The sequence below is a fragment of the Protopterus annectens genome, chromosome 1.part2 (assembly GCF_019279795.1).
Source record: "Protopterus annectens isolate FY-2018-M chromosome 1.part2, PAN1.0, whole genome shotgun sequence".
In the NCBI taxonomy this organism is placed as follows: domain Eukaryota; kingdom Metazoa; phylum Chordata; order Ceratodontiformes; family Protopteridae; genus Protopterus; species Protopterus annectens.
The window spans coordinates 780,781,178-780,925,356 of NC_056727.1; positions in this window are offsets into that span (position 1 = coordinate 780,781,178).

Consider the following 144,179-nt stretch of genomic DNA (forward strand, 5'->3'; position numbering starts at 1 on the left):
TTCCCTACAAAACAAGTGTGGATCCCCCACTGACTTCCAAACTGAAATGGATATGCACTTTTTGGACCTTGCAGTTGATCCCGGGCTCCAAATTTCTGTTTTACACAAGGCCTGCAGATGTCATATACCATAAATTACCAGCAGCCACCTTAATGCCAACTTAAGCCGTGGTGCATGCATTAAGTACTCTGACCTGTAGTGTGTAAGGCCTAGATAGGTAGGGGTTCTAATCTCACTCCAGCCCACTTGTTGTGTATATGTGCATTTCCCTACAAAGCGAATATAATTACTACACTGACTTAGAAAGAGGTAGGGCTTTGCACTATTTTGGGCATAGCAGGTGATGCAGACCTCAAAATTCCTGTACTCCACAAGGCCTGCTTAATTCATCCAGCATAAGAGTACATAAATACCTGTTAATCTCAAACTTGAGGCATGGTATGTGCATTATGTACTGTGATCTGTAATGTGTATAACTAGATAGATAGATAGGGGTTCTAATCTCATTGTAACCAACTTGGAGTGCATGTGTGCTGTGCAGTGTCCTGTAAACATTAATTGGCAGTGATACCATTCTCACTGTAGCCAAGTTGGTGTGTGTGGATGTTACATCATTTTACATCAGCCTATGGGATCATAGGATCATTGGACTTTACAAGGCTAATGGACCTAGGGCCCTTATAATCCTAGCTAAGTTCTTACCCTTATTTACACAATCAGCACCTATTGCTCCTTTCCAAGGGGACACAGGAAAAACTCCTGTCGTGAACCTATGGTCACCCACCCAGTTGTACAGATTGCATCTGAAGAGGGCCAATGAGGTGCGCTGTTTGACATTAAGTGGGAGTCTGTGGCAAAGGTTTGTTAAACCCTGGTAGACATATCTCTCCCACCAGCATATTTTATTGATGGCACATATCAGTTTAAGGTCCTTACAGTGAGAAATCTGTGTACCATTTGACTTATGGATATGCAGCATTACCAGTAAAGCAAGGTCACAGACTGCCTTGTATGCAAGGCAGAAATCATTTCTGAGTAGTCTGTATGACACAAACTAAACTTACAGTGATTTCAGATGATCACCACAGGACAGATGCTGAAGACTTGAATTTCTCTTTTAAGAACCTTTGTAGTCTCAGCAATTGCCACTGGTGCTTGGAAACATTCATAGCAAAATGGCCATTGCACTCACATATTGGCCTGATGAGGGAAGAATACATGGAAGTTATAACTACTTCATATTTGGGTGACATTGCCCTCAGTTATAACATGAGCAAGATATAATGCCCTTCTTACCACTGCAGAGACATGGTGATCTAAGGTACGGTAAATGTAAACCTGTGTGCCCAGGTCTCTATGCCCAGGTCTGTCAATCCTGAATATGTACTTGAGGTGTTGCTATTGATGTGATATGTAGCAGGAACACTGCTGGTACCAAAAGGCACAACAATGCATATATTTGCATGGAGTTGAATGACATGATTGTGCAACAATCGTTTGGTCATGTATGACCCTTTTGTAGGATGTTGACATGATTTGGAGATTCTATGACCACTCACAGTTTGCAGGCATCAGCAATCCTTGTCAGCAACAGACATTCCCTTTGTGTTTATATGTTGGACAAATGGACTCCAAACCTTATGGGACCCAGGACTGAACCCTGTGGAATGTCACTGATTACAGCTCTGTTATTGGAGGTGAATATCTCTATTCTGACTACATGAGTGCTATCAGTGAGTTAATGACCCCTCTAATGATACTACTGTTGATGGCTAACTGGGTGGGTTTTCAATGATGTCTGAGTGGGGGAGAGTGTCAAACAACTTGACTAAGTCCAGGTGGTTGTATGCACATATGTCCCCTCATCCAGGTCATTGGTGACTGCCTCATAGATCCATCAGGTCTAACAGGCATGATCTCCCCATCACAGATCCAAACAGTGTAGGGTCAAGTGTTTTTATATTGCCTATATCTTTGTTGATATGGTCTATGATAAGTTGCCCCATAGCCTTACAGATATGGCTCATCAGGCTAACAGGTCTATAGTTCATATAGTCAGTGGATGCACCACATCTGTGCAAGGGGATAACAGTTGCCTATTTTCAGTCAGCTGGGATGCAGCTGGTGGCTACACTATGATTGCAAAGTGTTTCCAGTGGTGTTGGTAACCATATTGGATACCATGTAGGATGCAGCCTGGATGTTAGCAGGTGCAATAAATGTTGCGTTTGTCACCTTAGAGAGGACATTTAGTACCTACTCTTTAGAGATAAAAGGTATGGAACAGGTTGCAGGGATGTCATGGTGTATGTGTGGTGGAGACAGGGAGTGCAGTTGTCACACAACCTGTCAGCCAACAGGTTAGCTATGTCTACAGGCTCATTATGTGTGGTATCATTATATATGAGTTTGGCAACAATGTGGGCCTTTCCTTTATGTTACAGATGTAACTACACAATGCCATGTGGGACCCATCCCACAGGATATTGAGGTATGTGTTTTAGGTAAGTATGTTAGCCAAAGGTATTATTAGCAGAGTAAAAGGCAACATGTCTGTTTTGTCCTTGAACAACATAGGGGTTAAATTTACCACTATGCCAACCATTTGGACAACTGCTAAGCCAAGTGTTACATTATGGTAGTCGTCTGGAATGTGTGTGCTGGCAATCCTTGTTGCTAGCATGCCTCCATATGTGTATGCTAGTTGTGCAGCTGTGCTTATCTGTAATATCAATAGCAAATGATTGTGTGCTGCAGTCTGATATTACTGGGCCTCCTTTGAATTACATAACTTAAAATCCTCAGTGAATGCATAGTAATGCATGACCTGACACTCTATGTACTTTCTAGTGTTGCAATACAAATATGTCAACTGTGTTCCTATCCAGGCCTTTGATTTTCATTGTTGAACAGCAGACATTCCATCTAAAATGCTTTGGATGGATAAATAATTGAAACAGTCATTCATTCCAGAATTCAAAATGGTGATTTATTTTAAATGCTACGCTCCACTGAATTTGAACCCAGGACCATGGGCACCAAACATTAATGTTTTCAAAGCATTTAACAGACTGAGCTACAGAGTCAGTGTTACAGCAGGTGTATTTTTCAACATATAATTGCACACTTACAGGCTGTTACATACCTCATTTATATCCATTATTATGTGCATGACTTTATAGGGATGTATTTCTCCACCAGAGTCTCAGTTAAACACATATTTTGCCATTAATATTTTAGTAGGTGTATTTTTAAATGTTGCAGATAGAAGTGCACAGTTACCTGCTGTTAGAGGCCTCACTTACATGCATTATTCTGTGCCTGGCTTTCTAGTGATGTATTTCTGTACCAGACTCTAAGTTATACTCCCATTTTTTCCATTACTTTTTAAGCAAATTTGCATGATGCTGAATGATGCACAGCCATGCTTAAACACTCTTAATGATGACAACTTGGCAATCGGTATGCTTTGCTTAAACTACTTGTGTCAATTAACAGCTGTGTGGCTTGGTGGGTTGATGCAGTGGTCTGCAGGAGTGATGGTCCTGGGCCCAAAATAGGCTGCAGGTGTACATTTTGAACGTTAATATAGCACCATTTAGCTGAGCTTAGCTATGCTGCGCAGCTTGCAAAAAATCTTTAAAGAAATGAAAAATGGGGAGATAAGACAGTGATGAAATGGGGTGCAAGCAGGAGGAAAACATAGTGAAAAGCAGGTAGGTATGTGCAGGAAGGGTGTAAGAAAGAACCATAGCTATCCATTTCTTGTATAGCAACAACTGTGCACTTTAACAGATTTTTTAGATGAATTTGGACTGTCACCCCCAGAAAGAGAGGGGTGAAGACTTATCCATATACCATGTTCATTGACTGAGTGGAATATATAGCATTATTCCAGACAATATGAGCAGAACACAGGCTTGAACCTTACTCTGGTATTGCATTAAATTTATTACTGACATTTTTTGCTGCATCCTTTATTCAGTTACATGCCGCACTTGACTGGTGTCAGATTAGAACACACATGAAGTGAATACAGGAGTAAGGAACACTTATTTGAAAAGATTACTTATCAAAGCACAATCTTGTTTTAAACTTTATTGATAATGTTTCTTAAATTCTGGCATTTAAACACATGGATAGCTGTCCAGGACTTCAGTTAACTTACCCATATACCATGTTCATTGACTGAGTGGAATATATAGCATTATTCCAGACAATATGAGCAGAACACAGGCTTGAACCTTATTCTGGTATTGCATTACATTTATTACTGACATTTTTTGCTGCATCGTTTATTCAGTTACATGCCACACTTGACTGGTGTCAGATTATAACACACATGCAGTGAATACAGGAGTAAGGAACACTTATTTGAAAAGATTACTTATCAAAGCACAATCTTGTTTTAAACTTTATTGATAATGTTTCTTAAATTCTGGCATTTAAACACATGGATAGCTGTCCAGGGCTTCAGTTAACTTACCCATATGCCATGTTCATTGACTGAGTGGAATATACAGCATTATTTCAGACAACATGAGCAGAACACAGGCTTGAACCTTACTCTGGGTATTGCACTACATTTATTACTGACATTTTTGCTTCATTCTTTATTGAGGTACACATAACACTTGACTTGTGTCAGATTAGAACACACATGCAGTGAATATAGGAATAGTGAACACTTTCTTTGAAAGCATTAGTTATCAAAGCACCATCAACTTTTAAAATGTATTGATTAATGTTGCCTCAATTCTGGCATGTAGGCTATGGATAGCTGTATAGGACTTCTGTTAACTAACAAATATGCCCTGTTCATTTATTGAGTGCAGCCTACAGCATATTTCAGACAATGATCAGACATGAACAGTGATTCTTAATTTGGGTAGACCCCAACATTAACTGATGTTTGGAAGCTATACTACACATTACTGCATGGTTACTTGCTTTAACTTGCTTTACCATTTTAGGTAGGCAGTGACACATGAATAAAGATGTAGGATGTCCTAGGTATGTCATACCTGACTGTTAAGACTGCAAACTCTGTAAATAATTTATTCTATAATTACCTTATGCATTAAGTTACTACTTTGATTTTTTTCCTGTTTACCACATGATTGCCTCATCCTGGCAGGTGCTCTGAATGGGACTGGACATTGCAAGCCCTCTCTTCTGCAGCTGTGGGAAGAGAAGCAAACCATTATGCATACTAGTTTTACACAGATTCAGCTTGTATATTTCTAAATTACTGGCGAACATACTTGCATATCTGTGGAGTTTGCCCAGCCCCAGCCTCTTGGATCCAGGTTTCCAAGGCTCCACTCTTTCTGTGCTTCAGGTCATCATAGTGGTAATGACTCTGCTCACCAGTGTGGGGCATACCAATAGCACTGGTAATTTTCCTGGCCCACTGATCCCAGGCCTCAGACTTACACTCTGAGCCCTGGTAATCGCCCTGCTTCAGCCGTGGTTCATAATTCTGAATGAGGAATCCAACAAACACTCTGGACTCCTGCAATCCCCACTTCTTTGCATGAAAATGCACTTCTTCTCCAGCAGTACCAGGCATATGCACAGCCAAGTTAGAACTCCAACAAATGATGTGAAATTCCCACCTACTAGCTTTTAAATAGTCTGCATTCCCCATCCTTAACACATCATGCTGTAACTTTCAAAAAAGTACTGCACCACCTAGCATCATGCAAACTCACACAAATCATGTGTAAATGAAGCTTAGCAATGTGCAAATGTGAATAGACCATTGACCATGTTTATGCGCTGCTTAGCAGTGTGCAGCTTTTCTAAATATAACATTTTTTTAATTTTAAACTAAACCAATGTTTCAGTCACCTGACACATTTTCACAGCAATAAATGTAAAACGTATGACTGCTCAGGACTCAAACCCAGGACATACTATGCTATAGATGCTGACTCAGTCAATGTAGCCACTAGGATAGTGAAAGGAACTTGTATACCTTCACATATACTACAAGGTGCCTGTAAGCATAGCACAGCTTCACTGTATGGGTTTGTGCATTGCTAAGCATGCCAGAACTACAATTTAATACATCTGGTTTCTATTTTTAGATGTCTAGTGAATATCTGCTGTATATATAAGCACAGCTAAGCATAGCTGTGCAAGGCGCCGCACCACACACACAAGCACATGAAAAAAATTAATTAAAATTTAATGCATTTGATTTCTATTTTTACATATCTAACAGATGTGTACTGTATATGTGAGCAACTCTAAGCATAGCTGCGCAATGTGCCATACTGTGCAAACAAGCATATAAATGTAAAAAAAAATTTAAATTAATTTCATACATTACTATCTGCTGTTCACCTTTCGTTCCAGGTTAATAGGCCAAAAGGTATTGTGCTGTGCTCACCAACTGTCCAGAAGTTTTCTCGACAGTCCACAAGTACAGCACAGTCTATTCAGTGTTACTTACCTGGATTCAAAATCTGTGTTACTGTGCTCTCCCTCGGCAGCACACCATAATTAATATTTATGGTGCACTGCTGGGGAGGAACCATAGAGGTGTAAACAGGTACATTTCCTGTAGGCTCTTCATGGCACCTAAATGGATTTTATTGAACCTTGGGAGTTATCTATTTTTTCTTTCCTTGCTTGGTTCATAACATTTTGTAATTTCAGATAAATAAAGCTATTTGTACTTACACACATATTAGTGATAGAAAATAACATTAAATAATATTTTGACCTACTTCTGGAATGAAACCTTCAACAGTATGCAAAAACTGCAGTCTATGGACAAGTACATTTTCACAACATACCACATAGGAAATTTTACTTCACTACATCCAGTGGCCTGATAAATGTTAGATTAACTGTCTGAAAGTACTGCCTTTACCCTGCATTGCTGTAGTACAGCAGGTTTAAGCACAATTGCATGAAGACAACCGGACTAGTGCTGGTGATGGCAAAAACTCACCAGTTTAAAAAGCCATTCATCACTCAGTATTGATGTGTGATGCCAAGTTCTGGGCAAATGCTGAGGACAAAAAGTGAAAGCTTATTTATGGGACATTTCTGGCCATGTGTGTTGCATGTGATTCTATTTTTTTATCAGATTAAACATGTGAACAAGAGACTGATTGGACAGTGGTGAAAATTGGGGCAAGCAGAGGGGGAGGGCACACGGGAAAGAATACAGTAATTTGCAGGATGATGGTGGGAGAGCACCACAGAGATCTACATATTAACAGCATAAATGTAGAATTGTACTCACAATTTGATAAATTTGAGAGTTACTACACCAGAGATGGGTGACAGCAGAATAATGTTATATAGCCAACTGGACCAAGTCAACTGTGTCAAGAAGGCACATAGGGAAAGTGGAGAGCTATGTAAAGGGCATATTTTTTGTGAGAATATGTGCCTATTTTTTGTTTGTAGAGAGAGGACTGTTGGGGAAGGTGGCTAGGAATACGAAAAAGAGGTAGGTATAGTAGGTTAGGTAGCAGGTGCAGACACACAGGACATACAAGACAGACAGGGATGGTGATGGATGCAAAAGGTTAGAGACACTATGACTAGGGATAAGTTAGGGACATAGGAGATACATCTACATCCAGCTTGAGCACTGTGTGAATCTTGTCTCACCCTCAGAACTATCATTATTATCTCCTGTCTCAGTTTCCTGGGTCAGTGCTTGATGTAGCATCAGTTTTGCAGTCTGACACAGGACATATTCAACTCTGCTGATTTGGACATCTAGGCACCTCTCCGTTATGTTCTCTTCCAGCCCTGTCATCTGCTGATGGGTAACAAAATCGCTATCTCCAGTACTACTACTAACTGGCACCACTGCACCAGCAGCTGGGGGAGAGCTACCTGATGCAGTTGGAGCATTTAGAGCAGGAGTTGTGGAGGCAACAATGACAGGTTGTGGCCTAGATGTGTTGGGTGTCTGTGCTGCTTGTGGTGGTACTGCTGCAGCCACCTGTGGAGGTATGGCTGAACAAACACCAGTGGTTGGTCTAGCTCCCAGTGCTGGTAGTCATTTGGGTTTCAACAGCAATGTACCCCAAGAAATAAAATGAAATGAAATAAAATAAAATAAATGAATACACAAATAAATAAATAAAGAGACAGAAATAGGGTCGAGTAAGACAAAACAGAGAGAATAACATCAGTGCCATGTCTCATTATTATTTCAACACATAAACAAATACAATGCATAAACATATTCACCTTAACCACATACAGGCATGATGGGAAGGTATTAATGTGTCATCAAATAAACTAGTCTCTGTGCTATTATAAATAAAATGGAAATGTTTATTTTACTATGGCATATATCTGATTTCTAAATAAATAATTCCAGTTGCAAACAATGTAATTGTTATTGTCATTTAATACTGCAGCAAAGATTTTATAAATAATTTCTGGTGATAAAATTTAGTTTCTCTTCCTGGGAACTGGACCCTCTGATATCCTAGATGGTATACACATTACCTAGTGCAATCATCAAGAGCAATTGGAGCAGCCATGAATGCTTGATATAAAGGTTAGGTATGCCTACTCAAGCTGATATGGACTGATACCCTAAAAATGTGATCTGGCTTGCATTCATACCTGATGCATACTTACCCAGTGCCTCTCCGAGGTGATCTAGTCTTTCCTGATGCACCTCCCTGTTCACAGAAATATCTGTTGCAGTTGTACAGAAGAGAAAAAGACAAGGAGTATTAAAGTATAATAAATAAATGTATTGGTTAGCTAATCCATGTGTTAGAAAAATATGTATTTGAACATGTATAAAGTGCTAGTTTAAAAAGCAAATAGTATATAATGCATTTTATTCTATTTACAATATGGCAATAAGAATGATTTTACATGTAATTGCTTGAAGCCTTGGAGCTGCAGTGTATTTGAACTCTGACCCTGGCAGTAGCCAGCTCAGCAAGCTTATGTTTTTCACTAATGATTATCTGCTGGGTCAGGAAATTAAATGTATAAAGCATTGAAAATCTTCTTCCTTCCTCTGGGATAATTGGCCTTGTGAATGTTACCAAAGATAAGACACAGCTGCTAAAGTAATGTTGCAAGAAGAACAAAGAAGTATATTACAAGACTGAACCAACTATTGTATTCGAACAGGCCTGAAACCTTGAAGGAGTAACATTTACAGAAAGACATTATAACTAACCAGGTGCTTTGCAAGGCTGTATTATTCCCATGGGAAAACTTTTAAAATGTATAACATCAGCTTTTTCTTATGAATAGAATATTGTAGACCATAGTGATGTAGATGCCCTGTGACTAACCATGTCAGTAAGGTGGGCACAGCTTGAGTGTTAAACCTATATAAAATTGTGTATTTCCTGCATCATGTCAGACAAAACTCTGTACTTGTAGTTTTTTGCCTCCTGGTGTACACTAGTAAACTTTTGCATCTGAGCCTCCTGTGTTGCTATCATTGTTTTTATTTAACAGTTTGGTCCTTCGGACCGGAAGCCCTCAGACAGCTACAGATCAGAGTGTACCGCTGGTCAAATACTGCGCAGGAGAAGCTACCAAAATGGTTCTTCTTGAAACACAAAGACATCCGACTGAATTGTCGTTTTGAGAGGCTGGGCACTTTCTGATCTGCGGCCGAAGAGTGGTCTCGAACTGGTCGACCCAGGAGGCTCAGGTAGGAAGAGATTTGCCTTTTTTCTGTTTTAGATCAGGGATTAGGTTACAGTAAATGTCATTGTCAGAGATTTGTTATACAGATCAGGGACAAAATGAAATTACTGTATATTTTGTCAGAGATCAGGGAAACAGAATAGGGTAGGCAGTTATTCTAGATAAACTGTGTAAGGAACTGAAATACCACGTGATGAAAAGGGTTACGTAACATTTTCTTTTAGAATGGGAAATTAGTGCACTAAAACATCGCGAGATCCACCCCTAACTGAAGACGCAAAATATATGCAATTACAATGGGCTGATAATGTAAGGTATTATACAAAATGGGTTAATAAATAAGGATTTGACAGTAAATTAAATAATATTTCATTAGTTAAACTTTTAAAACAGCTTAAATCTGACGCAGAAGGTCAGGCAAAAAAACAACAGCGATTAGGCATTCCTCAGACACACAGGTGGATTGAGAAAGTAAACCGAAGGCAACAAAAAACTAAAAATGCTAAAATGTTATTTTTAGACAAAGAGGATAATAATATAGTAATAGCAACAGCTCCTCCTCCCCCACCCCCTCCAATGCCTTTTTCAGGATATGAAGCAGGAGGACAAGCTGGTCCACCTCCACGTTATCCTGAAGTCACAAGAGCACTAAAACCATTTGTTAGAGATCCTATTGAAACTAGGTCCCGGACACGTAAAAAACTTGGGGACACAGATTTATATCAAGTAGGGAGAAACACACTAGACGAGAGTGAGGAAGAAATCTGTCCACTAATCGAGGTACCAAATCCTCAGGCAGGACAGGAAGGGCAGGACCCAACTTTTCTAGTATATAGACCATGGACACCGGAAGATATTCGGAAAGCTACAGAAGGAATCCCTCATCCAAAAGTTAATTACACAAAGTTTTTACAAGATTTACAAGGTATGAGACTAAGTTACCACTTGAATGGGGAAGAAGTAGAAAAGGTAGTTAGACAGATTGTGGGTCCAGACTGGCACATGATTTGTGGCACCTGGAATCCTCGTAATGCAGAGCTTAAACCACTCCCACATAGTGACGCAGAATTAGACAACAGAGTGAAAGGTCTTACAGACCGAATTTCTGAAAAATGGAAACCTAGAGCAGATTGGACTTGCATTAACCAATGCATACAACAAGAGAATGAAACTGTAGATGGGTACTATGGCAGATTATTGGAATGTTTCAATAACCATAGTGGTATGGCTATTCCTGAAAATCAGACACATGATACCTCGTATGAACAGCAACTGAAAAATGCATTTTTAAAAGGTTGCATTGCACCTATCAGTAGCTTTATTACAAAGCATATGATAGATCATCGAACAAGTAGGCTGCAAGCCTTACTTGAATATGCTAGACATGCTGAAAAACACTTTAATAGTAAAAAGAAAAAGAAGACACAGGTCTTCACAGCTGAAGACGGAGCTGAAGTCTTTGTAGTACAGTCAGGTAAAAAGGGTAAGAAAAATGCCCAGGGGAAATAGACAATCTGACAAAAGGTCAGAAGATTTTGAAGAGAGAAAAAAGAAAGGTGAGTGCTTTAAGTGTGGAAAGAAAGGACATTTTGCAAGGGATTGCAGACTAAATAAAAAGGTGACTACAGAAAATAAAGGTGATGAGGACTGACTATATGATAGTGATGAAAGTCAGAAATCATCAGGAAAGGCAAACAAACAAAGGACAAATGTAAATGTAGTGGAAGGAACAGAGGAAGTGCAAGCAGATGTAGAGGATGAAGAAAGTGAAATTTTAGATTTGGCATTACTGAGCTTGGAGCTCTATCTGGCAGATACAAAACCGGAAGTTACACTTCTGGTGGAAGGAAGGGAAGTAACATTCTTGTGTGACTCAGGAGCGTCACGAACTTTGATACACCCCTCAAAGTTACCAGAATATTCCGAATCACCTGATTATATATTAGTGAAAGCAGCAAATGGACAGCTATATAGGGAGCCACTCTCCCATGATATAGCAATAACTGACCCTGTTTCAGGTATGACTCAGAAAAGTAAAATTGTAGTTTCTGCAAAATGTCCAGTAAACGTACTGGGAAGAGATCTTATGCAGATATTTGGCATAGCGGTGGTTCCCACTATGCAGGGTATGGAGGCACAAAGACAAATGGATTCTTTTGTGGTGCGACCGGAGGGTGAAACTTTTTACTGGTACAGCCAGGACCTAGTTACGACTGGTCCAGGGGCAGTAACCAAGGAACTGATGAATGTAGCCATCAGTAAGGCCCCCTCCCTTGACACTGACCAACAGCATTTGTTACATTGTACTCTATACTACTGTAGCATGTCAGGACCTGATAAAGAATATGAGCAAGAATTATTTAAAAAATCCTGCTAACAGATTAGTATTACGAACCTTGTATTGGGATACTGAGGGAAACGGTGTGGTAAGCTGCTCGTTACCTCAGGAATTCATGACACTGTACAAATCTAATCGACTACCACATGTCAGCTTGACAAAGAATAAGGATGTGAAATGGGCAGACTTAGGAGAAAAAGTAACAAGATGGGAAAAACAAACTGATTTAGAATTATCAGAACAGGGAATACAAAAACAGAAATTGAATTGGCTAACACAGACACATCCAGCTGTACACTTACAAACTAGTGAAGACAGCTGATTAGCATTCTTATTAGAAGAAGAAGAAAAAGCCTTGTGTGACATACCTAACATTCTTTGGTCAACAGGTAAATCAGATGTAGGACTTATTCAAACAGCAGGACCAGTAACTATTACACCAAAGTCAGCATTTAGACCACAGAAAAGAAAATACCCCTTGAGGAAAGATGCAGAGAAAGGAATCAAGCCTATAATAGCAGCATTACTCAAGGAAGGAGTACTGGTAGAATCTCTTGATTCACCATGTAACACCCCTCTATTTCCTGTTAAAAAAGCAAACGGGGAATGGCGGATGGTACAGGATTTACAAGCTGTAAACAATGCAATAATACCCAGAGCACCTAAGGTGTCAGACCCACACACCTTGTTGAATGATTTGAAACCACAACAAAAATATTTTACTGTGGTAGATATAAGCAATGCTTTCTTTTCAATACCTATACATCCTGATAGCCAGTATTGGTTTGTATTTACATTTCAGGCTAAAAGATATACCTATACTCGGCTACCGCAGCGATATTGTGAAAGTCCAGCGATATTTGCACAAGAAATGGCAAGCAACCTGGCAGGGTTTACCCCACCAGGAGGAGTCAGATTCTACTTTATGTAGATGACATCTTGCTAGCAGCCCCTACCCAGCATCAATGCAGGGAGGATACGATAGCATTATTGAAATTTCTAGCAGCACAAGGACACAAAGTAAACAAAAGTAAGTTACAACTTTGGAGAAAACAAGTTAGATACCTAGGATATGTAATATCCAATGAAGGTAGGATATTAGACGAAGACAGAAAAACAGCAATTTTGCAGGCACCTAAACCAGCAACCAAGAAGGAAATGATGTCCTTCTTGAGAACGACTAATTTTTGTCGAAGCTGGATATCAAACTATGCTTTAGAATCTGCTCCACTGGCTGATTTAATATATAAAACACCAATGGCAGCACAAGATGTATTACAATGGACACCTGAAGCAGAAACAGCTTTCTGCAGACTAAAACAATTGATAGCTTCATCATTAGTTTTAGGACTTCCAAACTACCACAAAAGATTTTTTCAGACCGTAGATTGTAAACAAGGATACATGACGTCAGTTTTGATGCAACAGCATGGGGATAAGCAACGCCCCATAGCTTACTATTCATCACAGTTAGACCCAGTGGCACGATTGTTGCCTCACTGTGTGCAAGCAGTAGTCGCAGCTGCAATGGCAGTACAGGCTTCGGCCTCAGTGGTGTTATTCCACCCTCTCACATTGAGAGTGCCTCATGCAGTCGCGATAATTTTACTGCAAGAAAAAATAGCATATCTATCTCCTGCTAGACATCTTTCATGTATGACCATACTGCTGAGTCAACCTCATATGGTAATTGAACGTTGTACAACATTAAATCCATCAACGTTACTTCCAACTCCTGTGGATGGCACACCACACAGTTGCCTGCAGGAAATTGAGCAAATAACTTTGCCCAGACAAGACCTCACTGATATGCCCTTGGATGATGCCGAGGTGAAATTTTATGTGGATGGCTCATGTAGAAAGGGTCCTACAGGGAAAAATCTAGTAGGGTATGCAGTAGTCACAGATACAGAGATTTTAGAAGCCCAACCCTTACAGCATAACCTGTCTGCTCAAGCAGCAGAACTGATAGCCTTAACACGGGCTTGCACTCTAGCGAAAGATAAATGTGTGAACATATATACTGACAGTCAGTATGCTTTCTCTACAGTGCATGTTTTTGCACAACAATGGAAAAATAGGGGAATGATAACATCTAATGGTAAACTGATTAATCATGCGCAACTTATTTTGAACTTGTTAGATTTCATTCAGTTACCTACTAAAGTAGCTATTTGTAAATGTTTAGCTCATACAAAACAACAGGATGCAATTTCAAAAGGAAATGCAAAAGCTGATGCAGCTGCAAAGCAAGCAGCCTCAGACTCAGAAACTTTACTTTTAACCGAGGAATTACAACCCTCTGAGATTTTAGATCTAGAAATGTTAAAAATGATGCAGACATTAACTACAAAAGCTGAGAAACAAAAATGGGAGAAACGAGGTGCAATCCTCAAAAATGGACTGTATATCTCCAAAGAGAAAAAAACAATATTGCCGTATAATTTATTTAGATATGCAGCTTTGTTGAGCCATGGGCAGTGCCATGTCTCAACAGGGGGGATGGTACAGTTAGTAAATCGAATATTCCAAACATATGGATTCACAAACTTTACACAAAAAGTTTGTGCAGCATGTCATATCTGTAACAAACATCATGCACAAGGGGCATTCAAACACAAGCAAGGGAGTTTTCCTATACCACCATATCCATTCCACACTATTTGTATGGATTTCATAGAATTGAATAAATGTGAAGGGAAAAAATACTGTTTAGTAATTATAGACATGTTTTCCAAATGGGTAGAAGCTTTTCCAACTAAAAATCCGGATGCAGCAACAGTGGCAAAGGCCCTAATAAAAGAAATAATTCCTAGATTTGGCATACCGGAAAGAATCTATAGTGACAATGGGACACATTTTGTTAATCAGACGATTCACCAACTTGGGAGATTCTTTGGGATCTCCTTGAAGAATCATTGTGCTTACCACCCACAGTCTGCAGGACTGGTGGAAAGGTACAATGGAATTTTAAAAAGCAAGTTGAGGAAGTTAGTAAACGAAACACAGAAGAATTTGATTTGCTGTTTGCCTTTGGCACTGCTGAGCATGAGAACAGTTCCAAATGTAAAGGGTTTAACTCCCTTTGAAGTGATATTTGGAAGGGCATATTATGTGCCACAGTGGAAAGCTCTCATGCCTGCAGAACTAGAGGCTGACAGCTCATTAGCTAGCTATATGAGGAAACTGTTAACAAATAAAACTGTTTTGCAGTTGAACTCTTTTTCAGATAAAAGACAGACCAGACTGTTGGAAGCAGTGCTGACTCCGGGGTCCTGGGTGTGGTTGAAGGTCACGAAGAGGAAGAATTGGGCGAGTCCAAAGTGGGAAGGACCGTACCAGGTGCTGTTGGCGACGCCTACTGCAGTCAAAGTTGCTGAGAGGTCGTCCTGGGTCCATCTGACACACTGTAAACTGGTAAAGAATTTTCAGCTTGATAAACATTTTGTGACTGACACACAACAAAGGCAGGATGGCCAAGAGCAAAATGAGTAAAAACACAGATCAACCCCAAAGATGTTTAATCATCTTGCTGACTATGCATTTATTGACTATGATTGTGATGACTTTCCTTTTGTTCTGGTTCTTCCTACATATAACCACACAAGTGAAAGTGGAGAGACGTGATGAACTGTCTATAGACTGGCATCCAAACTTTAACACATACCTAGCTATGAAGCATGTATATGTAGAGACTATGAACATTTCAAGCTGCTGGGTTTGTACTGCTATACCAACAGCATATGGAGGACTGTTGATGTCCGCTGTCCCCTTGGGGATAAATGAGACTTGGGAAAATTTACTTTTTGATACAGGTTCTGTAAGATCACAGGACAAAATTGCATTGTATTTGCCTATTACACAGAAGGGAATTGTATGTTTCTACAAGAATGATACACTCCAAGTGGGTTGGAGTAACTGTAACATAACTATATCTTATAAATGCTATATTAAAGCTAAAGATAAAGGCACTGTTTGTAACACAAATTATGATTCATAGTTGAGCTCAATGAAAACAACATTAAAAGATGTGCAGAGAAATCCTGTTTTACATAAACAATTATCTGTTATAGATAAGAAAATGTTTCATTCAGAATTAACCCACATCAGTACTAAAGTAGAAAACTGTTATTTTGTTTGTGGGAAAAAGGCATACAAATGGCTACCTGAGAATTGGTCCGGCAGTTGTTTTTTGGGTTATCTGGTTCTGGCCATAAGGCATACTGCAGAATTACCTCTAGGTAAGATACGAAATGTAAGAGATGTAGCCCGAAAACCTGAAGATCCAATCGGAAAACCTGTAAATCCAGTGGGAAAAATCGAAGCTGGTTGGAAGGACCATCATTCCGTAAAAGATAAAGAAAAATTGACTCATATGGACTTGAGTGACAGTGTTATATCCTGGGCTGGAATACTTCCAGCATATGGAGCAGTCAAATCGATCTGGGAGTTGAGAAAGCTGTCAAAACTTCTCGAAGTAACGAGTAACGCAACTTTTTCTGCTCTCAAACTAGTGACTGATGAACTGAATGCAGTGAGAACTGTTGTGCTACAAAATCGAATGGCTCTTGACTTCACCCTAGTGGCGAGAGGTGGTACGTGTGCGCTTATCAAAGAAGAATGCTGTGCGTTCATACCAGACAATTGACATGAGATTAATGACCACCTAGAGGTAATACAGCAGGTATCGGCCATGACTGAACCAAGCCCAAACCCACTGACAAACTTTTTCCAGAGTCTGTTTGGTGGGTGGGGTTCTATCCTAATGAATATTTTGATTGCTATTTGTGTTGGTCTGCTCCTGTTGGGAGCATGTATCTGTTGTGGGATCCCCTGCATGAAAAGATTAGTCAAAGATTTTGTTGATATATCTGTAACTGAAACTTTGTATCAAGACATTGAATTGGAACTATTAATTCCAGACGAAACTCTTTCCGAAATATAAACTAAATGACTTGCCTAGTTGAAAGTCCTTAAGGGAGAAGGCTAGGGGATGATAAAACATTGTTTATATTTCTGAATAGAATAAAAAGTATTAAAAGGGAGGAAAATGTTAGAAAAAGATGTATTTGAACATGTATAAAGTGCTAGTTTAAAAAGCAAATAGTATATAATGCATTTTATTCTATTTACAATATGGCAATACGAATGATTTTACATGTAATTGCTTGAAGCCTTGCAGCTGCAGTGTATTTGAACTCTGACCCTGGCAGTAGCCAGCTCAGCAAGCTTATGTTTTTCACTAATGATTATCTGCTGGGTCAGGAAATTAAATGTATAAAGCACTGAAAATCTTTTTCCTTCCTCTGGGATAATTGGCCTTGTGAATGTTACCAAAGATAAGACACAGCTGCTAAAGTAATGTTGCAAGAAGAACAAAGAAGTATATTACAAGACTGAACCAACTATTGTATTCGAACAGGCCTGAAACCTTGAAGGAGTAACATTTACAGAAAGACATTATAACTAACCAGGTGCTTTGCAAGGCTGTATTATTCCTATGGGAAAACTTTTAAAATGTATAACATCAGCTTTTTCTTATGAATAGAATATTGTAGACCATAGTGATGTAGGTGCCCTGTGACTAACCACGTCAGTAAGGTGGGCACAGCTTGAGTGTTAAACCTATATAAAATTGTGTATTTCCTGCATCATGTCAGACAAAACTCTGTACTTGTATAGTTTTTTGCCTCCTGGTGTACACTAGTAAACTTTTGCATCTGAGCCTCCTGTGTTACTATCATTGTTTTTATTTAACACCATGATATATCATTCACCGGTAATGGGTCACTATATGTACACAACTGAGGGGTGTTTCCGTCTTAAGTTCATCCCCCATCAGCTCAGGCGGTCCTGTTTATGCTTCTTCATGTCACTGTAATGGTAAAGACATTATACTCTAGTGCATGGAATGCCAGTTGAACTGGAGACAGCCTTGGCTAAGCTATCCCAAGCCTCAGCCTTATATTGAGACCCAGTATAATCCCCCTGCACCAGCTTACAGCTGTAGCACTTGATGGAGAGTGCCACAAAAAAATACTGGACTCCTCAACAGCCTACTTTTGTGCCCTCATCTTCACCAGCTGTGTCTACAAAAGTACACCTGGAACTATGTGACTGAATTGACACCCATTCACATTGAGCATGTAAGGATGCACAGTCTGTTTCATGTGATAAACAGCCTTGCCAGCTGCATTTGTACAACAAAAAGTACAAAAATGGCTTGACAGACATGCTGGTAATGATTACATCAAAAAACAATTGAGGTGTGTAATATAGTGGTGTGATTTGGTCATGTGTGATGCTCACCCTATTTACACATGCTCCAATGTTAAACACCAAACTGCTTTCTGGTACTTATTGTAATCATTGCTGGTTGGAGGTAAAATTGTATGAATTGTGACATACTGGACTGTTGGGACTTACTCACTACCTGGGAATCAAACTCATGAGAAAAAGAAGGACAAAAATATTAATATTTGCTTAATAATTGTCACTGCCATATGAGAACTTAATTTTTAAGTGGTAATTTGAAATATACTAATTTAGAAATGACTGGAGATGGACTTAAGAGATACCTGTATGTGTGTGACTTTAAATAGTGATGGTGCTGCATTTCTATGTAAAAGACAATATCTGTGGTTGTAACTAGTTTTCTGAGGCATGCATTTGTATGGCCTGAATAATACATGTCAGGGCATGTTGCACACTACTTCATGAGGCATACTGTCTTAACACATAGTTATGATATGTGATGAGTCATTATAATTATAGCAAAAATTGTATGCACATCATACCTATATAAGTGAATTTTAAACTAACATCATTGTCATACCTTACACACACTATATTGCATTTATATAGAAAGCATTAATGACATCTTTGTTGTAAACATAATATTTATGATACTCACTTGCATTTTGTGTTACATTCCTAATCAAAAGTTTGTGACAAATATCAGTCTGACCCATTCAGTAAAAGTATCTACAAACTGGATTCCAACCCTGCATTACCTGTCGTCTTTCTCTAAGCTTGCTGCACTTACTCCTTCTGCTACAGACATAGGTAGCTGACAAGTGCATTTTCTTCACTTAGTGCTGTTGAGACTGCTGACAGTAGTGCACCAACACCAGCCTCATTTGTGCTATAGAAGGAAGCCCAAATTAAATTTTTCATTTTTTCCTTCAGTAGTGAACCATGTTTGTGCCCTGCCGAGAAGTGCACATATGCAAAAGGCAAATAAATAAATAAATAAATAAATAAAAAAAAAATAAAATGAAGCAAGAAATTAAAATAACAAATATACGAAGAAATTATAAGTAAAAAATAAAACAATTAAAGGGTATATCTAGCAATGAACAGAGCACTTACAGCATTAACCTGACACATTCCTCCTGTTTACATCTGTTTGTCATATAACAACTAGCATGTGGATTACACATCATCATGCTTTTATAGGTTCATAGGTTCATAGGTTCATACTAGGCTATCTGCCCTAGGGCATTTATAAGCCTAGCCAGAGTGTGTTTGGCTTTCACCACCCATTTTAAATTAATTTTGCTATGCCCTTTTTCGAGGTTAGTATACTGTGCCTCTGTCTAACAGTGACACAGAAGTGATACCTGGGGTAAACTTATGATCTCCCATCCACTCATCAAGATTCCTCTTGAAGAGCATCAATGAGGGACTCTGCCTAACCTGGACTGGGATTTTATTCCAGAGTGAAGGGAGCCTCTGGGTTATGAATCTGTCCCTCCAGCATGTCCTATTTATTTCAGTGCTGAGGTTCAAGTCTTTCGAGCGCGTAGCTCGATGGGATTTGGATTTTCTGAGGTGCAGCATGTCCATTAATTCCGGGTTGGACATGGCTTTATACATCAGGCACAGATCGCCTCTAAGCAGGTGGTATGCCACTGAGTAGAGCTGGAGTTTCTTTAACCAGGCAGCATATGGCATCTGTTTGAGCCCTATGATCTTCTTGGTGAGGTACTTTGGGGTCTTTCCAGTTGCTGCAGGAGTCTGGTAAGGTACATCCCAAAAGGGGCATTGTACTCAATTATGGGCCTGATGAGGGATGAGTAAAGAGGTACAATGACCTCCCCTGATCTAGATGTGAATCCCTTCATGATTAGGTGGGCTATATAAAATGTTTTTCTAACCACTTTGGCCACGTGGTTGTCAAATGAGAGATTGCCATCAACTTGGTTCCCCAGGTCCCTAATTACTTCTTCTGTACTTAATGGATTACCACCTATGTGGTAATTTGTGGGCACTTTGTTTTTGCCAAAGGGCATGACTATACAGATTTTGGCATTTAGCTTGAGGCCATGGCTCTGGCACCAGTTGTCTGTTTCTATGAGGCCCTTTTGGAGGATGCTTGTGTCGGCTGGAGAGTCGATTATGGCACCCAGCTTGCAGTCATCTGCGAACTTAGTCAGCCACAGTCCTTTATAACGAGACACATGTTCCCATTCCTCATAACAATGCTTTTGTGTTATCACACTTTACAGACTGTCATATGTTACATAATTTATAGCATGTGTTGGTATTAAGAATAAAATAGTTGAGTTTCCAACAACACATTTGCAACAGCAGTTCATAAGGAGTACAGGTAATATTTTTAGCATTTATCACACAGACTTTCTCCTGTTCATTTCAGATACAAAATTGGGTGTCAATATTTATTCTAAACCCCATCTATAAATCTTTGTAAACTGGACTCAAATAATTGTATTACCTGTCATCTTTCTCTAAACTCACTGCACTTACACTTTGTGTCACAGTGAGAGAGGTAACCAACAGGAGCATTTTCTTTAATCATTGCTGTACAGAGTGCTGATTGAAGTGCACCAGTGCCAGGCTCATTTGTTCTACCACTGACATTCTTGATACTAGTCACTCCAAGTGACCAAGGACAGTCAACAGTACACAATGCCTAGTGGCATACAAATGATGAAGTGAAAAAAAAGAAGGAATACTTTAGAAAACAAGTTGTTAAAATGTACCTTTCTGATGTTTCTCTCTGTTATCTTTCAATATAAACATATACTCCATAAACATCAATTCTTTCACATAAACAGCACCCTGTATGGATTTGAGCCTTGAAACCATGCCATTAACTATTTGTTATATTAAATAGACAAGATTATTTTCACTGTTTGCCACTGAAACAGGCATATAATATGAAGAAGAGAAAGTAGATTACATATACTCAGTATATGGCATTCTATCACTTGACATTAAAGGTGCAACATAAGCATTTTCTGACAGTTTTCCTTTCTAATTTGCCAGTAGATATGAATGGGATATTTGCAACAGTTAAGGTAATACTTCCTGTCACAATAGTAACCAATATTTGCAACACTATAATTGTTTTCTTCTCTTTACTTTGTGGACATTATTCTTTTTTCTATGCTTTTCTAACATGAATACAATGTTATTTGAATTGATCTTGGTATATGTTATATATCTAAATGGGTTATGTATTTAATTAGAAAAACAGACAACATTTTATTCAGAGGCACAGTGTGGCCATAAGCATTTTCCAATAAATCTGTTATAAGAGTTTATCTCCAAAGTTATTCAATGTAAACCCTGAGTTTTTGATAACTCTCTTTTCTCTGATACACCCTCAGTAAATGCACATCAAAGTACAATACAGGAGTGTGAAGCACTCATTATTCCTGCAGTCAGACTAATCAGTCAGACTTGTAAGCTCTTAGCAAGCAACAGTTCCTCAATGTTCATTCTTGTACTGCTAGGGCAAATTCATGAAATTATGTAGGTCTTCACACCATGTTTACCTACCCAGCATTTAGTTCACATTATGTGGTTCATGAATACTAATGATTTGACATCTGATTTGCATATTCACAGTGTTTGCAGGGCAGAATCTGCACTATATAAGCTACTCATGTTGGTAAGGCACTTGTTTCATAGTAGGGAAGACTGTTTTGATCCAGAGACTTTGATACTGCTATTTCACAGCTGGAATTGCAATTACTTGAGTACTTAAATACAGATTCTGTAAAGGTATGTGATGCTCATTTACAAAGGGATTTATTTTTACATTACTGCCATCTTACATTTCACAATAGTATGCTTTCTGTCTGAATTTGGTGTATTGGTACTGCCATAGCATGTATAGCACTTATTTCATAGGTAGGTTCACAGGTAGATACTAGGCTATTGGTTCTAGGGCCTATATAAGCCTAGCCAAAAAGGTACCCTGGCTTTTGCCACCCAAGAAAATTATTTTCCTGTGCCCTTGTCAAATAGAGCCACAGAGGTGATCCCCGGGGTGAATTTCCTATTTCCCATCCAATCATCAAGATTTTTCTTGAAGAGTGCTAATAAGGAGCTTTGTTTAATATAGATAGGTAGTTTGGTCCAGAGTATGGGAAGTCTCTGGGACAGGAATCTATCCCTCCAGCATGTTCTGTTTATTGTGGTGACAAGGTTTAGGTCCCTAGAGTGTGTAGCTTGGAGGGATTGGGATTTCTTTAAGTGGAGCATGTCCAACAGCACTGGGTTTGACATAGCTTTGTATGTTACGCAGAGATCGCCTCTAAGTAGCGGATATGCAATGGAGTAAGGCTGGAGTTTTTTGAGATGGTCTGTGTAGGGCATCTGTTTGAGGCCAGTAATCCTCTTTGTGAGGTATTTCTGTGGCATTTCAAGTTGTTGTAGATGTCTTGTGAGGTAAAAACCAAAAGGGGCATTGTACTCTATAATGGGTCTAATGAGTGATGAGTAGAGGGGAACAATGACTTCTTTTTTCCTGGATGAGAAACCTTTTTGGATGAGGTGTGCCACGTAGAAGGATTTCCTGACTACTGTGGCAATGTGATTATCAAAGGAGATACTACTGTCCACCTGTGTCCCAAGGTCTCTTATCACACTTTCAGTGTTTAGTAGACTACCGCCTATGTGGTAGCTCATGGGTACAAAGTTTTTACTAAAGGGCATGACAATGCACTTTTTAGATTGAGCTTGAGGCCATGGCTTTGACACCAGGCATCTGTCTCAGTGAGGTCCTTTTGTAGGATGTCCACATCATTAGAAGTTTCGATTATGGCTTCTAGTTTGCAGTCATCTGAGAACTTCATTAGCCAAAGACCTTCTGTGTTAGCCTGTACTTCAAAAAAGTAGATACCAAACAGGAGAGGACCCAGGACTGAACTCTGTGGTACTCCACTTGTCACTGGTCTGAAGTCAGATTTAGAGTCTGCTACTTTCACAGTGTGGGTTCTGGCTGTGAGCCAGTTGGCAAGCCATCTTGTAACATAGGGATTTATACCTAGATTATTGAGTTTATCTATAATTTCAAAGTGGGGGGGTGATGTCATAAGCCTTGGAGAGATCTAGAATGGCTGTGTGAACCACCTTACTCTCATCTACAGCTTTGATGACTGCTTCAAAGAAGTTTATCAGGTTTAGGAGACATGATCTGCCTTTTACAAACCTGAACTGGGTGGGGTCCAGAGTTTGGAGATTACCAATGTCTTTGTTTATAAGTTCCATGATGATGCGTTCCATGGCCTTGCAGACCAGGCTTGTTAGGCTAATGGGATGGTAGTTCCCAAGGTCCGTGGTGGCTCTCCCTTTGTGGAGTGGGATAAGCGTCACTGTGTGCCATTCAGTGGGCACAAATCCTGAGGTGAGGCTATGATTGAACATGGTACTTAGGTGGGGTGTCAGTTCATTGTGTAGTTCATGTAGAATGCAGTCTGGGATGTTGTCAGGTTCCCATGGATGCTGTGTTCTTGGATTTGGAGATTGTGTTTTTTACCTGTGAAGCCATGATTACAGAAACTTTGCATTCTTCCGGTATAGGGATGGGCTCTTTAGGGGGTGAGAGGGGGGTAAAGTTAGCACTGAACCTATCTGCCAGGATGTTGGCAATATCAGTTGGTTCTGTATATTTAGTGCCATTGTTCTGTAACTCAGAGCAGATCTTAGTGTTGCCATTGAGATTCTTGACATAGCTATAGAATGCTTTGTGGTTGTCTTTAGAATCAGTGGTGATTTTGTTTTCATAACTAACTTTGGAGGATTTTATGAGGGATCTCAGCTTCTTACTGAGACTGACTAGGGAGTTCCTCCAATCATGGGATTTTACTCTTTTTTTGCAACAGTTTCTTTCTTCTGTTGTAGAGTTTGTTTATGGAGGGGAACACCCGATTGGCTTCCTTGGTTTGGAGGATAGCATCTTGGTTCTGTTAGGGATAGCATGATCCATGCACTCGTGTAAGTGCTTATAAAGTGCATTTGTGTAGGATTCAGCAGTCATACCTCTATTGTCTGTCTGCATGGGGGTCGTGAGGTTTGCCACATCTGTCTTAAAAAGCATGAAGTTGGCTTTGGAGAAATATTTTATAGTGGTTTCCCTAATGGGGGCTGGGGGCGGGATGTGGGTGTCTAGGGTAATTAGCTTGTGGTCGGATCTGACCAATGAGGAAATGACCTCTGGTGTGGAACACTGATCGCCCATGTTGGTAATGACCAGGTCTAGGATATTGCTGCCCGTGGGGGGGTGGATAGGTTGATCCAAGGCGTTGGAATTTATAAATTCCAGAAAACGTTGAGCAAAAGAGTTGGTACATGAGTAGTTTTCCCAGTTAATGGTGGGGTAGTTGAAATTGCCCATTATTAGGGTGTTGGGTTGTACCATAATATTTTCCAGTGTATCAAGAAATGAGGAGTGGTAATCCTGGGGCATGATGGGGGATCTGTAGCAAGTTACAATTTGGATTGCGATCTTGCCCAGAGTTAGTCACACTTGGATAATCTCGGATGCATTATGCTGAGCAACTAGCCTGGAGGTGTGGATATCCTTAATGAATATAGACATGCCTCCGCCTTTAGTATTTCGGTCCAGGTTAGGTGGCCGAAAGGTGTGGTATGAATTATAGCCTGGTAATGCAGGGGTGCTCTCTGGAGCCTTGAACCCATTTCACTGCACAGATGTCGATGTTCTCCATTTTAAGGAGTGCCTCAAGTGAATGCATTTTGAGGTTTAGACTTCTAGTATTGAGTAGCATTACCCTCAGATTTTTCTTGTTTGTACCTGTTATGGTGGTGAATTTATCATTCGAACCTTGCCTAAAAAAGGAATTATAGGGGTGGCAAGAGCCTTAGCCAGTATCCAGAATCCCAAGGGTGACAGGTGCAGGCCATATCTGGCAAAACATTGTGGTCTGTCGATCATGTCATCCCAGGCAGACAGATATTGGATTCCCTTAGAATGACACCAGAAACTTAGCCAGTTGTTGAAATCAATCATTTTGTCCTTCTACAGTGTTATCATTTCTTTTAAATAAACTCAAGAAAAATGGAGGCTACCTGCTTTTATAGCAATGTTTCTCTGAGAGCTCTTAACACTTGTTATAAAGCAGTGTTATATGATTAGTAGAAATGTCAGGGTTACATTTATATTCCAACAAATTTAAGAATGTAATATACGCCTGACATAAAATGAAGGGAAGATCAGAAATGTTAAAAATGTTTAACTTCCTTCATTAACATGTTTTTTTATTGCTGCTATCTATTACAGAGATACACATTTCATTTCATCCTTACCAAGTTTTATCATTGATATTATTTTTTTATATTTGTGTATTACCTCTGGGTATTCCCAGAGTCATGCATTTAAATTACCCTTTTGTTCATTATGCCTGAATATATTCATTTGTATTAACACTCATTTTGCATAATTTCCTTTTTTGTCATATTTGTAATCACACACAAGAATATAATACCTTGCAGGGACACAGGTCACAGATGTTGGACAGAGGAAAAAATAAAAAGGCTTCCTGTGCCTGTATCTGGGAGCAGATGATCAAGGATGTGGATGCCATTGGAGGGCATGGCCATGGTCATGGGAAGATCAGACACTGGGCCAGTGATATGATAACCAAGGCCAAAAAACTGTCTACTGTCTTTGCATGGGAATGGATGGCTAGTAGTTTTGGTCTTGCTACCAAAGCACCACTGACTGTGGCAGGAGTTCCTGTTCACTGTCCTACTCATATATACATGATGTGTGTGTATATATATATATATATATATATATATATATATATATATATATATATATATACATATATATATATATATATATATATATATATATATATATATATATATATATATATATATATATATATATATATATATATATATATATATATATATATATATATATATATATATATATATATATATATATATATATATATATATATATATATATATATATATTTCCTTACCTTGGTTAATATTGCAGGTACCAGATGTGGCCTTGGGGGTTGACTCTGTCTGATGGTGACATAAAACAAACATTTTGTGGTTAAGTAAAGGTTGAGGACTTTTGCAGGATTGGTTTTACTATTTGTATGTGATTGGGATCTTATGTTTCATTTACGTAGTCAGTGTGTGTGCTACCCTTTGCCTCTTGGCGTATTGTGCACATCTATCTGGATCACTTGAAGCTGGTGATTCTTCATCAGACTCATCATCTATTTGTGCTGGTGCTGCTGGCTCTGCTTAATTTCCCAGAATATGTGGTCCTGAGACTTGTTTTTTTTTTTGTTGCAGCTGTTTTCTGAAAACTATATTGTGCAACATGGCACAGACTGTGAGTATTTTGGCCATAGTAGCTGGAACATACTGAAGAGCACCACTTGATGTGTCCAGATAATGGAATGTTGATTTGAGCAAGGCAAATACATGTTCTATAACATTCCTGGTTTAAGCAAGGGCATCAAGGTACCCTTGCTCATTGGGGTTGTGTGTGTTTCTTATGAGTGTCATAAGCCAAGTTTCCAGTGTACATACCCTACATCCTCCACTAGATATCCTTGTGGAAAGTCACTCTCTAGTAAAGTTAGGTACAGGTCACAGTTGTGCCATATTCATGAGCCATGAAAACTGCCAGGGTTATCTGTATACACATTGTAGAGAATGCCATGGGCATTACAAACCACCTGACTATTGATTGAGTGCTATCCTTTCCCGTTGATGTACTTCCTTCTCTGTTTACTAGATTTTTTTTCTATGTATGTGCAGTCTATGGCCCCACAACCTCTGTGAAGAGTGTTAATGCATAGAATTGTTGCATGGTTGTTGCCCTCTCCTTTGGGGTACATGGTCACCAGATATAATTGCTTATATGTTGTAGCACTGCTTTTAGAAACTGATGAAATATTCTAGAGGCTTTGACCTGTGGACACTCCAAATACATCTGCTGTGGGCCTCTGGAAAGTACCTGTATCTAGTATAATCCATAGTGAGACACATGGATGTCCCACTCAGCAGACTCTTCAAGGAGAAGGTCATGGTCAGCTGCCTGTCCGGTGCCAAGATTTATCAGATCATGCATGCACTTAGGTCCCTCAGCAAAAAGTACCATTATGACTCTGTCATAGTCCATGCTGAAGTGAATGACCTGAGACATATCTCACTGGCCTATATGAAGAGAGACATGACTGAGCTCTCTGAGTATGTATCCCAGGCAGGTATGTCCCTAGCCTTGAGCAGCATACTACCTTCACCTAAAATGATGCCACAGTATAAACAGAAAATGATTGATTTCAACAAATGGGTTAGTTTTTGGTGTCATTCAAAGGGTATCCAGTTTCTGTCAGCTTGGAAAGCCATGGTCAACAAACCTCACTGCTTTGTCATAGACAGTTTGTACCTGTTACCAATAGACTTTTAGCTGCTGACAAAGGCTCTTGCCTCCCCCATAGTGCCCTTTTAGGCAAGGTCTTGAAAACAAACTTACCAACGTGATATTTGATAATCATAACAAAATAAGGGTCATGATGCTAAATGCTCAGAGCTTAAGCCAAAAACTGCACACTCTGGAAGCACTTCTATCACTGGAAGATGTAAATGTCTGTGCAGTCACAGAAACCTGGTTCAAGGACTCCAAGAGTACCCCAGCCTTACAAGGGCACAGTGCCTTCCACACCTTCAGACTGCAAAACAAACATGTGAGAACCAAAAGGAGGCAGTGTTTCAATCTATATTACAGATAAATTCACCTCCTGTCTAGTTAGACTGGATAACGCAATGTAGTTACTCCAAGTAAAAGTCACTGTGGGTAAGACCCCCATTTAAGTCATAGCCAGTTATAGATCCCTTCCCCTGGGTCATGATGCTCACAAAGCCTATTTGACCAAACTGGAGTCAATCCAAATATTCCCAAACATTCTGGTTATGGGGGATTTCAAAATCCCACCATCAACTGGGAAACCTATGCTAGCCTTAACTCGCTAGTGCAAAAGTTAATTGACTTTGTTAACTCAAATGCCCTGGATCAAATTGTGTATACCCGACAAGATGAACAAATATACTTGATTTGGTCCTCACTAACATGACAAATAGATGCACTGCTGTAACTGTCGGACCCTCATTAGTTAAATCTGACCACAAATCAGCCACCTTTGAGCTGGCACTAATAGCAAAACCCACAAAGGGTGAAATCAGACTAAAAAATTACACCAAGGCAAACTATACTCTCCTAGGTGAAGTGATAAATGCATTCAAAACTCTACTCCCAGCTGGAAGTGGTAACTACACCAAAGTTTACAGTAAAGCCCTGTATAATGACTTGCATAAGTGTATAGATTAAGCCATACTAGAAAGAATCAAAGCCAGACCCTCAAGTTAAAAAAGCTGCCATAGTGGACATACAGCATCAGCAAACTTTACAATAAATGCAAAAAGTCGCTGTCAAAGAAAACAAACCCGAGGCCCTAACAATGGAAAACCACCATCCTCAGCCTCAAGAGGCAAATAAAACAACATGTCAAATCTACTAAGTTTTTTGAGAAAAACTTAGCAAGCACATCCAAGGATAACCACAAGGCCTTTTACAGCTATGTATGTAGCCTAAAAGGCAGGACTCAAGAATGTGCATAATTAGTGACTAATGGTATCACACACACTGACCCCACAGAGATAGCAAACCTGTTAGCAGATAGGTTTGGTGAAAATTTCACTCCCTTATCCCCTCCATACTTATTACAAACCTTCCCCCAAACTTCCCCTCCACCCTACATATCTGAAGAGCAGGTCATTAAAGCCTGGTCTAAGGCAATAAACACTGCCTCTGGGGGACCAGACAGCATCCCAGGTTGTTTTCTATACAGGCTAAAAGATGAACTAGCTTCACCATTAAGTATCCTTTTCAATCATAGCCTAACCACAGGCTTTGTTCTTGCAGAATGGAGAACAGCAACAGTTATTCTCCTCCACAAAGGTGGCCTAGCAACAGACCCAGGGAATTACATACCCATAAGCCTGACCAGCCTCCACATGGAACATATCATTATGGACCTCTTAAATAAAGACATAGGCGAACTCCAAACTCTGGATCCAAACCAATTTGGCTTAGTCATGGACAGATCCTGCCTGTTAAATCTGGTGGATTTCTTTGAAAATGTGACCGGGGCCATTGACAAGGCAAATCTGTGCACACAGCATACCTCGACTTGGCAAAGGCTTTTCAACACAATCCTACACTCAGGCATTACTGATAAACTTAGAAAACTGAATGCAAATGCCTTTGTTGTAAGATGGGTTGCCAACCAGCTCACAAACCAGGTGCACACTATTGAAGTGGGTGACTCCACATCAACCAGCAGACCTGTCACCAGCAGGGTGCCACAGGAGTCAGTGCTGGGCCCCCAACTGTTTGGTATATACTTCTCAGAAGTTTAGACTAAAACTAAGGAGTTGTGGCTGACCAAGTTTGTGGATGACTGCAAACTGGGTACAATTACTGAATCCACAAAGGATGTCAGTATACTTCAGGAAGGTCTTACTCAGACAAACGACTAGTGTCTTAGTCACAGTCTCAAACTGAATGCAAAGAAATGCATCATCATTACCGTCGGCAAAAACAATGTACCTTCACACTATCAAATCAACAGCAATACCCTAAGCACCCACAAAGTGGTAAGGGATCTGGGATCACAAGTTGACTGCCACCTTAACTTAGACCACCATGTGTCTACTGTAGTAAGGAAAGCAGTCTACTTAGCGCACGTGGTTAGTAAAGGCATTGCCTTGACAGGAAAGGAGGTTATAACCCCTCTATACGCTTTACTAACCTGGCCCATAATTGTGTATAACGCCCTGTTTGGCATGTAGCATACAAAGCACCTGCAGCAATTGGAGAGACCTCAGAGGTTTCTAACAAAGAAGATCAAGGGACTCCAACACGTGCCTTACACAGACTGACTAAAGTCCCTGTCACTGTACTCTGTACCATACAGACTTCTTAGGGGAGACTCATGCCTGGCTTACGGAGCAGTCTCAAGCCAAACCTAATGAACTTGCTGTACATCCATAAATTAAATGGGACTGGAGCTACTCATTCAAGAGACCTAAATATGGCCTGAAACTTAAATAGGACATGTTGGAGGGACAGATTTGTCTCCCGCATCTTTGGAATAGGATACCGATGTATGTGAAACAGAGCACTTCTACGACATTGTTCAAGAGGAACCTGGACAAGTGGATGGGGCATCATAAGTTCTTACTGGAGGTGACACCCACAACCCTCCTGGACATGCACAGTCATTACTAAATGCAATCCAGAGTATTGACTAGCATTTCTATGGTATTACATTGGGATGAAATGGCTAGGTTTGAAATGACCTCCTGATCGATAGCCTAATAAACTCCTATGATCCTATTATCCTATACACAATGGTACACATACCTTGGTTTCCACTGGAATGGGTTCTGCACTATTTCCCTGGGTCCACAGGTAGGGGCAGCAGATATTCCATATTTCTTCTAGGATATTCATGTCTACCCTGTATTGATCTACAATTTCTGCATCATACAGTTCATGATAAGTCAAATGTGGTCTGAACACTCTTACCCTTCAAAGTCAAGGTTTGTTTGCAGCAGCAGCTTATATTAAAGTCTGTTGTACATCCAAGTTAATGATAACAGCAGCAACAACTAACATTTTTTTCCTAAATGACTTCACGACTGTATTCTAAAAAGCAGTGGAATTAAAGTCAAAAGGAATCACTGTACACACACACTTTATACATTCCTTAATAGCTGTAAAATGTTGAATTGCTTCATTTACATGTTATTTGTTATGCCTTCATTATCATATCATGCCACTTACCATTGTTTTGAGGGTAGGTGCGAAGTACAGGGCTGCTTAATGAATTCCAAATAGCATGCTATCATGTGTGTGACATGCATACAATAGCAGCATTAAGTGGGGGCGTTGATTTGTTTATAGTTGAAGACCGATGACTTTCTGAGCTCCAACAGTTATTATTTTACTTTTGTTTTGTAAATTACTGATACTGACAACTGCCAAACTTAATTTCACTGCACTCAGGACTGATACGTATATAGGAGTATAAAAGAAGCATGGAAAGTTCTTTGTATACTAAGTAGCAGAAACTTTTGTTTTAAAGAAATGGCAGACTTGAATTTTGCTCCTAAGGAGGCAGCATAATCAATGGATTAAACAAAATGTTGAAATCAGATCTGATATTTCATCAACATAAGAGAATATTTGTTTTCAATAAAGCATCTATTTGACCCTAAATCTAGCAGATGTCTTAGAACAATATTTAGTATGTTGAACTAGTGGCACAATGGTGCAGAAGTTACCATGATTGTCTCACATTGCTTCAATTTCACATTTAGTTCCCTGCTGGCATTTCTTCTCTATGGATTGTGCATGTTTTCCTTGAATCTGTATAGATGTTCACTGTGTGTATCAGTTTAACCCCACATCTTACAGACATGCCAGAACTAAAATGGTGTCCTACAAATGCTCATAGGAATGTTTGCTTGCAGTGTGCATACGAGTATGTGTATATCTCTATAATGGCTATAATCCTCTCCAGGATAAGTTCTCTGCCTTCTGCTCATTGAATGCAAAGAAATGCACTGGCTGACCAACACAACAGTATGTAGGATAAATTGAAAATAAATGAATGAATAAATGGATGGATGAATGTTGCAAAATGATTTCTGTGTAGTGTTTTCTTGAAAATATTTTAATGTGGCTTGATATGACAGCCTCCATTTTGATGATCTTATTCAAAATGACTGATGGGAAAGGTCAGGATAAACACAGATTCAAGTCCCTAAGCATATTTCTGATACCAATAACAAAGAAGAACGTGAGTCCCCTTGGTGTGTCATCAAAAATAAATTTAATCAATGAATGAGCACAAGCTTTGCAAACTTGTTTCAGCGTCATATTGTTCAAATTCACATATCTATGCCCTGTAAAGGTAGATATTCCAGGAAATCAGATCAGCTGACTTGTGGTGAATAGGTCAGGTTCTCTAAGGAGGTTACTGCAAGACATCTAAGAAGAATCCTGACTCACACCAAGAGAAGCCTAATTTCAGAACGACAAGCTATTATTTATTTATTTATTTACATTCTTTTACCCAGAGTGTCTGACTGGACAAGTGGCCCCATTTTAAGCAGAGGCCTGGGGAGAAAAAAAAACTCCATTTTATTACATTTTACATTAAAACAGATACATTGAAATAACTATAGTATACAAGACACACAAATACTAATGTAGTACACTATTAATAATAGTTATACATTAAACAGGCAGATATATAAAAATGTATGGAGTAAAACACCAGTATGAAATTATGCTTAAAAGTCAATTGTGTTTATAACAATGTGTAATACAATTAATCTGCTGAAAGTAAGATCATACTATTTGTTATTAAAACAAGTAAAAAGAGAAAAAAAAGAAAAGGAGCGGGAAAAGCAAAAGGAGTGGGAAAAGGAAAAGGAGCGGGAAAAGGAGCGGGAAGACATTGTTGAGGTTTTTAGGATTTCTTACAGAGTAGTGTTATCAAGTGGGAGAAGAAAGGGCAAGGATGTATTTGTTTTTTTCATCCAGGAGTGGTACAGGAGAGGGTCAACTGCTTGTTAGGTGATCTTTGAGGAGCAGTTTAAATTTAGAGAGGTTAACTGTGTGAAGTATGTGCTGGGATATCAAGTTCCATGACTTTGCTATTTGCTTGGAGTACCGCGCGTCTCCCTGAGTGTTTGCTCTTGTGACCTAGAGTAAGAGTTTTTCTTATGATTGGAGACTTTTGCTATTGGAACAGGATTGTACTAAGTTTTTGAGGGTGGGCAGTTGTTTGGATGATGGTGTGGGCAATGGGAAGCTGGTTAAGAGATAGGAGATTAGGGAATTTGAGCCTTAAATAGAATTGAATTGAATGAATTAGGGATACATATCTCACAAGTCCTCAGTTGGGCCACAAACACTTCCTACCTTATAAAGAGAGACCAACAATGTCTCCACTTCCTTCAGAGACTTTGTAGAGCTAACCTCCCCCCACAGGTCCTACATACCTTCTACAGAGCCACAATTGAGAGTTTACTGACAAACAACATCATTGTCTGGTATGGAAATTGCTCTCAAGCCAATCGGAAGGCACTGGATAAGATCATTAAACAAGCCACAAAAATCATTGGCTCCAACCTTCAGTCCCTACAGGACATATATTCAAACAGATTCTATGGCAGAGTCCGAAAACTACTGAGGGATATACATCATCCGGCCTATGGACTGTTCAAACTCCTGCCAACAAGGAAGCACTACAGAAGCATTAGTTGCAGGATGTCCAGATTCTATAACAGCTTCTGCCCACGTGCTATCAGACTGCTGAACAACAAACCCATAGCCAAACCTGCTAAATGGGTAAACAAGCATTATTTACGTGCAATATGTCATTGATAACTACATAGCTCACTTTACACTTTATACTTTATTGTGTTTATTTTTAGTATCTTATTTTTGATTTCTATTTCAGTATTTTTAAATTATTATTAATCTGCCTTCTGTAAACTATAATTCTTATGGTACAAGCCAGGGTATCAAAATTTCATGCAGTGACACGCACTTTTTCCTCTGTGTTAATCTGTTTACATTGACTTTGACTTTGAAGAGCAATGCAGTGGTACATTCTGTTTGTTAGTGTGGTTGGTTGCAAACCTGGCTATTTTATTGTAGCAGGATTCTAATTTGTGCATATCGTTTTTTCTTAAATTTACAAGTTAGACTGTACGAAAGGAACATTATTCATAATGGTTAAATTCTCACTTGTCCTATAAAACTTGATGGCTAACAAATACTCTGTCATTGTTTACAGACTATTTGCAGTGCATTCATTAGAATGTATACCAGCATATGCATCAACATTTAATTAAAGATAAAAAAATAGGGTTGGCTGGTCCATCTTTCAAACCAATTCTATGTCAGTATTTGGCTGTAAAACTATCTGTAACCTTTATTTTCATCACTAAAGAAAAATACATTTTAATTGGTGCAGTCTGCTCTGTTCATATATATGCAGCAGTTATGGGTTATTCTATCATTTTTATGCACAATTTTAGCACCATGCCTGTACATATTATATATCTATATTTCTCTATCTATATATACATATATATGTGTGTGTGCATGTATATATATATATATATATATATATATATATATATATATATATATATCGATGGGTCTACTTCATTTGATCGAAAGAACATTTGACCTAAACCCATCTGATCGAAATTTCATTTGACAGAAAACCAGTATTCAAGGCATAAAACTGGCATTTGTCCCCCTCCCCAATGTCGTGCGACCCTGCAGTCGGTATATATAGTTAGGGGTGTGTGGGGGTGCAGCCCCCCACATTGGGGGGGTGGGGGCGAAGTCCCCCACCTAGTTTCCTTTAAAAGAAGAAAATAAAACAAAAAAGTACAGATTTTAAACAAATATATGTGGGGGGCTTTGCCTCCCACACCCCCCTAACTATATATATATATATATATATATATATATATATATATATATATATAGATATATATATATACACCAACTCCAGGGTCGCACGACATTGTGGAGGGGGTAAATCCCTGTTATTTGTCTTGAATACTAGTTTGCAATCAAATGAAATTTCGGTCAAATGGGTTTAGGTCAAATGGTCTTTCGATCAAATGAAGTAGACCCATGTGTGTGTGTGTATATATATATATATATATATATATATATATATATATATATATATATATATATATATATATATATATATATATATATATATATATGGGTTTATATAATTTTGTCGAATAGTCTATTCAGCAAATGACTATTCATCGAACCAACTTAAGCAAACTCATTTTAGCGAACAATTGTTTCATCAAAGTGATATAGACCCATATATATATATATATATATATATATATATATATATATATATATATATATATATATATATATATATATATATATATATATATATATATATATGTGTGTGTGTGTGTGTGTGTGTGTGTGTATATATATATATATATATATATATATATATATATATATATATATATATATATATATATTTATAAACCTTACCATGTCATCCTTGCTAATTTGCCTTTATGAATCCAATCATATTGTGTTTCTAAACTGTTAAGAACAGATATGTAGTAGAACAGTAAAAAATGTTTCTTCTGTTAACTATCATGTCTGTAAAAGGCAGCCTTTTTCATCTTTTTTTTTAGATGTCAATAAAGGCTAATTTGATACATCAGGGTTCATTAACAAAGAGGGTCATCTTTCCTTGTGCTAAAAAAACATTGCATTATTAATTCCAAGATCTTTCTAAGATGCAGTAGGAGCAATTTGCATTTTATATCAAGAATTATAAAATGCTACAAGAGTAACAATGTTTCTAAACAAGGGAAAGTATTAAGCCAACTTATTTATACTAGAATGACAAAAACATCTTCAACTCTTTTTTTTTTGTTTTTCATGGCAATATAAATTATATGACAGAAACTGCATAATTTTAAGTACATTCCAAGCATTTGAAATGCTAAATGTGTTCCCTTTTTTTACTTATCCTGGCTGGCAACTCATTTATCTGCTGGTTAGATTCATTTTTCCTTCTCAATGGTTTTTAATTTTCTTGGATTAATAAAGGAACTCATTTTATTTTTGTTAAGCACAAGCTTTTAAGTTTCAAAGCATATGAACATGGGCAGCATTTCAACAATTTCTTCATATTTGTCTTTTGATTCTGACATATTTCAACATGTGAAAGCAATGCATTTATCAAGGATTCTGAAAAAAATGTTCATACAACTGATGTAATGGTTTGTTTTCTGCTTTATTAGACCATTTACTTGACTCAGTAGCAGATACAGGCACATGAACAAAGTTGGGTTCTGACAACTGTATGGCCACCAGTGGAGAACAGAGATTCTGAAGCATCCCCATCATCAAGACAGAGGCAGGCACATCAAAACTGCACTTGCACACATACATGTCCATCTGGGCTTGTGTTAATCCTTCAAACATACAAAAGGAAAAATATGCTTAAGATGGCCAAAATAATGAGCCACAAACCACTGCCACTTAGCTTATTTATTTCACTTTTTTAGCCATTTATTTGTTTCACATTTTTAGGTCCTGCTGGGCAAGGCCTATCTGTAGAGGTTCATAGGTATGTACAAGGATAATGACTACCAGGGACTTTATAAGCCTAGCTGCACAACCCCACTCAGTTGTGTCCCTATGTATTACACTCATTTATTCGGAGAGGGTGTGTTAGTTAAGAAGTTTCTAAAGTTATGTGTGGGGTCTTTCAGAGACATGGGGGTCAGACCCAGGGTGAATTTCCAATTTTCCATCCATTGGTCAAGGTTATGCTTAAATAGGGTTAGGGACAGACTCTACTTTACATGGACGGGGAGCCTATTCCAGAGCATGGGGATTTTCTGAGACATATACTTGTCTTGCCAACATGTCTTATTCATGTCACAAGCAAAATTTAAATCCTTGGATCTGGTGGTACTGATGCTGTTCATTTTGCAGATGTGCAAAAGGTCCATCAGAGCTGGATTCGAGGATGCCTCCTATGTCAGACATAGATTGCCTCTCAGTAACCTGTAGGAGACTGAGTATAGAGATGGGGATTTAAAGTGATCCATAGAAGACAATGTGTTTAGACCCTGGATTCTCCTAGTAAAGAACCTTTGCTGATGTTCCAGCTGTTGCATATAGCTGGTCAGATTCATGCCAGAGGGGCATTTTACTTGATGATGGGTGTGATAAGGGACAAAATAAGTGTCAGTATAACTTCCTTGGACCTGAATGCCATGCCCTTACTTATCAGTTGGTTGACATAGAATGATTTTCTCTACACAGGTAGAACTCCAACAGAATATTCTGTATTTCCACCTAGTGAGCTTAATATAGCCTGTTTTCCCACCCTTAAATGCCATTGAGCAGCATTTAAAAATGCAGCACATTGCTAGCACGCACAAACCAGCTAAGTTCAGCCAAACCAACTGAGTTCAGCCAAGCAGTGTTTAGCAGTGCTTCATGGTGCGCAAACCAGCCAAGTGGTGCCAAGAAGTGCATCAACATTTTCAGCTGTTATTTTGTTTATGCAGTGCTTAGCAGGTCTTAGCAGAGCACAGCAGGCCAGAATTTCAAAATAATTTGCATAATTTGTATTTCAAAAATAAATGCGTACTTGCCTTTCCATGTATTTAACCCCTGTACCTACTGTACATGAGGCCGTACCTCTACTCATTTAGCTATGCGGATATATGGAATTCAGCTATAACTCTACATGTACATCTGAGCTACCTATAAGCACTGCTGAGCACTGGGCCGCACCTTACAAACCCACTCAGCTATGCTTAAACTTAACCTTTAAATAAATAATTAAATGCAACCAGTTTCTATTTTTAGATGTCTGGCAGGTGTCTCGGCAACACTTAGCATTGTTTTGCTCCTTGCCGTGCCACGCAAACAAGCTTTTTTAAAAAAAAATTAAATTACATTGATATAATACTATTGGACAGTGCAGGGAGTGTGTTACTCATCTGCAGACACAATTATCACCACACTCCCTACACTGATTCAATAACCATGTTCCATGGCTCTCCCTCGGCAGCACGACATGATTAATATGCATGGTGCGCTGCAAGGGGAAACCAGGTACACGGACACGGTAACATTCCATGTAGGCTTTACACTACGCCTGCACAGATTTTATTAAATCCTTGGGTCAGACTTCTAAAGCTTCCAACATAGGTTCATAGGTTCATGGGTAAGTACTAGGCTATCTGCCCGAGGACATCTATAAGCCTAGCCAGAATGTGTTGGCTTTTGCCACCCCCTTAGATTAGTTCCCTGTGTCTCGGTCCAGCAGAAACATTAGTTCCCTATGCCTCTGTCCAGCAGAGCCACTGCAGTGATCCCCGGGATAAATTTTCTGTTTCCCATCCACTCGTCAAGGTTTCTCTTTAAGAATGTTAGTGAGGGGCTGTGCCTAATGTAGATTGAAATCCTGTTCCAAAGCACGGGGAGTCTCTGGGACAGGAATCTATCCCTCCAGCACATCCTATTTATCATTGTGGTGAGGTTTAGATCCCTCGAGCATGTTGGTCTTCGGGATTTGTTTTTTTTTTAGGTGGAGCATGTCCATCAATTCTGGGTTGGACATGGCCTTGTATGTCAGGCAGAGATCACCACTGAGAAAGCGGTATGCAACCGAGTACAGATGGAGTTTCAGTCGGGCTGCATAGGGCATTTGTTTGAGGCCAGTAATCCTTTTGGTGAGGTACTTCTGTGGTCTTTCCAGCTGTTGCAGGTGTCTTGTAAAGTACATCCCAAATAGGGTGTTGTACTCTTTGATGGGTCTGATGAGTGATGAGTAGAGGGGCACAATAACATCTTTTGTTCTAGATGTGAACCCTTTTGTGATTAGGTGGGCCACATAGAAGGATTTTCTAACCACCTTGGCAATATGATTATCAAAGGAGAGATTACTATCTACTTGGGTCCTCAGATCCCTTATTACATTTTCTGTATTTAGGGGACTATCACGTATGTGGTAGTTCATGGGTACTTTATTTTTTCCAAAGGGGATGACTATGCACTTTTTTGCATTTAGCTTGAGGCCATGATTTTGATACCAGGTATCTGTCTCAGTGAGACCCTTCTGGAGGATGTCTGTATTAGCTGAAAAGTCAATTATGGCCCCCAGTTTGCAGTTGTCTGTGAATTTGGTCAGCCATAGTCCTCCTGTGCTTGTCTGTACCTCTGAGAAGTATATACCAAACAGGAGGGGTCCCATGACTGAGCTCTGGGGGATGCCACTTATAACTGGTTTAGAGTAGGACCTAGAGCCTGCAACTCTCACCGTGTGGGTTCTATCCATGAGCCAATTGGCAACCCATCTCATGACGTAGGGGTTTATGTTCAGGCTGGTGAGCTTGTCTATAATACCAGAATGGGGAATGGTGTTGAAAGCCTTTGCGAGGTCTAGGTAGGCTATGTGGACTTCTTTTCCCTCATCTAAAGCCTTGGTGACTGTCTCAAAGAAGTCCACCAGGTTTAGGAGGTATGATCTGTCCTTAACAAAGCCAAACTGGGTAGGGACCAATGTTTGAAGGCTCCCAGTGTCTCTGTTAATGAATTCCATGATGATGTGCTCCATAGCCTTGCAGACCAGGCTTATAGGGTGATAGTTCCCAGGGTCCATTGTGGCTCCACCTTTGTGGAGCGGGATAACTGTTGCTGTGTGCCACTCTATGGGTACGTAGCCTGTAGAGAGGCTGAATTTGAACAGTGTGTTTAGGTGAGGGGTTAGTTCATTTTGGAGCTCATGTAAAACACAGCCTGGGACACCATCAGGTCCCATTGAAGCTGTATTTTTTGCTTTGGATAGGGCTGTTTTAATCTGTGTGTCAGTGATTTTCGGGGCACTACATTCTTCTGGTATGGTTATGGGCCCTTTAGGGGGTGACAGGGGGGGTGAAGTTTTCACTAAACCTGTCTGCCAGAATGTTGGCAATATCAGTTGGTTCAGTGTATTTTGTGCCATTCTGCACTAACTCAGAGCAGATCTGAGAGTTTCCACTTAGGTTGTTGACATAGATAAAGAACGCTTTGTGGTTATCTTTGGAGTCCTTGGCAATTTTTCTTTCAAAGCTAGCCTTGGATGATTTTATGAGGGATCATAGTTTCTTGCTGATACTAATCAGGGATGTCTTTCCTTCTTGAGATTTTACTCTTTTCTGCACTAGTTTCCTACTTCTATTGTATAGCTTGTTTATGGCAGGGGTCCACCAGACTGGTTTCCTTTTCTTGGAGGGGTGAGTCTTGGTTTTGCTTGGGATAGCATGATCCATGCATTCTTGCAGGTGCTCATAGAGTGCCTTTGTTAGGGATTCAGCAGCTTGGACAATATTGTCCTTTAGCATGGGGGCTGTGAACCTTTCCACCTCAGTCTTAAGTAATGTGAAGTTTGCTTTTGAAAAGTTTTTCATGGTAGTTTCCTTGATTGGGGTGGGGACAGAATGTGAAATCCAGAATGATTAGTCTATGGTCTGATCTAACCAGTGAGGGTTTGACCTCTGGTGTAGAACACTGGTCGCCCATGTTGGTGATAACCAGGTCCAATATGTTGTCATCTCTGGTGGGGGTGTTGACCAGTTGATCCAGGGCGTTCGAGTTTATAAATTCTAGGAAGCGTTGGGCAAGGGAGTTAGTACTTTTGTATTTTTCCCAGTTAATGTTTGGGTAATTGAAATCACCCAATATTAGATCATTTGGTAGGACCTTCATATTTTCCAGTGTCTCCAGAAATGTGGAATGGGGGTTATGGTGGGTGATCTGTAGCAAGCTACAATTTGAATTACAGTTTTGCCCATTCTTAGTTGCACTTGGATGATCTCTGAGGCATTGTGCTGTGCCACTAACATGGAGGTGTGGGTATCCTTGATGAATATGGATACACCCCCACCTTTTGTGTTTTGGTCCATATAACAAAACAGAATCTGGATAGCATAAAGACATTGCTGCTCAATGCTTGGAGCCTTAACAAAATAAAATACTCCACTCCCTACAAGCATTCCTTACCCTGAAAAACATCAGTATGCACACCATAACAGAGACCTGGCTCAGTACCAGTGAGAGTACTCAAGCAGTGCAGGCCATTAATGGCAATTTCACATTCAGCCCCACTGCATTAGATGAAGGCAGTAAACACAGTGATGTCTCTATATTCTTAAAAAAAATTCTACCCCAGACTTCTTAATCAAGATAATGACCATAACAGAGACCTGGCTCAGTACCAGTGAGAGTACTCAAGCAGTGCAGGCCATTAATGGCAATTTCACATTCAGGCCCACTGCATTAGATGAAGGCAGTAAACACAGTGGTGTCTCTATATTCTTAAAAAAAAAATTCTTCTCCAGACTTCTTAATCAAAATAATGACCTGGGACTCCACTACATCCAACTTATTATTAGCAAAACCCCTTATCATATCAGAGCTGATTATAGGACCCCCTGTATGTCCCCTTCAGCCCATATCTTCTACCTGACCAGTATGATGCATCAAGCCAAACACCATTCTCCTAGGAGACTTCAACTACCATTCCATTAACTGTGAGACTGAGACTTGTATGCCCTTAACAATGTATGGCCAGAAATTTCTGGACTTCCATTAATAGAAACTCTCAAGACCAGTTAGTATACACCTCAACTGAGGTGATAAAATATTTCACTTAGTCTTTACCAGTATGAGAAGCTTTGGCCTCTACCAATTGTAACTTCCTCCTTGGTCAGATTGGAGTGCACGTCAGTTGCTCTCACTTTAAAGACTGAAGCCAGAAGAATCTTCCAATACCCCTGTATTCAGAGAAGATGCCAAGGCTAATCTACTAAAACTGGTGGCCTGAATAAATTCAAAAGCCCTTTCCATTTTGACATCTCTACTACTTATGCAAAATCCTTTGACATCAAATTATCTGCACATGTAAATATTTGCATAGATACACTATCCCACTTGGAAGTAAATGAAATGCCACTTTTAGCAATAAAACTTTTTGGTGAGAAACACAGTGGTCTTTGGCTGACCAAGTTTGCAGATGACTGCAAGCTGGGTGTTGTATTAAACTCCCCTAGTGATTTGAACATCCTCCAAGAGGGCATTACCCAAACAAATGACTGGTGCCAGAAGCATGGCCTTAAACTGAATGACAAGAAATGCATCACTATCCCCTTTGGGGAAAATAGAGTCCCTACTAATTATCACATTAATAACAATGTACTAAGCATGCAATCAGTCATGAGGCACTTGGGCACCCAGGTTGATAGCAACCTGACTTTTGACCACCATGTTACCTCTGTTGTACGGAAGGCTTTATACATGGTCCACCTCATAAGTAAGGGTATTTCATCAAGGAGGTCATAACATCCCTGTACTCCTCCCTTATCAGACATATTATTGAGTACAATGCCCCCTTTGGCATGTACCCTGTCAAGCACATGCAGCAGCTGTAGAGATCACAGAGGTTCCTGACCAGGAAAATCCAGGGTCTCAAACACCTGTCCTATACTGAAAGACTAAAAGCCTTGCCCCTCTACTCAGTCTCATACAGACTGCTTAGAGGTGACTTGTGTCTGGCATACAAGGCCATCTCAGACCCAGCCTTGATGGAGTCACTACATAAGTCAAACTCCATTCATACAACCTGAATGTAAGGCCTCAACCTGGTCTGTGACATTAATAGAACTTGTCAGTGGGATACATTTCTGTCACAAAGACTCCCCCATCTATGAAATAGACTCCCTCTGCAGGTCAAGCATAGTACCTCTCTAGCCCTCTTTAAGAGGAACCTGGATGACTGAATGGGAAACAGAAAATACACCCATGGAATCCCACCTGTGTCCCTTCTGGACAGGGGAAGCAGGCGCTGACTTTGCGGGGACATGGGCAAAATTCTTGCCTAGGCTTATAAGGGCTTCCAGGCCAATAGCCTAGTATCATCCGATGAACCTATGAACCTATGAAACCTAATATAAGTAGGCTGTATAGTAAAATAAAAAGAACTCACTGCATGCAAAAATAAATTTAACTCTCAAAATACCAATAATGCTCTTGATAATCTTAACTAGGAACTCTGGACCCTGTTCAAAGCAAGTAAAGCCAGGTACAAGATAAAAATAGCCACCTAGGTGAAGGATAACCACAAAGCCTTATTTATTCCACACCAGAAATCTCAGAAACATGTCCTGTACTGCACAGAGCTGGCAGTAAAGGATATCACATACTTGGATCCAGAGGACATAGCCAATCTACTATTGGACAAATTTAGTTCACACTTCACTCCCCCATCCTATGTTCTCAGATCACATGCCTGCATCTATACCCCTCTCAAGTCTCTCTGAAAAATGACTCCTCAAGATACTATCCAAGGCCAGGAACACTACTTCTACGTGACTGGATAACATATCAGGCTGCTTACTAGTCAGTCTTAAATATGATGTCAGACTACCTACAGAAGCTATTTTTATATCAGCCTCCAAACAGACTTCATGCCAAATAAATGGAAGATAGGAACAATCATCTCCTTGCACAAAAGTGGGACATTAATGGACCTGGGTAATTATAGACCCATAAGTCTGACCAGCCTAATCTGAAAGTCTATGGAAAAGATAACTATAAGATTAATAAATAAGGACAATAGTAACCTATAAACTCTAATCCAAGCCAGTTTGGATGTCTCAAGGTGTGTCTTTCTAAACTTAACCTTGTCAACTTCTTTGAGAGGGTTACTGATGCAATGGATGAGAGCAAATCAGTACACACCACACATCCTGACCTTGAAAAGGCAATCAGCACCATCCACATTCAGGCAAAGTAGATAAACTCTCCCATTTAAATGTTAATCCTGTGTAACTCACTTGAGATCAAACTGGCTCACAAATAGAACCCAGGAAAATAGGGTGAGCAACTTTATCTTCTTCAAAAGACCTGTCTTTAGTGGTGTACAACAGGGTTCAGTCCTTGGCCCAATCCTCTTTGGCATTTACTTCTCATAGGCCAAAGCAAATGTTAAGAATTTATGGCTGACCATGTTTTCGGATGACTATAATTATGGTGTCATCATATAGTCTCCATAGGACACCAAGATCCCAAGAGAGCCTTTCCAAAACAAATAGCTGTGTCAAAATCATGGACTAAAACTAAATGCCAAGAAATATGTAATTGTATCCTTTGACGTACATGACTTCCTTTGTAACCATCACATTGACAACACATTCCTGAAAGTTGATCCTGTAGTCAGGGATCTTGGAACCTATGTTGACAACAAACTGCCCTTTGATCACCATGTAGCCACTATCATAGGAAAATCATTGCCATCACACAGCTTATATCTAAAAGCATGGCATCCAGGACCAGGAATGTGATCATTCTACTGTATTCAGCTTCCATTAGACTAATCATTGAATATAATGCCCTGTTCTATATGTATCTGTCCAAACACTCATCAGAACTGGAGTGACCACAGCGTTTTCACACAAAAAAATCAAGGACCTAAATCACGAAACTATGCAGACCATCTCAAAGCCTTGTCCCTCTTTTCAGTATCATACACCCTACTAAGAAGAGATCTCTACCTTGTGTATAGAGCCTCAGCAGACCCTATCCTGCCAGACCTATTACACATTCGGAAGTCCAATGGTAGTGTGAACACCCACTCAAGAGAGTTCTATCTCTTTTGCAACATAAAAAGAACATGTTTGGAAGGATATATGTGTAACATAGAGAAAACGACTTTTATAGAATTGTCTTCCACTCCACATAAAGCAAAAAAAAAAAAAAAAAATCTCTTACTTTGTTCAAAAGTAATTTTGATGGATAGATGGGAAACCAGAAATTCATCTCCATTTTCGCACATATGTCCCTCATGGATAGGAGCAAGAAGTATCTTGCACTCCCTTATACTGTTCTAGCATGTCGAGTGGTAGATTACTGGCATCCTCTCCAGTTCAGCTGGTTAATCTGGGTATCTTGAGACAATGCTACAATTGTCTCATGTACACAGACAACCCTCTCCTCCTCCCAACAAACACAAATACATGTGAGAGATGCAACTATATAGCCAAACTGGAGGCTGAACTCTCTCAACTCAGGGCTGGCATGACCAGACAGGAGGAGATGGTAACCACACACACAAAAAACTCAGTCCCATATAGACCTACCACAACAGCAAACCAAACACATAAAAACACAAAGACATACTCGGAGGCTCTAATAAAAAACTTACCAAAACAACAGAGGCTCCCAAAGTAGACATCCAAAAATCCACCACCTCAGAACAAAACACATGCAACACATACTTCAATAAATCAGTGTGTCAATCAATCACAGCCCTTAAGGCCAAACACCATACCTGATACACTAGTAATAGGTGACTCTATAGTCAGACACACTGATGTCCCGCTTACCAGGCTGAACAAGGAGAGGGTGACTGTGAACTGCCTATCGGGAGCTAGGATCCGCCACATAACACACGCACTCAGGTCACTCCAAAGCAAGTACAAATATGACTCCATCATTGTCCATGCTGGCGTGAATGACCTGAGACGTACCTCCCTGGACTACATGAAAAGAGACATAGAGGAGCTCTCTGATTATGTAGCCCAGGCTGGTATGACCCTGACCCTGAGCAGCATCTTGCCCTCACCAAGAATGATGCCACAATACAAAGACAAGATGATCAGCTTTAATAATTGCCTCAAGTACTGGTGTCATTCTAAGGGGATCCAATGTCTGTCTGCCTGGGATGACATGTTGGACAAGCCACGCTGCTTCGCAAGGGATGGCTTGCACCTGTCACCACTGGGCTTCCGGATATTGGCTAAGGCTCTTGCCACCCCCATAGTGCCTTTTTTAGGCAAGGCTCAAAAGACAAACCCACCTCCTTAGAAAACAAAAATGAAAAAAAAAAACTAAGGGTAATGCTGCTCAACGCCAGAAGTCTAAATCTCAAGATGCAGGCACTCGATGCACTCCTCAGTATGGAGAACATCGATGTCTGTGCAGTAACTGAAACCTGGTTCAAGGCTCCTGAGAGCACCCCAGCGCTACCAGGCTATACCTCGTATCATGCTTTTCGGCCCCAAAACCGGGCGAACCACAAAGGAGGAGTGTCCATATTCATCAAGGACACCCACACCTCCAGGTTAGTAGCAACACATGAAGCATCGGAGACCATGCAGGTGCAACTAACCATAGGCAAAACTGCTATACAACTGGTAGCATGTTACAGACCACCCTCCCAATCTCAGGAACCCCACTCAGCCTTCCTGAAGACATTGGAGGATATGAATGTATCACAAAATACCATCATACTGGGAGACTTCAACTACCCTAACATAGATTGGGTACATTATTCTAGCCCTAACACCCTAGCCCAAAGGTTCCTGGAATTCATAAATTCAAATGCACTGGAACAACTAGTCACCTCTCCCACTAGGGAGATAATATACTAGACCTGATCATCACAAACATGGGGACAAAATGCTCCACACCAGAGGTATACCCCTCACTAGTGAGATCTGACCACAAACTAATCACCCTGGATATACATATCCCACCTCCACCCCCAGCACAAAAGACCACAGTGAAAAACTTCTCAAAAGCAGACTTCACTCTTCTTAAGACTGAGATGGTATCCTTTAAGCCCACTGGGCCAGTGGATACCACATCCCACAATGCTGAATCCTTCACAAATGCTTTCTATGGACATCTCCAAGAATGCATGGATCATGCAATCCCAAATAAATCCAAGTCCCTCTCCACCAAAGGCAAGCGTCCTGTCTGGTGGACCTCAGCCACTAACAAATTGTATAACAAAAGAAGGAAGCTACTGCACGACAGAGCAAAATCCCATAAAGGGAAGACATCTCTCATCAACAGCAGCAGAAAACTACGTTCTCTCATAAAAACATCCAAGGCCAACTTTGAGAGAAAAATCGCTAAGGACACTAAAGATAACCACAAAGCCTTCTTCAGCTATGTTAGAAACCTGGGCGGAAACCCTCAGATATGCTCAGAGTTAGTTCACAAAAACAAAAAAATACACTGAACCCACAGATATTGCCAACATTCTGGCTGACAGGTTCAGTGCAAATTTCTCCCCTCCCTCACCCCCAAAGAAGAAATACTTATCCCAGCTGAATGTAATCTTCCTGTCATCTCAGATGTCCAAGTGAGAGCTGCCCTCAGCAAAGCTAAAAACACAGCATCAATGGGACCTGATGGTATCCCAGGTTGCGTGCTACGTGAACTCCAAGAGGAGCTAAACCCGCACATAAAAATGCTATTTAACCTTAGCCTTACTACAGGATATGTACCTGAACACTGGCATACAGCAACAGTGGTCCCACTCCACAAAGGGGGTACCTCTACAGACCCTGGGAACTACTGCCCCATAAGCTTAACCAGCCTGGTCTGCAAAGCTATGGAAAGAATCATTATGGAACTCGTAAACAGAGACATTGGGGACCTACAGACACTTGACCCCACCCAGTTCAGCTTTGTAAAGGGCAGATCCTGCCTTTTGAACCTGGTTGACTTTTTTGAAACAGTCACTAGAGCCATTGACGAGGGCAAAGCAGTCCATACAGCCTACCTGGACTTGGCTAAGGCCTTCGACACAATACCCCACTCAGGCATCATAGATAAGCTCAACAGCTTAAACTTAAACCCTTATGTCACTAGATGGGTTGCAAACTGGCTTAAGGACAGAACCCATAAAGTTAAAATCACTGGAGCAATGTCAGACTCAAAGCCAGTCACAAGTGGCGTCCCACAGGGATCTGTCCTGGGACCCCTCTTGTTCGGCATTTATTTCTCAGATGTTAAAGCAAACATGGGAGGGTTGTGGCTGACAAAGTTCACAGATGACTGCAAACTAGGCACCATAGTTGATACACTAGTGGACACATACATCCTACAAAAAGGCCTCACAGAAACGGACAACTGGTGCCGGAGTCATGGCCTTAAACTAAATGCCAAAAAATGTATAGTCATCCCCTTTGGGAAAAACAAAGTACCCACAAATTATCACATAGACAGCAACCCACTGAGTACGGAAAAAGTAATCAGAGACCTAGGGACCCAAGTCGACAGCGACCTCTCATTTGACACCCACATTGCCAAAGTGGTTAGAAAAACATTCTACCTTGCACACCTTATCATGAAGGGATTCACATCCAGATCCAAGGATGTCATTGTACCCCTATACTCCTCCCTCATCAGATCCATGATTGAGTACAATGCCCCATTTGGTATGTACCTCACCCGGCATTTGCAACAGCTGGAGAGGCCACAAAAGTACCTCACCAAGAGGATCAAGGGTCTCCAACATATGTCTTATTCTGCCAGACTAAAGAAACTCCAGCTCTATTCAGTAGCATACCGCCTGCTCAGAGGTGATCTCTGCCTGATGTACAAGGCCATGTCCAATCAGGAACTGATGGACATGCTCCACCTCAAAAAATCCAAATACATCAGAACCACGAGAGCTAAAGACTTAAACCTCGGCACAAGTATGAATAGGACATGCTGGAGGGATAGATTCATAACCCAGAGGCTTCCCATGCTCTGGAACAAGATCCCAGTTCATGTTAGGCAGAGCCCCTCACTGACTCTCTTCAAGAGAAATCTTGATGAGTGGATGGGAGATCGTAAGTTTACCCCAGGGGTCACATCTGTGTCACTACTAGACAGGGGCACAGTAAACTAATTCTATTATATAAGGGGACCTTCACTGTGTCACTACTAGACAGAGGCACAGTATTCTAAATCTATTCTGTGCATTTTTGTACCATTTCATGGGATGGCGAAAGCCACATCACTATGGCTAGGCTTACAAATGCCCCAGAGCAGATAGCCTAGTACTAAACTATGAAACATATCTTTGTTCTGCCTATCTCTGGGAAATTCATACACAAAATACAAAGGCTAAAACTACCATGGGAATGCGAGGTTAGACTTCTTAAGATCCCACAGATAAATAGCTTAGTAGTTATGTACCCATTGAACATATGAGCCTATAAATAATAGTTGCTTGTGGTCTAACTCCATTAAAATAAAAATAATCATGGGAGCACTATCTCCTACAAATGTTACTGTGTTGAAAGAAAATTGTGATTTTTAAAGTACTGTAACTGGTTTTTGCCATACCTAGAAATCTTGCTAAACTTGCATTAGATGTTTTGCAAAGATGTACTATGTAGTTAGAGAAAAGGACAAGAAATAGCAGTTCAAATGTTGGAAATGTTGCTACAAAGTGCTGCTGCTGCTCATTGTACAGCTGAGAGAGAAGGTTGGACTTCTTGCGATATTTATCCTGTGGAGACAGCATTATACTTTCACACAAAATGCCAAAAGTCATTGAGAATACTTGAGTTTTTATATCTTCTGCTCTTATGCCTGTAAAGGAAAAAAATATTCACAAAAAGAAAAAGAAGGAATGGCCATCATGTTTGAACCCCACAGATTTCACAAACGTTTATACTCATAGTTTTACCTTGCACAAAATAGAAACTATTGATTGATTTGTATAGTGATGGCTAACCTGATCCACAAATGGATTCAGCAAGACTGCAGAACCAGGCATATTTATAGAGCCTTTAGGACTGCATACAGACCAGATAAGTATCATATAAATGTGATGCACCTAGTGGATTTCCTGTCACAGGAAAGTGTAAAGACCTGGACAACTCTGATCAAGTGTGCTTGTTAGTTATGAAAAGCAGTGCACCACTAAATATAGCACAGATGAAATACTAGTCTCAGATTCATGAATATGTGTTAAAAGCTTGACTTTTAGTAACTGAACCAGTACTTATGATATCCTGTTCCACAAATCTGGGTGGGACAGTGGCATAGTAAGCAGCATTGTCACCTTGCAACAGAAGGCTTTCCGGTTCAGTTCTCAGCAAGGGTCTTCTGTGTGGACTTAGCATTTCATCACTGTGTTTGCATCAGTTTTCTCCAGGTACACTGGTTTCCTCCAACATCCCAATGACATGTACCAGGAGGACTGATAAATCTACAGTGTCCCTATGCATGTGTTTGTTGTATGTCTAATAAAGACTGTGGATGACATCAGCACTGGATGATGATTCCACAAATCTAACCAGGTCAGTGACAGGCACGTATTGTGGCAGCCTAGAATAATAGTTCCAGTGTAAGGCAGTTATAAAATCATGAAAATATTACAGCAACTCATCCTGAAATGTTTGTAATAAAAGGCTTGGTTGGTAATCTTTGGGACCTTACCACATGAGTGATATGCTTAGATTTGTTTATACAAAAGGGGGCATTATAGGTTCATAGGTAGGTACTAGGCTATCTGCCCGAGAGCATTTATAAGCCTAGCCAGAGTGTGTCAGTTTTCGCCACCCCATTGATTAATTAACTGATCCTCTGTCAAGCAGAGCCAATGAAGTGATCCCAGGGGTGTATTTTCTGTTACCCATCCACATGTTAAGGTTTCTCTTGAAGAGTGTTAGTGAAGGGCTCTGCCTGATGTAATTTGGAATTTTGTTCCAAAGCATGAGGAGTCTCTGTGACAGGAATCTATCCTTCCAACATGTTCTATTTATTGATGTGGCGAGGTTTAGCTCACTAGAGCACATGGCTTGTAGTGACTTGGATTTCTTTAGGTGGAGCATGTCCATCAATTCTGAGTTGGACATGGCTTTGTAAGTCAGGCAGAGATCACCTCTGAGTAAGCAATATGCCACTGAGTACAGCCAGAGTTTTTTCAGTCAGGCTGCATAGGACATATGTTTGAGGCCAGTAATCATCTTGGTGAGGTACTTTTGTGGTCTTTCCAGCTGTTGGAAGTGTCTTGTGAGGTACATCCCAAATGGGGCATTGTATTCTATGATGGGTCTAATGAGTGATGAGTAGAGGGGCACTATAACCTCTTTATTTCTAGATGTGAACCCTTTAGTAATTAGATGGGCCACATAGAAGGATTTCCTAACTACTTTGGCAATATGATTGTCAAAGGAGAGATTACAATCTACCTGGGTCCCCAGATCTCTTATTACCTCTTCTATATTAAGGGGGCTGTCACCTATGTGGTAATTCATGGGTGTTTTGTTTTTCCCAAATGGGATGACTATGCATTTTTTGGCATTTAGTTTGAGGCCATGACTTTGACACCAGGTGTCTGTCTCAGTAAGGCCCTTTTGGAGGATGTCCGTGTCAGCCGGAGAGTCAATTATGGCTTCCAGTTTGCAGTCATTGGCGAACTTGGTTAGCCATAGTCCTCCTGTGTTTGCCTGTACTTCTGAGAAGTATATGCCGAACAGTAGGGGTCCCAGGACTGAGCCTTGTGGGACACCACGTGTGACTGGTTTAGAGTCGGACCTGGAGCCCGCTATTCTTACTGTGTGAGTTCTGTCTGTAAGCCAGTTGGCAACCCATCTCATGACGTAGGGGTTTATGTTCAGGCTGGTGAGTTTTTCTGCAATACCCGAGTTGGGAATGGTGTTGAAAGCCTTGGCAAGGTCAAGGTAGGCTGTGTGAACCACCTTTCCCTTGTCTATGGCCTTGGTGACTGTCTTGAAGAAGTCAACCAGGTTTAGTAGGCATGATCTGCCCTTAACAAAGCTGAACTGGGTCTGGTCAAGTGTTTGGAGGTTCCCAATGTCTTTGTTATTGAGTTCCATGATGATGTGCTCCATAGCCTTGCGGGCCTGGCTAGTCAGGTTTATGGGGCGATAGTTACCAGGGTCAGTTGTGGCCCCTCCTTTGTGGAGAGGAATAACCATTGCTGTGCGCCATTCTATGGGTACATAGCCTGTAGAGAGGCTGAGGTTGAGCAGCGTGTTTAGGTGGGGGGTTAGTTTGTTCTGTAGTTTGTGCAAGACGCAGCCTGGGACATCATCTGGTCCCATGGATGCTGCGCTTTTGGATTTTGAAAGGGCTGTTTTCACCTGTTTGTCTGTGATTTTTGGGTATTGTTGTGGGCCCTTTTGGAGGTGAGAGGGGGTAAAGTTTGCACTGAATCTATCTGCCAGAATGTTGTCAGTATCAGTAGGTTCTATATATTTTGTGCTATTTTGCACTAGTTCAGTGCATATCTGCGAGTTGCCACTTAGATTCTTAACATAGGTAATGAAGGCTTTGTGGTTATCTTTTGAATCCTTGGCTATTTTTCTTTCAAAGTTAACCTTGGATGATTTCATGAGGGACCTTAGTTTCTTAGTGATACTGATCAGGGATGTCTTTCCTTCTTGGGATTTGCTTTTTTTCTGAACTAGTTTCCTCCTTCTATTGTGCAGCCTGTTTATTGCAGGGGTCCACCAAACTGGTTTCCTTTTCTTAGAGGAGTGAGTCTTGGTTTTGCTAGGGATGGCATGATTCATGCATCCTTGTAGATGCTCATAGAGTGCATTTGTAAAGGTTTTTGCATCTTAGGCAGCATTATCCTTTACCAAGGAGGCTGTGAAGCTTACCACCTCTGTCTTAAGTAAGGTGAAGTTTGCTTTAGAAAAGATTTTTACTGTGGTTTCCTTAGTTGGGGGTTGTGGTGGGGTGTGGACATCCAGAGTGATTAGTTTATGGTCTGATCTAACCAGTGACGGGTTGACCTCCGGTGTGGAACACCTGTCGTCCATGTTGGTGATGACCAAGTCCAATATGTTTTCACCTCTGGTAGGGGAGTTTACCAGCTGATCCAGGGTGTTTGAGTTGATGAATTCCAGGAAGCGCTGGGCCTGGGAATTTGTACTCAAGTAGTTTTCCCAGTGAATGGTAGGGTAGGGTAATTGAAATCGCCCAATATCAGGGTGTTTGGTAGGACCTTCATGTTTTCCAGTGTCTCCAGTAAGATGGAGTGGTGGTCCTGGGTCATTGAGGGTGATCTGTAGCAGGCCACAATTTGCATTGCAGATTTGCCCGATGTTAGTTGCATATGGATGATCTCAGAGGTATCATGCTGTGCCACTAACCTGGAGGTGTAGGTATCCTTGATGAATATGGATACACCCCTTCCTTTTGTGTTTTGGTCCATGTTCTGTGGCTGAAACATGTGGTATGAGTTGTAGCCCAGTTGTGCTGGGGTGCTCTCTTGAGCCTTGAACCAGGTTTCAGTTACTGCACAGATGTCAACGTTCCCATTATTGAGGAGTGCTTCGAGCACGTGCATTTTGAGATTTAAACTCCTGGCATTGAGTAGCATAACCCTCAGTTTTTTGTTAATTTTTGACATTATATTTGAAGATGATGATGTGCTTGATGAGGAAAGAGTGCAGTGGTAGGGTGACTTTATTTGACCATGAGGATAATCCTTCAGAAATTACCTTGGTGATATAGAATTGCTTGAATTTGTTGGAAACATGATGACAGAGTGGCAGCTTTGTCCAGATAACTACCTATACCTATAATTACTGCATCTGTCTGAAGAGGAGTACCATATTTAATTCCAGAGATGGAAGCAGTTTTTTTTGTTTAATGCTACTATACTGTACTATTTTGTATTTAGCTTGAGGCTGTTTTCATTACATCTCATATGTACATATTGCAGGCCATGCAGGAGCTGTTTAGTATCAGTGAATGAGACGATAACAGTACTCATCATGTAGGCATCATAACACATGGTCAACCACACTTCAAGGATATTGACTAGGATATCTCCAAAATAAAAGCCAATCAGAATAGGACCCTACAACGATACCTGTGTTACCCAATTAGTTAAAATTCTATGTTCAGGGAGGGTACAACCAACTTTCTAGTTTGGGATCTGTTTTATAGCTCATTTACAATGCACTGGCCAATGTAGGAGGTTACATTAAATTTGCCTAATTTTTCAGTAGTATCAGCATGGTGGATAGAGTCAAAAGCCTTTGCCAGATCAATAACAGCAATGTATGCTGATTGATCCTATCCAGAAAATATATGACCTTTTCAAAAAAAAAAAAAATACTCGGTTCAGGAGGCAAGACCTCCTCTTCTCAAAGCAAATGTGTTTAGAATCTTGCACATTTAAGTTATCTTTATCTATATAAGTATGTTCTTCTACAATATATTCCACGGATTTGTGTAGAAGACATATTAAGGCTGATTGGCCTTCATTTGCCTGGATCCAAACAGGGGTCCATCCTTGTGTATGTGACTCAGAATGGCTGTCCTGCAGGCATTAGGATCAGGCACAAATCCTTTTGATAGACCAGAATTGAACAGTTTAATTAGAAGCTCAGATGGTACATACTTGGTATTGATGAGAATTCAGGCTGACATGTTGTGCGGTTCTATGAACCTATTATTTTTAGCATATGACAGGGATTCTATGGATTCTTCCAAAGTGATTTTGGGGGAAAACACATTTTCAAGGATAGTGGGGGCAATAAAGTGAGGTAGATGCAGTAAAGCTAACACTAATTTTTTTTGCTAATATATTGGTTATATACTTTGGATCAGAATATGTGATATTACTATGGAGGGGCTCAATGCATTGTTTGACATTATTCATTTTCTGACATAACTGGAAAAAAGATATGTGGTTTGCTTTAGTGCCTTTCGTGACCTTAAACTCATAGCTCATAGCTCATACTCTGCTCTTCATTTTCTACTAGTCCTCTTAAGTACAGTTTTGAGGTAGGAAAATGGGGAATTATTTTGACCTTTCATTATTTTTATTCTTTTGTTACACAATTTATTAAAATTTTAAGTAAGCTAAAGAAAAAAATGAGCTCAGCAGCAAACATTTAACTGTGACCTGGACTTGAACATTTAGCACCTGGAAATGAAGTCTACATACTGTATTTTACTTTTATTTATTTTGTGTTTGTTAAGTGGAGTACAGCACTACTCCATATGGACCTTTTTTAGACTCAGGCTGGTAGCACTGTCTGGTTAATGTGAACTGTCACAACTTGTATAGTAAATGCAAATAACAAACCTCAAATGATGAAAGACATCTCCTTGCCATGTACAATATCAGTATTTGATGCAAAAAGTGAGCTATGTTTGCAAATAATTTTGTTGCTAAGGATAGCCCCTAGAAAATTTCACTGATGCTGAAAATTCCTGCTGTGACATCATGAAGGACTAAGCCTACAATGGCTCATTTCCCATCTTAGTGTATAAGCTACATTTTTTTCCATCCTAAGGGCAGCAACAAGGGAGTCTTGTATCCCAGTAATACAAGTTGTCAGTTATGTCTCACAACTGGATCACCCTACTTTGAAAATTAACACACCCTGTATTGGCTCTCTCATAATATCAAGATGTAATCTATCATCATAGGTGACGTTGATATGGAATACCTACCTATCAGCATTGACTCTCCCACACTGTCCTTCAATCTCTTTGGTTTTACCCAAATTATCACTAGTACTACTCAAATAGACAAATGCAGTAATAGGGAGTCTACATTAGATTAGATCCTCACCATGACCCCCCTAACAAAAAGTATCACTGCTGGCTGCCTGCCTGACACCTATAGTGACCATCTTCTGACCTTTGTTGTGAGATAATCTCATCACGCACATAAACACATAATGTATAATAATGTGCGTATACTCTGCTACTTCAATAATGGTATCTTCATTACCTACCTCAACAAATACAACTAGAATATTCTAAAATATTCACCCTTAGATGACATGGTAACTCACTTTAACAACACATTCCTTACCTTTGTAAACAAACTAGCTCCACATAGTTCAAAACTAATCAAATCCAGCCCTGCTCCATGGCTCACAAGAGAAACTAAGCAACTCACGTGAAACAGAGGTAGAGCATGGAAAGCATGGACTGCTGAAGAAACACCACAAAAATGGCAAAATCGTAAACTGATTAGGAGTCTTTCTTAACAAAAAGTTAGATCAGACAAAACTAACTACTTTTCAAAGCTCAAAGACAACCACCAACAGAACCCTAAGCTTTTCTAGGGCACAATCAAATGACTATTACACTCAGGCCAAACTATGACTCCTTTATCGACTACCACCAGCAACTCTGTCCGTATAGCTACCCAGTTCAATACACATTTCATACACTCTGTCCTCTCCCTACTTAACAACAAATCACTACCAGCCTCACTATCCCAAACAGTACTAATCACCACCAAAATCCTTTCTCCCTCCAAACAGTACCTACCTCTTCGATCAAAAAACACCTCCTAAAACTAAATGATTTCACACCAGCTGCTGAAAACATGATACCAAAATATCTCAGAATTACTGCAGTTGTTATAGCATACCTTGTATCCATAGTTATAAACTGATCAATTACACAAAGCTATGTCCCTGCCATCTGGAAGAAATCCCATATCATACCTCTGCATAAAGGAGGAACATCCACTGACCTCTCAAATTATTGATCTGCAGCCATTCAACCTGCACTCGCCAAAATATTAGAAGAATGCATTAATTTCTAACTCCTTTCCCATTTTCACAATAACAATCTCCTCTCCAACATTGAGCATGGTTTCCGACTTTGCCACAATACCACTACTGCTCTGCTCAGTTTTACTAAAGTCATAAACTCTAACAGAAACACTGCCAACCTGATATCCCCCTCTTCTTAGACATGTCAAAAGCATTTGACACAGTTTCACACCAATGTCTGTTCCATGAACTATCCTCCATAGGAGTCTCCCATTCATCCCTTAGCTGGTTCCACAGCTATCTCATCAACAGACTCCAGACTATAAAATAGAAAAGAGATCTCTTCCCCTTTCAGTCTGTCTCTGTTATCCTACCTCAATAATCTATTCCAGGTCCTTTATTAGTCAACACATTCACTAATAATCCTCACAAAGCTACCAGAGAAGCCTCCATAGTACAAAATGCAGATGATGCCACTCATATGCTCTACAGCAAGTCTACTGCTACTCCACAAGATTGTCGAGGACTTCTTTTCCTCTGTTGAGGTCTGGCTAGATGACTACCAACCATTTTTAAATGTAAAAAAAAAAAACAAAAAACAAATTAATATTGTTTCTACCAAAATCGTTGACAGCCCAGAAACAATCCTTCAACATCACATCAGCAAATAATACCTCAATTGAAATAGTTTCCTTCAAAAAGCTCTTGGTGTCTTAATTGATGTTGTTGTTTGTCTTTCGGCTTTTCCCGGTTAGGGGTCGCCACAGCGGAACTCCGGTCCACTAATGATTGGCAGTTGGTTTTTTTTTTTATGGTGTCGAGTTGCCAGCCCAATGCCCAACCTTCAACGAAGGCATGCCCATTCAATGCATGTCTTTCGAACGCCCACTCGCTGCGGGGAGGACATGCAGACTCTACATAGAAGGAACTCCCAACCCAAGCCGAGAATCGAATGGGAGAACCTCTTGCTGTGAGGCAACAACACTACTGCTGCATCACCGCTGAATAATTCTTGGTGTCTTAATTGATGATGGCTTAAATATAGGTTCATAGGTTCATAGGTAGGTACTGGGCTATCTGCCCAAAGGCATATATTAGCCCAGCCACATTGTGCGGTATTCACCGCCCCTTTGGTTAGTTCCCTAGGCCCTTGATCTAGCAGCTAGTACCCTTTGCCCCTATCTAGTAGAGCTGTTGGTATGATCCCTGGTGTGAACGTTCTGTTACCCATCCACTCGTCAAGGTTCCTCTTGAAGATTGCTAGTGAGGAGCTCTGTTTTATGTAGATCGGGACCTTGTTCCATAGCAAGGGAAGTCTTTGCAAAGGGAATCTATCCCTCCAGCATGTTCTATTCATTGTTGTGCTGAGGTTTATATCCCTAGAGTGTGTAGCTCAAGTAGATTTGGTTTTGCTAAGATGGAGCATGTTCAACAGTTCTGGGTTGGACATGGCTCTGTATGTTAGACAGAGTTCCCCTCTCAGAAGGTGGTATGCAACAGAGAAAAGCCTTAGTATTTTCAATCGTGCTGCATAGGGCAACTGTTTGAGGCCAGTAATCCTCTTAGTGAGGTACCTCTGTGGTCTCTCCAGCTGCTGGAGATGCCTAGCCAGGTACATTCCAATTGGTGCATTGTACTCAATAATGGGTCTGATGAGGGAAGAGTAGAGGGGCACCACTGCATCCTTAGATCTTGATGCAAACCCTTTCTTGATCAGATGGGTCACATAGAAGGATTTTTTAACCACCTTGGCAACATGGTTATCAAAGGAAAGCTGACTATTTACTTGGGTCCCTAGATCCCTTATTACTTCTTCAGATTTCAGGGGCTTACCTCCTATGTGGTAGTTCGCGGGTACTCTGTTTTTTCCAAAGGGGATTACTATGCATTGTTTAACATTTAGCTTGAGACCATGGCTTTGACACCATGCATCAGTCTTGTTAAGGCCCTTCTGGAGGATATCCATGTTAGTCGGAGACTGTATTATAGCACCCAGTTTGCAGTCGTCTGCAAACTTGGTCAGCCACAGCCCTTCAGTGCTTGCTTGTAGTTTTGAGAAGTATATGCCAAACAGGAGGGGCCCCAGGACAGAGCCCTGAGGCATACCGCTTGTTACTGGTCTGGATTTGTACATAGATCCTGCTACTCTTACTTTGTGGGATCTGTCTGAGAGCCAGTTTGTGATCCACCTTGTGACGTAAGGGTTTATGCCCAGGTTGGTGAGTTTATCAATAATACCCGAATGGGAAATGGTGTCAAATGCTTTAGCAAGGTCAAGGTAAGCCGTGTGTACCTCCTTTCCCTTATCTATAGTCTGAGTAACTGTCTCTAAGAAGTCCACCAGGTTCAGGAGGCATGATATGCCCTTGACGAAGCCGAACTGTGTGGGGTCAAGTGTTTGGAGGTTCCCAATCTCTCCATTTATGAGTTCCATAATGATTCGCTCCATTGCCTTACAGATCAGACTGGTCAGGCTTATTGGTCGGTAGTTCCCAGGGTTGGTTGTGGGCCCACCCTTGTGCAGCGGAATCACCATTGCTGTGCGCCATTCTATGGGCACATATCCTGTCGAGAGTCTGAGACTAAACAGAGTATTCAGATGCGGGTTTAATTCATTTTGGAGCTTGCGTATGACACAGCCCGGGACACCATCTGGTCCCATGGAGGCAGTGTTTTTAGCTTTCTATAGAGCCTTATTAACCAATGTATCAGTAATAATTGGAGTTACACAATCCCCTGGAATAGTAATAGGCCCTGTAGGTGGTGCTGATGGTGGTGGTGGTGGGGGGATTTGCACTGAACCTATCAGCCAAGATATTGGCAATGTCAGTGGGGTCAGTGTATTTTGTTCCATTTTGTACTAGCTCAGAACAGACCTGAGCGTTGCCATTTAGGTTTTTGATGTAGCCATAGAAGGCCTTATGGTTATCCTTGGCATCCTTGGCAACCTTCTTTTCGAAATTGGCTTTAGTTGACTTGATGAGGGCCCTCAATTTCTTACTAATGCTGATCAGGGATGATTTTTCTACTTGAGATTTGGCCTTTTTTTGTATAAGTCTCCTCCTTTTATTGTGTAGTTTGCTTATGGCCGGGGTCCACCAGACTGGTTTCTTGTTGCTTGAGGAAGGAGTCTTAGTTTTATTTGGGATAGCACGGTCCATGCAATCCTGAAGATGTGTATAAAGTGCCTTGGTGTAGAATTCCGCATCCTGGATATCATTATCCTTCTGCAAGGGAATAGTGAAGCTTTCCACTTCTGATGCAAGTAGTTTGAAGTTTGCTTTGGAAAGGTTTTTTTACAATGGTTTCTTTGACTGGGGGAGGTGCAGGGCTGGCAACTCGACACCATAAAAAAAACACATCGCTCAAGCCATTAAGAAAACACACAAAATATTGGACTTCCTCTACAGAAACAAACACTTTCTCAGTAACTACTTTAGGAATTCTTTAGCAACATCTTATCTTTCCCCTTCACTTCTCTATGCAGCACCTATCCTGACTAACCTTCTCTCTCCACCTTAAAAATAAACTAGAGATTTGCTACAATAAAGCAGCTAAGTTTGCATCCCACTTACCAAACTGTTCACACCACTGCCTAGCACTGAAGTGGCTACACTGGCTCAAACTACCTAATTACCTTACCTTACTCTCAACTGCTTAATGGCCACAAAATAATGCACAAATGTGCTATCTGGCCATCACTGCAAAACATTGTCAAACATTACTTCCTTCCTAGGAATTTCTGCTCACAGAACAAATATCTTCTGACCAGAAACAAGTCTCATAACAGTGCAGGCAACTCACTTTTCTCAACCTGTGTTGCTAAGCACTGGAACTCTTTCCCACACACCCTGAAACAAGACAACATTATCACACATTTCAAACACAACCTAAAAACAACACTTTACTTCCTCAAGGTTATGCTTCTGCTCCCATCCTGACTAAACCCACATTTCTTTCTATTTCTCTTCCATTGCCAGTCTATCAGTCTACCTGACTCTTTCATGTTTCTTATCCCTGTCTCTTTCTCTTTCATCTACAGTATTGGTCCTCCAACTAACCTATATCCTTAATCCTCTCTTACTGCTACCCACTCCTTACCCACCTCATCATCTTACCTCTCTACTGTTATCTCAGCCTGTCCAGTATCAGAACTCTCCACTATTAGAACTTTTTCTACTTATGTTTCTCTTGATTATTTCTACTTATACCATTCCCCATTTTCTGTTCTTGCTCTAGAGAGATCCTGCCTCACTAATGTCAATATACTAAACCTAAGTGCATTATTGTTGCTCTTATGTCACCAGCTATTGCATATTAACATGTCTTTGACGTATGTAAAATAATATCACTTCTGAAGTATATAATAAATGTCTTTACTATTTGTCTCAGTACAACCTGCAAATCAATGCTTATAATGTTTATTTTTATTGTTGTTCATTGTAAATATGTATTTTATGTGGAACGTTTCTCCTCGGGCCACCGCTGAAAATGTGACTTGTGCCCAGTCAGACCTTCCTGGTAAACAAAAGACAGTAAATACATAAATAAATAAATAAATAATGAACACATGAGTTACCAAAATTGGCATAATTTTGTGAGGGTCATCATAAGGAAAAATTGAGTTGACAGTGAAACTAAAATGTTAACAAATCTTTGCTTTGTTTTTAAACCACTTGCAGCTTTAACATCAGGAGTTCACCCAGAAAGAAAATGAACTGTGAAATACATTGGCATGAGAAGTATAACAATATGCTTTAGCAGCTTTCTCAGAGTCAAACAGTAGGCAAAGGGAACTGAACTCTGGACCACATGAACTAGCTCATTAACATCTCATGACTTCAATCCTCCATGCTAACCTCCAGGCAGTTATAGTTATATTAATAGATGGATTCCAGGAGTAATTTAGAATTGTCCTGGGTTTGTGTGATCTGTGCAGTTGTCATAGGGGATGATTTAAGTAAAAAGAGTAATATTGATCAAATAGAAGTAAGAATACCAGGGACTGTGTAGGAATTTGAACATGAAAAGAGATGGGATATTTAGTGACCAACATGGTGGTTGCCAAATACTTGTTAACAGAAACACACAATATTGAATATGTGGAACTGGTATTTGTTCCTTTGGTAAAAGAAGACAGAAGTTGTTTGTCTTCTTCATAGTTTCCTATTGCCTACTCACTTACTCATGCTGTAAGTGGAAAACATGTCTCTACTGGACAAAAAAACTGTCTCGCATAGTGGTGAAAACTTTTTTCAGTAGGAACTTAAGTGTTGAAAATCTACATGGAATATTCTCCTTAGAAAGTTTAACTTACTACATATTTATTTAGTTGTCTTTGTTGACTGGGAACAGTTCAATGGGGCAAAACTGATTCTCAGCAAAGGCCCAGGAAGAAAAGCTCCACATTTAAGTTACATATGATGCACATTTGTAATTGCTAGATAAAAAACATTTATACATGAGCTTATTTAGAAGACTTTTAAATATTTTATATAGTTCTTACATAAACATAACATTTTAACACAAAAAATAAGAGAGAAATTAACATAAATTGGCAGATTATTGAATATAGAAATAACATACAGTAACAATTAATGAATTTACAGCATATACGAATACACATTAACCATGCAAATCCAAGTTAATGACTGTTGTGATCAAAGGGCTGCCAAGGTCAGTCACTTTTATCCACAGAATGTGTTGTACCCACCAGTTATAGCCACTTAGTTGACTATGCACACCTCAAGTGTCTGATTATAAAAATGGTCACAGTTGTACATTCCTAGATGTTTCACATAAATGCACACTAACCCAGTTAAAGCCCTATGAAGCCACCTCAAATGACTGATTGCTATTTAAAAAATAGATACAGTAATTATTCCAACATATTTCACACATTCACAGTAGTCCTGCAAAGCTAAGAAAGATTGCATTGCTTACTTATATCATATTAACATGTATTTGACCTATGTACTTCTCAACCTTTTATCTCCAAAATGTGGAACATTATATCTGATATTGTGAAACAAATGGGGAAAATTTGGAACACTTACTAAGAACCTTAACTGGGATGCACACAGCATGGTTATTAACAGTTCCATCATATTTACAAGTTTGTTTGATGAATTAATGATTCATAACTGAGTACTATTTACCATGAATTCATGTTAAAGAATTCTTAATAATAAATACATACCAAACTCTTTCAATGTGTAATAACAAGGAACACAGAATTTTTAAGACTCAAAATGAAGAACATTTGGCTTACACTTAGGGTTCACTCCATCAGCAAAGGATGAAAAAGAAAAAGGATTGATAAGTAAAATAAGAAAAAAAGAAACAGGAAATGCTGGGGGTTTTGGAGGTCTGCTTTCAATCAGTGGGCATGTGTGCCAACAATTCTGGACCATTATGGGTGAAACTTACTACAAGCAGGTAACAAACTCTACAGCTCACTTGTACTAAACATTTAATATGCTATTTCAGAATTACTGAGATCAGTGTGAGTAAGAAGCAAATGTTTATAAAATTACATACTTAAAACTACCTTTAGTGATTACTGAAGTCAGACTGAGTAAGATGCATTATTGAGCTCAATGCAAGAAAGAAGCAAAGGTTTGTAAAACTCTGTATTTAGCTGCTTTTGATGAGGCAGTTAAATATAGAATTTTACAAAAAAAATTTACAAACCTCTCTCTGTTTCTCATTCATGCTACCTTCAGTAATGATGAAAAAGCACATAAGAAACTTTGCATTGTGTTTACCCTATAAAAGCCCTCTCACAAATCTTCAGCCATTCATTCTGGAAGTTGCTATTGCTGTCACGCCTACCACAGAACTGCTCTAAAATAGAAAGTAAACAAATGAACCACTGCCATTCCCTGTGTCAATGAGGTTAAATACTTTTAAAATGTACAGAATTAGCACTTTAGTTCTTACATTTCTAATGACAAAGGTGCTTACTGTGTGCATTTAATATGAGTTATTAAAGCTCACTGAGGCTGTTGGTGGCACCAGATCTTTAGCTTTTTTCTAATTAACATATTTCATTGCCAATGGCTTGCAATAATGTGTATCAGTCCTGCTACAAGCTGTTAATTATCAAACACAGTACAGGGAACTTGGACAGAAAGGGACTGACCTTTCATCGGTAACATAAAAATGGAGAACTGTAAAAAGGGGCTGAATCTAAGCATGACATGACTAGACTGCAAAAAATCATTTGGCAGCAACTCACATTCATGGATAAAGGAGTGCTTACAGATGTATAAGATACACCCCACATTGATCAATTACATTACAATGATCACAAAACTAAGCCATGACAAAGGACAAATTATTATCTCAGGGATAAAAATTCAAAGGGGGATATTGCAGGATGACTCTTTGTCACGGTTGCTCTTTTGTCTTGCACTTAACCCACTAAACTTTCCACTTAACAGACTTCCAGAAAACAACAAAGTATAAAGACTTGTCATCTTCATTTTGTAAGTGTTTTAAAACCGTATAGTTGATCAGATGAGGAACTGAAAGCACAACTGCAAGTGGTCAAAACTGTCTCAGAAGATATAAGAATGTCATTTGGTCTTGATAAATGTGCAAAAGCAACCTTTAAATTAGAAAACTGTAGAACTAACAAAATCAGTCTGGTACAGGAATGTGACATAAAGGAACTTGAGCAGGAGGGAGTGCATAAATATTTGGGAACTGAAGGATAAACAATAAAATATGAACAAATGTGAATAAAACTTATTAAGGAATATTTTAGAAGACTAAAATGTATGCTGAAAACAGCCTTGACATGTAGGAACAAAGTCCAGGCTATAAACCAATTCCTGTTCTAACTTACAGTTTTGGGGTGACTGACTGGCCCCAAAAGGTATTGGATCATTTGAACAGGAAAACAACAAAAACAATGCTTTATGCTTATCAAATAATTTATAAAAATCAGTGTATAACAAGATTATATATTCCCCATTCTGAAGGAGGAATGGGCCTCATCAAAATTGATTGTAGGTAGAGATTTGCAATTGTAGAACTGCATAGATATTTGCTGACATCATGAGATCCAAACATAGAGAAACTTTTAAAACATGAGGAGAACAATTCTAAAATGACTTCCCTGCTTAATTTAATAGAAGTAGATTGGTGTCGAGTAGGAATAGAAATCAAACCAGAAGTAGACAAAAATCAGGCAGTAACGGAATGTGCCAAAAAACAAAAGAAAGAACATAAGATGATGGATCAGCTGAGAAAGCAAGAAATGCGGAAAAGGCATAAATAATAGTTGCAAGTACAGAAAATTCCTGGAACAACCTCATACTGACCAGGATCTGACATAGGAATGGTTATGGAGAGGTGAATTTAAACCGAAAATTGAAAGGTTAATATTGGAGGCCCATGACAGTGGACTACATACATGTTGGTTTACAAAGTCCATTGAACATGTTGGAGAAACAGACAAATGCAAGTTTTACAAAACAGAAATGGAAGCAATTTCACATCTTGTTGCTGGGTGTGATACACTAATGACTGTGGGCCTTTATACTGAAAGGCATAATAATTTGGCAAGACTGTTGCACTGGGGATTATGTTAACACTACAATATTGAAGTAACTGAGAAGCACTGGAAACATGAGCAACAAAGCATTATAGAAAATGATGAAATTTATATCACATGGGATCATACATTACCAACAGTCCAAAAATAAATGCTAGAAAACCAGATGTAGTAGTCCATGAAAAGAACACAAAAGTAGAATTGAGCTCTGAAATTACTGTATTCAATGATTATAGTGTGTTATGCTTAGAGAAAAACAAAGTCATAACATGCCGGACTCTACAGGCAGAAATGAGGACAATGTGGAAGGAGGATACCCAGACAATTCCAATAGTAGTAGGAGCAACGGGTCTCATAAAATGAATTTACAGTCATATTTAGATATGCTACCAATACATGTAACTTCATATGCATTGCAGGAGCCAGTTCTGGGCACATTGCATGTGCTGCGAAGAACACTTTTGGCTAACATCAAAGACTGAAACAATACTAATTTCAAAAACTTTAATACTTTGACTTAGGAATGGAGTACATTCCCATCAAGGTATTAGAAACCAAAAAGACTTGGAGAAATTAAACTGATAGAAGGCTTACTTCCTTTTTCTCATTGGTGCCTTTACTGAATTTGCCAGTGCGAATCTCATAACAGTACTAACAAACTCTCACACGATTTGTCAAGTTTAGAAACAATGATGAGAACTCAGTAATGCATCGATGGGAATGTAGTCGACTCTACTCTACTGTACATTCTGCTAGAGGGCTTGGAGCAAGACTTTAACTCAGAAGATGCATTATGTTTTCTCCTAAGTCGTTTGTAATGATGTCAACATCTCAGGGAGTTTGAGCTGATCAACTTATGCAACAACAATAGTAACAAAAAAGGAAGATGCACACGGATGACTGGCTGCAACCCTTTAGTGGGCTAGATTGTGGTCCAATGGCCACCAGTTGAATGCTCCTAGGCTATATCCTTGGGATCTGAGTGTATGATATTATTATGGATGAGCTCCGGTGCATTGCTAGATATTTATTAATTCACTTCCTGATATAACTGAAGAAGGATTTGTAGTTTTCTTTGGTATCTGTAGTAACCTTAAGCTTATACTTTACATTTTCTAAAAGGGCTCTGAAGTGCAGTCTTGACGTGGGGGGGGGGGGGATTTCTTCTAATATTTCATCATTTTCATTTTTGTTATACAGTTTAATAAAAAACAATAGACTTAGAAGCAATGTTTTGACTCTAACACAAACTAAGGAGTTAAGCATTTGGCAATTATGAAGTCTGCATGCTGTACTTTATTTTGTTTTTATTAACCAGATTATAGCACCAAGCCACACTGCTCTTTTTCAGATTCACCCCAATAGTAGTTAAGCAACTTGCACAGAGTCACACAATAGGCAAGTGGAGGCTGACAGAATCTAAAGCTGAACTATAGCAAGTATCTCATTAATAGTTTTTTCTTGCCTTAATCCTGTGTGCCTACTGCCAGACAGTTATAGTTACAGACATAAATGGATCCCTGTAGTAACTGACAGTTGCCCTGGATCTGTGCATTATATGCAGAGGTCAGGGGGGATGATTCAGGTGTAAAGAGTCATGTTGATCAAACAAAACCTAAAATCCCTGAGATCGTGTAAGTATCTGAACCAGGAAAGAGATGCAAGATTCAGTGAGCACAGAAGTTGTATGCAGGAATTTGTATTTTTCGCTGTGATGAAATACGACAACAGAAGTTCTTTGTTATTTTCAGTTTTACCAATTGGCAGCTCCCTTAACCATTCTGTAAGTGAAAAAGATGTCCTTATTGGAAAAAGTGACAGTTTTAGACAGTAGTGAAAATTTTCTTGGAAAGAACTGAAGCCCTGACAATCGTGTCTTAATGTCTTCCATAGAAATTGAAACCAAAGGCTGGGAATAGTGAATTATGGTCCTATTGACAAATTTGTTATACTAGTGGAAATGCATAATGAGCTAAGTTTTAAATTCCATAATTTTAAACCAAATAATGGCATTTTAGTATACTAATAGGGTATAAAATCTTATGTAGTCATATATTATAGTGCTAGATGCAGCCAAAAGCTTTACTTGATGCAAATTCAGTAGCTGGCTTGCACTAGTTTAAAGTGCATCAGTCCTGCTCTGTTTCCTATTTGCTGCAGCTGTCCTGCATGCTGAGCTGGTTACATTGCTAGTAATGATGTCTGCTAATGAGTTTGGATTACTTATTAAAGCCTTTCAAATATTTGAAATAATTAGTTAGTGTTTGCGTTCAGTCCAAGAAATAATACAGGCCACCAGTGCTTTCCCCTGGTTCCAACAACAACTGTAAGAGAAGGTGAAAAGAAACTGCTGACTACAGTACCTACACTTTATGAAATATGCAAAGGTTGGAGGAGAAAAAAATGTTTTAGAAAGCAGTCATCAGCACGACAACTAGACAACTGTGGAAACTTTTATCAGAAAGTGGGAAAGTATTTTGCATAAACTGCAGGAAAATTGCAGGCTTTATTTCTCAACACTGCTACTGTCTACCAGTTCATTAAGTTACATACATATGAGGTTTATATTAATCACACAGTTACCTAACTACATGTGTGTCCATGTATAGATTAGTTACCTAACTAGATGTGTGGCCAAATATAGCTTAGTTACCTAACCAGATGTGCAGCCGTGTATAGGTTAGTTACCTAACTAGATGTGTGGCCATGTATAGGTTAGTTACCTAACTATGTGTGGCCATGTATAGGTTACTATGTATAGGTTAGTTACCTAACCAAATGTGTGGACATGTATAGGTTAGTTACCTAACCAGATGTGTGGCCATGTATAGGTGGTTTCATCCTAGGTTAGCTTTGAATGTAATGCAGACTAAGCTTTGCACAATTGCTGTTCAGGGCCTTTAAATATCAAATTAGTGTAACACATACATATTTAGCATTCATTCATATACTCCGTCTTGATCAGATAATAGTGAAAATGTATATATATCTGTGCCTGTTTTACAAAATAATAATAATGATGCATAAATAAATTAGTGGTTGCCCCCTATACTCCAAAAATACATTTAGCAGTAAACTTTCATTTAAAAAAAACCCTTAAACACAAAGAGCATAAATGGCTAAAACTCTGGTAAGGATATGACCTTCATATAAATGATCACTAGTAAAGATGGTGATTTATTTTCTTTACATTTTATAAGCATGTAGTTAGGTCACTTGAAATCATGTGTAATTATTGAATTACTTTCCCTTTAAAATGCTCAATATTTTAAACAAACTAAGGCTGGGCCTCAAAAAGGGGTAGAGGTAAGCCCTAACATGAGTAGCCAACCTCAGGTAGATGCCCTTCTGTTTCAGAGCCAGGCCTACCACAGTGATTTTACATGATCAGTTGAATCGCAGCAGTAGTAGATCATATCCATAGAGGTGGCGCATGCTATTGAGGTATTCTGCTCCCCCTGGAAATGCAGGTGAACGATTTAGAAAATCAGTCTGCTGCAAAAATTAGCATGGCCGGCTGTGTTAATTAACATGGCCAAAATGTCACATCCCTCCATGTGTGTCATGGACAGTGAGTGTCTTGTGCATTTGTCTGAGTGTGTGTGTGTGTGTGTGTGTGTGTGTGTGTGTGTGTGTGTGTGTGTGTGTGTGTGTGTGTGTGTATATGAATGCCTGCATGTGTATGGCAGAGGGAACTATAAAAATGCAAATTTTTGCAGAGAGTAAGATGACAGTTGCACAAATTGTGCCAGAGGCACTGGTTGTTAGTTTATGGGAAAACATGCATATCTCACTCATTCTGCATCAGAGAAATCCATTGAATATTTAAATACTAAAAAGGTATGGAAAGACTTTGGGAAATAAAATGTTATGCAACTAACCATTATTCCTGGCTCACTTTCACATAAAATGCATTTCATAAAATTGTCATAGTTGCTTCTGATATGGAGATTTTCACTCCTGATTTGAAACTAAGGCTGATGAATGTAGGGCTACTAATTACCCAGAAAGCTACGATAATGACTTGGCTTCTAGCACACCTAGACATTATGGATCACTCAATTCATATACTGTATAATGGTAAAAGACAGACTACCTTTAAATCTGTGTTAATACATCCCTTGCTTAGAACATTACTTTGATTTTTTCAGTAAAATTTAAATTACTTGACTAGTACTGCACAAGAAAGAAACCTGATCACATTTCATGCAGAATTTCAAGACAAGGCAATTTTATTTGTTTAAATGTAAGTGCTGAGAACATGACATAAACTTTCCATTTGCTTGTGTTGAAAGTAACTACAGAACTACCAGTAACATTTAAAAAGCTAGGCTCTCAACTCTTGATTGTTTCTAGATTGTGAGTGGGATTCTCAGATTCTTGCCACTAGCTATTCTTAATTGTATTCAGTAGCCCTCATGATAGCAGAGGCATTTAATCCCAGTGTGCTACATTAAGAAATAAACATCAAATGGTTGCTGCACCACAAAAAATAAATAAATAAATAAATAAATAAATAAATAAATAAATAAATAAATAAATCATAGCACTGAATAACTGGTACCGATATAACAAGAAAATAAAAATACTGGTAGATATAATTGTGACTTTGATTTTTTTGTAACACTGATGTCTTTGGCTAAATGCCTTCAAATGGAGTTAAAGAATGCAAATCACTAGGGTTTCAAGATACACAATTCAATACACAATTATGGTTACACTTTGTTTTACCACAAAAGAATACTGACATGCATTTTCATGCATGTAAATACTCTTCAGTATTAAACAGCCTTTTTAAGTTAAATGTTAGACAAAATATCTTAAAACCTCATGTGGAATACAAAATAATAATGACCGCATCGTGATGTCCTGCAGCAATATTAATGTGTTGACAGGATGTCATTATGTAATTGGTTATGTAAGCATTAACTGGGCATAACTGGCATGTGTAATGAACTGCAGCAGAGAACTGCCAAGCTATTAAATTAACAATTTGAAAAAAAAATACTAAGTATAGTTACTACATATAAAACATCTGCCAGTCGTAGTGTGCAGGTAACCACAAAGCTGTAACCAGAAAAAAATTCTTAATAAAACAGCCACTACACGTTTTCTATAAATGCGATTAGCAAAAGAAGTGGAATCCACCAAATAAAATCCATTATTTAATGGTAAAAAAAGAAAACTGCCACAACACATTTTCAGAATTTAAAAAATAAACGTTGCTGAATGCCACAAAACGTTTTTGTAGGAGTAACACTCGAACTTCATCAGATAAAAACTTTCATGTTGTCACTTCCTTTATATATCCTTCTTAATCAATGCATTAGTTCAATAAATCGATTAATTATTTAAAGGAACATTCACTCAAGCATTTTAAATAAGTTCACATAAAATAATTTCCTAAATCATTCAATTCTTCCGCTATGAACTTTAAAAACCTATTTAAAGGTACATAATTCATATAAAAACAAAATGCACTGGAAAATAAATATATATAAAATTAGTTAATACAATATGAAATATATAAAACAAATAACAAATATGGACTACTTATTCCAGCATTTAAATAAAATTAGTACAAGATACTATAAATATAAATGTAGATATCTAGTCACTTACATAATTTATGTTATAACTTCGCAGATCTGAGCTTAAGTAAAGGGGCAATGGATATATGGTCAATCAGGGGTTTGGAGGGAGAGAGAGAGGGAGGTTGGCCCAATTGTTAAGGTATTTGCCTTACAAACACAAGGTACAGGGTTTAAGTCTCACAAGGGATAATTGACTAGGCTTAAAATGGCTTGCAAAGGCAGTTAGCTTAGTATGAACCTCTGCCCAGAAATTTATTGGCTTCTTACTACTTGGCAATATGTCTCTCTATATTTGTATGTTTCCTTACAAGTGATTGAAAGTGGGTTTAAATCTATTATATACAGGAAACCCACTTTTTCTAACATTAATATTAGATATACCAGTGCCCATCCATTATATCAGAAAAAGAGTATAGTTAAGGGACAGTATGTTCTGGCCTGTCGCATGACCTCTAATGAAGAAGATTTTTTAAAAGAATGTGACCAACATATGGAAATGTTTACGCAGAGAGAATACCCTAATGAATTAATAATGGATATACAAAGGGAAGTATGTCTTAACAGACAAGGGAAATTTAAACCTGTTTTAGGGACGGGGTCAATACAAACAACATTTTCAATAGGCCCAAAGGAAGGTGAAACAGGTTCAATACATAACAACATTTTCATTACTAATTTTACTGCCAATGCTTATGCAATCAGAAATATAGTAGAAAGTGAATGGGCTAAATTCAATGAATATACTGATTTACCCAATTTAAAAGGGAAAACTATCAAAACTGTATTTTGGAAAGGTTATAATATAAAAAATTCCTTCTATATTTTCCAGTAAATCCAAGGGTACATATAAATGTGGGGCATGCCCACAATGTAAATGCATTATACATCAACAAAAAATATTCTTAACAGCTAGCAAGAAATGGATAGCTGCTTCCAACTATTCCAATTGTAATTCCCAGGGGCTGGTGTACATTGCTTTATGCAAAGAGTGTGAAGGATTCTACATAGGGAAAACTGAGAGAACTTTAAAACATAGAATATATGAACACATGAATGATATTCAGAAGCATAGTTCTAGAAATTCTTTATATAAACATACTCTTCAATGCCCCCAAGCTAAATTCCACTTTTATGTGGTAGAAATGGTTCCTAGAGAACTTAGGGAAGGCCCCTGGGAAACTAAATTGGAATATAGAGACATATTTGCAAGTAGTACTTGAAGTCAATAAATTTCCAGGCATGAATGACGATATATCCATTTCTCCTTTACTTAAGCTCAGCTCTGCGAAGTTATAACATAAATTATGTTAGTGACTAGATATCTACACTTATATTTATAGTGGGCAGGATTCACGAAGGCTTGCACGGAGTGTAAGAGATGTGCAACACTCCATGCAAGCCTCGTGATCCAGGAACAGCCCTAAACACTGTGTAAGAGACCAGCTAAAACGTCTCTTACACGGACTGGGCGTGGACATGCTAAATACCTCACTTGCAGCCGAAAGGTATGCAAATGAGGTATATTAGCGATCCATGAAGCAGAAACCAGTCCGTGTAAGAGATGTTTTAGCTGCAGAAATGTACTCAGTTGACAACTGAGTATGTTTCTGCAAATTCCACAACGGAGCCATGTCAGCTCCAAAAAAAGGGTGCATATGACTCAGGCAGCATGCCAATGGCCAAATATGTGGCCATTGGCAATAAAACATGAAAATGAAGGTTATAAACCCACAAATGTGGGTTTCATGCAATACATGGAATGACAATGCAGGGACCAGCAGACCAAAAACAACATGGCCACCGTGTAGTGGTTGCTAAGGGGGTAAGCTGAGTCTAAGACATGTAACTAAGCATTAGTAGGCAATCTCATGTAAATGAGGGTTAGGATACTGAATCTCACAGTCACATAGCAAATGAGCACAGTCTGAGTAGTGTAAGAGATAGATAAGGGGAGGAATAGAGTAGGAGATAGGTGACATCACAGGGGGGAATGGTAGAAAGAAATGCAGTTCATTGGAGGCCAGTGTAACATGACAGATGACAGACACAGATCATGGAAAGAGGTGTGCCACTAGATAAGTCATGGAAAGAAATGGAAGGTGTACACTGTTACTTACACCAAAGTTTCTTGCTGGGTGTGCATGCGCATCTGTGCGCGCCATGAAGCACGAGTAGGGCAGTGTGCGCGCGTGTAAGGCAGACTGAGCATGTGGGAGCGTGTTGGGAGATGTTTAACACTGTTTGCGCGGGTGTGCGTGTAGGGCAGGCTGAGTATGTTGGAGGCTGTTGGCAGATGTAACAGTATTTGCGGGTGTACGCGCTTTAACCCAAATAAGTAGATTCTGAACCGTGTAAGCACGTGCAGCGTGTAAGCCACTGTGAGCGTGTTTCTGCTGGTATGCACGTTGCTCCCCTGAGGAAACAGAAAGGAAAAAGGAAGCAACAGAATTAATAGGAAGCTAGCAGGGATAACTGCTGAAGCTAGCAGGTGAAAACAATTAGAAGCAGGCAATTACACAGGCAGAATAGTAGCCCAGCCCAGCACTTAAAACTCTGCAAACAGTAGTGCAGGATGTTTCTCTTAAGAGACACTCCAAGACAGGAGTAAGCTAATAGAAGTGAAAACTGATAAAGCTTCACTCAGAGCAGAAATGTTAGGGGCTGCCATAGCTGTCATAATGAGACATAGGCGACTTGCTGAGGGTGGTGACAATGCAGATGGTGCCAGACAACCCACAGTGAGGAGACAGAGAAGAGTGTAGAGGCCCAGGGTCACCTACCACGGGTTACATGAGCTGGAGATAGTAGAGCGCTATAGAGTGGACAGAGAGCTCCTGCAGCAAATTGTTGAGCTGTGCAGGCCACGCCTCACACACAGAACCAACAGAGGGGAACCCATCCCAGTGGAAACCAAGGTATGTGTTGGCCTAAGAATACTAGCAACAGGTACCTTCCAGAGACCAACTGGCGATATGATGGGAATATCACAGGCATCAGCCTCCAGGGTACTGCACCAGTTCCTAGATTCCATGTCAGCACATGTCGGTGATCATGTATATTTCCCCAATGCCCGTGAGGTATTGGCCAGCAATATGCGTCTCTTCCAGCAAATAGCGGAATACCCTGAGGTAGTGGGTGCAATAGACTGCACGCACATACGCATTAAAGCACCAGCCGGTGAGCGTGGTAGGGCCTACATTAACCGCAAGGGCTTCCCCTCCATCAACTGCCAGGTTGTGTGTGATGCCCAGGGCATAATAATGAATGTGTGTGCTGGCTGCCCTGGGAGTTACCACGATTCCCACATCTGGCATTTGACGCAGCTGTACCAGACATTTGCCAATGGGGACATCCCACACGGACACCTAGTGGGGGATGCAGGTTATGCACTGGAGCCGTGGCTGATGACACCCATCAGAAATGCACACACACCTGAACAGGAACGCCATAATGAGGCACACGCACAAACACGTAATGTAATAGAGCGTGTGTTTGGGCTGCTCAAGTCACGGTTCCGTGTCTGGACACATCTGGTGGAGCCTTGCAGTACACACCAACTACATGTACCCAAATTGTCATGGTATGTGCTATGCTACATAATATGATCTTGCGAAAACAGCTGCAGCAGGACCAGCATAGGGCCGGGCCAAACAGCCCCCCACCATTGCCAAGGCCATCACAGGCAGACCGTGACTCGGAGGAGGAACAACCTGAGCCTGCCCCAGTAGGCAGAAGGAGGTGTGCCCAGTATGCCCTGGCCTTGGCAAAGAGGCAACGCATAGCACATACACTGGCTCAGTAGGAACCCTGGGAATGATACCCCCTCTGACTCACTCAAATAATAACATGGATGCCTAAAATGACATGACCTGCTCACAAACATGTACAGGGAAGTGTAATATGCGCATCCGACAGAGGCAGCTCTGCAGCGCCACCTGAGACATGAATGCCATGTGTTAAGTAATGTAACACCATGTACTATATGCACACCTGAGCACCCTGACTAACATCCACCCTCACCAAGCATGAAGCCACAAAATGACGATGGGATGATCAAGTGCAATAACTGGCTGAAGTAATGCAGTTAGTCAAAGGGGAGCCAATGTGTTTCAGGCTGGGAAGACATGCGGAGCATGACATGATGCACCACCTGCTAGGGGTGGCATGCACCTATCATGCCATGCCCCATGGATACTGGCAAAGGCTGTCAGTACCCACAGCATGCCCTGAATAGGTAAGTCTCAAAACACAAACCCACCTTCATAGTTTCCACAAGGGATAGGAACCTAGATGTAATGCTACCCAATGCCAGATGTCTAAACAGCAAGATGTGTGCAGTGTAAATGCACACAGTATGGAGAATGTAGATACCAGTCCTGTAATAGAGAACTGGGTCAAGGCTCACATCAGCACCCTAACACTACCAGGTCACACCTCATACTGTGCTGTACAGCCGCAAAACATGGAACAAGCTACAAAAGGAGGGTGACTAGCAATAAATGTCAAGGATAACCACTCCCCCATGTTGGTACCACAACAAGAAGCAGCATGGATTAGCCATGGTCAAATACCAATGGCTAAAACCGCCTCCCAGTATATAGCCTGCTGCAGACTACTGTCCTAATACCAGGAACTGCACCTGGCCTATGTTGGAATACATGAATATATCAAGCCCCCCAAACCACATTATATTGCTTGAATGAAAATACCCAGACATACACCGGGAGCATTATACTAGCACCAACACAGTAGGAGAAAAGTTCCCAGAATCCATAAACCAAAATGCCCAGGAACAATGTACTACTCCCACAAGAGGGGTAAGCATACTGGATGTGATAATCAGCAACATGTGTACTGGATGGCAAGATGAGAAGTGTACCCTCACCGGTAAGACCAGACCATAGAGTAATCACACTGGATATACACATCCTGACCCCAGTCCCTGGCCAGAATACCACAGTGAAAAACATGTGTAAAGCATAGGTTGCAGCCCTCCAAACTGATGTTGAATCCACGAAAGGCCCTGTGCAAGTGCAGAATATGGGACACACCACAGAACATGTTATACAGGCATTCCATGAACACAGCCAGGAATGCTTGGAGTATGCAATCACAAATAACAACAACACACAATGCCATACATGCAGGCATCTGGCATGCTGGACTCCAGCCATTACCAAACCATGCAAGAGAATGAGGAAGCTACCACATGATAGAGCAAACATAAAAAGGGAAGTAATCACTGACCGGTAGTATGGCAATAACATATGTCCACACATACAATCCACTAAGTCCAGCCACAAAAAGTAGAATCTGTGAATCCAAAGGCAATGTGACACCAGTCCCAAGTACACAGACAACCACAACACCCCCCAATAAATACAAATATATGTGATAGATGCAACCATGTATCCAAATCAGAGGTTGAGCTCCACCAACTCAGTACTGTCAAAACTAGTCAGGTGGAGAAGGTAACCACATACACCACAAACCCAGTCCCACATAGACCTACCACAACTTTAAACCAAACACATAAACACAGACAACTATTCCCGGAGGCCTTAATTACAAACACACCACACCAACAGAAGCCTCCAAAGCAGATCACAAGCAACCACAACCTTCAGACATAGCACATGCAACGAATAGTACGCAAAGCTGGTGTGCCAAACAGTCACAGGCCAGAAGGAGAAACAACATGCCTGATACAGTTGTAATAGGTGTCTGTATAGGCAGACACTCTGCTGTCCCACTCACCAGACTGAACAAGGGAAAGGGTAGAGTAAGCTGCCTGTAGGCTGCCACAAAATGCCAAATAACACAAGTACGCAGGTCACCCCAAAGCAAGCAGAAATATGATGTACTCAATGTCCATGCTGGTGTGAATTACCTGAGATGTACCTCCCTGGTCAACATGAAAAGAGACATGGATGGTCCCTCTGAGTATGTACCCCAGGCCGGTATGACACTGGCTGTGTGCAGCATCCAACCCTCACCAAGAATGATGCCACAGTACAAACACAGAATGCTCATGTTTAACAGCTGGCACAGTTACAGCTGTCAGTCCAAGAGGGTCTAATGTCTGTCTGCTTGAGATGTCAAGCATGACAAGCCATGCTGCTGCTTCAGGGATGGCTTGCACCTGTTACCAGTGTGCGTCTGGATACTGGATAAGGCCTTTGCCGCCTCTATAGAGCCGTATGTAGGCAAGGCCAAAAAGACTACCCACCACCCTAGAAAACATAAGTGGTAGGAAACATAAGGGTAATGCTGACCAATGCCAGATGTGTAAACTGCAATATGCATGCCCCTGAGGCACTTCCCATTATGGAGAACATCGATGTCTGTGCAGTGACAGAAGCCTGCTGCAAGCCTAGTGATAGCACACCAGCACTACTAGGTTATACCACATATCATATGTTATGGCCCCAACACCTGCACCAAAACATCAAAGGAGGGGAGTATCCATATGCAGCACAGACACCCATATGGCCAGGTAACTGACAATGCACAAAGCAGCGGAGACCACCCATGTGCACCTAAGTGTAGTCCAAACTGCTGTACAGTCTGTAGCATGCGACAGACCACACTCTCACACACAAGAACTCCACCCAGACATCCTGAAGACACTGGACAGTATGAATGTCCCACCAAATACCAGACAAGGTACACACAAATTACCACATAGGTGGCAAACCATTATGTATGCAAGGAGTAATCAGGGACCTAGGGACACAGGTCGACAGTAATCTGTCATGTGACATTCACAATGCCAATGTGGCTAGGAAGATTGTCGATATTGGACACCGTATCATGAAAGGATTCACATCTACATCAACAGAGGTCACTGTGCCGCTGTACTGTTCCCTTATCAGACCCATAATCTAGTACAATGACTTATATGGGATGTACCGTATGTGACACCTGCAGCGGTTCGGAAGACCTCATAGTTACCCCACCAACAGGATAAAGGGTGTGAAATATATGTCATATGCTGCCTGGCCGTAGACACCCCAGCTGAATGCAGTCACAGACTGCCTACACAGAGGCATTGTATGTCTGTTGTACAAGGCCATGTCCAAAACAGGAGTAATGGACATGCTCCACCACAGGAAATCAAAGCCATTGGAGCTGTGAGAGTGACAGATGTCAGCCTCAACACATAATGAAATAAGATGTGCTGGAGGGACAGATACATAACCCAGAGGCTCCCCACACCCAGAAACAGGATCCCAATCCAGGTTAGGCAGAGCCCCTCACTGACACCCCTCAACAGGAATATTGCCAAGTGGATGGATGATCGTACATGTATACTGGGGGTCCTCACTGTGTCATGACCAGACAGAGGCACAGTGAAGAAATTCATAAATGGGCATAATGGAACATAGCAAGGGGCAAAGACACACACACTCTGGCTAGGCTTACTAATGGCCTAGGGTGTATAGCCTAGTATGAACCCATGAACCTATGAAGATACAAAACGTATAGGACACTAAGGATAATCACAAGGCTTACCCAACTGATGGTAGGAACCATGTTGGGCATCCACAGATATGCTCAAAATCACACAGATATTACAAACAACATACCAAACACACACACATATTGCTAACATACAACCTGTCAGGTGCAGTGCAAACACCCCCCACCCCAGAGTGCAAAATACCTATCCCAGCAGACTGATGGTCCCCTGACATTGCAGATGCTGAGGTAACAGCCATCATCTGCAAAGCAGAACACACAGCAGCAAAGTTATGTGATGGTGTCCTGGGCTGAGGCCAACATGGACTCCAAGAATAATGGAATGCCAAATCACACTACTGCCCAATGTCAGCCTTACCACAGGATATGTACCCAAAGAGCAGTGTACAACAACAGTGGTCCATCACAACAAAGGTGTTGCCTGAATGGATACTGCAAACTACCACCCCAGGATCCTGACAAGCTTGTTCTGCACAGCTATGGAAAGGATCAGTATGTACCGCAGACAGAAGGCTATTGTGGACCTACTGATACTGGACCCTATGCAGTGTGGCTGTCATAACTGCAGATCCTGCCCCTAAACATGTATGACCCATTTGAAGCAGTCATTAAGGTCATTGATGAGGGCAATGTGGTCCACACAGCGTAGCTGGACCGTGCACATGCTTCTAGACAATACCGTACGAGTTCAGTATGGATATGTTCACCAGCTTAAATATATACCCCTATGTCAGTAGAGGGGTTGCAAACCAGACCAAGGACAGAACTGATATGGTCAGACATGCCGCATCCATGTCAGACTACAAAGCAGATATGAGTGGCATCCCACAAGGCCTGGTCTTGGCCCCCCCCGGTCTGTATATATGTCCCATAGGTATAGGCCAACATGGAAGGACTGTGACTGAACATGTATGCAGAGGAGTACAAACAGCCCACCATATCCGACCCCCAGCTGACACAAGCAACCCACAAAAGGGCCACCTACAGACAGACAACTGGAGCCATAGCCATGTCAGCAAGCTAATTGCAGGACTGTGTATAGACAACCACCGTGGATATACAGTAAGTGCCCACAAATTACCACACAGGTGTTAACCCATGACGTACCTAACATGTAATGTGAAACCCGGGTACAAAAGGTGATAGATATCCTGCACTGGACAAACATGTGGCTGTAGTGTTCGCAGAAACATATACTATATACCCACCCAAACATGAAGGTTGGCAGATGTAGATAAGGGGAACTCACTGTGGCTCTGCAGTCATCCTCCATCAGCATCACAATTGACTACAATAGCCCCTGTGGGATATACTGCAGCAGACACCTCCATCAACTGTAAAGTCCACAACAGTACCCCACCAGGAGTAGCAAAGAGCATGAACAGATGCCATGTGTTGCCTGATTAAACAAACTGCAGCCCCACACACCGCCATACTGCCCAGCTACAGGCAAGCTGTGCCTGATGTATGAAGCCATGTCCAACCTGGAATCAATGAACATGCTGCACCTTGTACAATCTGAATGGCAGTGAGCTATGCACATGAGAGACCTGAAACCCAGCACTGACATACATAGGACAAGCTGTACAGAATGATCCATAACACAGAAGGCACCCCCACTCTTCAGTAAACTCCTGGTACAGGTCAGCCAGAGAGTCACATACCGACACCCCTCGAGAGGAATCCTGATGAGTGGATGGGAGATGGTAGGCTAACCCTGGGTATCACTGTTATGTCAGAGGTAGACGGAGGCACAGTATACTAACCATGACATATGCCATGGCAAACTCCAGCTACAATGTGCGTCGAAGGACAAACACACCCTGTGACTAGCATCAGAAATGGCCTAGGGAACATCGCTAGTGTTTGCCAATGTCCACCCATGTTGTGGAATACACTGGCAATGTTGGACGAGCCTGGTGTAGGTAGTCCATATCTGAACATAATGCAACATGGTCATATGTGCACAACTGGCCCCGACACAGTCTGTTGTGCTCACTATGAAGATGTCAAGCAGTCATAGGACTAAAGCCCAGAATACTGTCCACCACAGTGAAAGTACTGAACCAGTACACTATACGGTACTACAGTGTTAGGTCATTATGAAAGTATGTTGAGAACTGTCTGCAAAGTATCCCATGCAATCCCTGCAGGCACAGTATAATCCCTGTTGTGGCAGACACGAAGCAGTTGGCCAGTTAGTACACAACATGACACCCAACACAACCATAAATGTGAGATATTGTTGACATTCACACACAACCAAATATGTGGTGGACTTCAGAGTGCAACATATGGAAAGCTCACACTGGGCATGCTCGCACACTTTGATAAATGAGGCATATGTCAGACAACATGCCATGGAAAGGCTGAACTGGGCATGCTCACACACTTAGGCCATATCTCCGTTTAGCAGTTGGCCACACATATCTGGTATTTGTACGTGTCAGTCCAGGAACCAACCACAACACAGCAATCTGCCCAGTGCACACAGTAAATGACTACAGAGACATAAGTGATATAGTGGATCGCCGTCATATGCAAACATCTTCCACAGATACACAAGTTGGTCATAGGAACAGGGAATGCTATGGCAATAAAGACCTGCAAACAGTAGAACAGCACAACAAATATTGTGCATCTGACAATTGAACATATGGGTGTAGAGGTCAATACTAGGCTTGTTGCCCTAGGGAATGACAGCTCAGCCAGAGTGTGCTTGGCATCTGCATCCCCAGGACAGTAGGCTACTGTGCCACTGTAAAGTAGGTCACAGAAGGCAACATGTGAGGCTAGTGAGCTGTGCCTCTGTCAAGCAGGGGCACCGTGGAGGTCCCAGGGATTGAATGTGCTAAGCCACAGCCATGTTGTCAGTGTGTGCTGGGAGAGACACACAGAAGTGGCAAAGTGCTGACAAGATCAAACCTCCAAAACACGATATCTGCACCAACAGCAAACAGAACTAATTTTATTAAAAATGAGCGCTTTCGGTAGAGAGCATTCTCCCCACCTTCATCAGATAATGATTCTGTTTAAAAGCATCCTTTTATACAAAGCTAATTGTTATTTAATTAATTAACATAATTGCTAATGAACTGTTAAATGAGTCTGTTAAAAACTGGAACTAGCAGGTTTGACCTAATCTGCACCAGATTCATTAGAAGACATTAATAAAAACCTGAATGGCATAGATGAATAAATAAGTAATTATACATGAATAATCCTGACATGGCACGCAAAAACTGTTCCATGATTCAAATTACAGATATTATAAATATTTAACTACTTAAACATCACTAACATAAATAATTCTTAAAAGAAAATATATATATCTCTCTCTTTTTGAAACTTTTCAAAAACAACCTGTACAAGTGCAGAAAATCACATACGTCTATGCATTTTTACACATTTTAATGTTTTAATGTGCATTACTCTTTTATTATTCTACTATAACCACTGTTATTATTGTTGTATTATAATTATTGTAAATCCCATTGTTATAACTATTGTTAGAGTTTGTTTAACTGATAAGAATAATGTAAAAATAATAATAATAATAATAATAATGATAATAATATTAATAATGTAGAAAGAGATAAACAAACAGAAAAACAAACCTAAAAGCGTGTACCCACCTCAATACCTATTTAGTTCAACAGTTTACTTGGCTTTTCACTTTGTGCTGGGAGAGGGTTGCTGAGAATCTCTGACAGTAGGTGTCCGTCAATAACAGACTGAGGGGAGCCCTATCTGCATTCTCTGGACGATTCCACTGTCAACACTGTGTTGTAATGATTATGTGTGAATGAAGTGCCGTGCCAGAACTGTTCACAGATGTCCTCCCTCTGTGGGCTACAGCTCTGCAATGTATTAGCTCACTCTGTCTGTTGTACGGCGCATATATGGCTGGTGTACAGCTGACAGGTGTCTTGTTGTGGAGCAGTCATGGGTATATGTGGGATAGCATGATCAATGCAAACCGTACACATGCTCATAGAATGCAATTGTCAAGGATTATGCTGAGTGGCCAGTATAGTCCCCAGCATGGGTCCTCTGAAGTCGCCCACCCAGTCTTCACAAGTGTAGAGTCTGCTTGTGCTAAATACAGTTTGTGTGCAGTGACAACCTTGCCTGGGGTGGAGATGGGATATGGATGTCCAGGGAAAGGTGGGTATGGTCAGATATCAACAATGGTGGTCTACCTCTGGTGTGGAACAGTGAGTACCCACGCTGCAGATGGACAGGTGCAATATGTATTCCCCCATGTGGCTGTGGTGTGTGGTTCTGCCATAGCACATAGACCCACAAATTGTAGTGGCTGTAGGGTAAAGTGGTAGAGGCCTGAGTAGTTCTCACACACAATATGCCTGTACCTGATGTTAACAACTGGAATGGTGTATGTGAACACCTGCATATCCCGGCACTGTACACAGGGAAGCTAAGTGTGTGTCCTGGATGTGGGTGTGGTGTTCTGGACTGGTTGTGCTGTGTGTTACAGGTCCTGTGGTCACAAAGCATGGTATAGAACATAACCTGCCAGTGCGATGTGCATATCTGACCCTGACGTAGGTGGCTGCAAATGCATATATATGCTATCCCCCACCTGACAGGTAGTACTACATGTACATACCTCTGTAGAAATAAAGATGTCAGCACCCTATAAATACTGCAGGTGCAGAACAGATGCCCAATAATTCGGATAGTGCGCTCTGCTAATGCGTCTCCCTCAAGTGTCATAATATAGTTAGGTAGGGGTTTGAATCCTGCAAATGTTCAGTGTGAGTGTGTGTGTGTGTGTGGGTGGGTGAGTGGGGTTTGTGTGTGTGAAAGGCTGTGAAAAGGAAATGTCCCTTTTGGCAACTGGGAAAACACACTACAGGATGCACATTCCCCTTTCTAAACACTGAAGATGTCAGCACCCTATAAGTGCAGCAGGAGAAGGGAATCTTCTCAGTAATGTGAATAGCGTGCTCCGCTAATGCGTCCGTCTCAAGTGTCATAACATAGTTAGGTAGGGGTTTGAATCCTGTACATGCTCAGTGTGAGTGGAGGGGGTTAGTGTGTGTTCAAGACTGTATGAAAAAAGTATCCCTTTTGCCAACTAGGAGAACACACTACAGGATGCACATTCCCCTTTCTAAACACTGATGATGTCAGCACCCTATAAGTACAGCAGGAGAAGGAAAACCTTCCAGTAATGTGAATAGCACACTCCGCTAATGCGTTTCTCCCGAGTGTCATAATATAGTTAGGTAGAAGTTTGAAACCTGTAAATGACACGTGTGTGTGTTTGGATGAGGGGGTTTAGCGTGTGTGTAATTTTGTGTGAGTGAAATGTCCCTTTTGGCAACTGGGAGAACACACTACAGGATGCACATTCCCCTTTCTAAACACAGATGATGTCAGCACCCTATAAGTACAGCAGGAGAAGAGAAGCCTACCAGTAATGCGAATAGCGCACTCTGCTAATGTGTCCGTCTCGAGTGTCAGAACATAGTTAAGTAGGGGTTTGAATCCTGCAATTGCTCAGTGTGTATGGAGGGGGATAGTGTGTGTGTAAGTCTGTATGAAGGAAATATCCCTTTTGGCAACTAGGAGAACACACGACAGGATGCACATTCCCCTTTCTAAACACTGATGATGTCAGCACCCTATAAGTACAGCAGGAGAAGGGAAACCTCCCAGTAATGCGAATAGTGCACTCTGCTAATGCGTCTCTCCCGAGTGTCATAATATAGTTAGGTAGGAGTTTGAAACCTGTAAATGGCATGTGTGTGTGTTTGGATGAGGGGGGTTAGTGTGTGTGCAATTTTGTGTGAGGGAAATGTCCCTTTTGGCAACTGGGAGAACATACTACAGGATGCACATTCCCCTTTCTAAACACAGATGATGTCAGCACCCTATAAGTACAGCAGGAGAAAGGAAGCCTGCCAGTAATGCGAATAACGCACTCAGCTAATGCGTCAGTCTCAAGTGTCAGAGCATAGTTAGATAGGGGTTTGAATCCTGTAAATGCTCAGTGTGTGTAGAGGACTAGTGTGTGTGCAAGTCTGTATGAAGGAAATATCCCTTTTGGCAACTAGGAGAACACACTACAGGATGCACATTCCCCTTTCTAAACACTGATGATGTCAGCACCCTATAAGTACAGCAGGAGAAGGGAAACCTCCCAGTAATAAGAATAGTGCACTCTGCTAATGCGTTTCTCCCGAGTGTCATAATATAGTTAGGTAGGAGTTTGAAACCTGTAAATGGCATGTGTGTGTGTTTGGATGTGGGGACTCTGTGTGTGTGGAATTCTGTATGAAAAACATGTGCTTATTTAAAATCAGAAGATCACACTACATGATGTACATTACCCTTTCCAAACAGTGATGATAACAGCACCCTATATATACAGCTAGAGAAGAGACATCTCCCAGTACTCAGAATAGTGCAACCTGCTACAGTGTCACTCTCAAGTGCCCTAACATATTTAGGTAGGGGTTTGAAACCTGCAAGTGTGTGTGTGTTTGGATGTGGGGAGTTTGTGTGTGTGCATTTCTGTATGAAAAACATGTTAGTTTTGGCAATCAGGAGATCACACTACCTGATGCACATTACCCTTTCAAAATACTGATGATGTCAGCACCCTATAAGTACAGCCAGAGAAGAGGAACTATCTAGTAATCCGAATAGTGTGCTTTGCTAATGCGTCTCTCTCACGTGTCGTGACTGAGTTCGGTAGGGGTATGAATCCTGCAAATGGCAAGTGTGTGTGGGAGTAGTAGGGTGTGTGTAAATGCAAGTGTGAGAGAACAGATCCTTTTGGCAAATACTACAATACACCAGATGCTGCATATTCCACCAGTAAACACAGGGGATGTCACCACACTATCAGCACAGCCAAACAGGGCTAGTTGGCCAGTAATGCCAATAGTGCGCTCTGCTACTGTGTCTATTACCATTGTCAGAGTACAGATAGGTATGTTTTGGTAACCCACAACTGCCATGTGTGGTTGTGTCACACATTATGACCTTGTGTGCGTCTTTGTACATAACAGTGCATGCCATTGCCTAAATCAGCAATGGCATTGCACACATGATGTATGTGTGACACATACACATAAATACCTGTGACCTGCAGTAGTTACCATGTCTGACACATGCCTCGCGTGGATAAATGGTATTTGCAATGTATACCAATATGACTGTGTCTTATTGTGCAGGGACCGCACACGGTATGTGTCTATACAGTGTGGGTGTATATGGTAAAATACCTACAGCAGGGGATACACATCTGGTCTAGGCCATATAGACTGCCAGCTGCTGCTGTTGCTGGCATATGGCCACGTCAACACCGCAAACGCCCACCATTGCCCTGGCTCATGGACATTTGGTTGTGGAACTGCTGTAATATGTCCCCACAATGTCTGTCTATGACATCGGTGAAATTACGGATAGCATCCGCGATGTCACGCATACTGTCAGTCATGGCTGTGCGACATGCTCTCAGCTCCCTCAGACCCTGTCTGGTGTACCTTTCCATACACGACTGTGCCTGCATGACAGCCCGAAACATAGCTGAGGTTGACAGACCTCTTTGGGCACATCTGCCAGAGGCAGTATGCCCACGGATGCTCCCACGAGAACCCATGGGCAACTGTCTGTGTGGTACCATTGCAGGACCCTGCCCATGGCTGCTGTGTGGGGACGCATGTGCCACAGGTACCACATTACCCTGGTCAATGCCCACTGTATCCTGTCCATCACCTAGGGACAATGATGACAAAGGATGTACTGGCAGGATGACTGTGCGCAATGATGGGGTTGACAGCTGTGTACTGTCAATTGGCTGACCAATGGCAGACCCTGACACACCTTCCTGTACCATTACACAAATATCATCATTACCAGTACCTCTGGCACCAGATTCAGGTTCCCTGCTGCAGGACACCAGAGCAGCACCAGAACCTTTGGGAGGAAGACAGGAAACACAGTTTACAGTCTCCACACATTGTTACCAGTGATGCACTTATGCACACATGCACACATGCACACATGGACACATGCACACATGGACACAGGCACACATGCACACATGGACACAGGCACACATGCAGACATACACACGTGGACACATGCACACAGGCACACATGCACACATGCACACATGCACACAGGCACACATGCACACATGCACACATTCAGACATGCACACGTGGACACATGCACACATGCACACATGCACACGTGGACACAGGCACTCATGCACACATGCACACATGCACACATGCACACGTGGACACAGGCACACATGCACACATGCACACATGCACACGTGGACACAGGCACACCTGCACACATGCACACATGCACACATGGGCACAGGCATACCTGCACACATGCACACATGCACACCCCACAGTATACACACAGAGCACTACTGAGTTACACTAGTGTTACTAGCACTATCAGGACTATTATAGGTATTGTTAAACACACTCAGCAGCATGGATGGCCTGCCTTGCTGTAACCCCGGAGGGACCTGCAGAAATGATGAGATTAATGTCAGTGGGCACAACTGTGCCATTGATATTGCATATGATACAGTGCAGTAGTACACCAGTTGCCTTTCACACGTCAGCTGCTGATATTGCCAGTATCACACATACACAATTACATACTATGATGACAGATACATACCATGGACACACCTTACACATGCATAAACTAACAGTGTACAGAACAGTCAAGTGTACATATGGCATATTACCTGCATGCTCCATGTTGTGCTGCTGTGTGGATCCGGCCTCCATCATGATGCAGGTGTACTGCTGTTGCTGTTCCGGGGCTGGAGCCACAACACTTAGGAGTAGCCCCTCCAGTCTGGTAAGGGGGGGGATGTGTGGCCACCCCACCTCCTGTGGCAACCTGTTGCCTGTGGATATCTGATGCATGCTGACGGACACTTCTGATTAAATCACTGCAGAGATGTCGTACCTGCTCATATGTCCTATTATGCGTGCCAATATCATTTACCCTACGGACAAGGTCTTGCCACAGTGCAGCCCTCTCCTGCTGATTCTGACTGGTGCGGGAAAACAGGATGTCATACTCCCGCACCAGGCTCTGGTGTATCTCCTCATCTTCCGCTGCAGAGTAGGCGGGATTACGCTGACGCCATCTCCCTGGAAGAGAACACACACAGGATATCAGCAGACTATGTCAGCAATATATGGCACACATACTATACATGATACTCATGTGTAGTGATATACTACTACTCCCATATTTTGCATGTGTGTGTGTCGTGGTGGATACACAAGTACATGGCCAGATATCAGTGCTCAGCCAACACCTGTGCAACAATACCTGCCACATTCCACACAACATAGTAGCATTCCCCATCGGTCAGCACACACTGACAGGTCCAATGCACAACCTCACTCTGGGGGTTCATCCCAAGGTACTGTATGTGGGACGCCATCCACTAGTGTGATGTGGACACAAGTTACTCGCCTGGATATACATATCCCACCACCACCACCAGCACAGTAGACTACTTTGATATGTATGTGATTAGACAGTTATTCACTTGTTAGGACTGAGATGGTATCCATGCAGCACACTGGGCCAGTGGTAGCCACAACCCACACTGCTGACCCCTTTGCAAATGCTTACCATGGACATGCCACAGATTGCATGGAACTTGCACACACATTTCTAACCCAGACCCTATGCACAAAGGTTAGGCATCCTGTCCGGTGGACCCCAGACAGAGGCAGATTGTATAACAATAGCAGGAGGCTACTGCAGGACAGAGCAGATTCACATTAAGGGAAAGCATCTGTGGTCAGCACTGGTACTATGCTACGGTCCCTCATAACAATGGCCACGGCCTACTCTGGGAGGGAAATGGCCACAAACACTATGGATAACCACAAGGCCTTCTTCAGTTATGTTACACATATGGACCAACTGCCTCAGATATGCTCTGTGTTAATACACACCTACTTAACATTCACCAAACACACAGATATTGGCAACATTCTCGCAGACAGGTTCGGTGCATGTATCCCCCCTCCTTCTCCCCACCAGTTGAAATAGTTATCACAGCTGTATGTAACCTCCCTATCATCTCACATGTCCAGGTGAGGGCTGCCCTCAGTAAAGCAGAACACACAGCATCACTGTGACCTCATGGTATCCCTGAATGTGTGCTACCTGCACTCCAAGAGGACATACAACCGCATATAAGACTGATAATTTATCTTGGCCGTACTACAGGATATGTACCTGGACAGTGGCATACAGCAACAGTGATTCCACACCACTAAGGAGGCACCTCGACTGACCCTGGGAACTACCACATCATATGCATAACCGGCCTGGTCTGCTAAGCTATGGAATTATGCAGTATGGGATGCATATGCAGTGATATCGGGTACCTGCAGACACTTGTTCCCAGCCAGTGTGCCTTTGTGATGGGCTGATCCTGCCTTTTGAACCTGGCTGACCTTTCAAAGCAGTCACTACAGCCATTGCTGAGGGCAACGCACAGACAACTGCTGCCAGGATCATGGCCTAACACTGATTGACATGTAATGTATAGTCATCCCCTTTTGGTGGAACTACATACACACAACATATCACATGGACATACCTATAGATACAGACCTATGACAAATTTGGAGGGTTCACAGTATGCAGACTATTAACCTGCTACTTTGCATTACCTGTGTTTGTCGCAGCTGGTTGCGTTACCACTGCTTCTGATTCCTGCTGCTACTGTCACTGCTGACAGCTTAGAGTCACAGTGTGTAGCGTGTTTTTTTTTTTTTTTCTCTCTGTCTCGGTTTGTCTCTCTCCCTCTGTCTGCTTCCAGACAGTGCAATGAATGTATTGCATGTGTGGAGTGTTAGTACAGGATGCTTTTGTAGGCATCTGCATAGGTCCATGTGATGGCCTCTGCACCAATTGTAAGCCAGCATTTGCTAATTGCATACAGCCAGTTGTGTACTGATTGCAGTTCTCACTGTGATTTTAGGACAGTGCTATAAAAGGGTATGTGAGATAAGCATTGCCCTTTCAGATTGTAAGGGCGGGGACCATGCTGGTATGCTGTGGACACTGTTCTGTCAGTGTAAAGGTTAGTATCTCTCTCATGATTCGGGCTGTATTGTAGATTCACATTTCTCCATTCCTCTCTCCTGTTCCCTGTAGTAAGTGTGTATGCACAATGACACCTACAACTATATATAGATATATATTTATATATATATATGTACATATACATACATTTATATATGTACATTAACTGACATTATTACCTACAAGCTACCATCTAGCATGGCTGTTTCTGTTCACACACTACTATTATGGGAATCCAGTAGTTTTGACAGTAATTCTACATGACATGCTTTGGGTACTACACATCCTATATTCCCTTTACATTCATCCCTACTATTACATGTTATATTTATTTTAGCACAGTGTTCTTGTATAAGAGTCATGGCTTAGTGGTAGGTCATACAGACTGCTGTTTCCAAAGTCCTGGGTTCGGGACTGACAGTGGGAGTTTATTTTGCTTTTGAACTGAGTACAGGACCTGTCAATCAAAGTGACTGAGGCACTTTTAAGCAGTTGTAACCGGGTTAGCGCTGGTTTGCGTGGAGCTCACGCATGCGCACTGGCGGTTAGCTCTGCGTGCACACCCACTTACAACCGCTTAACAGTGCTTACTCCGGCGCACACCCGCGCTATTTTCTTTGAAAGAAATGAAAATGGGGAGACAGGAAAGTGGTGAAAAAGGGGTCACAAAGAGGGTAAGACAGTAGGGAAACAAGCTTGGGATTTGCAGGAGGGATGTAGGTAAGGCCCATAGCTGCCCATTTCTTCATCAGCAACAGCTGTGCATATGTATGTAATTTGGTGTGACATTTGAAACCTTCCACCCCTGAGAGAGGTGTCAGGACAACAATAATACTTGTACAGCCAATTGTAATTGATAGTTTCCATGTCCAGCAGACATGTGTGCGGAATGAGCAGCTATGTATGGGGCGTAATTTTTTTGTGGGTACAGAGTGCGCTTTTTTTTTTTTTTTCAGGTGAGAGTGGTATGTCAGGTGAAGGAAGTCAGTACAGCTGGGGAGGTAGGTTGGGTAGGTAAACAGACAAGACAAACAAGACACATACAGGGGCGGTGTATGACACGTGTGGGGGGGTTACACAATTGACGGGGATGGAGGTTTGGATATCCAGAGCCCATGAGCCCACAGATGGCAACAGTGGAACTGATATCCCTACCCATAGGCAGTTGCCACTGTTCCTTCACTGCCCAGGATGGGGCTGTGCTGGGGGCTGTGTAGGCTGGGCAACAGGCATGCCAGTAAGTTGTGCCACCCATGCCTCAAGCTGGCGTAGGGGCTCGAGAACAGAGTCCCGAATCTCCCTACGCACCACAGTCCAGACGCTACGGAGGGTGAGTGGTGGTTCTCCTCAGGCCACACTTGCAGAGGGGGGGGCGAGCCCCATCCCCTGCAGTGCTTCCACCCGCAGGTGGCACAGGGCCACCGGAGGAGGGTCCAGACTGGGCACTAGTGCCAGGTGCACTCGCCAGCTGAGGTGGGAGAGGTGGGTCCGCTGGAATCCGCCTTCCCTGTCATCCTATGTTTTGCATTATGTCATGACAGTTTGGGTTAGTGACATATAATACCATTCACAATTAGTTGTAACAGCATGCATTAGTATTCCCATTAACCAAACACCCAGATATTCACACCATTGAACAGCGAGCATAACACATGCATAATTTGAACAGCAATACACAGTCCAACAACATGCAGGGTTGATTGATGGCAACAGGCCATCAGGTTTGGATGTATGAACAGGGCAGATGCATCAATGGACATGCAAATATATATGACCCAACAGGACAAACGTCCAGGGGTGTTAATTGTGATTGCACATACCATTTTCACGTGGAATGGGTTATATGTGGTTATAGCGTGGGGTGAAGTAAATAATATTAACACCTTCGAATACCAATACATATGCTGTACATTTCTAATAGCTGCACATATATACACACTACTGTTCTAACTACAGTTTCCTATATGATAACTATTTCAACTTGGTGATAGGACTGTTACTGCAAAATCAATATACATTTTATTGTTCTTCATACACATTCATATCTAGCTTTGTTCAGCTACATCATCCTGCTACATTTGCTTTATATAGCTGTAGACAAGTGTGGATGTTTGGTATATCAGACAATCATACTATTTGCATATTGCAGACTGAGAGCAACATATCCAGATTTTGGGATACACATTCCAGATGCAGCAACACTTTGAACAGATTTCGCTGTTTGGTTTGGATTCTCACATGCATTTCATTCTGTACTGACTGCAGTATACTTTATTCAGGGGTTATTACTACTGTATTGCTGGATTCATGACACTTTCTCACACTCTCTCACTTGTTTTCATTTTACTATTCAGGATGGTACTTACTTCTAGGCTTTATTGACATGTTTTACCTGTAGTTATTACAATCCTTTCCAGCAGTCTCACTTCTGTCATGTTTCAGTATTTCAACAGGGATATATTTCACACATGTGATTTCATCATCTTCTGCAGCTATACTTTTCAGCCTGCTGCAGGTTGTGTACTATTTTCTTACAGGTGGGGCATTTTTATTTCAGAATTTGTGTCAGACATTTTCATTTTTCTGTTTGGCTTACAGGCTGCAACACACTTTTGTAATCAAGCAATACTTGCAAACACTTTCACACTGTTACTTGCACATTTTATTCCTTAGTGACTACACTGCACTCTTTTGCTGACTGTCATACTTTTATATTTCTTTACAGTTACTGGTAGTGGATTACTGACCTGCCTGGTGGCGCAACCGCACCAGCCTATTGCCATAGGGTCTGCGGTTCGCAGAACGGACACCTGCAGCTGTAATATAAATGAAGTAATATTGGAATACACATCTCCATAATATCAGCTAGTTTAATTTCTTACATACATAATTAAATGTAACTTACTCAGTAGTGGGGCATTGGGCATTTGCCTGGCCTCCTGGATCCAAAGGTTCAATTGGTCCTGCTTGCATCTCTTCAGGTCTGCATGGTGGTGACGGACCTGCTCACCAGTCCTTGGAATCCCTATGGCACTGGTGAGATCATGAGCCAACCGGTCCCATGCCTCAGCCCTGTATGCTCCCCACAGGACCTGGCCCTGCATGAGTTGGGCCTCATGATTGTGGACTAGGAGCCAGACCATGTACCTGGACTCCTCAATGCTCCACCTCTGTGCTCGAAAGCAACTACCCTCTCCTACTCCTGTCATTCTGGCTGCAGTTCAGTTCTACAATCATTTATGCTGTGTGTTCCCGCCTATGGGGCTTATATAGTCTGTTTTTCCCACACATATCTGTGATTGGCCATTTTGGAATTGTATCAACTTCAGTAAACCTGCATTGTCATGCTCCAGTTTGTATTCATTCCTATATATTAGCTATTATTGCATTTATTGGTACTGCTGTCATGGCTTAGTGGTTCAGTACCTTGACTATGGTGTATAGTATGCTGGGTTCGAACCTGGCCACTACTTTTTATTTTTTATGACTGTCTAGACAAGCTGAGGGGTGTGTCTGTGTAAAGGCAGTTTTGATACGGCTTGCTCAACGCTGCCCGTCGGTTAGCTTGTTTGAGCGGTGTGCAGCTCCGCGCAAACGGGGTACGCTGGTTTAAGCCTCATTTGGCTATCAGCACGCATATTACGCTCAGCACAGTTAGGGGCACATAGATTTAGTGAGTTAAACCACTACTCAGCTACGGGCACTCATTTTGCACCACTTAAACCACTGCTCACCTACGGGCAGATGCACTCACCCTGTTAAACTGTAGCTCAGCTATGGGCACATCTGGCATTTTTTATTGTTTTGTTACCTCACATTTCTTCAATATAAATGGGCTATTTCGTTACATTTTACATAAAATGTGATTTTATGTGCACATATTTGTCAGGGACTTGTTTCGTGCTTATTTTGCTAAAATAAAAATTGGTGTTGTGGGGGCTCGAACCATGAATGCCTACTCTTCAGCCAACATCTCTACTGCTACGCTATTGCTTCTTGGCTTACTTTGCATATTTAGTTCTTATATGCTTTCCCACTGACTTCTAACTGTAGCTGCGCTACGGGCACGCCCACGCAAACAAGCGCACTCATGGTTAAACATCTTTATAATTTAAAAAAAAATTATGTGATGTTCATTTGTACATTTTATGTTCGTAGTCTGTGGGGACATGTGTTGTGTTGTGTTTATTCACATTTCCATGGACTCTGGTGTGGGTGTTTACTTTGGGCACTTTTACTCTTCTGGGGGCGTGTCCGCTTACAGGGCTTGGCCTCCGGACATGCCCCCTAGTGTCTTACATGGACCGTGTTAGCCTTAGGTGTGATTCAGCATGCTGAATATGCAGAGCATGCTGACATCACTCCGTTTAACTGCAGCCTCCGTGTATGAGTTATAACTCTTACACGGAGGCTTCATGAATCCTGCCCTAAGAGTTTTGCTGTTTTTAAAAGCCATAAACACTTAACAAGCACTGTCAGAAAGACAGAGTAACATGGTCCCTTATGTTTACACTCACCTTGCCATGCTTCTCAAATGTCTACACTGTCTCAGAATGTCCATATTTTTGCCCCATATATTTGGTCTGTTTCTCATAAAATAATTAGTTTTTAGACAAATCACTGATGGTTAAAGGCAATCAGGTTAATGGCATTCATTTGAGTTTCAGACTTCCTATCCTTCAGAAAATGCAGGCAAACACACACCCTGTTATTCTAGCTACTTTCTAAGTTTATGAGAGGAAGTGAGGGACACATTACAGGTATGGACAGCAGGCAGAAACAAATCTGTTTTTTTAATTCTGCTGCTGTCTTTGCTGGTCTGTATTGGCAGAGCTGACTGCCTAGTGTGAGACCCAACATTAACAAGTTAAGCAGGGGGTTCTTGTCATTTGTTAAGGTCGGGTCTTGCACTATAGTAGCGCTTAACTGATTTGTCTTTTTCAGAATATGAGAGCGTAATCATGACACTCCATGCACAACGCCTCTGCTGCAACTTCTTGAAAACTTCCTGCTTTAGTTTACCAGTGTCAAGAGTCCTTATGGTATTCCTATGTGCAATAACTTTGTGAGGTTTCAGTACACTTTATAAAGGATGTAGTGGCAGATAAACAATAATGCTCAAGGGAAAAAGCTCAACAGTAACAAAAAAAATCAAATAGTGCATAAAAATGCCTTGACTGAGGCTGCAAAGTGATTTACAGCTCATCAGGTATTTGCTGCTTTGGAGAGTAATAACAGATCCATGAACACAGTCCAGAAAGTGAAGGAAAATCATAAGAACTCAAACTGACTTCCTGGTTTCTGGTGCTGCTTTTCCTTTGTCCTTTAGTCAGTACTGCTGCCGCAATTGATGGAAGAGCAACATTTGTGATGTTAGCAACAGGATAAGTGGCGGGAAGTGATGAGTTTTGTTTTACTTTAAATATCTTCAGCACCACCAGCATTTTAGATATTTAATGTTCTGTATTCACTGGTGATAATAACTTGCTTCTCAGTACTTTTTTCTTTTTCTTTTTTTTATTTAAGATCACATTCAGTAACTCTCAAGAGATTATGATTTTCAGTGATGCCTCTGATTTTGGCTCAAGAACTTTGCTCTGTCCTTGCTAATTCCTCCTTGAAACTGGTGATTTTGGGAGAAAAGGTGGTAGATTACACTTAAAAGTAATGTCAGTCATTGGAGTGATAGAGTTATTTTACTTCAGAAAATCCATGTTAATTCATTTTCTCTTACAGTAATATAAGTGTCGCTGATTTGGGGCATTTGTCCCTGATTATGGTGGTAAAAAATTGAGTGCAATAGGTAAGTAAACAAATACTGCAACAAATAATACTGCAACGTAAACCAGCATTTTAGATAAAAACCTGAACCTGGTTACAATGTTTTTTCTCTTACATGTTGGCAATACATTTTGACACGTGAATGTTTCAGATTGTCCTTCATTTCTTGGGTCTGTTCTTTGCAAAATGGACGTTTGTCTGGCAAATTGTTGATGATTGCATTAGTTCAAAAATAATAACACTCATTTGAGTTTCAGACTTTATATCCTTCAAGAAACATATGCTAATGCAAAAGCTGTTATTCTAGCAAATGTATTAGTATATAGGATTAATGCTTCTAATGGCAGTGGTGGGGCAGCAGTTAGTGTTGTCACCTCACAACAAAAGGTTCTCCAGTTCAAATCTCGGCTGGAGCCCCTTCTGTGTGGAGTCTGCATGTCCTCCCTGCAGTCAAGTGAGTTTTAAAAACATGCAGGTAAGTGCATGTGTGTGCATCTGCCTTCTGTGAAGGTTGTTGTCAAAGGAAAAACAACTTCAAAATGATCAACACATGGCAGGTTCAGGTTAAGGCACTTTAATCTTGCAGCAAGTAGACAAAAACATGCTAATACAGAGTTTGTCTAACTAGAATCAGGAAGTTAAGCTATTCTTATACATTTCTTACAAGGCATTGCCTGCTAAGCTTACGTAATAAATCACAAGTTCTTTCAATATTATTTCATAGCAGCTGTCTGTCCATGATTTTCTGCTGGCATATCAAGTTTACAAAAAAACTTCCTAAGAAAAACAACGTGACCTTGATGACAACCGGTCAGATATGACTTTTCACTATGCAATGTTACCATTCAAGGTACTATGGCTAATTTGAGCACAAAGCAAGTACAGATTATAGTTCATTTCTTCAAGCAGTCTTTGTTTGATGTATCTTTTCTTTTCCGCAGCTGTGCATGTTCTCATAACACGAACAGAGCTGATTGTTCATATTCAATTACATTATAGAAAACAGTATTGTTCTATTCATTCACTAGTCATTCATTTTCCTGACCTAGCAGATAATCACCTGCTTCTCAGTAAATTTCCAAAAGGCATAAACATGAATTTTGCTGTGCTAGCAAATACTAGGTCAGAGAGCATCTTGCAATTTCAGAAAGCATACTGCAGTTTGAAAAGCATCTTGTAATTCCATACAGAATTAGGCTGTACATAAAATAGAATGAAATGTGTTAACCTTTTAGCTTCTAATAAGCACTAAACATATACATTAATACATATTTTTCTAACATTTCCCCCGTTAATAATTTTTATTCTATTTTCAAAAGCATAAACAGTTGCTTCTTCTCTTAACCTCTTTCTGTTCAGAATTTGCAGTTAAGAGAGTCATTCAGTTTAAACTTATGAAAGTGTTTCATTTTTTAACAGTTCTTCAATTTCAGTACTTTGATACAAAGTCTCAGAAACTGACATGTCTATAAAATCTTTGATTAATCTTTTCATGCAGGGAATACCACAACAAACACATACTCCTAATAGAAGTAATCCCACACAAATGGCAATCAGGATGTTCATTAGGATGCTACCCCACCCCCCAAACAAACTCTGGAAAAAATCCATCAGTGGGTTTGGGCCTGGTTTGGTCATGGCCGACACTTGCTGAATCACCTCAAGATGGTCATTTATCTCATGCTGGTTGTCAGGAATATACGAATAGCACTCCTCTTTTATTAAAGCGCACGTACCACCTTTCGACGCTAGGGTGAAGTCGAGAGCCATGCGGTTTTGAAGCACCACAGTTCTCATAGCGTTCAGTTCATCAGTCACTAATTCGAGAGCAGAAAAAGTTGCATTGCTCATTACTTTGAGAAGTTTGGAGAGTTTTCTCAGCTCCCAAATCGATTTCACTGCGCCATATGCAGGGGCTATACCTGCCCACGATATGATAGTGTCACTCAAGTCCATGTGTGTCAGTTTATCTTTATTTTTCACAGAGTTATGGCTTCTCCAGGCTGCTTTGATTTGTCCCATTGGATTATCAGGTCTCTTGATTGGATTTCCAGGTTTCTTGGTGACCTCTCTGACATTTCGAATTCTTCCCTGAGGCAAAACTGCAGTGTATCGTATGGCCGGAACCAGGTAACCCAAAAAACAACTGCCGGACCAATTCTCAGGTAACCATTTGTATGCCTTTTTCCCACACACAAAATAACAATTCTCTGCTTTAGCATTAATATATACTTGCCCTGCATGAAACATTTTCTTATCAATGATAGATAGTTGTTTAAAAAGAACAGGATTACGTTGCACTTCATCAACAGTTTTGTGCATAAGTTCAAAATATGAGTCATAATTTGTATCACAAATATAACCTGCATTATTAGCTTTGGTATAACATTTGTAAGGAACAGTCACATTACAATTGCTCCAACCCACCTGTACAGTATAATTTTTGTAAAAACATACAATTCCTTTTTGTGTAACAGGCAGGTACAATGCTATTTTGTCTTGTGATTTCACAGTTGTAGTATCAAAAATCAAATTTTCCCAGGTCTCATTGACCCCTAGAGGGACAGCAGTCATTAATAATCCCCCGTATGCTGTTGGTATAGCTGTGCAGATCCAGCAATTCAAAACATTAAAAGTTTCAGCATACACATATTTAATTGCTTGGTAAGTGTTAAAGTTCGGATGCCAGTCTATAAGTAACAAATTTTGTTTATTCAGTTCAGCTCGTGTGGCTGGAAAAAGGAAAGGCCACAACAAAAAGATTAATGTTATCAGTATGGCCAACAGAAAGATCATGCAATACTTCTGAGGTTGTTCAACATTTCTATTTGCTCCATATCTGGTCATTTTGTTCTTGTGTAACAGTAACAAGTTTTTTGTCCAGTTCAAAGTTTTTAACCAATTTACAGTGTGTCAGATGAATCCAGGATGCTCGCTCTGCAATCTTGACTGCAGTGGGTGTTGACAGTAGCACTTGGTATGGCCCTTCCCACTTTGGTGTGGTCCAATTCTTCTTCTTGATAACTTTCACCCAGACCCACGTGCCTGGGACTACTGCTGCTTCCGATGGTCTGGTTTGTTCTTTATCTGAAACAGAATTTAACTGCAAAAGTTGTTTATTACTTAAAAGTCATCTCATATATTCTGCAAGTGAACTGTCGGCCTCCTGGTCTGCAGTCATGAGAGGTTTCCACTGAAGTATATAATATGACCTCCCAAACAGTATTTCAAAAGGAGTTAATCCCTTTATATTTGGAACAGTTCTCATGCTCAACAGTGCCAGAGGCAGGCAGTGCACCCAGTTCTTTTGCATCTCACTAATCAATTTCCTAAGTTTGTTTTTCAAAACCCCATTATGCCTCTCTACTAATCCTGCAGATTGGGGGTGGTATGCACAATGGTTCTTTAAGGAAATTCTGAAATATCGGCTCAACTGTTGTATAGTCTGATTTACAAAGTGTGTGCCATTGTCACTGTAGATCTTTTCTGGTATTCCAAATCTAGGAATAATTTCTTTAACAAGGACTTTTGCAACAGTAGCTGCATCTGGATTTTTGGTTGGAAAAGCTTCCACCCATTTGGAAAACATATCTATAATGACAAGACAATATTTCTTATTTTCACATTTGTTTAGTTCTATGAAATCCATACAGATAGTATGGAATGGGTATGGTGGTGTTGGGAAATTCTCTTGCTTAGGCTTCAACGCCCCTTGTGCATGATGCTTGTTACAAACATGGCAAGCTACACAAACATTTTTTGTGTAGTTTGTAAATCCATATGCAGTGAACACTCGGTTCACTAACTGTACCATCCCCCCTGTTGAGACATGGCACTGCCCATGGCTCAATAAAGCTGCATATCTAAACAAGTTAGATGGCAAAATTGGTTTTCCTTCTTTGGAGATGTACAGCCCTTTCTCAAGAATTGCTCCTCTTTTTATCCATTTCTGTTTTTCTATTTTCGTAGTGAGTGTTTGCATTGTTTTCAACATTTCTAAATCTAAAATCTCAGTAGGTTGTAATTCCTCACTCAAAAGAAATACTACTGAAGCTGAAGCTGCCTGCTTTGCAGCTGTATCAGCTCTCGCATTACCTTTTGAAATCCTATCCTGTTGCTTGGTATGAGCTACACATTTACAAATAGCTACTTTCTGAGGTAACTGAATGGATTCTAACAAATCTAAAATAAACTATGCATGATTAATCGGTTTACCAGTAGATGTTATCATTCCTCTATTTTTCCACTGTTGTGCAAAACATGTACAGTAGAAAAAGCAAACTGGCTGTCAGTAAAAATGTTCACACATTTACCCTTTGCCAAGGTACATGCCCTTGTTAAGGCAATCAATTCTGCTACTTGTGCAGATAAGTTGTGTGGTAAAGACTTTGCTTCTAAAATCTCAGTATCAGAAACTACTGCATACCCCACTAGGTTCTGTCCTGTAGGACCCCTTCTACATGAGCCGTCCACGTAATATGTCACCTCGGCATCATCCAAGGGAACATCCGTTAGATATTTTCTGGGCAGTGACTTTTGCTCAATCTCCTGCAGGCAGCTGTGTGGTGTGCCATCCACAGGGGTCGGGAGCAAGGTAGAAGGATTTAAAGTTGTACATCATTCAGTTGTCATATGTGGTTGGCTCAAGAGTATAGTCATACAGGAAAGATGTCTAGCAGGAGAAAGATATGCTACTTTTTCTTGCAGTAAAATAATTGCGACTGCATGAGGCACTCTCAATGTGAGAGGGTGGAACAACACTACTGAGGCTGAAGCCTGTACTGCCATTGCAGCTGCAACTACAGCTTGTACATAGTGGGGCAGGGATCACACCACTGGGTCCAGCTGTGATGAATAATAAGCTATGGGGCGTTGCTTATCCCCATGTTGCTGTGTTAACACTGATGTTATGTAACCTTGCTTACAATCTACAGTTTGGAAAAAACGTTTATGATAGTTTGGTAATCCTAAAACTAATGAGGATGCTATCAGTTGTTTCAGTTTGCAGAAAGCTGATTCTGCTTTTGGTGTCCATTGTAATAAATGTTGTGCTGCCATAGGCTTTTTGTATATCAAGTTGGTCAGTGGAGCAGACTCCAAGGCATAGTTTGGAATCCAACTCCAACAGAAATTAGTCGTGCCCAGGAAGGACATCATTTTCTTCTTGGTAGTCGGTTTGGGTGCTTGTAAAATTGCTATTTTCCTATCTTCATCTAATGTTCTGCCTTCTTTGGATATTACATATCCCAGGTATTTAACCTGCTTTCTCCAAAGCTGCAATTTGTTTTTGTTTACTTTATGTCCTTGAGTGGCTAGAAATTCTAGTAATGCTATGGTATCTTCTCTGCATTCTTGCTGGGTGGGGCTGCCAGCAGGATATCATCTACATAAAGTAAAATTTGGCTGCCTCTTGGTGGGCTAAATCCCACCAAGTTGCTTGCCATCTCTTGTGCAAATATTGTTGGACTTTCACAAAACCCTGTGGTAGTCACGTGTATGTATACCTTTTCCCCTGAAATGTGAATGCAAACCAATGTTGGCTGTCAGGGTGTATCGGTATCGAAAAGAGCACATTGCTAATATCTACCACAGAAAAATATTTCTGTTGAGGTTTTAAATCATTCAATAGGGTGTGTGGATCTGGCACCGTAGGTGCTCTAGGTATTACTGCATCATTTACAGCTTGTAAATCTTGGACCATACGCCATTCTCCATTTGCTTTCCTGACAGGAAATAAGGGTGTGTTACATGGTGAATCGGGAGATTCTACTAGTACTCCTTCCTTAAGTAAAGATGCTATTATAGGTTTGATTCCTACTTCTGCATCCTTTCTTAAGGGATACTGTCTCTTTTGAGGTCTAAATGCTGATTTTGGCGTAATAGTAACTGGTCCTGCTGTACGAATTAGTCCTACATCTGATTTCCTGTTGACCAGAGAGTTTCTGGTATGCTGTAAAGCTTTTTCTTCTTCTTCTAGTAAAAGTGCTAATCAGCTGTCCTCGCTAGACTGCAAGTGTACAGCTGGGTGTGTCTGCATTATCCAATTTAACTTCGGCTTCTGTACTCCCTGTTCTGACAATTCTAAATCTATTTGTTTTTCCCACTTTGTGACTTTTTCTCCTAGGTCTACCCATTTCACATTCTTGTCCTTAATTAAACTAACATGTGGTAATTGATTAGATTTATATAGTGCAAAGAATTCCTGGGGAAATGAACAGCTAACTACACTGTTCCCTTCTGTGTCCCAGTACAGATTACGTAATACTAATCTGTTTGCATGGTTTTTAAACAGTTCTTGCTCATATTCCTTATCAGGTCCTGGTGTGCTACAATAATACAGAGTACAGTGCAACAAATGTTGTTTATCAGTGTCAAGGGAGGGAGACTTACTGATGGCTACATTCATCAGTTCTTCGGTTACTGCCCCTGGACCAGTCGTGATTAAGTCCTGGCTGTACCAATAAAATGTTTCACCCTCCGATCGCACCACAAAAGTATCCATTTGTCGCTGTGCTTCCATACCCTGCATAGTCGGAACTACTGCTATGCCAAATATTTGCATAAGATCTCTGCCCAAAAGGTTTACTGGGCATTTTGCAGAAACAACAATTTTGCTTTTCTGGGTCATCCCTGAAACAGGGTCAGTTATTGCTATGTTATGGGAGAGTGGCTCCCGATACAGCTGTCCATTAGCTGCTTTCACTAATATGTAATCAAGTGATTCTGAATTTTCTGGTAGTTTGGAAGGATGTATCAGGGTTTGTGAAGCCCCTGAGTCACACAGGAATTTAACTTCCCTCCCCTCTACCAGAAGTGTAACTTCCAGTTTCGTGTCTGCTAAATAGAGCTCTAGGCTCAATAATGCTAAGTCCAAAATTTCACTTTCTTCACCATCTGTGATTTCTTGTACTTCCTCTATTTCTTCTATCACATCCTCTACTCCCTCTATCACATTTGCATTTGTCTTTTCTTGGTTATTCCCTTCTAGTGATTCTTGACTATCATATAGTCAGTCCTCACCCTCCTTATCTTCCATGGCTACCTTCTTGTTTTGTTTGCAATCCCTTGCTAAATGTCCTTTCTTTCCACACTTAAAACATTCACCCCTTTTCTTTTTCTCTTCAAACTCTTCTGATCATTTGTCAGATTGTTTGTTTCCCTGGGCATTTTTCTTGCCCTTTTTTCCGGACTGTACTACATAAACTTCTGCTCCATCTTCTACAGAAAATACTTGGGCTTTCTTTTTCTTTTTACTGTTAAAATGCCTTTCGGCATGTCTAGCATATTCAAGTAGTGACTGTAATCTACTTGTACGATGGTCTACCATGTGCTTTGTAATAAAGCTGCTTATAGGCAAAATACTGCCTTTCAAAAATGCATTCTTTAGTTGCTGCTCATATGGGGAATCATGTGTTTGGTCTTCAGGTACCTGCATTCCACAATGGTTATTAAAACACTCTAATAATCTAGCATAATATCTGTCAACAGTTTCACCTTCCTGTTGAATGCATTGATTAATGCAAGTCCAGTCTGCCCTAGGCTTCCACTTCTCAGAGATTCGGTCTGTTAGACCTTTCACTCTGTTATCCAGTTCTGCATTGCTATGTGGGAATGGCTTGTGTTCTGTGTCAATGGGATTCCAGTTGCCACTGATCATGTGCCAATCTGGACCTACGATTTGTCTAATTTTTCTACTTCTCCATTTAAATGATAACTTAACCTCATGCCCTGTAAGTCTTCTAAGAATTTTCTAAAATTAACTTTTGGATGGGGAATTCCCTCTGTGGCTTTCCGGATGTCTTCCAGTGTCCACGGTCTATATACTAGGAGAGTCGGGTCCTGTCCTGCCTGAGGATTTGGTACTTCTATGAGTGGACATATCTCTTCTTCACTCATAGCTCGTGAATTTTTGTTTATTTCATATAACTCAGTATCCCCTCAAGTTACGTGTTTGAGGCCTAGTCTTGATGGGATCTCTAACATATGGTCTTGGCTTTGCAGTGGCAGCCGGGTATAGCGGAGGTGGACCAGGTTGTCCACTCGCTTCATATTCTGGTGCGGGAAGCGGAGGGGTCGGAGGGGCTGATGCTATTACCAAATTATTGTCTTCTTTATTTAGAAACATAGCTTTTGAATTATTACTTTTTTGTTCCCCACGGTTTGCTTCCTCAATCCACCTGTGTGCCTGAGGAATGCCTAATTGACGTTGCTTTTTTACCTGACCTTTTGCATCGGTTTTAAGCTGTTTGATAAGTTTAATAAGCAAGGATTTTTCTAATTTACCATTAAATTCATATTTATTAACCCATTTTGTATAGTACCTAACATTGTCGGCACGCTGTAATTGCATATATTTTGCATCTTCGGTTAGCGGTGGGTCTTGGGAACTTTTTGTGCACTTATTACCCATATTGTTCTGACTGTTGAAAAATGTTACTTAACCCTTCTTATTTTCACGTGGTACCACGATTTTCTATTTCACAGTTTATCTAGAATAACTGTCTTACCTATTCTGTTTCCCTGATCTATGACAAGACTGCAATCTTTCTGTCCCTGACTTGTACAAAACAAATCTCCTGACAGATGATTCAAATAAAGTCCCTGATCTAAAACAGAAAAAAGGTAAATCTCACCTTACGTGAGCCTCTGTGATTGACAGTCTCTGGTTCGTATGCTAACTTGTCCTCCAGTCGCAGATCAGAAAAGTGGCTGGCCTCTTTTGAACGACAAGTCAGTCGGAGGTCTTTCAAAGCAGAAGAACCGATGTGGTTTCTTCCCCATACGGTTTCATGCCACCTGGCCCATTTGACCTGAGGCGAAGTGAGAGTTTCCGGTCTGAAGGACCAATCTGTCAAAGGAAAAATAACTTCAAAATGATCACGGCAGGTTCAGGTTAAGGCACTTTAATCTTGCAGCAAGGAGACAAAAACATGCTAATACAGAGTTTGTCTAACTAGAATCAGGAAGTTAAGCTATTCTTATACATTTCTTACAAGGCATTGCCTGCTAAGCTTACGTAATAAATCACAAGTTCTTTCAATATTATTTCATAGCAGCTGTTTGTCCATGATTTTCTGCTGGCATATCAAGTTTACAAAAAAAACTTCCTAAGAAAAACAACGTGGCCTTGATGACCACTGGTCAGATATGACTTCTCACTATGCAATGTTACCATTCAAGGTACTATGGCTAATTTGAGCACAAAGCAAGTACAGATTATAGTTCATTTCTTCAAGCAGTCTTTGTTTGATGTATCTTTTCTTTTCCGCAGCTGTGCATGTTCTCATAACACGAACAGAGCTGATTGTTCATATTCAATTACATTATAGAAAACAGTATTGTTCTATTCATTCACTAGTCATTCATTTTCCTGACCTAGCAGATAATCACCTGCTTCTCAGTAAATTTCCAAAAGGCATAAACATGAATTTTGCTGTGCTAGCAAATACTAGGTCAGAGAGCATCTTGCAATTTCAGAAAGCATACTGCAGTTTGAAAAGCATCTTGTAATTCCATACAGAATTAAGCTGTACATAAAATAGAATGAAATGTGTTAACCTTTTTAGCTTCTAATAAGCACTAAACATATACATTAATACATATTTTTCTAACATTTCCCCCGTTAATAATTTTTATTCTATTTTCAAAAGCATAAACAGTTGCTTCTTCTCTTAACCTCTTTCTGTTCAGAATTTGCAGTTAAGAGAGTCATTCAGTTTAAACTTATGAAAGTGTTTCATTTTTTAACAGTTCTTCAATTTCAGTACTTTGATACAAAGTCTCAGAAACTGACATGTCTATAAAATCTTTGATTAATCTTTTCATGCAGGGAATACCACAACAAACACATACTCCTAATAGAAGTAATCCCACACAAATGGCAATCAGGATGTTTATTAGGATGCTACCCCTCCCCCCAAACAAACTCTGGAAAAAATCCATCAGTGGGTTTGGGCCTGGTTTGGTCATGGCCGACACTTGCTGAATCACCTCAAGATGGTCATTTATCTCATGCTGGTTGTCAGGAATATACGAACAGCACTCCTCTTTTATTAAAGCGCACGTACCACCTTTCGACGCTAGGGTGAAGTCGAGAGTCATGTGGTTTTGAAGCACCACAGTTCTCATAGCGTTCAGTTCATGTCACTAATTCGAGAGCAGAAAAAGTTGCATTGCTCATTACTTTGAGAAGTTTGGACAGTTTTCTCAGCTCCCAAATCGATTTCACTGCGCCATATGCAGGGGCTATACCTGCCCACGATATGATAGTGTCACTCAAGTCCATGTGTGTCAGTTTATCTTTATTTTTCACAGAGTTATGGTTTCTCCAGCCTGCTTTGATTTGTCCCATTGGATTATCAGGTCTCTTGATTGGATTTCCAGGTTTCTTGGTGACCTCTCTGCCATTTCAAATTCTTCCCTGAGGCAAAACTGCAGTGTATCATATGGCCGGAACCAGGTAACCCAAAAAACAACTGCCAGACCAATTCTCAGGTAAACATTTGTATGCCTTTTTCCCACACACAAAATAACAATTCTCTACTTTAGCATTAATATATACTTGCCCTGCATGAAACATTTTCTTATCAATGATAGATAGTTGTTTAAAAAGAACAGAATTACGTTGCACTTCATCAACAGTTTTGTGCATAAGTTCAAAATATGAGTCATAATTTGTATCACAAATATAACCTGAATTATTAGCTTTGATATAACATTTGTAAGGAACAGTCACATTACAATTGCTCCAACCCACCTGTACAGTATCATTTTTGTAAAAACATACAATTCCCTTTTGTGTAACAGGCAGGTACAATGCTATTTTGTCTTGTGATTTCACAGTTGTAGTATCAAAAATCAAATTTTCCCAGGTCTCATTGACCCCTAGAGGGACAGCAGTCATTAATAATCCCCCGTATGCTGTTGGTATAGCTGTGCAGATCCAGCAATTCAAAACATTAAAAGTTTCAGCATACACATATTTAATTGCTTGGTAAGTGTTAAAGTTCGGATGCCAGTCTATAAGTAACAAATTTTGTTTATTCAGTTCAGCTCGTGTGGCTGGAAAAAGGAAAGGCCACAACAAAAAGATTAATGTTATCAGTATGGCCAACAGAAAGATCATGCAATACTTCTGAGGTTGTTCAACATTTCTATTTGCTCCATATCTGGTCATTTTGTTCTTGTGTAACAGTAACAAGTTTTTTGTCCAGTTCAAAGTTTTTAACCAATTTACAGTGTGTCAGATGAATCCAGGATGCTCGCTCTGCAATCTTGACTGCAGTGGGTGTTGACAGTAGCACTTGGTATGGCCCTTCCCACTTTGGTGTGGTCCAATTCTTCTTCTTGATAACTTTCACCCAGACCCACGTGCCTGGGACTACTGCTGCTTCCGATGGTCTGGTTTGTTCTTTATCTGAAACAGAATTTAACTGCAAAAGTTGTTTATTACTTAAAAGTCGTCTCATATATTCTGCAAGTGAACTGTCGGCCTCCTGGTCTGCAGTCATGAGAGGTTTCCACTGAAGTATATAATATGCCCTCCCAAACAGTATTTCAAAAGGAGTTAACCCCTTTACATTTGGAACAGTTCTCATGCTCAACAGTGCCAGAGGCAGGCAGTGCACCCAGTTCTTTTGCATCTCACTAATCAATTTCCTAAGTTTGTTTTTCAAAACCCCATTATGCCTCTCTACTAATCCTGCAGATTGGGGGTGGTATGCACAATGGTTCTTTAAGGAAATTCTGAAATATCGGCTCAACTGTTGTATAGTCTGATTTACAAAGTGTGTGCCATTGTCACTGTAGATCTTTTCTGGTATTCCAAATCTAGGAATAATTTCTTTAACAAGGACTTTTGCAACAGTAGCTGCATCTGGATTTTTGGTTGGAAAAGCTTCCACCCATTTGGAAAACATATCTATAATGACAAGACAATATTTCTTATTTTCACATTTGTTTAGTTCTATGAAATCCATACAGATAGTATGGAATGGGTACGGTGGTGTTGGGAAACTCTCTTGCTTAGGCTTCAACGCCCCTTGTGCATGATGCTTGTTACAAACATGGCAAGCTACACAAAAATTTTTTGTGTAGTTTGTAAATCCATATGCAGTGAACACTCGGTTCACTAACTGTACCATCCCCCCTGTTGAGACATGGCACTGCCCATGGCTCAATAAAGCTGCATATCTAAACAAGTTAGATGGCAAAATTGGTTTTCCTTCTTTGGAGATGTACAGCCCTTTCTCAAGAATTGCTCCTCTTTTTATCCATTTCTGTTTTTCTATTTTCGTAGTGAGTGTTTGCATTGTTTTCAACATTTCTAAATCTAAAATCTCAGTAGGTTGTAATTCCTCACTCAAAAGAAATACTACTGAAGCTGAAGCTGCCTGCTTTGCAGCTGTATCAGCTCTCGCATTACCTTTTGAAATCCTATCCTGTTGCTTGGTATGAGCTACACATTTACAAATAGCTACTTTCTGAGGTAACTGAATGGATTCTAACAAATCTAAAATAAACTATGCATGATTAATCGGTTTACCAGTAGATGTTATCATTCCTCTATTTTTCCACTGTTGTGCAAAAACATGTACAGTAGAAAAAGCGTATTGGCTGTCAGTAAAAATGTTCACACATTTACCCTTTGCCAAGGTACATGCCCTTGTTAAGGCAATCAATTCTGCTACTTGTGCAGATAAGTTGTGTGGTAAAGACTTTGCTTCTAAAATCTCAGTATCAGAAACTACTGCATACCCCACTAGGTTCTGTCCTGTAGGACCCCTTCTACATGAGCCGTCCACGTAATATGTCACCTCGGCATCATCCAAGGGAACATCCGTTAGATCTTTTCTGGGCAGTGACTTTTGCTCAATCTCCTGCAGACAGCTGTGTGGTGTGCCATCCGCAGGGGTCGGGAGCAAGGTAGAAGGATATAAAGTTGTACATCATTCAATTGTCATACGTGGTTGGCTCAAGAGTATAGTCATACAGGATTGATGTCTAGCAGGAGAAAGATATGCTACTTTTTCTTGCAGTAAAATAATTGTGACTGCATGAGGCACTCTCAATGTGAGAGGGTGGAACAACACTACTGAGGCTGAAGCCTGTACTGCCATTGCAGCTGCAACTACTGCTTGTACACAGTGGGGCAGGGATCGCACCACTGGGTCCAGCTGTGATGAATAATAAGCTATGGGGCGTTGCTTATCCCCATGTTGCTGTGTTAACACTGATGTCATGTAACCTTGCTTACAATCTACAGTTTGGAAAAAACGTTTATGATAGTTTGGTAATCCTAAAACTAATGAGGATGCTATCAGTTGTTTCAGTTTGCAGAAAGCTGATTCTGCTTTTGGTGTCCATTGTAATAAATGTTGTGCTGCCAAAGGCTTTTTGTATATCAAGTTGGTCAGTGGAGCAGACTCCAAGGCATAGTTTGGAATCCAACTCCAACAGAAATTAGTCGTGCCCAGGAAGGACATCATTTTCTTCTTGGTAGTCGGTTTGGGTGCTTGTAAAATTGCTATTTTCCTATCTTCATCTAATGTTCTGCCTTCTTTGGATATTACATATCCCAGGTATTTAACCTGCTTTCTCCAAAGCTGCAATTTGCTTTTGTTTACTTTATGTCCTTGAGTGGCTAGAAATTGTAGTAATGCTATGGTATCTTCTCTGCATTCTTGCTGGGTGGGGGCTGCCAGCAGGATGTCGTCTACATAAAGTAAAATTTGGCTGCCTCTTGGTGGGCTAAATCCCGCCAAGTTGCTTGCCATCTCTTGTGCAAATATTGTTGGACTTTCACAAAACCCCTGTGGTAGTCACGTGTATGTATACCTTTTCCCCTGAAATGTGAATGCAAACCAATGTTGGCTGTCAGGGTGTATCGGTATCGAAAAGAGCACATTGCTAATATCTACCACAGAAAAATATTTCTGTTGAGGTTTTAAATCATTCAATAGGGTGTGTGGATCTGGCACCGTAGGTGCTCTAGGTATTACTGCGTCATTTACAGCTTGTAAATCTTGGACCATACGCCACTCTCCATTTGCTTTCCTGACAGGAAATAAGGGTGTGTTACATGGTGAATCGGGAGATTCTACTAGTACTCCTTCCTTAAGTAAAGATGCTATTATAGGTTTGATTCCTACTTCTGCATCCTTTCTTAAGGGATACTGTCTCTTTTGAGGTCTAAATGCTGATTTTGGCGTAATAGTAACTGGTCCTGCTGTACGAATTAGCCCTACATCTGATTTCCCTGTTGACCAGAGAGTTTCTGGTATGCTCCGTAAAGCTTTTTCTTCTTCTTCTAGTAAAAGTGCTAATCAGCTGTCCTCGCTAGACTGCAAGTGTACAGCTGGGTGTGTCTGCATTATCCAATTTAACTTCGGCTTCTGTACTCCCTGTTCTGACAATTCTAAATCTATTTGTTTTTCCCACTTTGTGACTTTTTCTCCTAGGTCTACCCATTTCACATTCTTGTCCTTAATTAAACTAACATGTGGGTAATTGATTAGATTTATATAGTGCAAATAATTCCTGGGGAAATGAACAGCTAACTACACTGTTCCCTTCTGTGTCCCAGTACAGATTACGTAATACTAATCTGTTTGCATGGTTTTTAAACAGTTCTTGCTCATATTCCTTATCAGGTCCTGGTGTGCTACAATAATACAGAGTACAGTGCAACAAATGTTGTTTATCAGTGTCAAGGGAGGGGGACCTACTGATGGCTACATTCATCAGTTCTTCGGTTACTGCCCCTGGACCAGTCGTGATTAAGTCCTGGCTGTACCAATAAAATGTTTCACCCTCCGGTCGCACCACAAAAGTATCCATTTGTCGCTGTGCTTCCATACCCTGCATAGTCGGAACTACTGCTATGCCAAATATTTGCATAAGATCTCTGCCCAAAAGGTTTACTGGGCATTTTGCAGAAACAACAATTTTGCTTTTCTGGGTCATCCCTGAAACAGGGTCAGTTATTGCTATGTTATGGGAGAGTGGCTCCCGATACAGCTGTCCATTAGCTGCTTTCACTAATATGTAATCAAGTGATTCTGAATTTTCTGGTAGTTTGGAAGGATGTATCAGGGTTTGTGAAGCTCCTGAGTCACACAGGAATTTAACTTCCCTCCCCTCTACCAGAAGTGTAACTTCCAGTTTCGTGTCTGCTAAATAGAGCTCTAGGCTCAATAATGCTAAGTCCAAAATTTCACTTTCTTCACCATCTGCGATTTCTTGTACTTCCTCTATTTCTTCTATCACATTCTCTACTCCCTCTATCACATTTGCATATGTCTTTTCTTGGTTATTCCCTTCTAGTGATTCTTGACTATCATATAGTCAGTCCTCACCCTCCTTATCTTCCATGGCTACCTTCTTGTTTTGTTTGCAATCCCTTGCTAAATGTCTTTTCTTTCCGCACTTAAAACATTCACCCCTTTTCTTTCTCTCTTCAAACTCTTCTGATCGTTTGTCAGATTGTTTGTTTCCCTGGGCATTTTCTTGCCCTTTTTCTGGACTGTACTACATAAACTTCTGCTCCATCTTCTACAGAAAATACTTGGGCTTTCTTTTTCTTTTTACTGTTAAAATGCCTTTCGGCATGTCTAGCATATTCAAGTAGTGACTGTAATCTACTTGTTCGATGGTCTACCATGTGCTTTGTAATAAAGCTGCTTATAGGCAAAATACTGCCTTTCAAAAATGCATTCTTTAGTTGCTGCTCATATGGGGAATCATGTGTTTGGTCTTCAGGTACCTGCATTCCACAATGGTTATTAAAACACTCTAATAATCTAGCATAATATCTGTCAACAGTTTCACCTTCCTGTTGAATGCATTGATTAATGCAAGTCCAGTCTGCCCTAGGCTTCCACTTCTCAGAGATTCGGTCTGTTAGACCTTTCACTCTGTTATCCAGTTCTGCATTGCTATGTGGGAATGGCTTGTGTTCTGTGTCACAGGGATTCCAGTTGCCACTGATAATGTGCCAATCTGGACCTACGATTTGTCTACTTTTTCTACTTCTTCTTCATTTAAGTGATAACTTAACCTCATGCCCTGTAAGTCTTCTAAGAATTTTCTAAAATTAACTTTTGGATGGGGAATTCCCTCTGTGGCTTTCCGGATGTCTTCCAGTGTCCACGGTCTATATACTAGGAGAGTCGGGTCCTGTCCTGCCTGAGGATTTGGTACTTCTATGAGTGGACATATCTCTTCTTCACTCATAGCTCGTGAATTTTTGTTTATTTCATATAACTCAGTATCCCCTCAAGTTACGTGTTTGAGACCTAGTCTCGATGGGATCTCTAACATATGGTCTTGGCTTTGCAATGGCAGCAGAGTATAGCGGAGGTGGACCAGGTTGTCCACTCGCTTCATATTCTGGTGCGGGAAGCGGAGGGGGCGGAGGGGCTGATGCTATTACCAAATTATTGTCTTCTTTATCTAGAAACATAGCTTTTGAATTATTACTTTTTTGTTCCCTACGGTTTGCTTCCTCAATCCACCTGTGTGCCTGAGGAATGCCTAATTGACGTTGCTTTTTTACCTGACCTTTTGCATCGGTTTTAAGCTGTTTGATAAGTTTAATAAGCAAGGATTTTTCTAATTTACCATTAAATTCATATTTATTAACCCATTTTGTATAGTACCTAACATTGTCGGCACGCTGTAATTGCATATATTTTGCATATTCGGTTAGTGGTGGGTCTTGGGAACTTTTTGTGCACTTATTACCCATATTGTTCTGACTGTTGAAAAATGTTACGTAACCCTTCTTATTTTCACGTGGTACCACGATTTTCTATTTCACAGTTTAACTAGAATAACTGTCTTACCTATTCTGTTTCCCTGATCTATGACAAGACTGCAATCTTTCTGTCCCTGACTTGTACAAAACAAATCTCCTGACAGATGATTCAAATCAAGTCCCTGATCTAAAACAGAAAAAAGGTAAATCTCACCTTACCTGAGCCTCCGTGATTGAGCGTCTCTGGTTCGTATGCTAACTTGTCCTACAGTTGCAGATCAGAAAAGTGGCTGGCCTCTTTTGAATGACAAGTCAGTCAGAGGTCTTTCAAAGCAGAAGAACCGATGTGGTTTCTTCCCCATACGGTTTCATGCCACCTGGCCCATTTGACCTGAGGCGAAGTGAGAGTTTCCGGTCTGAAGGACCAATCTGTCAAAGGAAAAACAACTTCAAAATGATCAACATACGGCAGGTTCAGGTTAAGGCACTTTAATCTTGCAGCAAGTAGACAAAAACATGCTAATACAGAGTTTGTCTAACTAGAATCAGGAAGTGAAGCTATTCCTATACATTTCTTACAAGGCATTGCCTGCTAAGCTTACTTAATAAATCACAAGTTCTTTCAATATTATTTCATAGCAGCTGTCTGTCCATGATTTTCTGCTGGCATATCAAGTTTACAAAAAAACTTCCTAAGAAAAACAACGTGACCTTGATGACAACCGGTCAGATATGACTTTTCACTATGCAATGTTACCATTCAAGGTACTATGGCTAATTTGAGCACAAAGCAAGTACAGATTATAGTTCATTTCTTCAAGCAGTCTTTGTTTGATGTATCTTTTCTTTTCCGCAGCTGTGCATGTTCTCATAACACGAACAGAGCTGATTGTTCATATTCAATTACATTATAGAAAACAGTATTGTTCTATTCATTCACTATTCATTCATTTTCCTGACCTAGCAGATAATCACCTGCTTCTCAGTAAATTTCCAAAAGGCATAAACATGAATTTTGCTGTGCTAGCAAATACTAGGTCAGAGAGCATCTTGCAATTTCAGAAAGCACAGTGCAGTTTGAAAAGCATCTTGTAATTCCATACAGAATTAAGCTGTACATAAAATAGAATGAAATGTGTTAACCTTTTTAGCTTCTAATAAGCACTAAACATATACATTAATACATATTTTTCTAACATTTGTGTACCAGGCTAGCAACTCGGCACTGTGAAAACTCCACTGTCAATCAATCTGCGGACTGGTGATCCACTGTGGTGATCCCTCACCAGAAAAAACTGAAAGACATTGCTGTAGGAGTAGTACTTTTGTCCTCAGTTTTGCACTTTTTCAGCATTATTTCTTGAATTTGTCCTCTAACTTTCAACTGTACCTGATTTCACAGAATGCCCCAGATATTACCTCATATTTTTGGTCTATTCCATGTAGAATTTGTGGTTTTCAGGCAAATTATTGAGAATTGCATTTACTAAATAGTGACAGGCATTTGAGTTTTAGACTTCATATATTTCTGAAAGTGAATACTAATGCAAAACATGATATTCTAACAATGTTCTAAGTATGTAAGACCAATATTTAAAATCTTTCCCTGATATTGCATCTTAAGCCAGCATTTAAGATGCATTGTTTTCCTCATTGTTTTGTTCTATTCCTCTTAAACTGTGAGGGCCGCTGAAAAATTGTTGAAGCTTGCAGTTACTAAATAATGACTGTAATTTGAGTTTTGAGCTTCATATCCTTCAGAAAATGTCTGATCATGTAAAACCTGTTATTCTACCAACTTATCAGTGCTCACATGTGAGTAAACACACTTGCTTACTGCCACTTGGTCAGAAAAGCAAGTGCTTGAACTCCCACTAGCCCAAACTCCCATTCTAAATAGCCCTCCTGTCATCCACCCCTATAAAAGTGTATAGAATGAGCAGAACTCAATATGTAGCCCTAAAACTCCTACATAGTAATCAGCCCAAGTCCTAGTAACCTTACCTAAAACTCTACTCTGACTCTCAGACCCTAAAGTCCTCGATCACTTGCTAAATCTAAAACTCCAACCCAGCTCACCAAAGTCTAAATTTCCTAATAGCTCCATAAGCTTAAAATCTCTGTTCCACTCCCTAAACCTGAAATCCCAATCCATTCTCCTGGCTGCCACACTTACCTCACTCAAGCTAAACTAAGGTGTTTGGGTAAGGAGGGGCAGCTGCTTGCCTTATCTCACCATCAAGCTTAAGTGTAAGCTGCTGCCTACACAAACTACAAGATGCTCAGTTCCCTGGCTTTGAGAAAGTGCTTAAAACCTGTCCATGATGTTGTACCTATGCCCATCATTACTGTTTTTTAGCATTGTGTGTTTGTCCCCAAGAGATTGAGAGGTATGTTTTTTTTTTATTTTTTGTGCATTGTGTAATCATCCACTGTTTGTTCAACATCCAAGGTGGCAGTAAAATAATGTAATGTGATGTATGTCCGTGAGCCATACCTCTCAACCTGTCAGTGCAAGAAATCTGGACAGATACTGACAAAATGGGGGGGGGGCAAAGGCCCAAGAAATAGGGACATATTTTAAATATTACTCTTATAAGCTTAAAATGTTACTACAGTGACAGGATTTGTTTTAACATACATTTTCTGAAGGGTTTGAAGTCTGAAACTCAAATGCATGTCATTATTTATTGACTTCAATCCTTAGATCATCTCAGTAATTTGTCAGAAAAACACAGATTTTTGAGGAACAGACCAAAATTATGAGCAAAACTCTGGACATTCTGTGAAAATCTGTACAGTTGAGAGGTCTGTGTGTCTACTTTAGATGCAAGATGGTAACTGGATTAAAAGCAAAGTTATTCCTTTACCTTAAATTTTCTTGGATTATATATGAAGCGTTCAGTAAAAACCTAACACACACACACACACACACATATATCTATCTATCTATATATATATATATATATATATATATATATATATATATATATATATATATATAGAGTTTCCCTTTATAATCCCGAGATACTGAAAGCTCGAATTTCAGTATCTCGAAACTATAAAGTTGAACAGCCCACAATCCCGAAACACACAAACATGAAAAACTGAAATCCCGAACATTCACAAATAATACACCACACAACACACACACCATTCAACCCACAACACACAAACTACACAATCCTACACTACATCTATGCAGGGGTGCAAGCCCCCCTTGCACCCCACACACTCCCCGTACTTATATACACCAACTCCGAGATTGCACTAACAATTAAGAAATGCATCACTCACACGCAGACATTCCACACTCCCTCGCACACACACACACACACACACACACACACACACACACACACACACACACACACACACACACACACACACACACACACACACACACACACACACACACACAGACAAACACAACCTCCCTACCCTAACCCACACGCACAACTTACAATAAAACTCACATACACTCACTTACCTTCAGTTCCGTAAAGCATCACGGCCAAACACTTCCCATCCTGTTGCTATACTGCATAAATGCGGATTCGAGCTATTCGAATTTGCACTTATGCACTTTCGAGATTTTACATTTTCGCCTTTACGGTCCCAAGATACTGAAATTCGAGCTTTCTGTATTGCGGGATTGTAATGGGAAACTATATATATATATATATATATATATATATATATATATATATATATGTGTGTGTGTGTGTGTGTGTGTGTGTGTATATACAGCTGACAGGAAATGGGCATTGAGATGAAAGGGATTTTTCATCAATCAGATATGAGTTGTGTGGATGATTTTTGCTGATAGCTAAGGATCACTTGAGTTTTCCTGTAAGTTTTGAAGGCAGCAGAGATGTAGGTCAGGATGGTGGATATGGGGATAAGTTTTAAAGAGGTTTACAAATGCAGGTATATTAGGTATTTTGTCAATGTCATATTTAAATCTAGTAGTGTTAGTAATAAGGTTTGGACTTGAAGATGCAGTGAAACAACATATACTGGAGTCATGGAAAGGATCAGAGAAATAATAGGCTTATGAATGTAGCAAATATATTTTTTATTAAAATCAGTAAATTTGATTATGTTACTTCTACTGAGGATGCAGGTCTGCATAGGTGGTTTATATGTTAACAAGATGTCTGAAAAGATGGTTTAAATATTGTTTTCATCAGCTTCTAAGATGAGGTCAAATCCTATACATAAAACAGCTTTGTATGAGGGTAAGTCATTATTTACGAAATATGAAAAGCTGTCAGAGTTGTGTATGACAAGGAAACTGTTCACAGTTAGAAATATAAGATGTTTGAGAGAGTTGTTTCAGAAAATAAAAAAGAGGCTGAGTACTTAGGCATTTTCAAAGAGCATGTGTAAATGATGCTATTTATCAGTACAGAAGTATTATTTGCAAATAGGGTGGGAATGTTTACCATCTGATATATATAGTGTGGTGTTTTGATTAGAAGTCAGAAAATAAAAGATATTCCCCTTTCTCATCCTAACTAATGTATGTTAGATCTAACCCTACCCCTAACTCCAACCTGCATGTTACCTTATGAAGAACCCTTTCCCTAACACTACCACTAGACAAAATATGTACTATATATGCACAGAACAAAGGTAGACCATCTGTTGGTTGTCCTTCCTATTGCATCACATCACACCACTTGTTATGCACAGTGTAAGAATTACCTAATGCTCACACACAATTACTGTTACTTAGCACACATAATACAGTCTGTGTGAGGTGTAAGTACTTGCACAATATGGAGGCTCCCCCTTACTAAAAACTATGATCTGTGGGCAGAACACAATAACAACCACACCTCAACATATTCCCACCAAACCATACAATAAACTTCTTAAAAAGTCACTGCCCAGTTCTCCTAGAACCAACAAAACAAAGCCGCAGCAGACATTTACAAAATAGTATACCATCACTCATATGCTCATTGAGTCACTGGCTTATTGCCACTACACTCAAATGTAAAAATAGAAAGATATTAGTGACTGTTGACTCTGTTATTAGGCACATGGACTCCATTATAATGAGAATGGACAAAAACATTGTGACAGTTTGTTGTTCCTCTGGTGTTAGGCTCAAAAAAATTACTTGAGGCCCTTCAGTCTTCCACCACAGGCAAGAATGATTGTGACCCATGCATGTATGAATGACTTGAGTTGCAGAGAGACATGTTGTAGTGTATTGTTCAAGTGTCAAATGCAAGTAGGACTCTGTTGCTAAGCAGAATTCCACCTTAACCTAAAATGCACTTATAGGCAGAGTCTGATTACCAGACAACCCAACATAATTAAGAAAAGTTCAATATGATTAAACTCATACTATATTAAGGTAGACCTTTAGGCTCTCCTGCAACTGGAACACATCTATATCTGTGTTGTAACTGAGACTTGATTTCAGTGTAAAGCCAGGACTCCCTGTGTTTAGTGCTTACCATGCATTCAGGCCTGAGGAGAGAGTGGGTTTGTTTCCGTATTGGGCAGGAACCATATCACTGCTAAGCAGGCTCCGGAGACTCTCAAACCAAGCTTATTGAACTCCCGCTTACTCACAACGAAACAACAAAATGATGCATTTCACAGGACATCATCCTTGTCACCAGGTGACCATGAAAAATTCCTGAGCATACTTTCTAAAATATCCATAAAATATCCATAATGAAAAAAATCCTTCTTAGTGTGTGATTTTAATTATCCATCAATTAACTGTTGCTGCTATACATCTAAGGTTGAATACGCTCAAAGATTCCTGGACTGTATTGATGAGAACTCATTTAAACAGCTGGTAAAAGAGCCCACTAGAAGGTGTAGCATTCTAGATATCATTATTACCTGAATTGCCCCCTCTTAATAACTCTAACAATATCTCCATCACAGGTTAAATCTGATCATAAACTGGTACCCTTTCCTAAAGTCACAGACCACAATCAATGCACAAATTTGAATTTAGCAACTTGAAAAGAGCAAATTCTCTCAAACTCTCCAAAGATCTCCCTAAATGTACTTGTAATGTCACTTATACCCCCCATATGGTTAGATTCAGCACAAGACAACCAATGCAGATGCCTAGAGCATGGTTGGTTGGAGTGGGGGGTGGCCACACAACTCCCCCCAAAAATCTTTTGCTCACAAAACAGTTCCCAGTTTTCTCATGCTGCAAAGTAAAACTGAATTCCTGTAAGTTGAAAGCATGCATACTACAAGGTGATTTCCTGGTACAGCACACATGCAGAGAGGCAGGTGTTATTTGAAAGTTGTTTGGCTGGAGTTTTTTTTTTTTTTTTTTTTTTGTAACAACATTATTTAATGATTTCTTTCTCAGTGCAGCAGGTCTGTGTTGTGCTGCGGCATGTGTGTAAGTGTATGATGCCCCAATTAAGGGCACTGTTTAGTTTAATGGGTTCCACAGGGTAATACAGAATTGAACCTTGTACTTTAGCAATTGGAAGGCATAATCGCAATCCTCCATACCAACTACCAGGCCTCCATTAGCTTTTTGCTTTTTTTTTTAAATCACCCAGGATTACAGCCTGTCAATGTCAGTCACACAGTTGCATAGTTAAGAGGTTCATAAAATTCATATTGATAAAAATATGTTGATCTACTAGCTTTTTAAGTGATTTAAAGTAGTCTACTCCTATCTCTCTCTCCAATTTTGCAGAACACTCTGATTTTGCCTCATATTTATGCTGTGCCCTGTCCTTTTGCAATTCACTTAACCAGATAGTGCTTTGGGGAAACTGACAATTTGGACTAGGCTTCTCCAGGGTGCCATGGACTGCAAACCTAGTAACTACCTGTGAACCAGAGTAATTATGGTGTAAAGGAAGGATTGCAATTGTAGTAAACAGAAGCACCATCATATGAGTCATATTCTTTGGATATAATTATTATAGTTCCCTTGTTCTGTTAAATGATGACAGTGTCTTTGGTATTCAGCTGTGGATAAACTGGACATCATGATATCTATGAGTTTAATGTTAATATTTTAACTATGAATAGATTTTTATTTAACTTTTTTGGAGGCAGAAATGTGTGAAATTCAATGTGTTTGGCTACAGCAATTTGTCTAACACCTAGTGCAGATGAGTAAGACTATGAGCTGTTAAAGAGCTGTTTCAAGTTGACATGGTTTAATCCCCTCAGCTTTCATTTGTCTTCTGTCTGACTCTGCCAAGTTACATTACCAGACAGTACTCTTGGGCAGCTCCAGAAAAGGGACACTTGTGCCCAGTGAGGTGTCCCAGGCTATTAGCAAATGTGCGCAACATTTGTCTTTTGAAATCATGCACCCTTCACATACACTCTAGTTATTACTTTACTATATGCTATTTGAATATGAATCTCAGCACAACTCTTGTAGTTTAATGGGTTGTCAGAAGCATATTCACCTGATGTGAGTTTAAAGGGAAGTTTACTGTTTCTATGAATAAATCTGTTTTGAATTTGAAAGAGCTTTGTTTTGTTTAGAAAATGGCTGTAAGCTGCTCACTCTGTAAAATTTGAAATAAAAGTTTTAAGTGAAATCCAAATCACTATGATAGCTGTAAAAGTAAAGAAAAATAGTATGTACACAGACAGGTTTGAACAGTGTTTATGGTAACTGGGGAGACAGTCAAATAATGGGATCTGTTATAGCTGTCAGGGGCCACCTTCTTTTCCCTGTATATGGCCCTGTTTGTCCACAATATGACTCCGTTGACTCTGGAAGAGTATGCTGCAGTAATACAGCCATTCTTCAAGTAGGTAATATGTGTACTTAAGTGATCTCAAATGGGATATATTTTCTTGATGAAAGAGAAGACATAGGTTAAAAAATGAAACATGGGCATCCTGCATGCATGTAAGCCCCCTGCCAAAAATAGTATATTGTATGCAGTAATATTTCTGAATTTTGTATGACTTGGTTGCTTATCAAAAGCTGCTGCACCACTTATATAGTCTTTAATTATTTTCTTTAATCTATTCCTTTATTCATTGCACTAAAGGATGAGTTAATTCATTAAGAGGCCTGGGTTATGTAATATAGACTAAACATGTTGCATTTTAGTAATATATATTTTTGTAGTACCTTCTTTGCAGTGTCCAGCAACTGCAAAGGAGTTGACATTTGCCAGGTCATATAGTCTGCATTATTTGGAGTGATAATCAGAACCAACTGATCTTCAGAATTCATTATGTAGTAATTTTTGCATATTACTATGATAAAGTCTACAAGATCAAATTGTAAAGGTTTTCAACATTTAGTTCAAAACTGTTCATCTGGCAGCTAGTACAGAAGACTAAATCTCTGATTTTTAAGGATCTTCTTCTTGTGACAAGGGTATGGGCTCTGAATCTTTCTATCTTCATTTACTTACTGTGTGATATTGAGCGAGTCACTTAGTTAGACAGTGCCTTGAAGCAATTCAGAATTTTGGTTATGCTCTCCTGTCCTCTGTTCTGCATGCCTAGTAACTATGAACTTCCTGTCATTGTTTGCTGGTGACGTGCTATTGCATAACTGATCTAATTCAGGAAATGTTATGGCAGTTTTGCCAGCACACAATTTTTTAATGTAACCTAGGCAATTTATGCTTCAGGGGAAGCAGGCACGGCCTTTGTAGATGAGGCACTGAAATATAAAGTTGTTTGCCAACAGAAACCACTGCATTAATATGGAATTATTCAGATGACTTTTACTTCTGCAGGTATTGTGTATGATCTCTTAACACATGTTACCAGGTGGTTAATATTTCTTATACTACTTCTGTTTAAACTGTGCTATACACATGGCTGGATCTTACAGTGTGAAGTTAGTGATTGCTATACAATTTCAAATATAGTTCACCCAAAACTTCCAGTAAAAGTACACATAATTTATTTCTTCATAACATTAATGGATGTACATATTCAACAACAAAGATATAACTGATGCTGAGCATGGGGGGTTATCTGGGGATGAAAGTATCTTATGCTCTTATCATCTGGTCATGTTTAAACAATCTTTAATCTGGCTTTGAAAGAGTAGTGAGTGTGTGTGTGAGTGAATTAAGTCAAGAAAGTGGATATTACTGCTGGTGGGGGTGGTGAAGCTCTCTATGGGTGAAAGTATCTTATACTCTTATCTTCTGGCCATTTTTAAACAGTCTTTAATTGGGCTTTGCAGGACTAGTGTGCATGTGTGTGCATGCGTGTGTGTGTGTGTATGTGTGTGTGTGTGTGTGTGTGTGTGTGTGTGTGTGTGTGTGTGTGTGTGTGTGTGTGTGTGTGTCTGTGTGTGTGTGTGTGTGTGTGTGTGTGTGTGCGTGTGTGTGTGTGTGTGTGTGTGTGTGAGAGAATTAAGTTGGAATACTTTATCTACCATGTGTTTGTGAAAGAAAAAATACTACTTGTAATTAAACGGTATTGCTATAATTTAATACCTTTTAATTACAAGTATCATTTTTCTATTGATAAACACATTCATATTTAAAACATTTAAGATTTGTAGGATAGATGCATTCAGCTTCTTATAATAAAGGTTGGATTTTCCATCCAGAATTCTGTTGCATCAATGCACCCAGTATGTGGAATATTGGTATATAGGGACTGTTCATCAAAAGTAGCCATATCAAACTTAAAAAAAAAAAACACAAAAATCTAAAATCTACACCTTTTTTATATGTCTCCACAGGAGGGTAAGCCTCCTTGGCCCCCCCCCCACATCCCCTATGTGTATATATATATATATCTATATATATATATATATATATATATATATATATATATATATACACATACACCAAGTCAAAGATTGCACTACAGTGGGGAAAAGTGTAAATTTCCTGATCCTCACTGTATCATAATCTCTATTCAAAAGCTTCAGGCTTTCAAAAACTCGATCATATTATCTGGACCATGTGAATTTCGTGTTTGTGAAAACTTGATTATCTGACAGGGACCCATATATATACACACACAAGTCTCCTACAGATGATCAAAATCCCAAAAAGTCAACTTTCATATGGCTGAGACCATATGATCGACTTTTGGAATGAACGTTCAAAACGCAGATCTCTGTATAGTGTGGAATGGGAAGATTTCCATCTTCCGCACTGTAGAGTGATCTCAGAGCTGGTATAATTAAATAGCAGGGGGTGTGTGGGGTGCAGTCCCCTATGGGGGGGGTGCAGATAAGTTTTTGCTTTGTGTTTTTTTTAAACCATGTTCAAAATTCCAAAAGTCGATCATATATCCTCGGCCATATGAAAGTCAGCTTTTTGGGGTTTCGATCATGTATAGTAGATCCACACACACACACACACACACACACACACACACACACACACACACACACACACACACACACACACACACACGATTTTTGGCAAAAATAGATCTACAAGTCACATTTTTTATGTGGAAGAAAGTTTTGGCTGATATCTGGTTGTTGTCATGGCCAGGGAATATCATAAAGTTGCATAGATTTCTAACCTATTTGAATAATACATAGGAAATCAAATTCTGTTAAAAATACAATTTAGATACTTTATAATAATTTTTAGATGTTCCAAGTTCATGTGTTGGTCTTCATTCTTACACTTCTCCTTCATCTAGAAGGAGTCTCCACTTTCCCACATTAAGAGCTCAATTCAAAATAAAACTCTATCAAAAAACTTTTTTAATAATTTGTTATTAAACTTTTAACATATGAACACCACAAAACAAAACCACACATTAAACAACAAATAACAATAACTATTTACAGATGTCTATATCCAACTATCTATAATTAGGAAATAATTAATTAGTATTTTTTATAATAAGGTATTTAATTCAATCAACAATTATAATTAAAGTTGCTCTAGTTTTTCTCATCTTAATAGTTCCTAATTCATTTTGATAACTTTAGAATATTAATAAAATCCACAACTGAGGGTGTACCTCCATTCATCCAATTTTAGCTACTATTTTCTAGCCATCTATGCATCTACTTCCATGAATATAATTTCAAACATAAAGAAGACGTGGTATTTGCTGATGATTATAACATTGTTTTTTTCTTGTTTTGTTTTGACTGAAAGATTAATTTTTATAGAGTAATCCCACTAATTACCTTTAATAAATGATATACATTGTCTTATTATTTTATTTATTCTGGATAAATATTTATTAACCTCACTATTTGATGCTTTGTTTAATAATTCAATTATAGTAGGAATATTTATTTTAATTGTATTCTGCATTAACTCTATTTTAGATATTATATACTATTATTTTGTATAATAAACCAATTATTCATATATATCTCATATTTTGACATTAAGAATTCAGAAGTTAATATTTTACCATTCAAAAACTGATTCCAAAAAAGTTATTATTCTTTAAAATCAGCATTTTAGAAATATTTGAAGAGCCTATACAATCTTCAGGAAAGGCAATCAGAAATAAGATGAAATACAATGTTTTTATACCAAGATTTTTTAAATATGTTTTTAAAATATCTTACTACCATTGTTTATATAATATGAATTTGATGAATTACCTATATTTTAGCAAAATATTTATCAATAACCATGTGCATTACTATTTAGTTTCTTATAGTATCATCTGAAATTAGGACCATTAACATCCAATCACGTATTGTTTTCCATTTGGCCATATATGATGGATTAATCTATATTAGTACTATTTTAACAACTGATAATAGAGCATATGTTTCTAAATAAGGGAATCCAAGACTACCAGATTTCTAGCTTCTTACATGATATTCAAAAGCTATTCTGTATGATGATATCCAAAATATGTAATTAGCACTCACTATATTTTTAAAATTATGATTTAATAGTATACTTAAATATTGAATTTATTTATTCCAATTAAATTCACTTTTGCTTTTTAGTATCTCATTTAATTTTTAATTATTTAACAAAAACATATGTTTTATTTTGATGAATCATTAAACCTGAAAATATTTCAAAATGTTTTGAAGAATTTATTAAAGATGACAAAGATGAACTTATATTGCCTATCATTAATTGTATACAATCAGAAAAAAAGTATTTTTAATGCAAAGTTATACTTTATATTAAATACAATAATATCTGAATCTGATCTTATATAATTAGTGTACAGTTTTAAAACTTGAGTAAATAATGAAAGTGATAATGTTTAGTGCCCAAATTAATTCTAATTGATTGTGATAAATACAATCCTAATTTAGCAAAAACAAAGGAATATGAATATAACCAATAAATTTAATAAAATAATTTGTTAAATTATATATATTAAGCATGTTAGATAGGTATGACTTTTCAACAGAATCAAATGTGTTATTTTTTTCTACACTAATTATTGATAGTTTTTTTGTGGCAAATGTATAGTCAATTAATATGACTATTCTTTTAATATTATCCTGTGGCTGTTTATTTAACGTAAATCCAGTCTGATCATCATCACAATGCTGGAAACAGGTCTTGATTTTAATAGCTAGGATAGACATAAAATGTTTTAATCTGTATTTAAAAGAGATGTATGACTATAGAAAGAACATAAAGATGAATCTTTGTCTTGCTTTGTAATTGGAGACATTAAAGTACATTTCCAAGATAGGGTATGTTAATCATAGATTTAACCTCAGTAAAACTTTTATTAGTGGTCATAACATAATGTGATAATAACTTATAAAATTCAGGAATACAACCATCATTACCTTGAACTTTTTTATCTTTTAATTTCTTATTTTTTTTATTTATGAAATTGTCATAGGTTTTTCTATTTTCTTCATTTGTGTCCTGATGCAAGCCTATTGTGAATATTTTCCTGTAAAATTGTTTTAATTATATTTTATGTTCAATGAAATTTGTAGATGTATTTAGATCACTATAATAGTTTCTTAAACATTCTAAAATGTCTTCTATGTCAGTAACTTTTTATTAGTCTGATGATGGTAATCTTATTAATATTATTAACTTTACAGATTTGTTTTAGATCTAACTGCTAGTTTATGTAACTTTTTGGATTTAAGGCATTTGTTTGCAATTTGATTTTTTCTAAAGTTATTATTGGAGAGTTATGATGCATTATTTCCATATACTTTAAATATCATTTTTCTGCCTCTACGTCATTATCACCTTTATGCAATTTGAATTTTAAATGATCACTTTTAGTCTGTAACTCTACTGGGTCTTTTTCCCATTCTTTTCTTTTGTGTAAAGGCCAAGAGGTTGCTTTACCAAATAAACAGGCTTTGAGAAAATCCCAAAAAATGGTATCTGATATTTCTCCAGTGTTATTAACATCTAAAAAATTGCTGAATTTGTAATAAAACTTAAGCTTAAAAACTGTTTAACTTTGTTAGGAAATCTGGCAGTCTCTTATGAAAGATTAATTTCTTTCCCCGGATTCAGCAACCAACGTTGTAGGAATAAGTTATTCCTGTACAACAGGGAGCGTTCCTTTTCAGCATGGCAGCACACCATCCATATGTGTGAAGGCGGACTGCCCTACTGTAAAACAGACATGGTTCTGTGTATGAGCACAGGGAGTTGTCTGAGAGCAGAGGATTCACAATACACATGCCCCCTGCCCTTTAGAATTGCTGTTTTGGCAATTTAAAATGAGCGTGAATGCTCGTAATACTCCCCAACCTGTCAGGGGAAGAAATCTGGACAAAGCCATAAGGGACAATCGTCCCACCAAGCCAAAAGTTGATAGAATAACAGATTTGGCATAAGCACATAGCGCACACCTCCCAACCTGCTAGAGTAAAGAATGTGGATAAAGCCATAAGGGACAATAGTCCCAGAAAACAGAAAGTTGATAGAATAACAGGTTCAGCATTAGCGTGGATATTCTAAAGGGTACAAATAAAAAAAAAAATAATATTTTTTTTTTTATATATGCAATAAAGTTTAAGCATAGCTGTTTGAGTGTGCCAAGTGCTTAGTTATGCTTAGCCCAGCTGAAATGGCACAATAAGTTAAAAAGCAATAGGCATCCAGTGTAAGCAGAAATGCAATAGTGTAGCAGTTAGAGCATGTGCCTTGTATGTAGTCATTCATGGTTCCAGCCTCAACAAAGCCATGTCCATTTTGTATGTGTAAACATTAAAATTTAATTTTTTTGCATATTTATATAAGAAGTAACTGATTTTTTTTTAGCCAGAGTAATGTATTAGGCCCAGATGTGAGGTGTCAGTGTAATAAAGTAGTGAAACCCCCATATAAAAACAAGTGCCCCATACAGTATAGTCACACAAGAATAAATTAATCACAGCACATTGGGGGATGTCAAGGAAGGTAAATTAATCTATATTATATAATGAATGATGAATCAATCCCATACAGGTGGTAGATCAATATAATAAAACATAAATGAAAAAATAATAAACACCACCTCCAACAAACAAATAATCATTACGGAAATATGAAGGAAAAATGTCATGGAAAAATGTAAAAGTTCCGTTCAGGATTAAACCAAGCGGACAGTCTATCCTGCTCAAAGCATACACGAAACAAGTTGTCTATTCAGACCAGAAGCAAAAATTCACGACAAATACTAGATACAAAACTAGTATGAAAAAAGTCTGTTCATACCAATATATGAATTCCAAGACCAGACCAGTATCAAATAAAATATTGAATTTATTAAACAAGGTTAGCGCTTTTGCTAAGTAGCTTTTTCAAACCATCAAAAGTACATGTTCAGCACATATAGTTATATAGTACAAAAACTAATTAGAATAATTAATTGTCAATTAAATAAGAATCCTTTCTAAAAACATTTAATGATATATAAGCACATGTGCAACTCATTCAACACATTTTTTCAGCATAATTTTAACACTTTACATTTATATATGAATAATACATAATGAATACTGCTGAGACAAGTATATAAATTCTAAAATCTCGGGTCTAAAAACTAAAAACTACATGCCTACTTAAAATCCCTTACATTTGATTTTGAATTCCTACCTATTAATGTGGGCTTCAAGGGAATCTTCTCATTCATTCAACATCTTGTGCCAATAGCTACGCCAACCTAGTAATGGCTTCTTGGGAAGAGGAGAAGTTATTCACATTGGATTTATATAAAAGGTTCGTCCATTTTTATAGACGGTTTGTGGACGACTTGTTTCTTCTTTGGACTGGCACTCTAGAAGAATTACATTTATTCAAAAGAGAGGTCAACATGCTCACACCTTTTTTAAAATTTACTATGTGTGAGTCTATAGAAAATATAGCTTTTTTAGATGTGTCTATTCAACGTTTGGTAAATGGAAAGTTAAATACAGGAGTCTTCAGAAAGTCTTGCTACAAAAACAATGTATTGCATAGGAGTAGCATGCATCCAGGACACATATTTACCAACATTGTGAAAGGACAAGCCATTAGAGCTTCAAGGTTAAACCCATTACAAGATGATTTTGAGACAGAACTAGTAAATTTGGAAGAAAGGTTAAAATTTAGGAATTATAGAACGGAAGAAATCAAGAAAGGTTTTTCCTTTACACAAGGAGCTTGAATGGAAAAAGCATGTCCCATCTTTTCTGATAAAGGTATAATTTTTTATAAGGAGACCGACAAGGACACTGATAAGATCTTTAGAGACCAATTAAAAGTTAGTTTATATTATACTCAAGATGTACATTTAATTAAAAATGTCATTTATAAACATTGGGATATATTAACTGTTAGCCCTGAAATTAAGCATATAATAGGAGAACAACCTAGGTATATTTTTAAAAATAAAAAGAATTTAAATAGAATGTTGTGTTTCTCTCGTCCATTGCAAGAAAATGTACTGTGTAAAAACTATGTTACCGAACCTTGTAATAAGTGTAACTTTTGTTCCTATATTATTAGCACAAGCATGTTTGTACATCCTAACAGTGCACAGATTTTTAACTTTAAGGTAAAAGCTACATGCAACACAGAACATTTAGTATATCTTGCTACCTGCGTAAAATGCAATGCATTTTACGTTGGAAAAACAGACAGGAAATTTAGAAACAGAATTAGAGCACACATTTATCAAATTAGAATTAAATCAGAGGTGAATGCATTATCCAAGCATGTTTTACAGAAAGGAATAGAACATACTTTTAAATTCATGGCCATAGATATCAATATACCCAATGAAAGGGGAGGGAATGTTAGAAATGTAACAGAGTGTAAAGAAACCAGTTGGATTATTAAGTTACAGGCTCATATATTCCCTGGTTTGAATGAGAAGATTCCCTTGAAGCCCACATTAATAGGTAGGAATTCAAAATCAAATGTAAGGGATTTTAAGTAGGCATGTAGTTTTTAGTTTTTAGACCCGAGATTTTAGAATTTATATACTTGTCTCAGCAGTATTCATTATGTATTATTCATATATAAATGTAAAGTGTTAAAATTATGCTGAAAAAATGTGTTGAACGAGTTGTACATGTGCTTATATATCTTTAAATGTTTTTAGAAAGGATTCTTATTTAATTGACAATTAATTATTCTAATTAGTTTTTGTACTATATAACTATATGTACTGAACATGTACTTTTGATGGTTTGAAAAAGCTACTTTGTGAAAGCGCTAACCTTGTTTAATAAATTCAATATTTTATTTGATACTGGTCTGGTCTTGGAATTCATATATTGGTCTGAACAGACTTTTTTCATACTAGTTCTGTATCTAGTATTTGTCGTGAATTTTTGCTTCTGGTCAGAATAGACAACTTGTTTCGTGTATGCTTTGAGCAGGAGAGACTGTCCGCTTGGTTTAATCCTGAACGGAACTTTTACATTTTTACATGACATAATAAAACATAAGCAATGCTAAGCATTGCACAGCTATGTTGACCTGGTGTAAGCATTGTGTATATATGAATACTAAGCAAAAGATAGCCCAGCTAAGTGGATTTGCCTATTGGTAAGCAATGCAGAACCTGCCCCTTTAAGCACTGCTACCCTTAGCTAAGCAGGTTTTTCCGTAGCTTAGCTCAACGTTTTCAAAACCGTCCAATCATGGCAAAGGGCTGGAAATCAGCCGTATTTAAACCTGCAAGAGGAAATACATCTCATAACTGCTTCTAGCTCTCCACTGTAGGCAGCATGGCAGGTGTTGGAGAGGACATGTGCTTCTGGGTGCAGCACTAGGGCATACAGGAGCCCAAGGTCATGGTAGGACTCCTGGTAAAAAGCCATGACATGAGACTGCTGCAGGACCAGTACCAGGGCTCCCAATATAAAGCAGAAGCCTGGGAAAATCTCGCCCATGATCTCATCAGTGCCACTGGTATCCCTCAGACAGGTGAGCAGGTCTGGCACCACTATGCCGACTTGAAACAGAGGAAGAGGGACCTCTTGGAACAGTGGGTCCAAGGAGTTAGAGACAGGGGAGATATCCCAGAAGTGTGTAAGTATTCATAGCAATAATTGTTTACCAAAGTCCAGCCTGTGTATGTGATGAACAGGTATGCATAAATGTTTCTCTATTTTCATTACAGCTGCAGCTGAGTGGGCTGTGACCCAGGAAGCCCATGCCAGCAGGTTGCAAAGGCTGCATTGCGAGGCTGGCGAGTAACAATCCTGATTGTAGTAGTCATACCAAATAAATATAAAGGAGTAAAATGCCACCTTGCACAAAACAAATGTGTATTGTTTCCACCGAACAAACCAGACAATATGACAGTAATAGTCCCATATATTTAAATAAAAGTGTAACTGCCTGGCAATAAAGTTCTAAATCCTGAACTGGTTGTGTTTACACTGGTATTGTATAACCTCACATGTTGCATTCACCAAGATCTGGTATGTGAATAGTACTGTTGTGCCAACTGTTTCTCACACTGTGCTACATAAAAAATATGCATAGAAATGTCTGTATAAGAATGTTGTAATTACAAGGTCAGATTGTACAACCAAGAGAGATTTAGACAGAAAAAACTGAAGGAAGAGCCAACACTTTCTAAATAGCTCACTCTGATGAAACACAATGTCTGTATAAGAATGTTGTAATTACAAGGTCAGATTGTACAACCAAGAGAGATTTAGACAGAAAAAAATGAAGGAAGAGCCAACACTTTCTAAATAGCTCACTCTGATGAAACACAAATTGTTGTAGTTTTAGCACACACAGGCATGGTTTGAATCCTGGGAGTGGTAGTAAGCTGTATGCATACTCATACCTCTCAACTGTACAGATTAGTGGAGAATGTCCAGATTTTTGTCACATTTTTGTGGCCTGTTCCTCTATTTTCCTGGCAAATCACTGGGATGATCTCAGGATTGTAGTCACTAAATAATGACATACATTTTAGTTTCAGACTTCAGATCCTTCAAAAAATGTATATTAAAACAAATACTGTTACTCTAGCAACTTTCTAAAAGTTTATAAGAGCAATATTTAAAATATGTCCCTATTTGTACCCCCAGTTTGTCAAGCTTTGTACAGATGTTTTGCATTAAGAGGTTGAGATGTATGTACAGAAGTATAACTAGGAATCTGGGAATATGTGTAGAAACAGTCAGGTAGTGTTAACAAACATTCCTTCCACAGGTCTACCAGGTAAGAGAAGTAGAATGTAGCTATAAGACAGTTGAAGTATACACTGTGTACAAACCTACCACTCCCCTAACCAAGACCATAGGGTATTGTAATAATACCCTTAGATTAATGATTAGAACAATGATCATTAAAGTTGTGAGTACTGCAAGGATATACAAGTTGTTAATAGGCATCCCCCCACCATATCTGCAACAATAATCTAAACACACAAATCAATGGGTATGTTTTACACCAAACCTATTGTTGGTACATATGTCCTATTGTTCAACAAATATTGAAATGTGCTTCTATTAATGTTCCATGTTGAAATACTATAATTGGTGGCCTGTTGCTATCAATGTAACCTGCATGCCATTGTAATGGCCACTGTGGTTCCATATATGCGTATGTTCTGTTTGCTATGCAACTGTTCCAAATCTGTTGTTTTGGGTTAATGCGAATATCTATTCATGCTGTTATAACTAATCCTGAATTGTGTTGACTATTACTAACCCACATATGTTCTAAAACTGTAACACCGTAGCACGTTTGGGAAGGCCAGTCCCAGTGGACCCAACTCTCCCATCTCATCTGTCTGTGGCACCAGACCCCAACACATGTGGGACCCACCCCGGGACCTCCTCGTCCACTGGTCCTGCACCACCTTTGGGTGGAACTGCCTCAGGGGATGGGGCTTGACCCCCCCCGGGAGTGGGCACTAATAGGATACTGTCACCCGAAGCCAGTTCTAGGGTTTGGTGCATAGCAAGCTCCAAAAGGAGTTTGGGGATCTGCTACACCAGCCTGAAGGCTGCGTGGGGCAATTAGAGGGTCAGCCTACCCCTCCTGTTCATCCCCACAACAGCCACCTTCGGGGCTGTGAAGGTGCAGTGGTGTCTGCCCATGGGTGGGGACCTCAGTCCCATTGTTTCCATTTGGGGGCTCCTGAGCTTCTGATTTCCAAAAAACCCTCCCCATCCAAGGTGTTTACCCACACATGTGTCATATACTGCCCCTGTATGCTGTCTTGTATGTCTTGTCTGTCTTCCTACCCAACCTATCTCCCAAAATATACCTACTATCCTTCCCCAACATCCCACTCTCACCTTAAAAAAAGGGCAATTTGTTCCCCCCAAAAAATGTCACCCTATACATAGCTGTCCATTTTGCACACATGTCCACTGGACACATGTAATTTGGTCTAATTGACTTTGCAACACATTATTGTTGTCTTCACCCCTATCTCAGGTTTTGAGTGTCCAAATATACCACCAAATTCAGTATATATGCACAGCTGTTGCTGTAGAAGAAATGGATAGATATGGACCTTCCTTACACCTGCTCTGCACACCCCTAGCTACTTTCCATATTGTCTTTTCCTCTGCATGCACCCTTTTTCACCACTTTCCTATCACACTTTTCTCTTTTCTTTTAAAGAAATTAGCACAAGGGTAAGTGGGAGTAAGCACTTTTAAGCAGTAGTAAGTGGGATTAAGCCTGTTTGTGTGGCACTAAGCAATGCCTACACAGATTAAGCACTTTTCAGGCTAACTGCCTGTAAGCATATTTAAATGGAAATTAGCATTGCTTACCACTGCGCAAACCCACGCAAACCCACTTACAACTGCTTAAAAGTGCCTTAATCACTCTGTAGCCAACAGCCCTTGTTCTGCCCAGTAAAAAAGTAGTCATCCCTGGCATGTCACGAACCCAGGACCCTGCACACCATAGCCACAGCAATTTACCACTATGCCATCTGAGCTGTAGATATGTTTGATGTTTTCTCAAACATATCATGCAGCACAGTAATTCAACAGTAGGGAAAGTGTTTTTATATATACATATCTATCTATATATCTTTATCTATCTATCTATATATATATATATATATATATGTATGTATGTAGTGCATTCAGACATCGAATCCACACTCTGAACCTCTCATTGCAAAACATCTGACCAAAGGCATTGTAAATGGGGATGAAGGGGCCTAAAATAGGGACCTCTTGTAATTATTGCCATTATCCCTTTGTCCACTGCTGAACTGTTCTGCCTTGTAACAAAATAACCAGCCCTTGCAAGGCTTGAACCCAGGATCCTGCACAACATAGCCACAACAAGTTACCACTAAGCCATCTGAACAGTTTACCATGTGGAATGTACAATGTGAAAGCACTAAACATTCTAATGACACACACACACACACACACACACACACACACACACACACACACACACACACACACACACACACACACATAAATATATAAATACTTATAGTTTTATAGATATATATAAAGAGAGTATATATAGAGGATGCACAGAATATCAAACAGCCATTATTCCTACACTTGCCACCTTTTCAAATGGCCAGTGTCTTATTCTTCCCTACAAATGAGAATTATTTCATGAAACATATACCCACACACAATGCAAAGAACATGACACCACACAGTTTACATACATATAAATGTTTATTTGTGTACTATTTCAGTTGTTTATACCATTTCTTATGGCATTCGGGTGTTTGAAATACATAATAACTGATTAATGCAACTCTCAAAGAAAACATATGATACAGTAATCTGCAAAACATAACATACTTTGGTGTCTAGGCTAAAGCCTTCAAGTAGTACAACAGTCAAAAACACACTTGCCTTGAAGACAAGAATCAATCAACACTTAATTACAGATGCAGTTTAGCAGCCTCCAATTACACTCTGTAGTCAACCCAGTAGGGGGGAAAGTATCAATTGTCACAATGTAAATGTATCCATTACATAATGCTTAACTTAAAACATCACTATTACACTGACAAACAGAACTTTGTGCAAGACAGTAAGCTCTAGCCAACCACTGTTCCCATGGTGAAACATATGAAAATGTACAGCCATGTACCTTTATGTTTCTTATTACTGATATTCCTCACATGTTGCAACAGCCTAGGTTAAAAACATGTAATACCCCTCCCCTATCAAATGTCTTAAAAGGGCATATAATAGTGTTCTCTATATACTTACCTCCAGACTGCACAGGGTCGCTCATGTTTTGTTCAGCTGTAGCCCTCATATATATGGACCCTACCCCACAACTTGTGTGGGAGTCCACAACATTACTGGAATGATAGCAGGAATGTCAGCATTAAATAATGATAGACAATACCTATCAACCTTTTACTGCATGACATCTGGACAAAGCCTGGTATATAAGTGGAGGACAGAGGCTGAAACACAGGACCATATTTCAAATATTGCTGTTATACACTGTGAAAGTTGCTGGTGTTACAGGATTGGTTGCAACATACCCTTACTCAGAAATATGAAGTCAGAAACACAAATGGATGTTGCCATGTACTGATAGCACTCAACGGAGAGAATGCCACTAATATGTCAGGGACAAGACCTATGTGGGGAGCAGACAAAACATAACAGCCAATCCTCTGGCAATCATGTGGATAGGGTCTATATTAGATTACTGAATGCTTAAAAAAGCAAACGGTGATTAATCGACCATATGTAAGCAAAAGCTTACAATTTCAAACTATCAGAACAGCGATTTTTTTCCCAGGGAAAAAAATCGCTGTTCCAACCAAAAAAAAAATACTTAAATATACCAACTCTGAGACCGCACTACAGTGCCAAAAACAGCAAAGTAACAAAGCGGCCAAGCAAATTCTTTCCCAGGGAAAGAATTTGCTTAAAAGCAGCTTTGATATTTTGCTGTTTCAGGCTTTTGAATTTGACCAAGATGCATTTGAAAGAATGCGTCTTCTGTCTTCTAATAGGGAACCTGTGGATAGGCCCACAGTTGAGAGCTATGCAGGCAGACTGAATTCCATACAAAACTAGCATGTACACACAAACCCTATAAAACTAGCAGTATTCAATGCATATAACAATAATTTTCACACACTGTCCCTAGGTCTGGAACCTTATACAAGCATGTAGTTGGCCTGTGTCCACAATTCCTGTTGTAAGAGGTATTCCTACCTGCTGTCTGTAACACTGCTGCCCACACACATGAAGGATGTCTTCCATACAGAAAAGGTAAAGGGACAATGCCCACATGGTGTAGTTATTTATAGTAGTGGGTTGCTATGACATTGGATATTGGAAGAACTACAGAGCTGCCTGCATGCAATTAGCACATGGGGAACAGCAATTGGTGCAGAGGCCATCACTTGAACATGAGCATCACCTACAAAAGCCATGATTCAACCTATTCAAACAAGCTCGATCCCGGTAGTGGAGACACACACACACACACACACACACACACACACACACACACACACACACACACACACACATACACACACACACACACACCAAAAAAAAAACACATGAACAAAACCTCAAAATAAGAAATAGGAAACAAGAAGACAACCTGTACACAGAAGGAACCTGAAGATAAACCATAGGCATATCTATGATCTGTCCCTATATATCCTCCCTAATGTTAGGCTTTGTCCACATGTGATGCTCTAAGAGATGGATAGGTTGGGTCACAGCTGAGGAGCCTGATACACCCTGGGAAAGGACAGCTCACATATGGAAATCACTAGAGTGTTTGTCAAAGATTCATGTTTGTGCATCTGCTAGGCCAGTTAATGGGATGTTGCCAATATCCATATATTACCTGTGAATATGAGTATTGTACATGTTTGCATTGTAAATCTAGCATACCTATATAGGGCATGAGCATAGTAAAGCACTGTTGCAGATGTGTGTGTTAAACTGCATGTGATATATTGAATTAATAACATTCAACTGTACAGTGTTCTTCTGGACAATGTTCACAGTTGTGACCTATATCTGTAGTCACTTACACATATACATGTGTTATGGCAGCTGTATTAATACTTTATAAAAATTGACTTCCCTGTTTTGTCACCCAGTGATGTGGACCAATAACCAGAATTCCTGGTATAACAGGTTGAGACATATGATTGAGCTGCAAGACTGTAAATACAGTGTGCCATAATGACATAGAACATAAATGTATACCAGGTATCCCCTGAGCATGTGTATGTATGCATATGTTCAGCTGAAAGATACAGAAGTAATAATATGGGTCGCAAGCAGTCAGGAAAATAGGATGTGCATGTTGCACATGTGTGTAATGTCACTGTCACTGCATACAACAAAATAAAATGTGTACTGCTACTGATTGTTGCATTGCCATGACACTGATATGGGTACTACAGTAGGCATGTTTATCATGTAGTAATCAGAGAAGTATACAACTGTGTTATGACCCACTGTCCATGCCTACCACTGACAGCTCTATCAACACCCATATACACTGGATATCAAAGTGTACACACCCCTGTTGGAATGCCAGGTCTGTGTGCTGTAAATCAATGAGACCACAGAAAGTCATGTCAAAGCATTTCTCACCTCAAATGTGACCCCTAACCTGTACAATTCTAATGAAAAAGAAACAAAGCTGTTTCATGGAAGATGAGCAACTGTTGACAAGTGAAGATGTGATATGGCGTTAAAGTACAAACCAAGACAAATGGATGCTGTAATCATCTCAGCAGGTGTTTACACAACATATCAGTGTAAGGGTGTGCCCACACATTCATCTGGCTTACTGTACTGAGTATTAATTCCCATATGTTTCCACAGAACAGGTTGTTATGTTCCCTATTGAACTGAGCAGGCAATAGGATACATCACAAGTGGGGATTGTGTTGACATGTGCTTTTGTGGGGTCATGTTCCAATTGCATAAGTACCATGCATTGTAACAGGGTTGTGTACACTTCATATCCACTGTAGCTATATGGAATCAGCATTACCTTACCTGTACAACCATCCTCCACCAATGATAGAGTAATCCCCCTTGGTGGACAGCACCAAGACACAAAGCACATTATAGGTTGCTACAGTGGCTGTACAGGAACACATAGGTGCAGACCACAACTTGGAAGCAAGTGCACCTCTATCTGAGCAAGCATGTAGGTTCACAGGTGACTTCCTGTAAGGCTGACTATGACTAGAAATCAGATATATCCAAACCACCAAGGCCAATTTCAACCATGTCTCCACATATGTGCACAGTCTCAGAGTCAGTAACACAAGTCAACCTGTACTGGGGGTAAAGCACACCTCATATACACATGCCATGGATGCAGGCAACCTGCATTAGACAGGATAGGTGGGAACAGTGGCACCCTGTCCACAACATTAGTACAGGAGAATATGCACATCAACCACACTCCTGACCGCATCCGTGGTGAGCATGGACATAATGCTGACTGATGGCAACAACAGCAAGTCTTGATGGGGCATGAGAACATCACACTTTGCCTCCTACATGAACACAGGCATGTGCTCACAGTTCAATCACACACTACAGTCAAACACACACATGTCACCATTAACACACCATCCACTTGGAAGACAGCCACTGTCATCCCTCTACACACAAATGAATGGTGAATAGTGGATTATGCCATTAAGTGTCCAACATTGGGGGAACTGCACAGGTCAGGGTCAGGAGTGTAATACAAGATGTCAAAGCCATGATAGCTTACAGTGTTATGGTATAGCCTGGATTATTTGCAAGTAATATCCACTGTTGATGTGCATGTGGACACCTGTATGAGGTTTTGTGACCTTTTTCCTGTTTATGTCTTCCAGGTACAATGTCCTGGGAATGTCAGCCCGCATTCACCAACCTGGAAAATGATGCAATCATCCAATATGTCATCATGCGTCATGCCATTCTATTCAGCCACAAGGCCCAGGATCCGAAGGAGAGGACCACCCTGTGGAGCTAGCTTGTCCACAGGGTAAATGATGTTGGCCTGCACAACTGTAATTATGAGCAGGTGTGGCATCACTGCATAGATCTGATCCGCCACAACCATCAGCATGCTGCTGCAGTCATGAGGGACCAGCTAGACACAGGTAGGGGTCATGCCATACAGCCCCCACTGACACATGCTGACAAGCTTCTCTCCAGCTTTGGGGCACCAGCTCGCCAGCTAAGCCAGCAGGCTTAAGACATCAGCATTGTGGAGGTGGGTGCCACCCACACAATGGATGAGGAGCCTGCAGGTAAGGCCCCAGGGCACATTACTAGACCACTGTTGCTTATCCATTTTCATCTGTAAAGTATCTAATGCATATGTCAGACAGGATAGTCTGTTGCTGCAGTGTAGTAATGGACAGATGTGCAAATCTTTAGTATTGTGGGTTTGTACTGTCGATGTGCTAACATGCTGCTCCCACACTGTACCAATGCCAGTGTGGCTACTGATATTACTTCTCTCACACAACTATTTAGGTCCCTCTGGTATACAACTGGGGCATCAGTCTGTAGCTGGTGAGTATGGAGTTGTTTTGTTCAGGTTTGCCAATACACCGGCCATGTTATGGCCATACTATTTGCCATGCAGACATTTAACACACCTACCCATAATGCATGCTGTACATGTTCATTTATTGTTGATGTTAACTGCACTGCATCACAGTGGTCACCATGGTGGCATATCTGAAGGGTATGTAAGAGTCCTGCAGTATACCTAACAACCTGTCAGTGCAAGATGTGTGGACAGAGCTGAACATAATGGTGGGACAAATGGCCTACAGTTAGGACATGTCTGAAGCATTACCCTTATACAGTGGCTACAACATTGTATACACCACTATTACAATGGCAACTGTTCCTGATATAAACAATGGCAAACCAAAATACCACATTCCACACCTTTTACAACCTGTAATGTGATCCTAACATGAGCAATGAATGTGTAATATGGAATCCTATGTTAGGACAACAAATATGGAGGATACATACCTTAACAAACACTGGAAGCATATGTGTGCACACACTCCAAATAACATATTGTGGAAGCAGCTTGTGATGTACTGACAACATTCACTCTTCTTGGGTGCACACCTTCCATCAAGTACAGGGCCTCAATATCACACCAAGTAATGGTCTGCTGTCCAAGAAGTATGCCCATGACATTTGCCCACACACCTGCAACAGAGGCAGCCATGGCTTGCACTCATCTTACAAACCATGAAACGGATCCCATATCCAAAAGATAGCACTCAGGAGTGGGAAAAGTAGCCTTACCCCACCACTGCATATACCATGGCAAACAGTGCAGACAGTTATGTATGTGTGTATGAAGTATGGGACAACACTGACGTAGAAAATAAACAGATGCCCATCCAAAACAGATGACAAAACATGCTACAAACTGGTCATGGATGCTGCCCAGAAACATGCAGCAACACTGAGGGACTTGCAGGAATTTCTAGCAAGTATTACCTGTGCAGTACCTGTGTCAACAATTGCCTGGATTCTGCATAAGTTTGTCCTCTGGGTTAGGGTAATCAGATGGAAGAGTTGCCCCACATGATACATCATCCAGGTCTCTCTACAGGTAGCATAAGCATAACATAAAGTCTCCCAAAGGCATGTGTTGCAATTTGTAATGGTGTCATGAGATCAAGCCTCAAACCTACAGACAGTATTCATAAAGATACGTGTGGTGTACAAGCAACACCTCACTCCACCTCAGGGCCACCATCCCCAACATTTGGCTTGCTGGTGCCAGTGTACACCTTTAGGCTTGCTGTTCATTAGCTGTAACTAGGCTGGTAGACATTGTGTTTGGAATTTGGAACACTGAAAAATAACACTCATGTGTGGCTCATAGTTGTCAATCATCTGCAATAAGGTGGAGGATGGGGAGGGGTGTCAGCTTGAAACACAACAGTGAACTGAAGCATACATCCAAAGCTTGCTAAGAATGGCTTTATCTGAATAAAGTGAAGGTTATGAATTGTGCCAGACATAACCCTGACTCTACAGCAATGGTGAAGCCACTGTGTGACCTCCAAGGGCTTCGCACATGAGCTGACCTTGCAATTTGGCAGAGTTGGGGGACATTTGTAGGACAGAGTGACCAAATAATGGCAAGTGAAGATGGGCCATGCTAGTATACCCCTTACAGGAACAGTGACTGCTGTAGTTCACTTAACAGGTGCTTCAACAAACCACTGTGTTATGGGTGTGCACACTTATGCAAACCACGTATTGTATGCATCTCATTCAGCATCTGTAAGACTAACACATTTGTTTGATAGTGCACTGGATTGCACAGGTGATATGTCACATATCAGGTGTGTGTAATGTTAACAAATGTGGTACTTTGGCCCCATTGCATATCATAGAAGAGGCTGGCATGTCAACAAGGGTGTGTACACTCCTCATATCCACATTAAGTGTTGAAGGTTGTCAGTGCAACCAGATTTTATTGCACATACATGCACTGCTGATAATGAGATCTGTAAATCAAAGATCAGGCATTAATTACTGACATCAGTCCTCATATCATCCCGGGTATGTGTCAGACAAACACAAAGGAGCTGTGAGCAACAGAGCAAACATAACTGCTACACATATACACATTTAGCAATGGTGTGTAAACTTGTGAGGTATGGTGCACAGTACATGCCGGTGTGCTGTACAGGTGCACAGCAATACTGAGTACATGGGTGCAGTGTGTTCCAGGGGCATCACCTACTAACACAACTCATGCATCACATAGATGTAGAATGTTGGTAACAAGGATTGTGTATGGCTGCAGGTCATGCTGTTGAGTGCCATATGTCACGCATGTTGACTGTTGGGTAATGAGAGCTCTGTGTAATATCTTTGTACCACCTCAACTGTAAGTGTGTGTGTGTGTGTGTGTGTGTGTGTGTGTGTGTGTGTGTGTGTGTGTGTGTGTGTGTGTGTGTGTGTGTGTGTGTGTGTGTAGAAGTAGAACATAATGTACAGGTCATAATTTACATTTCTTGTCTGCCCCTCACAGGTGGTGAGGTGGGTCAGGGTCTCACCTGCAGGAAAATTGATGTTAGTGTCCATTTAGACTCTGACAATAAAGATAAGCATAGTGAGGCACAGGCAAGGTTGTCAGGGGCTGAATCTGTGCAATTGGTTGACATCCCACTGTTATTCACTCCATGCCCGCATGCAGTCACAATGCCCATACATACTCCATCACCAGTGGCCATAGATGAGGGACAGTTGGTGGTTGGTGGCATGGGACAGGAAAGTGTGGTGACTATGGCAAGTGTGTCTGTAAACAGCAGCCACAGCCGGATGACCGATGAGGTATCACACAGGCAGATGTACAGGGGGTGCTCATAGGAGGGCTGCTGGCCATCATGCCCCGGCAGAAGTCCCACAGCAGGTTTCCCCAGATACACGTATCAGGCCATCATGGAGGCACAGACATGTATGGAACATTACACCAGAGAGCTCCAGAGGGCTACTCGTCCTGCTGTATGTGATAACATCCATGATCTTGCAGGTGCCCACCATTATTTTGCAGAGATCATGGATAGATGGATGGGTGAGATGGTTGGAATCCTCGACCATGTGGTGCCTGTGGTAGAGCATGTGGTGGGAGTAGGGTGTTGGCCACGTGGACATAGGTCAGCAACACCAACAGGTGGAGGTCTCCATGGACATGCAACAAGTCACAGCCACTCCCATAGTGGAAGCACCAGCACTAGCACTGCAGGGAGGGTGCTGTCCACATCACAACACAGCAGGCCAATTGCATGTGGTCCTGGCTAGTCCCAAAAGGGATGTAGATCCAGCGGACAGTTGTCATCATCAGGGAAGAGTACTATATTTGGGCTTCTGCCTGGTAGTGCCCACACAACCCCTGGCAGGCACAGTTCCCGTTTTCGTGGCCAGACATGGTGAACTGTACATTCTGCCATGTACGGTCTGCAGCTGTCCAATAAACTCCTGTATAGGGCAGCTACATGGCAGAAATGTGTGAATGCATACACACACACATCACCAACACAGCTAGGGCACCTCCATAGCTACACACACCACTCCTGCACAGCCTATTTAATAAAGAACCCCCTAACCCACAAACATGATATCAACCAAGTGGCTCAGCCTAGGCCTCTGGCAAACCCAAAACACAACCTGTACATATGATACCTGTGCCACATCGCTGTCATCCATACCATCAATGCAGGGACATGCTGATATAGTTCTGATGTACAGGGTGAATGTACTAAGGTTTAGCAATGTAATGCTGTTTAACATGTTTTCAGCTGGAATGATTAACTCATTACAGCTGGGTGATTCCTCCAAGCATTTCTGTAGTTACCTCCTACTGTACCTCTAGGCATCAAATATTACTTGTTTATATTTGCATTAATAATTCCAAAACCATGCTATGTACAAGATATCAGAATATTTTATCTTGAAGCGTACATGTTGGAAAACTCAATTGTATTAGTATTTGATCTCTGTCAATGAATACTTGTTAGAACTGCTAGGTGATAGCTTCATTATTTTAAAGGCTCAAGCCCCACCCACTGGGAGTTAAAGGTACGCACTCAAAAGAGCTGTACAGTAGGGAATGAGTTAATGCTTACATGTCAGGCTGTGTAGCTGTCCAGCCATGATGCATTATAGCTGTTATTAACACTGACTGATTGTGGTCTCCATAATGTATTCTGTTTGTGTTCTAGGTATCTATGTGTCAGCAGGATGTTGGTCTGCTGTTCTTTCCTACAAGGGGTGTGACACTGTGGTGATACATTGACTGTGTCATATCCCTGATACAGCTGAACACAAGTAACAGGTCTGTATAACAGTTACTGCACATGCCACATGGCGGATAGGTCTGAGGGGTGTATACAGGTGAGTGCATGGTGGCTGATGTAAGCAGTTCTTCTACAGTGGACAATGGTAAGTGTACTGGGTGGCACACACCAAATGTTTCTGAATAACATACACACACACACACACACACACACACACACACACACACACACACACACACACACACACACACACACACACACACACACACAGTGGCTTTGGTGTTGATGCAATACACAGAGAATACTGTTCACATGGATGTACTTCATTTTGCAGTGAACTCATTTTGGCCTATGTAATTCCACGAAGACCAAATTGCCAAAACATCAAATCAGTAAATAATCAGTCCACCAGTTTAATGTAATTGACAATGGTACTGGCAGGGTATGTTCTCTTTCCCAATGTAGTGCAATCCTGGAGTTGGTAACCATAGGTGAACTTGTGTGGCTGGTAAAGCCCCCCACTTTGGAGAGTGTGGGGTGGTGTAGAACCACACAGAGTGTGATTAACAACTACTTAACCTGTTAACATAAACTGTTCAGTATAACAGCACACTAAGCAGGCAGGGATATGCACAACAATAACCCCAATGTGCGTGGTTGTGCCCACAACCACACCCAACTATATATACCAACTTCAGTATTGCTGTACAGCTGTACAGTGGAGAAGATGTCACTTACACATCCACTACTATTTTTGATGGAATGAATTTGCGCAAGATGATTGCTTTAAAATGTTACCTTTTGCCAGTTAGTTCTTGGACAAATGATCTCCTGGGACATATATTTTCTGCAAACTAAAATAGATCCCTTCACATACACACACACACTTACTTGGCAACACTGAGAGTAGAACCCCTACCTAGGTACTTATTGCTACTAATGTGTTTGGCCTTAATTGCACACACCACAGAGCTTTTTGGTTGAGGTGTGCCTCGAGTTTCCTGTTAAGTGAACAACATCACTAGGCCTTGTACAGCATGGTAATGGGGGATGTACTGGGTGTTAATGAACAATACATAGTATGACATACTGTCATGCACACACTGACAAACAGATACAGTCATAGACACATTTGACAGACCTGGGTTTAGCAGTGCTAACTACCTTGTCAGTGAGTCCATACTTTTGCAGAGTTTTTGCACACAGCACGTGCATTATTGGGTGGACAGTGTAATCAGTTACCTGTATGGTTGATGGTGACAGCGGTCCTCATACAGTGGACCTTGGGACATGTACTGGGGGTACCATGGTGTAACAACAGTATACCACCCACATCCACACCCCACACTGGATATTGTACTCATTGAAACCCATGATAATGCTCTGACATACCCAAAATCACATATTGACCAGGACTGCAATACAAACCCTTGGCTATCTAATCAGTGCTACTACAGGGATATGCATTTATTGCACATGTCACAGGGATAGTAGGGTGACGGTTTGTCATGGCTCTCCTAATGTCAGCAACATCACCATCCCTTATAATGTATGGCAATGTTTATTGTATTTGGAGAATGTGGCCTCAGAATGTTGTCTCCTACAAATATGCACACTCACACACAATTGCACACACATACACACACACACACACACACACACACACACACACACACACACACACACACACACACACACACACACACACACACACACACACACACACTCACATTTGCCAGGACTCAGAGGGTAATCCACACATATCTACCCATTTGTAGAACAGTGTTATGCAGGTACTGCAAGCTCCAGGTAGCCCATAGAGGGAAGAGTGCAACAAGGTACATTTAATGTCAATCACAACAGCAGCCATTTCTAAGTATAGCAATGGGGGGTGTAGTGGGTGAGAAGGCCCTCAGGGTATTTTTAATTACAAGCTTACAAACACACAGATACTGTTTTTCTTAGTAATGCACACTGACACATTTGTCAGTACTGAGGTCCATAGGTGCAGGTGTTCCTAGGTGTGTACCAGGCTAATGTCCATGGAGAGATGAGCAGTGTAGGGCATTTGGGTACACTGGTATAATGCCAACTGACATTTTTTAAGCAGGCCATCTATCAACCTATACCTCATGAGTGATCTCAAAGGTGACAGTTAAATTCAACATCCAATCATCCTGTTTTCTCTGGCAGAGGCCAGTGAAGTGCTCCAACTGACATGTATGAAACATATATTGCATAACATGGCCAGTGTCTGGGTTAAAGACCTGTACCCAAGCATGTTCTGTTGACTGTGGTAGTCTGGTTGAGGTAAATATAGCATGTGGAGCATACAGGATTAGGTTTCCTAGCTTTGGCATTCATAACACAGCTGGGCAGACATGTCAGTGTCAGTCAATCAGAGATTGCCTGTAAGCAGCCAAGATGGATACCTGACATCTGCACATCTGTGCAGAGGAC